Here is a 136,170-nt window from a genome sequence, read left to right as displayed (position 1 = left end):
AAGGTGATATAAATGAAATTGTCAAATAACGGGAGAGTGGAGCCCCAACTTGAGGTCTCTTATCACCAATGAAGCTTCTGTTTACGGGAATGGGCCACATCTAATCAAGTTGTCAGCCAAAGGGGTACCATGGGAACCCCAAACAACCCAAGGCTGCTCTCAACTATCTGGAGGTAAGACTCTATTGCTGACGACAATGCCTACACAATTCACTGAACATGAAGAAGGCAAGCTGAGGCCTGTCTAGATCCCTCACACCTACTAGGTAGGGAGAATGAGGAAAAGAACCATAATTAAAATATATTGTATTTAAAGACCAAGCTATGTTTAATAAAATAAAATAAAGAAAATCAAGAAAAGAAGCTCCAGGTATTGTGAGTTTAATTCCAGCATTCAGGAGGCAGAGGCAGGAGGATCTCTGTTCTACTGAATTAGGTAGAGAGACCCTACCTCAAAGAAAGAAAGAAAGAAAGAAAGAGGGGTTGGGGATTTAGCTCAGTGGTAGAGCGCTTGCCTAGCACGCACAAGGTCCTGGGTTCGGTCCCCAGCTCCGAAAAAAAGAAAAGAAAAGAAAAAAAAGAACATTTGGGCTGGAGAGATGGCTCAGCGGTTAAGAGCACTGACTGCTCTTCCAGAGGTCCTGAGTTCAATTCCCAGCAACCACATGGTGGCTCACAACCATCTGTGACAGGGATCCGATGCCCTCTTCTGGTGTGTCTGAAGACACAGTGTATTCATATACATAAAATAAACAAAATCTTTAAAAAAAGAAAAAGAAAGAAAGAAAATGCAGAAAGAAAAGGGAAGGAAGAAAAGAAACAAGGAAAGGAAGGAAGGAAGGAAGAGAGAAAAGGGAAGAAGGAAGAAAGGAAGCAAGTAAATCCTTTATTTGGCTCAAACTAAGAACTTTTAGAGACAGAAAAGAGAACAAGACTCCAAGATAGCAGATGACAAAGATAGAGGACAGATAGCCCAGGAAGGGGCTCCTGAGAAGCCCCTGAACAGAAAGGTTAAGGGAGATTGGAGATTCTGTAGCTAGTGTTAATCTGGTTCTTAAGGAACAAGGAGGATGTGGAACTCACTTACACAATCTCCGGCTTCAGCCTCCAGCCTGTACCATCCTGAAACCTTGCCTCATATAGGCCCCCTGCTCTCAAAAGCCACAGCATCTCCACATGGACAGCACTATTAGACTGAGACCCAGAGAATTCAGCCTGTGTTAATTCGTTAGCCTATGTAGGGAGAAGCTTTGAACACATATGCCCATACATACATATTTATTTTATACATGAATGTTCCACCCTCCCTAACTTCTTTTCCAATCAGATCGCAACTTAAAAGATGGCATCATTGACCTTGGAATAGGGGCATACACATGAATCACGGCACTCAGGAGGCAAAAACAGGTGGATCTCTTGAGTTTGAGGCCAGCCTGGTGGGTTCCAGAATAGCCAGGGCTACACAGGAAAACCTTGTCTAGAAAAACCAAAATCAAAAAGGAAGAAAAAAATGTCTCTTCCATTCAATAATCCTTTTGTGTCTCATTAAATATAAGAGCTCCTAAGGAGAATGGCATGTAGTCCTTATACATAAAAAACTTTGTGATGATAGCAGCATGTGGATACAGGGAGAGCATGTGGATGGAGGGAGAGCATGTGGATGGAGGGAGAGCGTGTGGATGCAGGGAGAGCGTGTGGATGCAGGGAGAGCATGTGGATGAAGGGAGAGCGTGTGGATGGAGGGAGAGCATGTGGATGGAGGGAGAGCATGTGGATGGAGGGAGAGCATGAGGATGGAGGGAGAGCATGAGGATGGAGGGAGAGCATGAGGATGGAGGGAGAGCATGAGGATGGAGGGAGAGCATGTGGATGGAGGGAGAGCATGAGGATGGAGGGAGAGCATGAGGATGGAGGGAGAGCATGTGGATGGAGGGAGAGCATGAGGATGGAGGGAGAGCGTGTGGATGGAGGGAGAGCGTGTGGATGGAGGGAGAGCATGTGGATGGAGGGAGAGCATGTGGATGGAGGGAGAGCATGTGGATGGAGGCAGAGCATGTGGATGGAGGGAGAGCATGTGGATGGAGGGAGAGCATGTGGATGGAGGGAGAGCGTGTGGATGGAGGCAGAGCGTGTGGATGGAGGGAGAGCGTGTGGATGGAGGGAGAGCGTGTGGATGGAGGGAGAGCGTGTGGATGGAGGGAGAGCGTGTGGATGGAGGGAGAGCGTGTGGATGGAGGGAGAGCATGTGGATGGAGGCAGAGCATGTGGATGGAGGGAGAGCATGTGGATGGAGGGAGAGCATGTGGATGGAGGCAGAGCATGTGGATGGAGGGAGAGCATGTGGATACAGGGAGAGCGTGTGGATGGAGGCAGAGCATGTGGATGGAGGGAGAGCGTGTGGATGGAGGGAGAGCATGTGGATACAGGGAGAGCATGTGGATACAGGGAGAGCATGTGGATGGAGGCAGAGCATGTGGATACAGGGAGAGCATGTGGATGGAGGGAGAGCATGTGGATGGAGGCAGAGCGTGTGGATGGAGGCAGAGCATGTGGATGGAGGCAGAGCGTGTGGATGGAGGGAGAGCGTGTGGATGGAGGGAGAGCGTGTGGATGGAGGGAGAGCGTGTGGATGGAGGGAGAGCATGTGGATGGAGGGAGAGCATGTGGATGGAGGCAGAGCATGTGGATGGAGGGAGAGCATGTGGATGGAGGGAGAGCGTGTGGATGGAGGCAGAGCGTGTGGATGGAGGGAGAGCATGTGGATGGAGGGAGAGCGTGTGGATGGAGGGAGAGCGTGTGGATGGAGGGAGAGCATGTGGATGGAGGGAGAGCATGTGGATACAGGGAGAGCATGTGGATGGAGGGAGAGCATGTGGATGGAGGGAGAGCATGTGGATGGAGGCAGAGCATGTGGATGGAGGGAGAGCATGTGGATGGAGGGAGAGCATGTGGATGGAGGCAGAGCATGTGGATGGAGGGAGAGCGTGTGGATGGAGGGAGAGCGTGTGGATGGAGGGAGAGCATGTGGATACAGGGAGAGCATGTGGATGGAGGGAGAGCATGTGGATGCACGTAGAGCGTGTAGAGCATGTGGGTGGCAGGTAGACCAACATGCAAGCTTCCTGACTCCCACATGCATGTTCTCCATTCTCCGCACAGGTTTGCCTTCTTGCACTCACATTGTGGCTCCACAGCTTTTCAAACCTGTGGCTCTCACCCTTCCTAACACCGCAGCCCTTTAGTACAGTTCCTCATGTTGTGGTGACCCCATCCATGAAATTACGTTTGTTGCCATACCCACAACTATAATTTTGCTATTGTTATGCATCATTAAGCAAATATCTGACATGCAGGATATTTGATATGCTACCCCTGTGAAAGGGGCTTTGGATCCCAATGGAGTTGCTAACTCATAATTATTAAACAGAACCACTGTCTTAAAGCAATCTGTGGATTCTAACAGGGAGTCCGATCAGACTGGCCCTGGTATTGGCAGAGTCTCTGGACACCAAAGTGACTGCGTACCATCTAATAATAACAATGTTGTCCTGGCAAAGAGAAACTAAGTCAGGTCTGGCATAGATCCTGATATTTAGGAATCGATTCCAAGTCCCTTGCCTCTTGAAGCTGTGTTCTCTATTAGCCAAGCCTCTGTGTGGTTCACTCTGCTTCAGAAAATAAAGCAAGTAGATGTTATGAACCACACACGTCCTTGGGTGCTCAACAGATAGATCAGAGGTTTTCTGAACAAGAAGGAAGGTTCAGGAATCTGAGGCTTGCTTCCACTGTTTGGGGCTCCTTTTCCTGACAGGATGTGAACACTTGGGGGAAAGGACCTGAAGAAACACAAGGCTTTTTTCATTCAGTGTTTTCTGGACTGATTTTTCTGCTGGGTGGAAATCCCCAGTTGTCAGCATCAACTGCCAAGCTCACCTTCTTCAGCCTCCTTTGCCCTGGGGAATATCATGAGGCTATTAGGTCAGAGACCAGCCGTCTACCAGGGCATAATGGAACTTCATCTTTGGGTTTCCTTCTCCCATGAGCCCTCTTAACTAGCAGTTCCAGACAGAAAACCAGAGGTTCCCCAGCGGGGAGGGGAGAACTCTGCAGTCTCATCCTAATCTTTGTAATGGTGCAAAATCAGTTGTTTGTTCAATCCCTCTCTTTTTTGTTTAGCTCCTCCTGTTTTTCTGTGCAAAAGAAAAGAACTAAAAAAAAAATGGCTATCTTCTTGGTCTGGTCTGGCTAATGTCTAAGGCCTCTGGGGCCTCATCCAGAGCATCTAAGGTAATCAGTTATGTTTAAATCAAAAGAACGAGATTTTGAAGGATATTCAGCCCAGGCCTCAGCCAAGCCTTCCCTAAGTGCTTTCTATTTTTAAACAGTTACTAAGTATCTCCTGTGGTTCGGCGTGGTGGGCGTTATGCCAAAGGCTGTAAGAAAAGGAAGGACAACCAACTAACTCCTGACCTCACGGGGCAGAAGAAACCAGGAGATGAGAATTACGTTTGAGTCCTAATTCTTCCAAGTGACACGGAATACTTGAGGGAAAACACTAATGGCCTGTACACCTTACATTCTTCAGCTATAAAATGGGGCTAAAGAGATCTCACAGAGGGGCTGGGGATTTAGCTCAGTGGTAGAGCACTTACCTAGGAAGCGCAAGGCCCTGGGTTCGGTCCCCAGCTCCGAAAAAAAGAACCAAAAAAAAAAAAAAAAAAAAAGAGATCTCACAGTAATGTAAGGATTTTCTGTTTAATGCACACACACACACACACAGACACACACACACACACACACACATGTGCACACACACATACACACACCCAGCCCAGTGTTTAACTTGTACTCCATAAACACTGGTTGTGTTCATTACAATTCACTAGGAGACCTGAAATTGTTATTGATCATATGGTGATAAAGGAAGAGGGAGGTGAATCGAAAGTCAGCTAGTTTCTAGGTTTCAAACTAAGACAGGAAGGCAGGCTCGTAGAACACTGCGTCAGTCTTGTTCAAGTATTCAATAGGCATCATCTAACGGGCAAAAGCAACATTCTTGCAAGTCAAGTACTGATCATCACCATTCTAAAGACAGTGCCTGTGGTAGTTTGAAGAATAGACCCATAGACTCAGGTGTTTGACTGCTCAGCACGTGGGGAGTGGCTCTATTAGGAGGTGTGGTCTTATTGGGGAAGGTGTGGTCTTGTTAGAGGAAGTGTGTCACTGTGGAGAAGGGCCTTGAGGTAATATATATGCGCAAGCTCTGCCCAATGTGAAACATAGTATTCTCCTCCTGGCTGCTTTTGATGAAGATGTTGACTCCCCCAGCCTGCCCACTGCCATGCTTCACATCCCAATGATAATGGACTGAACCTCTAAAACTGTAAGCCAGCTCCAATTAAACGTTTGCCTTTAGAAGAGTTGCCTTGGTCATGGTGTCTCTTCACAGCAATAAAGCCCTAACTAAGGCAGCGCCCAAGTTACATAGCCACATGTGAAGCCAGGGCGTAAGGCCATATATTCAAGATCCACCAAATCAGCCAACGAGAGCAAGCTTTCTCACCCAGCCCTTCTTTTTTGCCCCCAACGCAGGCAAGCACACTGATGCGTGAAGACCCACATTCATCTTCATGCCCAAACATGTCAAGTAAAGCTGTTTGACAACATACCATGAAGAGAAGCAAGGAGTCAGGCTTGCAAGAATGAGCTGACACATGATAGAGACCATGGTGTTCTTGCAGACCATCATTTAGAAATTTTTTGGACAGAATGAAGAGATGGAATTAGGTAGATCCCGGTACTTGAGAAGGATGGGAAGTAGCAAGACTCTGGGTAGGAGTGGGAAGGCCTCTTGAGATGACTGAGCATATTAAAGTGGGTCTGCAGAGAGGCTAAGAACCAGTGAGTCTCAGAAACGGCACGAAGGAAAAAACGTCTACAACTGTCCCTTCAGACAGGCACATCAGATTAGAAGGCCTGGTGTTTTCCTGTTGAGGTGCATTGAAATTTCCAGAAGGGGAGCAGGCAGATGTTGACAAGGCTCTGTGGTTGTTTGAGAGAATCGGGTTCTGTGTGTGTGCCTCAGGGGTGAGTGGGTACAGCATCGGTACATATCAATTGTGCTGTGAGGGTTTGGAGTGTGGTAAGAGCTATACTGAAAAGGGATGTGTGAAAAGGATTCTGAGTGGGTTATAAGGATGGCTCAGTGGTTAGGAGAACTGGCTGTTCCTCCAGAGGACCCAGCTTTGATTTCCAGTACCCAGGTGATTGCTAACAACCATCTCTAACTCCAGTTCCAGGTTTTTATTGCCCTCTTCTGGCTCTCTGCAGGCATTGTATGAATGTGGTAACTACAGGTCAAACATGCACATAAAATTATAAATAAATAAATAAATAAATAAATAAATAAATAAATAAATAAATAAATGTAAAAAGAAAGTTCTTTAAGGTGCTGGAGAGATGGTTCAGTGGTTGAGAACGCTAGTTGCAGAGGTCCTAAATTCAATTCCCAGAAACCATATGGTGGCTCATGACCATCTATAATGGGATCTGATGCTCTCTTCTGTCGTATACACATACAGAAAGACAGAGAACGTATATATGTAAATAAAACAAACAAACTAAACTGATTTGTTTTAAAGGGCTAAGTAAATTATTGAAGAAACATAGTTGATTAACAAAAGGACAGGAGTAGATAATAGCCATACCACTGTTGAAGAAACCAGTGTCAAGATGGCAGACTGAAAAATAGAAATACTAGATTACAATTGCTCTCTCTCTCTCTCTCTCTCTCTGTTTCTCTCTGTCTCTGTCTCTCTCTGTCTCTCTGTTTCTCTCTGTCTCTGTCTCTCTGTCACTCTCTGTCTCTGTTTCTCTCTGTCTTTGTCTCTGTCTCTCTGTGTCTCTCTTTTCTCTCTGTCTCTGTCTCTCTGTCACTCTCTGTCTCTGTCTCTCTGTCTCTCTGTGTCTCTCTGTTTCTCTCTGTCTCTGTCTCTCTGTCACTCTCTGTCTCTGTTTCTCTCTGTCACTCTTTCTGTTTCTCTCTGTCTCTGTCTCTGTTTCTCTGTTTCTCTGTTTCTCTGTCTCTCTCTCTGTCTCTCTCTCTCTCTCTCTGTCTCTCTCTCTCTCTCTCCTCTTGTTTCAGGGAGCATAGAAATACTAGATTACAATTGAGGTACAGTCTCCTTCCACCGCATTGGAGATGCAGCCAAGTTTAAGTCTGTTATTGTATAGTGCTATGACTTCTCTGAGTCCCCTGGACAATGACTGAGGAGACCAACCTTTCAGGAAACAAAGAAAACAAAAACAAACAAAAACAGAGCAGGTAGAGTTTTTGAACAATGTGACCAAGGCAAGGCACTTACAGACGCCTCTCTGGAACATGGGCACAGCACTCCATTTATAAGCCCAGAAGGCTGGCAGAATGGCAGCTTAATGTGTATTTAGAAACCGACCCAGAAACCTGAACCTAATTACTGTTTCTGGAGCCCAGACCCGGGCACTTCCGTTTGTTGTCTAGACATGAGTCTACTTCTCTTTGATTTTCTGCAAACGGACCTTTTGGATTGTTCTAAAGGAAAGCAAAGTGCACCTCTAAAGTGTAAGGCCCCTTAGTCTCCAGGAGAAAGCGTTCTTCCCCTCCTTCCTAGCAGGGCCAAGCACTAAGATACAGAAGCTTCTGTGCAAAACTCTACAAGGTGGAGCTTTTGTGTGGTATAAATGCCATCCATGTCAATCAAATACCAAGCGGGCGGCGGCATTCAGCAAACCTCCCCATTAGCTCTTGAAAACATTGCTTTCCTTCTAACGCCCTTTACGGCATCATGGACACAGCATCTTTTCATGTAAAGACCACCAGCTATATGTGAGCAAGGATGAAGTTTCAGCTGCTTTTCTCGAGGCATTGGCAGTGAGTGATCTTTCTTTTCTCTACATCGAGGGACAGAGGCTGATGTCTCCAGCAAGTGAGAATCACCTCTAAGTTCACGTGAAACCAGCCTAGGACCCTTGTAACGAGCTAGAGCCAGTATAGGGCGGTGGGCAGGCACTGAGTGCACTGAGGGTGTGTAACCCACCGAATAGAAGAGAGAGTCAAAGCACAGCACAGAGAGCTGCTAACCAGTAGAGTCAATGGGGCTGTGAAGCCGACTCCATCCGCAAAGGGCTGAACATCTGATTCCATCAGAAAAGGACCAGGGGCCATGACGGCTTGTCTCCCAAGCACAAGGGTTGTAAGTTCTAGTTCCAGAGCCCATGTTTTTAAAAGGCCAGATGCAGTAATGCATACCTGTAATCCTAACCCCAGGGAGGCAAAGGCAGCAGATCCACAAGGCTTGCTCACCCACTAGCCCAGCTCATTTGACAAGCTTTAGGCTAAAGGCAGATGCTGTCATCAAAACAATCAGGCAAATAGCACCTGAGGAATGACACTGTGGGCTGTGGTTGGGCTGCCATACACATGAACACCCTCCACACGTATAGAGCTGCACACAGATACACATGCTAATGTTTGCTTGTGGTTCATATCTACACGTATGTATGTGAATGTCTATGTACACGTATGTGTGAACATGTGGGGGCCAGAGTTGGACAGCACGTGTCTTCTTCAACCATCCCCATCTTATTTCAGTCAGATTCTCTCACTGAACCGGAAGCTGCTTCAGCGAGGCTAGCTGGCCAGGGAGCTCTAGCATCTTCCATTCTCCATTTTTTGTGTTATTTAGTCAAGCAATCTCACTTCCCAATTTTCGCAGCTCAGTGACATACAACCTTTAGGGAATCCTAATTTTCCGTGAGGAAATTAAAGCCTTGGGAAATTAAGTTTCTCCAGTCCCATGACAGGGAGCTTGAGAGTCATGCAAATTTCAGCATCCAAAGTCTTAAACTGTTATAGCACATTTGAATTCCTGGTCATGAGTTAAAAAGAAAGTCAGTGATACCCAGTCTAGTACTTTCCCCCACCACTCTCTAGAGAAAAATAGGAGAAAAGCAAAATCAAAACCGACCAGAAAATCTGAGCATCCCCCACTAACAGCCCAGAGCTGTCTTGGCCCATCCCACCCACCCCACAGGACCCTGTTGGAAACTATGTCTGTGATCTCGGAATCTGGTCTGTGATCAAATCCACAGAGTCTGTCCCACCGTGGATCCGAGACCGGGGTTAAAAAGGATTCCTTTGTTGTCTCAGCTCTTCATAAAATTTCTATAATGTTCTGTGTGGACATACAGCGTGGTAAGAGGTCCAAAGTTCTTGTTTGTCTAAAACTGCATTCCTTCTTGCAAGTGTTTCTTTTCTCTCTGTGAATTCTCCAGTGTCAGGAAGCAGTGATGTTTCTTTAGCTAATTCAGTCAGCTTTAGCCATCCTCATTGTTAAAGCAACTCTTCTTGACTGACTCCACTGTGGGGCCTGTTGCTGGTCTCTCATTCCTATCCCGGCTGCTTTGAGCAGCTAGATTCTCCTGCTCCTGCTCCTGCTCCTGCTCCTCTTCCTCCTCCTCCTCCTCCTCTTCCTCCTCTTCTTCCTCTTCTTCCTCCTCCTTCTCCTCTAAATCACTAGTTTCAAAAGGCCTCCTCTGATGGCAGATGTTTGAAGTCTTTAACAAGCTTCGTGCTTTAGTTCCCACAAGGCACGCTAATGAACAATCTCCTGCTACCAGCATTTCATCAGCATCTGCTGGAGATAATGCCATGGTTACACAACATGCCATATCCCGGGTCAGAGAGTCCAAGTGACTGACACCAGATCCCACAGCCACTCAGTAAGGAACCTGAGTGTTTTCACTTGAAGCTTTATTGTTTTGTTCTTTCAGTTAAAAAAAAAATGGGGGCGGGGTATTTATCTTCTGTATAAAGTTTACAGAAGAATTAAGCAGAAAGTACAGAGTCTTCCCATATTCCCCACCCCCTGCAATTATGATTTTCTTTTCTTTAAAATTACCTCAGAGACCTTTAAACTTGGAAAAACTGGTCCTAAATCCACTTAAGTACTGACTGGTTTTGTGTGTCAACTTGACAAGAGCTGGAGTTATCACAGAGAAAGGAGCCTCCCTTGAGGAAATGCCTCCATGAGACCCAGCTGTAAGGCATTTTCTCAATTAGTGATCAAGGGGGAAAGGCCCAGCCCATTGTGGGTGGTGCCGTCCCTGGATTGGTGGTCCTGGGTTCTATAAGAAAGCAAGCTGAGCAAGCCAGGGGAAGCAAGCCAGTAAGTAACATTCCTCCATGGCCTCTGCATCAGCTCCTGCTTCCTGACCTGCTTGAGTTCCAGTCCTGACTTCCTTTGGTGATGAACAGCAATGTGGAGGTGTAAGCTGAATAAACCCTTTCCTCCCCAACTCGCTTCTTGGTCATGACGTTTTGTTCAGGAATACAAACCCTGACTAAGACACACTTAAAAGAGTAGATTGGGGCCACGGTGCTGGCCTGGTGGCCAGGTAGAGCTTGCTGGGATGAAGGCTGGGCACCCTGATCAACTCGGCTGCCATCGGGGCTAGGATCCAGCGCTTCAAGTTGGCCCCAATACCTACTCCATCCACGAGCTGCTGGGTAACATGGAGTCGATGCTGCAGAACCAGATCCAGGAGCAGGTCATTGGCACTAAAGACAAACACCTGAAGCCTGAGGGGTGGTCCGGTACGGTGCTTCAGAGACCAGAGGCCTCGAGCCAGAGCAGTGACTTGTGACAAGGAGTATTTGCACATAGAGCCCTGGGGCGTGGTCGGATAGGGGGATTGCCACTGCCACGAATTTATTTGTGATGGAGGAGTGGGAAGGATGGTGGGATGAAGTAATTAGAATTCTACAGGGAGAGGCTGAACCATGCCTACGCCCAAGGCCTGAGCTATCTACCGCTGGAAGCCATGACAACGTGCATCGCTTGGACTGCCATCTGAGGCCACATTGCTGGCCCGTGCTGCCACCAAGGGGCCATGCCTGGGTCCGTGTGGGTAGTTAGTCCATGTGGCCCGAGTTACCACAGAAGGCCATGTGGATGTCTGCGGTCTGTGCTGCTGCCTGAAGCCAGGTGGATGTCTGTGGGCTGAAGCGCCACGGGGACGGAGGAGAGGTGGGCAGCCAGTGCTGCCACCTGAGGTCAGGTTGATGTCCGTGGGCCAGACTGCTACTGGGGACCTTTTGGTATCCGCCGCCGAAGACCATACTGAGGTCCATGCTGACACTAGAGACCAGATATCTGTGTTCCGTGCTGTTGCCAGAAGTCATGTGGAAGTCCATGAACCACAAACATGTTCCCGCTGACTGCGAAGGGCACGGAAGCTTCTTCTGCAGTGCTATCGATGACTGCAGACTCACAGTTGAGAATGAGGGACAGAGAAGGCTCCTGTGACAACCCCTACCCTCAACCACACGCCCACACCCGGAAAAAAAAAAAAAAAAGAAACAACCAGGCAGGAAGCTATAGAAGAAAACTCTTAAAATTTGTGAGAAGGATGCTGAAATATAGTTCTCTATAATTGGTGGCTACTGATAGAGGTGGTGGGGAAAGACTCATTTTCTTTAAGGGGCTGGCCACTGGGAGCTTGACCATGCTTAGTGACTATATGGACAACACGAATTGGACTCTTTTATATATATATATATATATATATATATATATATATATATATATATATATATGATTTTTGGGGGGAGGTCCCAAAGTGGGGTAGACATGAGAGGAGTGGGAAGTAAGGGTGATCAGGGTACATTATGTGAAATTCCCAAATAATCATTTTTTAAAAATAGAATAGATTGCTAAAAATTGCTAATCTGCTTTAACGGGGAAAGAACTGCCAGTGTAGATTTGTTGAGCAAATTCAAGAGAGAAATAGTTACTATTTGCTGAATTTACTGAATTAATTCATTTACTGAATTAAGACAATGCCTGCTGTTGTACCCATTTTACAGATGAGAAAAGTGAGGCACAGGGGAAACAAGTGAATTTCTCAAAGTCCCTGGAATTGGTTAAGCTGGCATTTGTGCCCCATCTGTTAGGCACCTTGACTACGTCTCTCACATTTACATAGTCTGGGTAATGAAAGCACATTGAAGACTCGATTCTGTAAAGATGATACAATGAAACCGAGATTTAAATCATCAAGGGAGGCAAAGTGCGGTTAATAAACGGTTCCAGGGAAGTAGTAGGGTATTGTGATTCAGTGCACAGGTTTAGGGGATCAGATGGCCCTAAGCTAAGTTCACCCACTTCCTAAGACTCCGTGTCATGCAAACAGCAGGCGGCTTGGTGGGAGAGAGCTTTCCTAGTGTGTGGGAGGCATTGCATTCAATTCCCAGCACTAAAACAAGATGAAGACCAAACAAAAGAACAAAACACCACCTCATGGAACTGTGCCACTGTTTCACGGTGCCCTACACAAAATGGACACTTTGTAAACTTTATTGTTACTAGCACTGGAATAGCATTCCCATTGACAAGGAAGGAATAAAGCTATAATCTCACGAGTGACTTTACGACATACAGACAAGAGAACAAAAATGGGGCCCGGATGATGGCCAGTCAGTAAAGAGCTTGTTATACAAGAATGAAAATGCTTGTTTAGCCCCTAGCACCCATCCAAATGCTGGGCATGGTGGAATAAACCTGGAACCACCACAGCTCGAACACCAGCCTTTGGGGGTGTAGGGGGTGGACAGAGAGATAGACGAATCCCTAGGGCTTGCCGGCCACCCAGTCTGGTAGGATTGGTGAGCGGCAGGTTCTGTGAGAGACCTTGTCTCAAAAACAAGGTGGAGAGGCAGGCAGAACTTGGTGAGTTCTAATCCTGCCTGGTCTACACAAAGAGTTCTGGGTTGGCCAGGGCTATGCAGTGAGACCCTGTCTCAAAAATAATAATAGAATAAGGCAGAAAGCAATTTAGCAAGATACTCAACAATGACCTCTGACCCTCTCATTCACTTGCACATACATGTGTGCACACACGGAAAGAATAAAGAGTAGGCGTGTCCAAGAATGGATTGCTTTTAGACATGGTGGAAGACTCTGCTTAAAACACTGGTAGCTGTACAGAAGTGAGCATAGTAACGTACACGTGCTAAGCGAGCAAACTGGAGAAATAAATATTTGCCACAAACACTGTCTTAACATGGGTAAAACACCAAAACCCAGGGCTGGGGGGGTGGGGTGGGGACACAGCTAAGAAACACCTAGTTCACAGCAGAAAAATGTCAAAGATCACAAAGTGCTTTTTAAAAGTTAAATTTCTCTAAAAACAACACCATCATCGCCACCGACAAGTTGAATTTCTCTAAGCTGGGCACTCGCTGGGCACTCGTGGTGCACACCTTTGGTCCCAGCACTTGGGAGGCAGAGGCGGGTAGATCTCTGAGACAAGTCTGGTCTACAGAGTGAGTTCCAGGACAGCCAGAGAAAAAAAGTCTCTCTAATTATCTAGGAAAACTAATATTTGCCTATCTATTTAGCAAGGATGAATAAGCATGATTTTATTTAGTGTTAAGAATAATGAGAAGTGGGGCTTACATTGTTGTGGAGGGTTAGTAGACATAATTTGTAAGGAAAGCAAATGCCAGTGCATTTCTAGAACTTTAAAAATGTCTGTATCTTCTAATGAGTTCTGTTTCTAGCAGTCTTACTTCAAGAAGAATACATGTACACATACATACACACACACACATACACATATACATACATACACAATACACATACATATACACACATATACATACATACACACACATACACACATACATACACACACATACACATACATACATACACATACACACATACATATACACACATACACATACATACATACACATACACACATACATATACACACACATATATATACACACATACACACATACACATACATACAAATACACACATACATATACACACATACACATACATACATATACATACATATACATACATACACATACATACACATACACACATACATATACACACATATATATACACATACACATACATACAAATACACACATACATATATACACATACACACATAAACATGCATACACACACAAACATACACATGTACACACACACATACACACAAAACTATGTTCAGGATGATAGAAATGTAAATGGTTTTAAAACCCTCATGAGATATTCATGCTTTGGAACCTGCACAGCCATTCAATATTTTGCTTCTGAAGAATTTTAAAACATGGAGGAAATCCTCATGGTTGAATGGAGAGAAAAAAAATAAAGCAAGACCAAATTGCTATTTAAAAGATGGTTTTAGGGCTGGAGAAATAGCTTGGGTGTTAAGAGCACTGGCTACTCTTTGAGAGGACCCAGGTTTGATTCCCAACATCCACATGGTGACCCACCTGTCTGTACTCAAGCCTCAGGGATCCAACGCCCTCTTCTGTTCTGCGGGATCCTGCATGCATGTGAGGAATGTTAGCTCACACTACCTCACGTATACAAATAAAAATATATAAAATATCTTTTTAAAATATAAAAAGATATTTTATGCTTTTTGTTACTTGGTTCGTTGGTTTTTGTTGTTGTTGTTGTTGTTGTTGTTGTTTTTGTTTTTGTTTTTTCAGGAGACAGGGTTTCTCTGTGTAACCCTGATTGTCCTAGAACTCACTCTGTAGACCAGGCTAGCCTAGAACTCAAAGATCCACCTGCTTCTGCCTCCCAAGTCCTGGTATTAAGGTAAGTGCTAGCACTGCTCAGCTCAGCTATACTTTATGTCTTATAAGCATACATAAAATATGTTACATATTTACAACATATGTGTGGGGAGTAGTGGATGGGGGTCTGTGTGCATGTATGTTTGGGGAAAAGGCTTGAGGAAATATGCCAAAATGGAAAAACAGTATAATTTTGTTTGAAAGATTACATTTTTAATTTCTGTCTTATACTTTCAACTTAAAGCTAAACACTTAGCATGCATTGCGCTTGCAATCTACCCTGAGTCATTCTCATAACAGAGAACAAAGAATGCACACAGAAGCAGCGGGAGTGGTGGACCAGAGATCCAGGTTTTACGTCTGGCTCTGACCGTCGTGACATAGGACTGTGAGCAGTGGCTCTCCGACTTCCTCATGCCACCCTTTAATACAGTTCCTCATGTTGTGGTGATCCCCCCAACCATAGAATTATTGTCACTGCTACTTTATAACTATAATTTTGTTGGTTATGAGTCATAATGTAAATATCTGTGTTTCCAGTGGTCTTAGGCAACCCCTGTGAAAGGGTCATCTGACCCCCAGTGGGGGGGGGTGTTGAGAACTGCTGCTTTAGGGTCTGTTAATTTCCTCATCATTGAGAGAGAGAGGATTATAAACCTCTCTCTCAGGGCTTCTGGGAGTAGCGTGGGTGAGGCATGCAAAGCATCAGTCTAGCACAGAGTAAAAAAGTATCCACCACACCTACTGCTATGGTTTGTATATGTTTGGCCCAGGGTGTAGCACTATGAGGGGGTGTGGCCTTGTTGGAGTGGGTGTGGCCTTTGTTGGAGTGGGTGTGGCCTTGTTGGAGTGGGTGTGGCCTTGTTGGAGTGGGTGTGGCCTTGTTGGAGTGGGTGTGTCACTGTGGGCATGGGTTTTAAGACCCTCATCCCAGCTGCCTGGAAGTGAGTCTTGCACTAGCAGCCTTCAGATGAAGATGAACTCTCAGCTCCTTCCGCACCATGCCTGCCTGGATGCTGCCAAGTTCCCACCTTGATGATAATGGACTGAACCTCTGAACCTGTGAGGCAGCCCCAATTAAATGTTGTTCTTCTAGGAGTTGCTTTGGTCATGGTGTCTGTTCACAACAGTAAAACCCTCACCAAAACACCTACATCAGTCTCCTAATGGTTACATTTGTCCTTATTGATTGTTAATGTCATGAAATGTTCCAATAATGCCATTCTTACATTTTTTAAAAAAACCATGAAATAATGTCATTAGCTGCCTTTTATTTCCTTGACTTCCTCTCTCCTCCCTGTCTTTCTGCTGCACATTTTGGTACATGATCCTGTATTAGTCACTTGACAAGAACTGATAAACTGACCTCCTCATCCTGAATTTCCCATGTGTTACCAGGAAGAGAAGAGATATGGGAAACAGAGGAGGGGGGGGAGGGGGAGGGGAAGAGGGGAGGGGAGGGGAAGGGACAGAAGGAGAGGGGAAGAGGAAAGGGGAGTGGAGGGGAAGAGAAGGGAGGGAAGAGGAGGGAAGGAAGAGGGAAGGACAAGGAAGGGGAAGGGACTGATGGAGGGGAGGGCAGGGGAGGAAAGATGATAAAGTGTTTATATATTTTTTCACACTGTGGACATAACAGGCTGTGTGATTCAGTGACCAGCTGATGTATCTCGAGTGCCACAGGCCTGGCACCTACTCTTGCCGTGTCATTTGCCTCACACAAAGCACATTCCTATAAAGATGGGAAAAGGCTCCCTACGTTTGAACTGCGGCTTCTTGCGTTCTCATCAAAGCTGCGCTGAGGTCTGCCTTCCATTTCAGACTTTCCAATTCTGATCAAGAACCCCAACCTTTAGAAAGAAAACGTACATATTAAACACAAAAGAGGTCCTTCGAAGCCTACAACCTACCAGCGGTGGCTGGGTAAACCCTGCCACAAGTCTACCAAAGCTATTTGGAAAGAAGCCACGCCCCATTTTTGGTAAACTATGCATAACTGCCCCCTTAAAATAACCTCTCCTCAAGGGCATTCGCATGGAAATCGGATGAAACCTTCCACCAGAAGCTGTTCAATCGCTATATCGTAAGTCTTTGCTGAATCCCTACATTCCAGGCAGAACCAGTGTAGACCAGAGTCTTCATTACCCTTGTCCCCAGATGAGTGAAAGACCCCCAAAGAGGACCTTTCCCTCAGGAGGAGTCCCAAGCGCCCAATGACGGAGCCGAGTCCACTCAGATGCAATCAGCAAGAGGGTTTATTGGAAAACACAGGTACCTGCGGGCACACAGTCTCTTCGGAGGACTTGCGCACCCAGCAGCTCCAGCATGGGGCTTTTATAGGGATTGGGGAAGCAGAAGCGGGCGTACAGAAGCAGATGCATAGTTACAGGGATTGGTGGATTCAAACGAGGCACATAGACATGTTCACATATGATTGGCTATTTCACATGATGAGGTAATAAGGTATAGCTACACACATTGGCAGGTTTGGGGCGTCCTGGATGTCGGGGGCTGGGGGCTTATCTCTTCCTGCCAGGTGGCCTGTGAGTCAGATCCGGTACTCCTGGTCTGTTCTGCATTCCTTTCCTTATCTTTATGGCTTGCCAGTCCTGCCTAGACAGTGTTTCCTGTGCTCCTTTATCTTTATGGCCTGCTAGTCCTGGCTGTAGGGCTTAGCCCTCGGTCTGTGACCTTTTGGGGTTTATTCTTTTAATTTTGTATCTGTGGCCTTTTGGGGTTTATTCTTTTAATTTTGTATCTCCAAACCTAGAATTCGTATAATTCTCCTTTCATGAGGACAGAGTCCCATGAGCCAAAAATAAGGCTTGCACCAGAAATCAACAGATGGGGTTCAGGGCTAATAAACTTGAATAAAGTCAACAGTCCCGAGCTTTGTTTCTCTCATGTGTAAAACAGGGGTTCAAGCGCGATGATTTCTAAGGCCACCCACAGTTCTAATACTCTTCTCTCATAAAAATTCTATACTTGTAGTGAAAACTGGAAAGGCCCTCCTCAGGCAGCTTTGGGGAATTTAGAAGAGGAATCTGCCTTTCCTTTCTTCATCCCACCAACTCTAATCCATTCTGTAATCCACTGAATTGCACATACGAAGAAACGGAAAGTAAACAAGAGGTGGGGAGAAAGGAAAACGTGGCTTCTCCCACATGGGCACCGTCATCGCCATCCAGAATGTTTGCCTTGTGCGTAGGAAAGCCAGGCATGTCACTAGAATGGTGGACGTGTTCTGTCTCCAGGCCCTGGCCTATCCTATCTGCTCTTCGTTTTAACCACAACTTTAGCTGAAACTGGCAGGAAAGCATGGTTCCTTGTCTCATTGTAGCCCTCGGTTGCAAGCAGACATCACCCTCTGTCTCAAGACTATGGAACTTCTTCCCTTCCTCTGAATACGGCTCAAGGGGAGCTGGCGACTAAGGACCCCTCCCCGTTTCTGAGCTAATAAGCCAGGCTGAGAAATATTATACTCTCTTCCAGACTACCGTGATAAGGTCGCCTGATTCCAACAGAGCTCAGTACCGGAGGCAAAGAACCCTTTTTTCTAAGCAAGGAAGTGTGAGCCTCAGGGCGGTGGGGGCAGGGAGCATTTCCTCTTAGTTTGGTGAGAGCTTGACTATGGAAGCTGTACGGAGGCAGTGAGGGAGAGCAGGGTTCCTGGGAGGCTGAGTCCTGCGCCTGACCTGGCTCTGCTGCCACAGCTCTTCCTTTGGTGGACGTGTTCCGTCTCCAGGCCTTGGCCTATCCTAGCTGCTCTTCATTTTAACCACGGCTTTAGCTGGAACTGGCAGGACAGCATGTAAATGCCCCCAGGACACCAACAAAGACTGATTGTTTGAGGCAGTATGAGTTAGCCTGCCATTTGCCAGCAGCGAAAAAGTCCAAACCCAACCACAGTTAGCCTCGGGTTCAAATTCATGGGATCATAACATCCTAGCCTTGCCCTAGGGGGAAGTCAGGCCCGCAGCGCCTCGGTTTCTGAGGGTTGGATTAACCTGGAAGTAAGCCCTGCCCTTCACCGACCAAGGTCTGGGGCTTCCTCATATATGGTAAAAGCAGCTGTCATTTGGTCATTGGCTTGTCATTTGATTGTCTATAAGTCTCCTTCGGTCACTGGAACACTTTACTGCGTTCCTAAGTGTCTACATGTTGGGTTTTTGAGTTCTTACGTGCTTTTTGTCTGACCCATTTACTGTGCTTGTCCCATTTACTTGTCCCATTTACTGTGCTTGTACATACCTCTTCCCTCAATAGCCGGCCCACACCCATGAGCAGGGTCAGCCCTAACTTCTGAGCCTTTCTCGGTGGGAGGGGAGCACGGAGACACACCTGGCACTTATGTAAGCATTTTTCCAAGTCAAGATCTCTTAACATTTCTTAAGGTAGTTAGGTTTAAGATAAAGGGTCATAAAATCCCACAAGGCCCAGAGAAGTCACCTTACTTCCTGTGCACTCTCAGACGGCACAGCCATCTGCTGTATCGTGCCTGAACACCAAGGATCCATTTCCTGAGTCTCATCCATGTTGTAAGCTTATTTAAGAGTTTGCAGCATCCTTTCCGGTTCTGAGATCATACTCTTTTCTTGAGAAACATTTGCAGAGTTTAAGAACAAAAGTTTGCCTTTGGACACACAAACCTTCGGTCTTGGCTCTGAGTAATTTGATACTAGGGCAGAAGGGTCCTGGGTCTCCCAGGAATATGACTCACAAAACCTGGCTTCTCGGAATCATGAAGAGAATCTTTCCGGGGTAGAGAAGTCAGAGGTGGCTACATCGAGGCAGATGCCTTTGAAAAGGTTGACTTGGAGCCTGTGACCGTCAGTCTGCCTCTTGCTCTGATGCAGGACTCTGTAAAAGGATAGCTCGGGAAAAGATCCTGAACTTGGGAAATGGAAGTGACCTCACTTGGATTCCACATCAGCGTTGACCCTGGTGAGTACGGGGTCTTAGTATTTTCAAAACAGATGGTCGATGTTAGTGAGAAAGGAATGACAGACAGTGGGTGTACTGCTCTCCCGGGTGAGCCATCTTCGATTCCTGGGTATGGCTGAGTAAAGCTAGAAGGGAGGAAGCCGGACATATGTTAGGAGGAGGTGAGGAGAAGGAGAAAATGAAGAATACTGCTCTGCTGAAGGGGTTTGCAACCCCATAGGAAGAACAACAATATCAACCAATCAGACACCCAGAGCTCCCAGGGACTAAACCACCAACCAAAGAGTACACACATGGAGGGATCCATGGCTCCATCCGCATATGTAGCAGAGGTTGGCATTGTCAGACACCTATGGGAGAGGAGGCCCTTGGTCATATGGAGGCTCAATGCCCTCAGTGCTAGGGCGGGGAGGATGGAGTGGGTGGGTGAGTGGTGGAGCACCTTCATAGAAGCAGGGGTAGGGGGTAGGGGATAGGGGTTTTCAGAAGGGAAACCAGGAAGGGGGATAACATTTGAAATGTAAATAAATAAAATAACCAATAAAAAATAAAAGCAATAAAGAGGCATTTAATGACAAAAAATAAAGAAAAAAGAAAAAGAACACCGCTCTAGAACATCATCTATAGAAAACCAAATGACCAGTATTTAACCTTCTTATCCAGGATTTCAATAAACACCAATAACAGCTGGATATGGTGGTGCACACCTTTAATCCCAGCAACTTGAGAGGCTGAGGCGGGCAAATCTCTGAGTTCAAGGCCAGCCTCATCTCCATAGTGAGCCCCTGTTTCAAAAGTCCAATCAAATAAACCCCAATAACAACCCATAAAATGCCCTTGCCATTTGCACTTCAAATGACTCAGCTTTTGAAACTGGAAATGCGGCTGGAGAGATGGCTCAGCGGTTAAGAGTGCTGATTGCTCTTCCAAGAGGTCCTGAGTTCAAATCCCAGCAACCATATGGTGGCTCACAACCATCTGTAATGAGATCTGATGCCCTCTTCTGGTGTGTCTGAAGACAGCCACAGTGTACTTATATATAATACAGTGTATTTATATATAATAAATAAATCTTTAGAAAGAAAAAAGAAACTGGAAATGCATCTGCAGAATTTGATTCATTACAAGACTGAGAGATCTGCAGTGAAAATTGAAGATCTAACGTACATGAGGGGCTTTGCATACCCTCATCCCCCTGATACTCGGGACTGTCAAATTCATTTGTTGGGGAAGGGCAGGTATCTGGTTGATGGGCAGCAGGTTTCCTGGAAGTCCCTGTGTGGAGTCAAGGTCTAAGGAGAATCAAATGTTAACATAGAATGAGACATATATTAGAAATGTACTTGACAAAATGCTTGAGAAGACAAAAATGGAGGGCTGGGGAGGAGGATGGAGAGCCAGCTCTTGGCATGAATCTGATTCCCAGAGAAGAAAGGAGAGAGTAAGAAAGTTGGTTCGGACATCTTATAGTGCAGTGCAGCCTAAGAGTATTTGCCAAAGCCATGGCCAAGACTCTAGGGGAGAGCTAACCGTGAGTCCCATGTCCACCAGGAATGAGCAATGAGGAATTTCCGAGCCTTCAGGCTCATCAAACAATCACATTTCCTGAGGTAGGAGAATGGAAAGGGACATTTTCATGGCAATCTTCTTCCTTAAACTTGTTATAAACTTTCTTTGAGGTCCCTACATGCTTTTCAATGAAAAAAATAATGTTAAATGGATAATAAAACAATAAATGAGAGTTTTCACCTTCCATGATGTCCCATAAAAAGGAAAAAAGGTCTAAGAATTTAAAAAGAAAAAAAAAGCCAGGCATGGTGGTACACACTTTTAATCCCAGCACTTAGAAGGCAGAGTCAAGTGGACTGATGTGAGTTCAAGGCCAGTCTGGTGTACAAAGTGTATTCTGGGACAACCAAAGCTACATAAGAAACTATGTCTCAAAAAACCAAAACAACAACAACAACAACAACAAAACAAAAAAACAAAAAACCTAAAAAAACAAAAACGAACCTAAACTGTCCCCTTGTCCACCCATTCATAGGTTGCTATCATATAATAGTTTCCTACAGATTGTAATATTCTGCAGGGAAGCTCCTTAAGCAAGGAGGTAAACAACTCAAAATAGTTTCAGGAAGTTCCTAAAACTGACCAGATTCTCTAGGTCCCTCTCTGACAGACAAAGCAATAAGAGCCGAGAGTCCCTCTCCAGAAACAGAGCTGCCAAGAAGACTCTGCGCTCAGACCAGCTGCCTGGAAGAGGTTTAGACCAGACTCGCCTGGAAAGAACACTCTCCAAGCTGCTGAGCTGCCTGCAGACTGCTCACTGTGTTTCAGTTCCCAGCTTTGTGACCTGTCAGCCATGTTGAGGTGGGCTTTGGCGATACAGCCATTGAGTCATTTCTGCTCCTTTAAGGAACCCCTCACCCATATTCCTGTAAGTAACCCCAATAAAACTCACAGTTCACAAAATTGGGCTGTGGTGACATCTGTACTTTGGTCTGCTGTGGGTTTGAGTGACCAGATCTGTTGGGTTCAGACTCCATTTTAGAGAACCTAGCCTAAGGTTGAACTCAAGTTAACAAACAGGCCGGTATCTAGCTCCAGTTTCTAGGTTACCCCACAAATACAACAAATCCTGTGTCTAGCACCAGTTTCCAGGTTATTTCCCAACAAGTCTGCACCCCCAGGTTACAAGCCCGCTCCTGACACTTCACTTTCTAACAACCACCAATCAGGAGAAAAACGGAAGTTAAATTTATGGTTTAACTCCCAGCACCAACCAATTATGTTAAAGGCCACAACAGCCCCGCAAATAGATGCTCACCAGGCTAGAAACCTTCACCCCTTGCTAGCTATTTCCTATAGAACCTTGTCCCGATGACGGTTCAGGGTTTTTTCACCAAAACTGTCACTACTATCTAATCTCAGAATATTTTTTATTATCTTCCAAAGAATGCTTTATCTCTTAGTAACAATTCTTTCCACCTTACTTCATTCCTGGAACCTCTAATCCACATTCTGTCTCTTCTAGAAATGTTCACATGGTGGGATGGTACACTGTGTGTTCTTTGGTGCCTGGTTTCTTTCACTCAGCGTGTTTTCGAAGTTCAACACTTAGCATTTGTCAATATTTTATGTATTTCTATTCTACCTCACTTGTTATACTCTAGTTCATAACTCATTCATCAACTGAGGAATATCTGAGCTATTTATACCTATTGGCTATGCTGGACAAGGATGGTACAAACATTTGTGTACAGGATTTCACGTGAACATAGTTTCAAATGACATTTAAACTCCTTGGGTGTTTTATCTTGAAGAAGAATCAGCTCAAGTCTGTCAAGTCTGTGTTTCTTGCCTTGAGGAACAATGGAACACTTTTCAAAGTGGCAATACTTTCTACTGGGAATGTTTTATTTAATTTAATAGAAGTCTCTTTCTACCAGGAAGTAGGAAGGCTCCAGTTTTGCCACTTTAAGGTGATTAGCAGTTGAGACAAAGTCTCCCTCTCTAGCCATAGATATCCTATCTAGTACGCCACCTGGCTTCCAGTTCACAGATCCCACCTGCCTCAGCTTTCTTAGTCTGGGATTGCAAGGGTCAGCCATCATGTCCAGCTTCCAATATTTCTGCAGCATTGGCAACTGTGTCTTTTTCATTACAGCCAGAGTATGTGAGGCAATTGTTAAGCATAATTCTCTAGTTCCTAGATGGTGGACTTGACTGTTTAATAAATATGCTCGAAACAAACAAACAAACAAACAAAGAGAAAACACACAACAGGCTTGGTGTGGTAGTATATGGCTTTAACCCAGCATTCTGAGAAACCAACGCACGCAGACCTCTGTGAGTTCAAGGCCAGCCTGGTGCACAGAACAAGTTCTAGGTCAACCAGACTATGTAGTGAGACCCAAATACTCTCTTTCACACACACACACACACACACACACACACACACACACACACTATCTGTACAGAACTTTGTGTTAGTGGAAAGGTTTTAAACCTTCCCTGTTTGAAACGTGGTCACTAGCCAACATGACTCCCAAGCATGGAGATGTGGCTCGTGTGGCTGAGAACCTGAAATTGTACCTTTACCTATGTGTGAGTTCATGTTTACTATGCTGGACAGTGTGATCTTAAAAGTTGGGATCGGGAGAATGGGATTGCTTGCAAAATAAAAATAAAAATGGTGGGTTTTTTTTTTTTCAGACGAGGTGCTCACTTTGTATCTCAGGTTGGCCTCGAACTCACAACAGTCATTCTGCCACAGTGTCATGAGTGCCAAGATCACAGGTGTGAACCATTCCACTCGGCTCCTCTCTAATTTTGATGGTAACATCTAGCATCCCTAAAACTTGTCTTAGAAATGAATGTCTGAGGGGCTGGGGATTTAGCTCAGTGGTAGAGCACTTGCCTAGCAAGCGCAAGGCCCTGGGTTCAGTCCCCAGCTCCTAAAAAAAGAAAAAAGAAAAAGAAAAAAAAATGAACGTCCGGTTCCCATCTCAGAACTCTGACCTCTGAATGTAGACACCTGAACAGAGGACAACTTTTGATGTTAATTTGGGGCAAGTTATTTAAACTCTCTGAACCTTGTTACTGCTTATAAAAAAAATAGATACAGTGATTTTTATCTAATAAAACATATAATTTAATAGAATTAAATATAACAATTCATGTAAAATCTAGATGGTACTTTGTATGCTAAAAGTTATCTTAACATCATCTTCATCATCATCATCACCATCATCAGTATCAGCAGTAGCTGCCACCACCACCACCATCACTTGCATCGGCACCCACATTTGCTACTCTTCTTCTGGTTAACTAAGAGCATTTTTAGAAACACTGACTGGTGGGGGTTGGTCTGTTGGGATGTATACAAATGCTAAGTTCTAAACCCCAAGGTCTGGTTGCCATCCAGATGAGGGCATCCTAATTTACACAGATCTTCGTTGTGTAAACCTTGCTCCCCAGTTTAAAGCTACTGGTTAATAAAAGGCTAGAAAGAGCCTGTCATTGGGCAGGAGAGAGAGGAAGTGAGGAGTCTCGAGAGTGTCCATGGAAGAGGGAGGGCCAGGAGGGGGAGGGGAAGGAGGAGTGGGAGGAGGAGGAGGAAAAGACAGAGATCAGGGGTCTCGGTCAGACATGATGGACCAGGAGCTCCTGGCTGAGAGAAGCCTACGCCGAGGACAGACTGATGGAGCAGAAACAGCCTGGGTGAGTCTCAAACAAGTATCAGGGGGCAGATGGGTGGGGTATAAGTGAGAGTACCTTAGAACTTGCCCAATCTAGTCTTACAGCTTGTAAATATAAAACCAGGCCTTTTTTTTTTTTTTTTTTTTTTTTGTCTTTTACACGGGTCAGCTAGAGTAAGTAATTAATTTACAACTGACCCAAAGCATTGAACAACCCAAGAAGAGGTTCTTAGAAACAGTTCCTGAGATATCTGTGGTCATTCATAACCAGCTGTTAGTCGGTGTTCGTTGATGGAACATCTGTTGTTTGTTTGCAGTAGAGCAGTAGACACGTGAAAATCTCCACCATCACGAGCGTGTGTTTTCTGGCTTGAAACATAACGCTGCTGCCTCTTGAGGGAATTACAAGGCATGACTCTGGAACCTGATGTGCATCGAAATGATCTGGAAGGCCTGCTGGTCCCGGCTCTGTGGGAAAACTCTGCTAATTAAGGTTTACCATTGACCAGATCGATAGCCTTCTGGGGCTTGGCGCAATATGGAAGACTCCTTTTCACCGGCAGGGCTTCTTCTCTGACCTTGTCTGGGGAATTCAAACCCCAACACACACTCACACACACACACACCTACACCTCTACCTGAAGAATGTCATATAGCCTTAGTTAGATTACAGGGAGAAAGAATTTCCTTCTCCCAATAAGAACCTGTTCAGCTAGCACCCGAGATTCCCGAAATGTTTCCCTATGCTAATGAGGCACTTCAGACCCTAAGCCTTCAGCCAATGACTGTTGCCTATCTTGGATGTTTCTGCCCCTCCCTATCCTCCGAAATTATATAGGCCTTGGATCACCCCAAGTAAAGCTGATCTGCCTCTCTAGCCGGTCCTATGTGCCTTATTCACCCCACGGACTTGCAGGGCTTTCAAGCACCCAATCTCTGCTCCTTTCGGCCTCTGATGATGATCCCTCTGCTTTCTTAGCTCTGGGGACTGGAATTACACCCACCGGAAAATTTGATGCTCTAAGAAATATAATGAACGGGTGTTGGAGAGGGTTAATGTGAACAAAATACAATGATCTACACACATGTATTGGAGTTACAGGTGGTTGTGGTCCATCGGACATGGGTGCTGGGAACCAAACTTGGTCCTCTGTAAGAGCAGCAAGCTCCCTTAACCATAGACCTTCTTTTCCAGCCCCCGTATATTGGTTTTTAAATGGTAAAATCTTGCTGAGCCCGATGGTCACTGGATGTATCAAACGGTTCTTACCATGTAATCCCTTGCAACCTCACACGAGGGTTGCTGTAAAGTGAGCAGGGATGCCCTCTCTGGCCTCTTTCTCTTCCTGGGCTGAGATGTCACTCCCTTGTAACCAACATTGCTTTGAGTCCAAGCATGACATAGCAAAGAACCAAACCAATACCAGAACCATGGCCTCCGAGCTCCAAAAATGTGAGCTAATTAAACCTCTTTCATTTATAAAGTTAGTGATGCAGACATGTTGAAAGGGTTGAGGGGGTGGCTTTTAGAATAACACTCGGTTGAGACAGTCAAGGTTCTGGACTAGATCCCCAACACTGGGAAAGTGCTGTGAGATCAGAGGGATTTTATTTCCATTTTGCAAATAAAGAAACTGCAGAATCTAGAGGATGAAAAGGTAAAATGTCTAGTCCATTATTTCATCCATCTCTCTGAGCCTGATACATCCCATGGTTGTCAATCAAAAGCCCTTAGTAAGCCCATTCTATGCTCCAAGTGTGATCTATCTGGGGATAGAAAACCAAGATAAACTGCACGATCCAAAGCCATCCTTAAAGACCTGATCCTCTCTTGAGAGTGAAGATAATGAGGAATGTATGTGGTGGTGCACATCTCTGATCCGGAACTTGAGGGGTAGAGGGCAGGCAGACCTCTGTGGGTTTGAGGCCAGCCTGATTCACAAATATCATTTACAGTACCAGAACGCAACCGAAGAATTGAGGTCAGAAGGGTGATATGGAATGCTAAGATAGGAAGACAATAGAAGTCTAAATCAAAGTGGGTCTCTGGCTGTGGATTTGGTTTATTGCTTACATTAATCGGGAATTCTCCCGTATGCATATAGGACACTGTGGGTTCCTGCCCCCAGTTGGCTCTAATTGGCAAATAAAGTTGCTGGTGGCCAATGGCTGGGCAGGGAGACAGATATGAAACTTTAAATTTTCTGGGCAAGGGAACTCAAGGAAGAAAGATTTCCTGGGGAGGCAGGAGGATCAGACTTGGGAACTGCGGGAGAGAAAGGATACAGCCATGTGAGAGTCACAGAAGAGCGGCCCCAGGCGCCCCTGCCCTGATTGGGTCTAGGGTAACAAAGATGGAATATAGATTTTAGTAAGTAATAATTCAGGAGTATCGGAGGGGAGGCATTAGCAATGTGGAAGTTTGGGAGTGGCCTAGACATTGAGCTGTTTAGGGAATATTAAAAATAAGGGTGTGTGTGTGTGTGTGTGTGTGTGTGTGTGTGCCTTTCATTTGAGAATCTACAGCACTGGGGTGGTGGTGAGAGGTGTGTGCTCCTGCCAGGGGGATTAGAGCAGATTAACTGCTACTGCTATGGGCTCCCCCACAAAGCTACTACTTGAGTAGAGTTGAAGAGGACAGGGATGGAGAAAGCAGAGTTAACGTCGACAGCCGACTGGCTAAGGGAAGCATAGGGTTGGCTTGTGTGCTGGTTTGCATATGCTCGGCCCAGGGAGTGGCACTATTAGAAGGTGTGGCTCTGTTGAAGTAGGTGTGGTCTTGTTGGAGGAAGCTGTTACTGTGGGGTAGGTTATAAGACCCTCATCCCAGCTGCCTAGAAGTCGGTCTTCTCCTAGCAGCCTTCAGATGAAGATGTAGAACTCTCAGCTCCAGTGCCATGCCTGCCTGGACGCTGCCATGTTCCCGCCTTGATGATAACGGACTGAACCTCTGAACCTGTAAGCCAGCCCCCCAATGAAATGTTGTCCTTATAAGAGTTGCCTTGGTCATGGTGTCTGTGCACAGCAGTAAACTCTAACTGAGGCAGCTTGCTATAGCAATGATGGAGAGAGCAGTGAGTGGATAATATAATGAAAATGCTTAAGTCAACCATGGAGTAGAGTCCTGACAGCATCTCTAGAGGAGAATCTTTTGTGTGGATTTTGCAGAAGTGAGGATCGGAGAAATCCTGGTATCCAGCATTTTGTGACAAGCCCTCCCAAATGTAACATAAGAGCAAAAACCAAAGAACAAATTCCAGATGTGTTACTCATCTGTCACAAAAATGGGGAACACGAAATTGGTCTTTCTGGGTTTCCTTTTTCCATTTTCCTACTTTAGGTCTTATTTGAAACAAAAGAAAAGTTTGTGACGATGATGTAGAGGAAGACGCTGGTTAAAGGTGAAAACACAGTATGTTTAAAAGGAAGGTTCCGGTCAGCGGAGTGCCACAAGATTGGTAAAATGTGTGTCATGCAAGCATGAAAACGTGAGTTCAAACCTCAGAGAACATGTATGCATGTATGCCTGCTCAATAACCCCAGAACTAGGAAGGTTGGGAACAGGAGGGTCCTGGGGACTTGTTAGCCACCCAGCCCAGCCTGCTGTCCTTGCCTCAAAAAGTCAGGTGGGGCTGGAGGGATGGCTCAGTGATTGAGAGCTCTGGCTGCGGGTCCAAAGAACTTAGGTTCGGATCCTAGCACCCACATAGTCGCTCACAACCATCTCAGCTTCAGCGTCTGTGAGAATCAGGCATACGTGTAGCACATAGACACGCACCCAGGTAAAACACCCATACACATAAAATAAACAATTTTTTAAAGGTGGGCGGTGTTTGAGGATTGACACTTCTGCTCCCCTCTTATACATGCATGCATGTACATTCAAAGCTGCTTATGTATAGCATTTGTACTTGCACACACATGAGCACACACACACACACACACACACACACACACATGCGCGCGCACATACAAATTATACTTTGTTGGGGCTGGAAAGATGGCTCAACGGTTATAAGCACGGTCTGCTCTTCCAGAGGACCAAGGTTCAGTTCCCACTCCCACATGGCAGCTTACAACTGTCAGTAACTCCAGTTCCAGGGCATACCCTCCTATAAACATACACGCAGGTAAAACATCAATGCACATAAAATAAGAATGATATATAGAATAATTGCATCATAAAAAGCATTAAAAATGAAAATATTTTTTAAAAAATACTTTGTTGAAATGGAGCACTGGTATTACCTGATTGAAGAAATACCTGGGCCGGGAGAAAAAGGGTGTGGTGCCCATAAATTCCTCCATTCTGCCATCGGACCCAAGAAGGGAAAATTTGAAATCTGAAAATGAACTATCATGGCTGTAGGTGATAATTCAAAGTGCCCAATGGTTTTAAAGTTTAGACGTATTCTTTTCAGTGAAGTATAAAGAGTTCTGGAGTGGATGCCATTGTTCTTTTATCTCTATTGTCATTTCATGGTGGGGCCCCCAGATGTGACATTGATGTTGCAGAGGTAAAAGTGATGCAGGGAGACAATGTAATACTCGAACTTCAATACAGTTTTAACACTGCTGACACTTTGGACCAAGTCCTTCTTTACAATAAGGAGTTGCCGCGCGTTCTAAAGCATGTCCAGTCGGATAGGCACGGTGGCGAACATTTTTGATCTCGGCGCCTGTGAGGCAGAGGTAGGCAGATCTCTAAGAGTTCAGAGAAAGGTTTGACAGAATGAGTCAGAGATAGGATATGCCCAATCTTCACAAGAATAGACAAGAGTTATTATTATCGGTAAGAATTAAGAGACCTTTCTGAGCCTCACTCAAGACCACTGGGGCTGGAGAAATGATTCAGCCTTTAAGAGCACGTGTTGCTCTTGCAAAGGACTAGGGCTCAATTCCCAGCATCCACATAGTAGCTTATGATCATCTGTAACATAGTTCCAGTGGATCTGATGCCCTCTTCTGGCCTCTGAGGGTACTACACATGTGGCACTGAGAGGCCAAACCGACTCCATCTTGGGATCAACCGCCATCTGAAAAAAAAAAAAGCCTGAGAACCTGAACATACCAGGAAGGACTCCTACGGCTTGTCCTTGGCCAAAGTTACTCCTTAGTTACTTCCTTAGTTACTTCCTAGCAACAATTAATCAAATATTAGTCTGCCTCAGAGCACTCACCCGTTGGCTTATAGTCATTCTATTAGACGCTTGCCAGTCTGAACGCCCACACACTTGCTCCTGTTTTCCTATAAGAACTTGTCCTGCTGAGGGTTAGCGGCTGCTCCACCTTCCCTTCCTGTCCTGCCGAATCAGGGTTCGGTTGGAGGAGAGCCCAAGCCTGAACGTGTGATAAAGAGACCCTAATGCTATTACATCGGAGACGGAGTGGTCTTTGGATTCACGACCACTTCCCGGCATAAGAGCTCATTAAAATACATGCGCGCAAACACTCATACACATAAAACTTTAACAGGATGAAGAGATAAGCCCTTTATTAAAGAGGAATTAGGGTAGAGTATGGTGGCCCATGAGTATAATCCCAACACTCAAGAAGAAGAGGCAGGTGAGTGGCTGTGTGTTTGAGGCCACCTTGGTCTAAATATCGAGTTCCGGGCCCACCGGGAATACATCGTGAGACACTGTCTTAAGGAAGACGGAAGGGGAGGGAGGCAGAGGCGGGAGAGAAGAGAAGAAAAAGGGGGGAGGGGGGAACCTGTGCTAGTGTACAATCCAAACACCAGAGTCGAATGTTAACTGGTGCTTCAGGAGGAACTTGGATGTCCCAGAGAGGCGATTATGGCCAGATGCTGCTACCAAGGACAACTTTTAAAAGGCGTCAGAACGGCAGCTGTGATTGTTCAAGTCAGAAATCCTAGCACTCAGGAGGGCACTGCAGTGGGCTCTGCGTCACCAGGGTGGTTGGAAGTACCTTGTCTCAAAAACAAATAACAAACAAATAACGAAACGACAACAGCAAAAACAAAACAAACAAAGGTCAGATTAGAAACAAACGTTTTCTGTTGTTGAGAAGGTGAATGGAAGGCAGCAAGATGACTCAGCAGTTTGTAATTGAGCCTGACGAACCAAGTTCCATCTCTGGGACCCACGTGATGGAAGGAGAGAACCGACACCTGAAAGTGATGGTCTGATTTCCACATATGCACTGCACACGCGCACACACACACACATGCACACACTCTACTACATATATGTAATAAAATGTTTCATGAAAACTATGATAGGTGGATTCTATATTTTTAAAATATTATTTATTTAATGTATCTGAGTATACTGTAGCTGTCTTCAGAAGAGGGCATCGGATCCCATTATAGATGGTCGTGAGCCACCGTGTGGGTGCTGGGAATTGAACTCAGGACCTCTGGAAGAGCACAGGCAGAGGTCTTAACTGCTGACCCATCTCTCCGGCCTGGTGAACTATATTTTTTAAGAGGAACTCAATTGGTTGCATCTTCCAGCCTAGAGATATCAACAGCTAGGAACCAAGTCATCGAAAATGTCTGCGCACCTCGCACCTTTAAAAGTCCCTGTGTGGGAGCCCATGAAGTGGTCAGATGGTTAAGAGTGAATACTGCCCTTGAAGAGAACTGGTTCCAAGCATCCATATTGTGAGGCTCACAACTGTGAGTTACTCCAGCTGTGTGCAATGTGATGTCCTCTGCTGGTGTCCGAAGGCACAAAAGAAAGTAGTAACTGTTTTATACCTCGGCCCAACAGAAAGGAAACAAATGAATGAAATGCTTGGTCTCCCCGGCTCTTTGACTGAAAGGCATTTTTCCAGGATAGGCCAAATCCAGGCAGGTGGGCTCACTGGCACAGAGCAGGTATAGGGAGAGGGAAACTGGCTAGAAAGCATCAGGCAGAGTATTTTATCCTGCTTTCTTTCATGAACACTTGATACTGAGTCCTGGGTAGCTCTTAACAAGTCCCATAAACTCCTGTAAGGATATTACCATTCCTGATAGCTTAGCCACAGGGATAGTTCTTGGGCTTACGAATGTTTGCACCAAAATCCACTTTCAACACATAGAAAGCTAGTTTGCTTTCTACTTCTGTGGTGGAAACACCATGACCCAAAGCAGCTTGGGAAGGAAAGGGTTTATTTGGCTCACACATCAGAGTCCAACATCAAAGGAGGTCAAAGACAGGAACCCAGAGGCAAGAACTGAAGCAGAAGCAACGGGAGAGCATGGCTCATTGGCTTGCTGTTCATGTCCTCCCCAGCTTGCTTTCTTATATCAGCCAGAACCACCTGGTTAAGGGGGTAGCATTGCCTACAGTGGGCTGGGCCCTTCCACATTAATCATTTAACCAAGAAAGTGTCCCTGGAGACCTTCCTATGGGCTGATCTGCTCTCGAAGTTTCCTCTTCCTCGATGTCTCTAGCCCGTGTCTAGTTAGTAGCAGAGAGGCTCTCTACACAGAGACTATGAGGAAGGTGAAAAATTCTACTACTAAGACTAGGCTTTAACAAGAACAACTTTGCTAAGAGAGAAGAAAGGCTATTAAGGTAAAATTGGAGGGCACTATCCTGAATTAGAAGAATTCTACTGCTGATTACCTTGCGATTGCAAATAGAAGCTAATAACACATTGTAGCGTAAAAGGTAATTTGAGATGTCATTAGATGCCATTAAGATGAGGAAAACAGCTGGTGGTGATGATGCTCCCCTTTAGTCCCAGCACTCAGGAGGCAGAGGCAGGCAGATCTTTTGAGTGTGAGGCTATTGGTCTACAGAGAGAGGTCCAGGACAGCTAGGGCTGTCTTGAAAAATCCCCAGTCCCTGAAAAGATAGGACAAATATTATAGACCGCAAGGAAAATATGTTTAATTTCAAGAAAAGTCCTCTCCGGGACATTAAGGAGAGGATTACAACTCCCTGGAGGAATAGGTTTGATCCTCAAAGCAGGTTAGTGCACTCCAATTTCTTCTTAAGATCCTTGGTTAGTATCTTGGCACAACAGTGTTCTGTTAAAGCATCAGTGGCTTCCTAAGACCAGAAGCCAACAGTATCTTTTGTGCCGTCTACCCTTCCTGTAAGTAGTTGATGATATGCCTACCTAAACTTTACTTCACGAAACATTACATCTCTTTATTTCCATTCATCATGTTCTACAGCATCTTCTTGTCTAACCATTCTTTTGAGATCTCCTTGACAGAATCTCCAACATCCCCCCACCCCCCCACCCCCACCCCACCCCCACCCCCACCCCCACCCCACTCCCGGAAAAAACCCACCCAAACTTGCAAACATCAGTGTCCACCTGGTTTTGTTTGTACTCTGGTCCCTGAACTTTCAAGCCTTCTGCCACACTTTGGCCCAATGTTGTTAGCATCCCTATCTCTAGTAAGCATTTCTCACTGACAACTGGGTATCTTTGTCTGCATGCCCCTCGGGTATCTCAAACTTTAGATGCAGGCATTTTATCTTTGATTCCACCCCATCCACTGCCTCCTCTTCCTACTTCATTCCTTATCTCAGCGAGAGGTAACATTCTCCATCCGGGAACCCTGGCCAGAAACCTGGGTGCCATTCCTACCTTCTCCCCCACCCCTTCCAAGGTCAAGGACTACTATATTCTGTTAATTATACTTCAGACTTATTTCTGTCTTCAAGCCTCTTGTCCCTGCTCCCCAATGAGAGCCTTTGCTTACAATTTCTTCAGTGTTGATACCAGCAGTAGCTCCCACTTCTGTTACCCCTAGCTTCCCTCCATCTTTGTTCTGTCTTTAGAGACCGTCAGACCTAAAGATCCTGTTGTTCGGTAAAGGTGTGCCCCACGGCCAGGCTAGGCGTCTCCCACACTCCCAGACCCCATTTTATGTAGCGGTGGTCAGGCCTGTATAAAGTAAAACTTTAACAAGGAGAATCTTAGAGCTATTCTGACATCAGTGAAATTTGGTACCTAGTTTAAAACTAATGAAAACGACAGATCTCTCTAACTGGATAAAAAAAAATAACCCATAATCAGTAGAACTCCTTGGTTCATTCAGATAGTCACTTACCACTTACTTAGGCAATGGTCTAAATAAAATATATTGCAATCTGAATATGGGACTCTCTGATAAAACACTAGGGGAGAAGACACAGGCAGAATTCAAATGTATTCTGCAGAAGCATCTTAAAATACAGAACTGACTGAAAACTAAGGAGAGTGTTGTGTTTTGGCATCAAAACCCTTGTCTCAAAATGAGACGCGAGAGAACATCTTATCCTTTTATTTTGAGATGGAAATCTCTATATAATCCTGGACAGTCGCTCTGTAGACCATATTGGCCTCACAATTACAGAGATTCTCCTGCTTCTCTGCCGAGTGCTGGGATTAAACGTATTAACTGCCTCCAAAAGAGGATCCTGTCTCAAACCACCGGAGGTTTGGAGTGCAGCACACGAAACGCGGAATTCCGGCTTCCAAAATTATCCCACGCTTCTCAACAGCTTCTCTGCGAGCTGTTGACAGTGAGTTTAACGCGGTCTTTGAGTCATCAAGAATGTGTATGATAAAGACATTATTTAACCCCCTCTTGTCGCTGCCTGTAGGATTTTATTTTAAATCGGGGACACTAAATTCCTCGTATTCGTGGCATCTCGGGTGCACTCTGGAGCGAAGACCCTTTTTCCAAGCCGGAATAAGCGCACAGGGGAGGAAGGGGTTTAGGAACAGACTAACTAAGCCAGGCGCACTGAGCCAGGCGAAGGGGCGGGCGCTCAGACCGCGTGCTGCAGAGTCCTCCGCCGTCCCAGCATTCCCTGCGCCCCGACCATCGAGCGCGGCTTCCGGCGTCGCTGGTGGAGGTGGGTGAAGAAGGAGCGGGCCCTCGCCGCTCGTTCTCGCTCCCTCTTTCTCTCTCTCTTCTTCTCTCTCTCTTTCCCTCTCGGGCAACATGGCGGGCGTGGAAGAGGCATCGTCTTTCGGGGGCCACCTGAATGGCGACCTGGATCCAGACGACAGGGAAGAGGGAACCTCCAGCACGGCCGAGGAAGCCGCCAAGAAGAAAAGACGGAAGAAGAAGAAGGGCAAAGGGGCTGTGTCAGGTAAAGGAGTCGTGTTTTCGCAGTCCCTGCCAGGAATGGCCGAACGACTTGGCTCGGGCCCGGCAGGGGTTCCCGGGGATGGGAACCCGGAGTTCTGGCCTTTATTAAATCTCCAGGCCTGACGGAGTGGCATGGGTGGCTTTCCGTGCCGCGGCTGCTCAGAAATGGTGGGAGGGTGTGGGGGATGAGAGTGCCTCCGCTTCCCGAATGGTAGCCCTAGGGTCTCAGAGCGCGAACCCAGCTCCCACGCAGACAGTGACACGGACCTGAAACATGCACAAGATTCACTCCACCACCCTCAGCGCGGGTTTGGACACCGCCGCAAAATCCCTTCTGACCCTACTTGCGGCCTGGTTGCTGGACCTACCTATTTTTGTCGAGGGTTGGGGGTGGGGTATTGGAGCATATTGCCGGGACGGTGCGTCTTCCCTATGTATCATCCGCATTTACACTAGGGCTTTAGCTTCGGATTGCCGATTAGAGGTCTTCGTCTATGAGTCAGGGTCCTTACAGGTTATGTCACCGGACGGTGGTGCAAATTTTGAGGTGCTTAATCTTGCAGCATGGTCAAGCTTTAGGGCTCACAGGCTTGAATTTTGATGCCACTTGGCATGCAGTGCAGACAGGGTAGTCTACAACTATGAATGAATTTTCCCAGCTGGTAATAATCTTAATTCCGTGACAGCCAGCTGCATGTTTACATTTGGACCAAGTTAACCAGAAACGTGTCTTGTCTTGAGAAGTTTTTGTTTCACAACCACCTCTGTTTTTACCTGTTCATACTTAAGGGCCATCGGATAAAGAGTTAAGAGAAAGTGGAGAGGGCTTTTTCTACATACTTGAGAAATTTGGCGGTTAGAGATGGGAGTGAAAGTAAAAGTCGTATCTTTGTAGACTTTTCCTAGAGCAGAATTTAATCTAGAGGCATTCTTATGTGGCTCTGTGGGCATTCAGTACACTCTGAACTCTGCAGTTTGCCCTTGAAGGTAAGCAACAAACTATTGGCTTATAGGATTGTTTGTTTGTTTTGAGACAAGGCTTCCTGTGTGTAGCCGTGGTTGGAACTGGTTTAGAAGATCCTGAACTCAGAGAGTCTCCTGTCTCTGCCTCCAGAGTGCTGGGATCAAAGGTGTACATCACTGTATCTGGCAGTTTTAGTTCCTTGGGACAGGGTTTCACTATGCATCCATGGCTGTTCTGGAATCCCACCCTTCTACCCAACAGACGGGGTCGGGGCTGGCCTCCAATTCTCAGAGATCCACTTGCCTATTCCTAATGTTTTTAAGTTGTGTCTCGGTGGGAATTTTCCTTTAGTAGCCAGCGTGGGTACAGAGCTCCTACAGATTGATATGATCACTTTCAGGTGGCTTAGATGGTTACAGAGTTGCGTTTTAGTAATGGAGTTTTAGTAATGGATTGTCTTTCCCTGTCTAGTATTTTTTTTTTTTTTGTCCAGCTGGTTGGTGTGTAATGAATCCTCTTCTTCCTAAGGCCTTCAGCTGTTTTGCCTGTTTTGTATATATGTGTAGTAATTAAAATATTTGTCGTCATGTAATTCTTAAAACTTCTTTAAGGGTAAACTGCTTAAGGATAGGAATCAACTTATGTTTCTGTTTATCCTGCAGGTCCTCTCATGTATAGTAGATTCCCCTGGGTGACTTGAGTAGACAGGACTACTTTGGTATGGTAGTTTTCTCCCTGCGCTTGAACAAATAATAATGCTTCTGTTTAGTTTCCCGTGCTGCCAGTTGTGAAAGGATCTGTGAACTGTACAGGATCATTAAAATATGTTCAAGTGTGGAGAAGTTCTTTGTTGTGTTTGAATTGTCCTGTTTTGTTTGAACAGCAGGGCAACAAGAACTTGATAAAGAATCGGGAACCTCAGTGGACGAAGTAGCAAAACAGTTGGAGAGACAAGCACTGGAGGAGAAAGAGAAAGATGATGACGATGAAGGTGGGCACTGAATGTGGTCCTTGGTGAGACAAGACAGAAAGTGCAATATTCTTCTTTTTTTTTTTTTTTCCCCGGAGCTGGGGACCGAACCCAGGGCCTTGTGCTCGCTAGGCAAGCGCTCTACCGCTGAGCTAAATCCCCAACCCCAATATTCTTCTTTTTTTAAAACTATTTTTCATTTCATGTGTCTGAGCGAGTGCTGGCACGTAAGTGCATAACATTGCTGCTAGTACCTTCCGAGTCCACAAAAGGGGTGTTGCATTCTTCGAGCTGGAGTTACAGGCAGTTCTGAGCTGCCTGGTGTGGGTGCTAAGAACCAAACCCTGGTCCTCTGTAGGAGTATCAAGTGCTCTCTCTCCAGCCCTGAAAAATGTGACATTAATTAAGGAAAGTGTTTACCTTTCCATCTTTTAATTGCCTACCATTTGATTGGAATTTAATTAATGTCACAGGTAAAAGGAAACAGGTATTAGCAACCCCTTGGCTGTGTTGAATGCTTGCTTAAATAGCAGGATTTCAACTTTTTAGATCTGTACTTGGCGGAAGGCCAAGTGCTGGGTGAGTATGATATTAGATTAGAAACGGTTCATTTGAATATGTACTGAACAGCTACTGTGTGCTATCTATCTAGGGTACATTCATATGACTTCTCTTTTTAATCTCACAAAACCAGCTGAAGTAGATGCCGTTGTGTGTGTGTGTGTGTGTGTGTGTGTGTGTGTGTGTGTGTGTGTACCATGTAAGTATTAATATTTCTACACATTAGCCACATTATGGCCCATTCCATAATTAGGAGATACACACACACACACACACACACACACACACACACACACACACACACGCAGCGGTTATGGGATGGGCCTGAAGTGGTGTGGCTCGTGCATCTGGCGTAGTATGGGAGTTAGAAAGCACCTTATGCAGAGCCTGTTCCTCCTCCTGTCTGTAGCAGAGCGGGTTTCATCATGCCTAGCTGCACGTGCTCCCGTGTTCCTGACCTTAAGTGGATCTGGGTACTGTGAGATTGCTTTTACAGGAATTGTTAGAATTCTAGGACTTGATGCTGTCAGTAGAGCAGTGGAGGAAGAGGGGATTGGCCCAGGAGTAAGTGGGCTTTCCCGTTCTCTGGGTTCCGGGCTGTCTGCTGCCGGCAGCAGTTCTCCCTTCGGGATGCCAGCCTACAGGCTATGCTTTCCAAGTACCAGCTGGGTACGGTTGTTTGAATAGTTAGTTTTTCCTTTTTCTCTGGGAAGCTGGGCTCACTGCCTTCAAGAAGCCATTAGCATTTCCTCTTCCTTAAGCAGACCTCGATTTCTGTCTTGCTTCAGGTTGTAGCTTTACTAAGAAAGGGATCTGCAGACTGTAGGTAATACGATAGGCTGCTGTGTCTCACTGTGTGCAGCCTTGTTCTTCACCTACTAAGTTGCCTGAATCTCATTGACACTGAAAAGGAGACTAGAATTTAGATTGATAGTTCTCTCCCAGTTTGAGTTAAATACTTTCCTAATTGATTTTGACAATCAGAATCAAGATGATGTGAAGGTTTTAAATACATTTAGTTATTGTGTGTGTGCATGGGTGCTGGTGCTGCATGTGTGGAACCTGGCTATAGCTGGATGGAGTTGGTCCTCTCTCACCATGTGAGACCCTAGGCTCAAACTCCGGCTCTCAGGCTTGACAGTAAGTGCCTCTACCCACTAAGGTTGAGGGAGACGACTCCTGCCTCTGCTTCCACAAGAGCAATAACCAAGGCACAGACAACCATGCCTGGCCTCTCTTATGAATAAACCTGGGTGGGGGGTGAAAAAATGGACATTTCAGAAATTTTCTTTTAAATAAAAACTGGTTAGTGTGGTTGAGAGACAAAATACAGAGGAGGAAAGGCACTCTGTGCATGCTACTATTTGATGCTCCTCTCCTTGGAAGCATTAGGCTTAATTACATCCACATGGAGCTTAGTACATGGAAGGCAGAGGCAGGCAGATCTCTTCTTGTTGCTAGCCTGGTCTACATAGTGAGACCCTATCTCAAGACGAAGAGGAGAGAAGAGAAAACCAACAGTGAAAATGAGAGGATTCTTGGAGAGAGCCTGAGGAGAGACAGGAAAGAAAGTCAAGATCATTTCTGAGGCCACTTAGCAATTGGCTGTGCATGTGGTGATGACTGTTTAAGCTGGCTGTTGTCAGTAGGGATGGAAGGGAGAGAGGGTTAATGGAGGAGCCATAGAGGAACAGGAAGGTAGTGTGTCCCAGGGTTTTGAGTGTGGGCGGTAGGATGTTCCTGATTGAAGTAATGAAATCAGGGAGAGTTTAGAGATTAAGGTTGATTGCATACAAGGAAGAAGATTATAGATCTGACGTTAGATGCATTGAACTTGAAATTGTTGAGAACCAGTGGGAAAAGTTAATCTGTGGTCATGTGGCAATGTGCCTGAGGTTACTCATTAAATCATTTTTGTCTTATATTTGAGGCAGATCTTGTGTAGGTGAGGCTGGCTTTGACCTCAGGATCTTCCTGCTCCAGCTTCCTGAATGTTAGCATAACAGACGTGCACTGCGCCAGCTTTCATTCAGTATTTGCTTTTCACCCAGACCATGTGTATTGGGAGGGCTCCCATCCTCTTCATTAAGTGCTTTCAATGCTGTTTCCTTCTGTGGGCTGACAGGGCAGCACACAAGGCCACCATTTGAGCATGGCTAAAGACTGTGGGTATTCACACCCGGAGAGTAGGAACTGGGGCACCGCAGCAGTTCTTTTTCTTGTGTTCTCTCTTCTTCTTTCTAGAAAGGAGACTCTTTATGAGAGGCATGTTCTCATAGGAGGGCATCACTGCCAAAAAACGTTAAAGAAATTGCAAGTTGAGCTCATAAACAAACAAGTTGTTTAAAATAATATTTACTTTTAAAGTTTACAGATGGGTGGGTCTAGAAACAACGTGCAGATGTGTAACCTTACCACAGCACAGATCTGAGTATGGCGACCAGAGGACAGTGCGTGTCTGGCTCTCTGGCCTCATTTTCTTGAGACTCTCACTGAACCTTTAGCCCACGTCTTCAGCTAGGCTTGCTGGAGCACCCATGTTGCCTGTCTGTCCCACAGTGCTGAGGTATGGGCATAGGCAGCTATGCTGGACTTTTCCATGGATGCTGCGGATTTGAACTCTTGGGCTTATGTAGCAAGCTTTCTTACCTAATGGGAGGGACATAGCCTAGCACCTACTTAATAGTTTTGACAGTCATTCAGTTGTTCATATTCCTTTTCAGAAATCATTAATGCATTTCTTTTTATTGCTAAGTGGTATTCCAGATTTTGCCTGTCTGTTTACTAATTACAGCTGTTGTGTTTTTTGATTAAGGTGCATGCTAATGCAGTCATTTATATACACGACTTTGTGCAGATGTGTTTTCATTTGTCTGGATAAATGCCTAGGAGTAGAAAGGCCCTTTGGTGTTCTGTCAGCCTTTACAAGCTACCCCACTCTCAGATAACAGTGCTATACCTCATAAGGAACCGCCAAGTCAGGGGTTCTGACATACGCCTTTAATCCCAGCACCAGGGAAGCAGAGGCAGAGGTAGATGCAGTCTGCTCTACATGGTGAATTCTAGAACAGTAGGCCCACATAGTGAGATCCTGTCTCAAAAAGAAAAAGAGACAGAAACTGGAATTGTCTTCTACTGACCATTCAGTCAGCATGAGTACTCTCCGTTGCCAGTTCCCTTGTAAGACACTGATAATGTCAGCCTTGAATTACAGCCTCTGTGCCAAGTGTGCAGTGTCAGTCACTGTGCTTTGCAGTTCATGGGAGGAGCATATTGTCTGGTCTTTACTGCTTTGCACATGGCATTTTGAAGCACCTGTGCTGGTCTTCTATTTGATTGCCACTGAGCTGTTGTTTTTGTGTGTTCTGGATGTGTGTTTTATAAGTATTTTCTTGTTTGTGATAACGCCACTCCACTCTGCTGATGGCATTGCTTGCAGTTCAAAGTTTAATTTTAATGGCATTTAACTCTCCATAAAATTCAACCTCTGTCTTTAAGTTCACCAAGATTTTCTTTTTAAGAGGTTTTGTACATTTCTAACTGCTACATCTAAGTATTCCTTAATCATTTTTAAATAAAGTGAGGATTAAATTAATAATTTTTCAGAGACAGCATCTCCTGTAGCCCAGGCTGGCCTCAGACTTGCTATGTAACTAAGGATGTCCTGAACCTTCTCATCCTGCTTGCACTTTCTTGGTGCTTAACTTGGTCTTAGTTCATGCTGAACAAGTGTACTCTGGTCACTAGGTGCACTCCCTGGGTGCTTTTTTTACACATGGACTTCTGTTGTCAATTCAGCAAATAACCACTGAGCTGGGTATAGTATTAATGATGAAGTAGTCTTTGTTAGGAATATCTTGGGTTGTTAGCAAGGACAAATGACATGCAAAAATGTAAATTTTAGTTTATTAAAATGGTTAGAACCAGAAGCATATATCAGTATTCAGATCCTGGCTCTGGTGGCATCCTGTTAGGAGCTAAAGAGTGTCTGTGAGTCACACATAGGGCATTGAGTTAAGGGGCTATTGAAGATCAAAGAAAGAGCTTTTTATTAGGGGATGGTTTTACTGTCCCATTTAAAGCTTAAGAAGTCCCTGTAGAAAGAAACTAATAACCTTCAAGTTCACATAGCTGGGAAGACTTTTAGTTATCTGTAATATTGCTGAAGAATCTTGAAGTCTTTGCTTTGGGTTAGTGTTTGAAGCTGTGTACCAGGTATTAGGTGATTGCCCAGCGCACAGCCTGCCTTGCTTTATTCTCTGTGCCTATTGCTTGGCACCTAACAAACACCATTATTGGAACGACAGAGGCTTTGTGAATCCAGTCTTTTTTTTTTTTCTTTTTTCTTTTTTTCAGAGCTGGGGACCAAACCCAGGGCCTTGCGCTTGCCTAGCTAGGCAAGCGCTCTACCACTGAGATAAATCCCCAACCCCGTGAATCCAGTCTTATAAAGGACATCAAAAGTTGTGTATTGTGAAATATTTTTATGTTGGGCACTTTACCCAATATTAGTGTTTTTATCATACTCTGTAGTGGGCCTACAAATGTCCTATAATTGAATGTAATGAACTAGAAACTCTCCTTCCACTCTGCTTCTGTTAAATAAAGGAAAGGAATAAACTAAAAGGACATTTTTAGTAGATTGCATTTTCCACATTCTTGTCACTGCGGAACTTAACCACAGGTAAAAAGGTATCATTGTAAATCAATGATAGCAAGTTTTGTGTGACTAATTAGAAGATGGTAGAATGGTAAGGAAACCTTTTTAATAATGACTGTCTTACAAATCCAGGATTTAAAGGGATATGCTTCAAAAAGAAAACTGGTCATTTGACTTTTAAAAAAAATTGTGTGTGGGGGTGTGTTTTGCTTGAATGTATGTCTGTGTACCATGTATGTGCCTGGTGCCTGTGGGCGGAGTCTAGAAGAGGGCATCAGGCAACAGATCTCTGGAACTAAAGTTAACAGTTGTGAGTTGCCATGTAGGTGCTGGGAATTGAACCCAGTTCCTCAGAAAAGTAGCCAGTGAGTGCTCTTAACTGCTGAGCCGCCCCTAGCCACCTGACATTGTTTCTTAGGTATGGCTCTCTAAAATGACTGATCACTGGGTGGTTTAATGATAACTTGCGGAGCATATGGTTAGATCATCAACGTGTACTTACTCTAGAGGACCTCTTGCTTATATCCCTATTTCATAGCACTGATTTGTGGTCAGAGTTGGGTGTTTTGTAAGTTAAGTCTCATTTCTGAGCACTGTTGGAGTGTTTTGTTTCTTTGAAGCAGTAACCTGGCTTGAAATTCATCCTTCCAAGTGTTGAGATTTCTGGCATGACCCTATGTAGCCCTTTTGAGATTGAAACCTGTGAACCTAGACAATGTATATATGCATATTAATTTTTGCATACGATTTGACCTAGAGCTCTTTTTCTCCAATAACTATTAAAACAGACATTAAGCCAGCAGTTGTAGCACAAGCCTTTAGTCCCAGCATTTGGAAGGCAGAGGATCTCTGGGACCAGGCCATTCCAGTCTATAGAGTGAGCTCCAGGACAGGCAGAGCTGCACAGAGAAGCCCTGTCTGGAAAAACAAACAAAACAAAAAGAAAGAAAAAATTAAAATATGTATTTTACTCAGCAGTTGTTAAAGAGTAATTCAAAGTAAAAATTGCTAGTGTTTTTAATGTCACACCTGAATCTTAACTCTAGAAACATGAAAAAAAAACCTTAGAGTATTGAGTGAACATGATCAGTGCTGTGAGGAGGCACTTAATTTCTCTGTGGTTTAAATGAGTGCATTTGAATTGTTTCCTCAGATGGAGATGGTGATGGTGATGGTGCAGCTGGGAAGAAGAAGAAAAAGAAGAAGAAGAAGAGAGGACGTTAGTGTCTTACGAGTCTTGTTAGGTTGGCAGTGACTAGTACCCTGGGTTTGAGGAGGACATTAGAACTTGCTTTAGATCGTGATCCATGTCAGAGGGACAAACGAGAGCTTGGATTAGCAGTCGTGGGCATTGTCTTTAGCTGTTAGCCTCAGGATCGTTAGCATGGTTGGCTACCCTTGCATACTTAGTAATTCTGCAGAGGGCAGCAGGGAGAGCATTCCTGTGCTGACTAGCTTTGAAGTGACTAGATTTTGGAGAAATGCTTAATGAGAAGCCCCATAATTTAAGGTGTGAGTATGGTAAGGTTTTATTAATTAATAACTTGTATACTGTACTGTTCACATGTGGTTGTTTTATTGTTTCTGTAGATAGTATAACTGAATATTTGTATCTCACAGCAAGAGTTCAAACAGACCCTCCCTCAGTTCCAATATGTGACCTGTATCCTAATGGTGTATTTCCCAAAGGACAAGAGTGTGAATACCCACCCACCCAAGATGGGTAAGAACCGTAAAACAAGCTTCCCGTTTGATTTGACAACTGTAGCTCACTGCCAAAGCCACTTTAACTTTCACAGAAATTTGCAATTTTACTAAAAGTTTGTGACTTGTTGCAAAGAAAATACAGTAGAAGACTTCTTACCCAAAATAATTGGGACCAGTAACAGGTTGGTTAATCAAAACAGTATGTGAAGGTGGGTGTTTAAAAAAAACAAAAAAAAAAAAAACAAAAAAAGCAAAGTCTTACAGACAAAGGTTGGCTTACTTGTTTTCCTCTTAGTCTTTTAGCATGGATTTGCATTAGATCGCACTTTTTTCCTTCATAAAATGTTCGCGATGCTTTTATCTGTTAATTCATTTTGGGTTTCTGGGAAGATGAGCAAAGTGATGAGTGGATGTGTGCTTGGTGTGACATTTTCCCCTGAAAACATGGATAGTTGATGAGCACGTGTGGGGGCGGAGTAAGTATCTGTCTCTCCCTGAACCTAGAGCTTGTGTTTTTGGCTGTTGTGATCCTCTGGGCCTGCCTGTCTGCACCCTGCGGCACTGGGCTTTAGAGGCCCACCCCCACACACACTGCTGTTCCTTGGGTGCTGAGGATCTGAACTTAGCTCCTCAAACCTGACTTAGCCTTTTAGTTACTGAGGCCTCTCCTTAGCGCTCTCTGTTCTTCCTTTTTAAGTTAAAAGCGTGTGCTTGTGTGTGTGCATGCACATACCCGTGGAGTTTTAAGTCAGCTCTCCTTCCACCTTTACGTGGGTTTCAGAGGTGGGACTTTTTGTAATTACCTGCGTTACCATCCTGCTTGCTCCCAACAGTTCTTCCCTGGACTTAATTTGACAAGAAAACATTTTTAACTTCTCTAAGATGTATTTATTTTATTGTATGTGTATGAGTGTTTTGCCTGCATGTATGTATATGTACCACGTGCATGCTGCTGTCTGTGAGAGTCAGAAGAGGGCTTTAGATCTCTTGAAGCAGGAATTACAAATAGTGGTGAGCCTCCTGTGGGTGCTGGGAACCGAACCACGTCCTCTGCAGAGAGCAGCAGCAGTGCCACCTGCTGAGCCAGTCCAGCCCCACTCGCACGCTTTAGAGACGATCCCTTTCATCGAAGCTTTTCAGAGTAGTTGTTGAAGCCTCACAGAAGCAGTTCCTAATGTGCTTATGCATGTACGTTGGTGACTATAGTTACACAGATGACAACGGGTTTGGGCACACTCACGGGATACTAGAAGTGTTCTTTAAGGGTTTTCAGATGGTCAGCCCAAGAATTCATTACATGATGGCTAGAACCTGGAAGCTGCATCTGAATCTCACCTCTGACACTTGAGTTGGCTTTGTGACACGGGCAGGGAACCTATGCCTATACTTTTAGTTCCTCGTCCATAAAGTGGACACTTCTAGACTGCTCTGCAGCGAGTGACAGACATAAAGCCCCGAGGCCAGTAATGGATTCGTAAGGTGTGCCTTAAAGACTCGGACGCAGTGCTTTGTACAGCGTGTGGATACTTGGTTAAGAAAGCTTCTACTGTAGCATTGTTCCATTGGCTTATAAACATTGGAATGAATAAATGTTATTAAAAATTCACCTCCCTCATTCCCAGATAGGAGTACTGTTAGGGAATCTACAAAATTCTAAAATTTTATGATACAGACATCTTTTCTTTGACTTCATCTGTTATGGTTCCTGCCTTAAAATGTCCTAAATACATGTAATTTACATTGATTACATAAACTCTCATAGTACATATGATGTGATCACACTTATTTTCAAATATAATCTTTTAATTATTTTTTTTTTTATTTTGCTTGTTCCCTCTTCTTTCCCTTCCTTCCAGACCCATGTTAACCACCTAGCAGGTAGCCTTCTGTATTTTTCTATGCTCATATATGTGTACTTTTGTGTCTGTTTATATGAGGGATGTGTTTGCTCATTTATTTTATATTTTTATATAATTTTTATATTTAAAAAAAATCTAAGCATTTTTTCCCACCCATTCTGATTCAGTATTAGATCTTGGAAGTCCCTCCAAGTTAGAAGAATAACTTGTTATTCTTTTGAATGGCTTTAGTATTCAGTGCTATAAGTGTATCATTTTCCCTCTCATTCTTCTAATTGATGAGCATTTAATTTGTCTCCTATGTTTTTGCCACTGTTATCTTTTATAATAAACATTTTAGGTGACTAGGTAGTACATCTCATCATCATTATGGATAATTTTATTATTATGAAATAGTTTCCAGGAGTGAGATTGTAGACTTGAGCAACAGTTTACAGTAATTACACTGTTAGTGATTTGGGCATCCTCTAGCTGTTGGCTTTGTTTTGCATTTGTGTGGGGAGAGGAAAGGCAGGCACTGTGTACCTGGGTGTGGGAGTGAGAGGACAGTTCCTGAGAATTAGTCTGGTGATTGAACTCAGTCAGGAAGCTCGGTGGCAAGCATCTTTCCCCACTGAGCCATCTGGCTGGTCCTCTTGGGAGACAGTGTCTCAGTGTAACTCTACCCTGGTGATGCTCACTCTGGAGCCCCTGTGTAACCCACCCGCGCCTGCATCCTGCGTGCTGGGATTAGAGCCGAGTGAACGCTATCCCATATGTCTACCACTGACCTGTATACAAGGCCTGCCTTTGGTGGTTTTTAACTATTTTGAGATTTATTTTTGTTTTTTACACGTATGAGTATTTTGCCAGAATGGAACTGGATTTAAAAATTGGATTTTGATTTCTGAAGTTGGATAAGCTTCCTTCTAAATGTCATAAGCAGTCTTGAGTGGCAGCTGTTAATTTTATAGGTGATATATATTGCTTAGGAAATGATAAAGGGAAGAAAATAGATAAAAATAGATACTTTGTTGATTGGTCAGCAAGTTAAAAACCACTTGGTGTTTCCTCTTGCTACATACGTATGCACATTATAAATACCTGGGAATACATGTGCCCACAAGGTGGCGAGCAGGACGGCACCTGTGCCAAGCCCCGTGATTGGGAAGGGTCAGTGAGTGAGTCCTTAAATTGTCCTGTAACTTCATGTGTGTATCATGTCATGCATGCACCCACACACGCCATAACATAAATGTAATGAAGAGAAACAGACAAGAAGCACCTGGGAACACTGCTGGTGTATGGTGATAAAGTCTCCCTCACCAGTGATACCAAACAGTCCACATTTGTCCTCTATGCTGTGGATCTAATGTTTTCATGGTGTCCAACCCCAGTCCCCAACGGGCTCAGTCTTTTCTGTCACTGGAGTGTTTAAAGATAAGTGCTAGATACTGACTTAGTGATTGGAGCGTCACCTCATAAATGCAGTCTCCTAATGATTGCATCTAAGGAAACTGTCAGTGACCTCCCCATATTATGTAAATGTATAGTGTGTATTTAGAATCCTTTCCCTTTCTGTTTTCCCCCATTTTACTCCTTTAACAAATTAACAAATTAGTTTTAAGACTCCTGTTTTCCCTTGCGCTAGTAAACTTTGGTTATGTCTATAATCTGTAATTAGGTATAAATGAGTTTAGGCTATGTTTGGAGTACACAAACCTAGGGCCAGATCAATCATTTAGGCCACATCACACTACAAGTCCGCTTAAGTGTTGTCAAGCTGGCTTGTCAGTCTCACCCTGTCTGAGCACTTAGTGACACCCCCATTCCACCCACCCTCCCCATTCATTGTCTGAATGTGTATATGCACATGTAAACCGGTTTGTATGTGTGGAGACCAAAGGTCAATGTCCGGTGTCTTCCTCCTTGGCTTTCTGCTTTATTCTGGAGATAGGGTCATTCTCACTGACTGGAGTTTGCCAGCCAGCCCTGTACCTCGCTGTTGAGGTGGCAGGTGCGCGTCCATCCCCACACTGGGCTTTTCAGTCAGTGCTGGGGATCCAAGCTCAGGTCTGATGCTTCCATAGTAAGCGCTTTACCTGCTGGGCATAGCATCTCTATTTTCTCCCTCCCCCTCTGTTGTCTGTTGCTTTGGGGACCTCACTGTGCTGTAGCTTGTCCTTCCATAATTCACTAAATAGGGCAGACTGATCTCAAACTCACTGAGAAATCCGCCTGCCTGTGTTTATCAATGAATGTGTGCCATAATGCTGGGCAGGTTTTGTTAAGATAATGTTTCCTTTTTGTAGCTCCCAGGCAGTCTGGGTCTTTTGGAATCCTAGGCACACCCTTGTACTCCAGCCACTCCCTCTGAGTTATCCTAACACCCCGTGTGCTTGTGTTCTGTCAGTCAGCTTCATTACAAAGTACAGAGTAAACATCCCCTTGACATTAATATTTCCCCAGAAGATGAGTCTTCTTACCCAACAGGACTCACTTATACATTATTCCTAGTTGAAGATGTAAACTGTGGTTTACTCTTGACTGATTCTCAGAGATGGGGATTTTACTTCCCTTCATACTTTATTATTTTGAGGTTAAAGGCATTTGTGACATACATAGTGCCTTAAAATGCAAATGATTGGCTTTTAAGTTTCCATGTACTGGGTTCAAAAATAATGCCACACGTGGTACTCATAGTTTTAATCCCACCACGTAGAGGACAGAGGCAGGTGGATCTTTGAGTTCGAGGCCAGCTGGTCTACAGAGTGAGTTTCAAACAACAATAACAAAATATGACTTCTTCAAATTGGTATTCAGACATCTTTGGTATTTTATTTTATTTTATTTTATTTTATTTATTTATTTTTTTTGGTTCTTTTTTTCGGAGCTGGGGACCGAACCCAGGGCCTTGCGCTTCCTAGGTAAGCGCTCTACCACTGAGCTAAATCCCCAGCCCCTGGTCTTTTATTTTATTTGATATTTATTTACTTACTTTGTTTATTTGGGACGCAGGGTCTTACTGTATAGTTCAAGCCGTGGTAGAACTGTTTAATTCAGGCTGGCCTTAAACTCACAGAGCTCTTCTGCCTTTGCTGGGATGACAGGACTATGCCAGTAACCCCTCTGTGTTTGTTCGTTTGTTGTTCCAGTTCTTTTGTTTTGTTTTCACCTTTAGTCTTTTGATTTTTACTTTTATTTCCCACCCACTATGTCCACTGTTAGGGTGGATGTAGCTCAGTTGGTGGAATGCCTGCCCTCCATGCATAAGTCCCTGGGTCCCCACCCCCACTCCCCATGGTTAAAACTGGACATAGCTGTACTTGACAGGTGAGAGATGAGGAGAAGAAATTGAGGAAATGTCAAAGATGAATTATATACTGTAATTATCTCTAGTAAGGTTTTTAAGGTACTCTTATGCTGCTCTGATAAATTAAACCTGATTTCATTTACTGTTTTATTTGGTCACACCAGTAGATAGCATATGTTTCCAAACAGAAAGATAAGCCTAAGAAGTTTCTGTCGAGCTCGAGTGCAGTATTGTTTTGTCAAGCAGGCCATTTCCTTTGGCCTTCGTAGGAAGTTTGAGGCCCTGGGTGCTGATTGGCGGCGGCGGCAGCAGCAGCAGGCTGGGCACTGCAATGAGGAGCCAGAGCACCTTGAGGTGGTGCTGACTAAAGTCCAATGCTTGAGAGCGGTTGTGTGACCTGTGATGGGCCATGCGGTATTTGGCCTGGAGTGTTAGTAGTTTTATATGATGAAAGAATCTGGAGGACTGGCCGCGTTGCTCAGGAAATGTTCTTTCCTAGTACATGCAAGGCCCTTGAGTGAGACCCACGTCATGAGGGCTTGAGTGTGGATCCCTAGTACTACATAAGAAGTCAGATGTGGCATACACCTGTAATTCCAATGTTCTGATCCCCAGGGCTAGTAGTCGTTCTCAGTTTCTAAGCTTCAGTTCTAGTGAGAAACCCTGTCTCAAAAGCTAAGAGAGCCATAGGTAGAGGAAGATGCCTGATGTTGACCTCCGACCCCACACATGCACACACTCCACACCCAGGTAAGCTGTAGACTATATGTAAACAAATATGTATAGCTAGGTCGCAGCACAGTCTCAGTCAGAAAGCGGCACCAGGGTGGATTTATCTGCAGACTGGTCTGGGAGTCACTAGTTGGGACAGAAACATGTAAGTCCTTGAAGGAGTAACTTGTCACTTGAGTGAGCTAGTGCCACTGAGGTGCACACGTTCTGTGCAGTGTGAGAGTCTAGAACTAGAGGGAGAGACGCCTCATGCTCAAAAGCACTCTGGCTCTTCCCTGGGACCCAGGTTTAACTCTCAGCGCCCACATGGCACCTTACAGCTGTCTGTAACTCCAGTTCCAGAGGATCTCACACCATTTTTTGGCTTCTGGTTACCAGACCAGGCACACAGGAGGTACAGAAACATGCATGCAGCCAAAACACTCATAAATATAAAATTTAAAAGAAAAAAAGAATGAAAGTAAGCTAGGTATAGTGGAAAATGGCTTTATTCCCAGCACTTGAGGGGCAAGGGAGGTAGATCTGAGTTCAAGGCCAGCGTGGTCTATACAGTGAGTTTCAGAATAGCCAGGGCTAGCTACATAGTGATAGCCTGTCATGACAACAATAAAGAATAAGGGAAGATTATAGCAAATTTCTAAAACTAATTCATCCTGAAATAGTTAATGCTTTTGAAAACATGCTGCTTAGTCGTGGCTTAGTCTTGGATCGGGCATGCGTACAAACCCCTAGAGCACTGCAGTGTGGGAGGACTCAGAGAATCAAGAGGCCAGTCGTCAGGGTAGATCACAGGCCCTCAAAAGAGGGGAGAATCCTTGACTGGAGGCAGCAAAGGCCCAGAAAACCTACACAAAGCTAGAGTTTCGAGAGCGACGACCCCCAGCCCCCCACCCACCCCAAAATGAATCTCACTGACTAGATGCAGACTTAGGGGGGGTTTGTATGTTTAGTTTTGTGTGGGAGGTTTTTTGGTTCTTTTACTTTGTTTTGACTTTTTTTTGTTTGTTTGTTTGAGATGGGATCTTACCGTGTACCTCAGGCCTAACCTGAAACTCACCTAGTATCCCTGACTGGTGTCAGATTTGTGGTAATCTTCTGCCTCGGCCTCCTAAGGGCTGGGATTTTAGGCATAGTTATGGGCCCCACACTTGACTTGTGCAGACAATATTTTATAAATAGTTTAGACTTTCTAAAACAATACAGCTTCAGCCCGAGGCAGCATTTACCTTGTGTTAGGAGTTTTAAAGAGTCTGGGGAGGGTTTGTGTATGGTTTCTACATAAGTGTAACAGCATTTGATACCAGGGCAGGCAGTCTTGTTGCCCACAGAATAGAGGGTTAGAGGTTTCTGGGAGCAGTTTCCAGGGGACATGGGAAGGTGCTGTTTCACTGTTGGTTTCTGGACTCCTGTGATGGCTTATGTAGGTGTTCCTCACGTGCAATCAAGGAAGACCTCACCTACAGACAACACCTGCTTCATTTCTGAATTCTCATATTTCTGGTTCTCTTTGCCATTTTTTGTTAGTAAAAAATTATTAGTCCTTCTGGTTAGGAATGAAACCTGAACATGAGGGTTTTGTTTCCTGTAAAAATCTTAGACAGGCTCCATGTAAGTGGATTAATTGTAAGCATGTGGCTTTGAATATTTAAAAATTTTGTAAATATATAAAAACCGAGAATATTTGAAATGCTTTACATTGCTTGGCATATTTTTTAATTTCTCTATTCTTGTGAAGTTTCGTAAATGACTCATACTATGCTGTGCCTATTCCAAAGGCGGACAGCTGCTTGGAGAACCACAAGTGAAGAGAAAAAGGCGCTAGACCAGGCTAGTGAGGAGATTTGGAACGACTTCCGAGAAGCTGCCGAAGCACACCGGCAAGTTAGGAAATACGTCATGAGCTGGATCAAGCCTGGGATGACAATGATAGAAATATGGTAAGAGGAGCACATGCCGCAAAGCATTAAAAAGAGGAGTTTGGACTAGGCTTGGTGGGCCACAACTTTACTCCTACAGTAGGGTGGGCCTCTGAGTTGGAGGTCAGTCTGGGTCACATGGAGAATTCCTGCCAGCCAGGGCTATTTAGTGGACCCTGTCTTTTTAAGGAGTCAGGGAAGGTGTTCATTTTAGTCCTGACTGTCTTCCTAGTTAAAATTGACTGTTATTAGTCTTTTGCTATTAAAATCTTTATCTTAGGTAGAGATTCTGTATCTCCTCAGTTTTGCTCTCTTACAAGGAGAACCGTGAAGCACACATACATTTGCACACAAGCCATGTTTGGTGTACATTTCTATTTGGATGTGCTTCTATACAGTAGTGACTAATTTTCTCTCTGGAAATCATTTATTTACTACTAGTAATCCATATTAAGAAGTAGAAATTCTTTTTTAAAAGATTTTATTTGTTTTATGTGTATGAGTACACTGTCACTGTCGTCAGACACACCAGAAGAGGGCATCAGGTTTCATTACAGATGGTTGTGAGCCACCACGTGGTTGCTGGGAATTGAACTCAGCAGTTTTGGAAGAGCAGTCAGTGCTCTAAACCACTGAGCCATTTCTCCAGCCCAGAAACTGTGTAGACGCAAAATGTAATGTAGTGAGGAAATGAGTAAAATTCTTCTTCTTACCTTATTAAATGATTAGCAGAGAAGATAATTCTTATTTAAATAATTTTTAAAATGCACACTATGAGACTGGAGAAATGGCTCAGTGGTTAAGAGAGCACTGGCTTGTCTTCGATATGGCCTGGGTAAAATTTCCAGTGCCACCTGGCAGCTCACACATGTCGTAACTCCGTAGAGGGGACCTCATGCTTTTTCTGGCCTCTTTCAGCACCAGGCATGCAGCTGGTACATAGACATACATGCAGGCAGCACATGCGCACCCAGGCACTTACAGTGAAAATGTGTGTGTACACATGTGTACAAGGCGTGCAGTTTGTGGCAGCTCAGATCTGGTGTACGTTGAAACTTGGAGATTTGTTTGTAACTGAAGTTCAGAGTAGGGATTCCCCGAGCTTGGGGTGGCAGACATCTCCTTGTCTCTAGGGTGAGCTCCGCATTGCACAATTAGTTGTTCACTCTCAGAAAGTCCAGGTGTAAGGTATGAATCTGCAAACCAATCCTGTCTTTCAGTGAGAAGTTGGAAGACTGTTCCCGAAAGCTCATAAAGGAGAATGGGTTAAATGCAGGCCTGGCCTTTCCCACTGGGTGTTCTCTCAACAACTGTGCTGCACATTACACTCCCAATGCTGGTGACACGACAGTCTTACAGTACGACGACATCTGTAAGATCGACTTTGGAACGCATATAAGTGGTGAGTCTGGGGAAGTCCCATCGTTTTCATATGTTGTACACATTTTCCCATTCAGGACATTGTTTTATACACAATATATTCAAATACAGAATTTTTGACCAGGGCGAGGTATATAGCTCAGTGTCCAGTATTGCACTTGGTGGTGAGGAGCTGGAAGCCAGGCATGGTGGCTTGGTCCCTTTAATCCCAGCACTTTCCTAAGTTGGCAAAGATGTCTGAGCTTGAGTCCTGTCTGATCCACATAGAATTCTAGAGTAGCCAGGCCACATGGGGAAACCATGGCTCTCTCTCTCTCTCTCTTTTTTTTAAAGGGGTACAGGTTTGGTGGTGTCCACTGTGAGGTCAAGGCCTATCTGATCTCCAGAGCACATTACAGGTCAGCCAGAGCTGCACAGGGAAGCACTGTCTTTTAGGAAGGAAATGGGCATGAGTCAGGGTCGTCCTAGGCTACTAGCGATTTGAGGCCAGGCTGCTGGGATACATGAGACTTTAAAGGACAAGATTGTATTTGTAGAGCTGTTTGATCTAAATTCCCTTAAACTAATATCAAAAGTATCTCGAGACTCTTACTTAACAGGCAAGAAAGTGAGTGTAGATTAAGCACTGGATTCGTGACGCTGTGGAGGGTTTTGAGGCTGTGGGTTTCCTCCGCTCATGCCGCTGCTTTCATTTCTGTCCTCCGCTCATGCCGCTGCTTTCATTTCTGTCCTCCGCTCATGCTGCTGCTTTCATTTCTGTCCTCCGCTCATGCTGCTGCTTTCATTTCTGTTTATTGGCTTGTCTGTGACGTGCGGAATTGAGCTGTGTGTAGTAACTCATAGTACAAGTTTATTCTGAGTCATTGAGTAGCTGCTACTTTTGGCCTTTTTGATTCTGAATAATTTCTGGGATTTGGAATACTGCCTTCCTTTGAGCCCATAGTTCTTTTAACTAGAAAGGTTAGTAGGAAGTTCTGTAAAGGAAATAAATCATTTAACAGCTAAGTAAACTTAAAGGTAAATTTTTTCTCTTTCAGGTAGAATAATTGATTGTGCTTTTACTGTTACTTTTAATCCCAAATATGACATATTATTAAAAGCTGTAAAAGATGCCACCAATACTGGAATAAAGGTATGTGTACTATAAGCACCATTTAGCAACATAATTTTGAGTGTCCTCATAGATTGTCTTGATGTCTGTGATATATTATTCATTGGCCTTGGGATCGTAGGTGAACATAGTAGCATACTGTACCAGCAGTTTTTGTTTTTTTTTTAATATGCGTTTATTTATTTTATGTATATAAGTACACTGTAGCTGTCCTCAGACACACCAGAAGAGGGCATCAGATCCCATTACAGATGGTTGTGAGCCACCATATGGTTGCTGGGAATTGAACTCAGGACCTCTGGAAGAGCAGTCAGTGCTCTTAACCACCGCACTATCTCTCCAGCCCTGTACCAGCAGTTCTAACAGATGTAGTTACATAAGGGTTTGAATCTCTTTTTGCCTGTGAAATTGGCTGTTTATTTTTATTATTGTTACCTTTTTTGTTGCTAGTTTGTTTTTAGAACAGTTTTATGCGCACAGCAGAACTGAGCAGAAGACAGGGAAATTCCCCATATATAAACTCTGTTGACAAACATGTCTACTGCCGATATCTCCAACAAAGTGCATTTTTCAGAGTCGTTTGATAAGCGTTGGCACATCACAGCATTGAAGTCCACAGTCTGCATTAGGGTTCACTCTAGTTATACATTCTGTGAGTTTTGCAGAATTTTCACTGCCCTCCCAAGTGTCTGTGCTGGGCCCTGAAGCACTGGCCTTTCCCTCACACAGTTTGCGTCTTAGTGTGCATACATACTCCATAGAAGCTCCCATCCTGCATTGCTTGTGTATTCATAGAGAGCTGCCACACTTAGTCATTCCCCCAGCAGCGCAGGACAGTCCTAACACTTGCTCTGTACCACTCACTTGGTCTAGTCATCCTGATAGGTGTGAGACAGTGTCTCTGTAATTGTGACTTGCAGTCCCCTGGTGTGAGGAGTGGCTTTTCGTGTGCTAATAATTCATTGTGCGTTTGCCTGTTACCTATTCAGTACCTTTGGTTTGGTTTGGTTTTGTTAAATGTTATTTTTTAAAAAGTTGCAAATAAAAGTTAAGCAGACCCAAAGACTTGCAGCTTGACTAAGTTCTGTGCAGTTTACTAACCACTCAGAAAGGATGCCATAGGGCTTCCCACTGAAGTTTATACTTTAGCTATTATTGACCGTTTATCTACCACCAAAAATGAAAGATCCACTTAGAGTTAGAAAATCAGTTTGTAAAGGAATTTTTGGAGGTTTACTGTCTCCCTAGTCCTGGAAGCTTCTAGCCTTTGTACCATCTAATGTAAACCCAGAATGTTTCCAGCTTCTGAGACTTCCATCTAAATAAGCTCACCCCTTCTAGCTCTTTCTGAACTCTGGCTGGCTGGTTCAACTCAGCTGCTCTGCCTCAAACTCCTCTCCCAGCTGAGCAATTACCCAGCATCTCTGAATGCTGTGCTTGGCCTCACACTAACTCCAGCCGTGTTTTGATCTTCCAACTCCATGTTACCTGGCTCATTCTCTCGTCATCTGTGACTAGCTTGTTCTCTCAACCTCTCTGTACACCTGTCCCAGGAAAACTGACACACACACACACAGTCTCTCTCCCTCTCTTCCCCCCTTTCCCTCCCTCCCTCTCTCTCTTCCTCATTCTCCTTCCCTCCCTCCCCGCTCTCTTCCTCTCCTTCCCTCCCTTAAGTAGCTTCCCTGTCCGTTCCTCATGAGAGTCGGGCATATCTTATTCTGACTGATCTTTTATTGATTTATCACTTTGTCTGTCAACTGGATACCACTTTGAAGCTTCCTTTTACAAACTAACTTTCCCTCACTTTTTGGGACTAAGGGAATGTCTGTTCAGTCAGGAGGATTAAAGGTGTGTGGTGTGTCTGCATTCCAGCTGGATCACACAGACCTCAAGGTCTTTGGATGTGATCTCTTGCCACAGTAAACCTGTTTCTGCACTAAATTCCTGTACAGCAGTTGCCTGTGTTCTCTTTGAAAGGGTATTAACTCGTGCGTCAGTTGTGTTTCCGTCCTTCCTTATCCCCCTAGTAGTTAGGTTTTGTTTCTTTTCTATGTTAGTTTACCCTCATGTGCATTTGTTGACATATGCACACCAACTCCTTGGTTGTTTCATTGCTGAGTTTCCAGAGTTCTCTTTATATTATGGGTCTCAGTCCTATATCCTACATGTGATGTGCCAATATTTTCTAAGGTTGACTTTATTATGTTGATACTGTTTGGTACACAGAATGTTGTAGTTATATGAAGTACAATTTTGGTTTTTTCTTTTGTTGCCTTTGATATGTAAGCAATCGCTGTCAGATCCAGTTTCATGAGGCTTTTGTCTGTTTGCTGTGAGAGTTTTTTAATTGTGGGTCACTTTAGATTGGGGGTTGGGGTATGGATGGGTATTTTGCCACATGTATGTATGTGTCCCACATATGTACAGTGAGTGCCCTCAGAGGCCAACAAGAGATTAGATCCCTGGAACTGGATTAATGTGGTTGTTAGCCACCTTGGGTGCTGGGAGCCAAGTCTGTGCTTTAACCTGCATTTGGCTCAGGGCTCTGAACTGCTGGGTGTGGTTCTAGCCAGTGGGTCTCAGCTTGTGACTTTGGGTACCTTTGGGGGTTCAGTGACACTTTGACAGGGTTACATATCTGATTTTACATTATGCTTCCTAACAGTAGCAATGAGAGCAATGCTAGGTTGGGGATCACCACGCTGAGGAACGGTAGTGAAGGGTCTCAGCACTGGGAGGGTCCAAAAAAAAAACCCCTGTTGTGTAATCGTTAGAGATCACCTGCAATTATCAACCCGCTTGAGAGATTTTTTTTCCTCACTTTACTATTTGTTTGCAATTGTTTATTTTGTTTTCTTGCTTAATTGTTCTGGATAGAACATTCAGTCATGTGTTAAATAAAACCAAGAGTCCTCCTTTAGCTTGTTTCTTACCTTAGAGGAAATGTTTCGGCAGCCATATTTGTTGTAGGCTTTTTCTGTGGCTTTTCTTTTGAGGGTAGCCTTTCTATTCTTAATTGTCTTTATATCAAAAATTCTATTCCAAATGTATATCCAATTGAATTATATGTCGTTCTCTCATGATGTGTTTATATTGATGTTCTATTTGCAGAACTGCCCTTGTATTCCGAGAGAGAGAGAGAGAGAGAGAGAGAGAGAGAGAGAGAGAGATATTGAGATTGAGATTAGGGGAGTGGAGGAGAGAGAGAGTGAGAGAGCGTGTGTGTGTGTGTGTGTGTGTGTGGTGTGTGTGTGAGAGAGAGAGAGAGACAGACAGATTATGTTGCGTTGGCTGCCTCTAACTCAGGCTTTCTTTCTCCTTCCATCTTCTGAGTGTATAGAACTCCAGGCATACATCACTATGTCTGCCTTACGTTGTTTATCCCTCTGGGGTTGAGCAGTGCTACTGAGAATCAGTATCATAATTGTTACATAAGGTCAGGATTGATTTCCCCAGGGTTTTAGGATGACAGACTCCAAGAGTCCCGCAACTACATCAGATTGTACCAGCGCCTTTTTGTCTATGCAGCGATTGCTGGTGTTCCTGAGTATAAATGCTTACAGGTATTTGTATGTGTGTGGTGGGCTTTTCCTGCATTGAGTACACCCCAGGTGTGCAGTGCCCTTGGAGGCTGGATGAGGGCATCACATCCTCTGGACTGGAGTAGAGTTGTTAGTGTCATGTGGCTTCTTCGTTCATAGCAAGGCTTCCTCTGCAGTAGGAGTAGACTGTTACCTGCTGAGCCGTCTTTCCAACCGTCACCACCCACTATAGTTTATTGTTTCCTTACATTTAATAAACCACACCTGTAACTTCTTACAGGGAAAGAAAATTTGGGTCTAATCTTGTGTTTAACATCCATTTCATGATATTTTATATATGTAGTATATGCAGACTAGCTTTTCTGATTGTCCTTTACTGGAAAGCATTAAGTGCACACTTTAAATGTATTGGTTTTTATATTGGTTTTAGTGTGCGGGGATTGACGTCCGTCTCTGTGATGTCGGCGAGGCCATTCAAGAAGTTATGGAGTCCTATGAAGTGGAAATAGATGGGAAGACCTACCAAGGTAAGTCCTTGACACAGGTCTTTGGGTCAGCTGCAGAGTGTGGAGGGGCACCGCAGGAGCTCTCTGGGACCCCATGGCATCTGAACTTGACCTCAGCGCTCTGGGACACTGAGGATGAGAGGGGCCAGAGTCTCACTGGTGATTCTCCTACTTGTTTCTTCTGAACCAAGTTCCGAATTTGGAGGCCATTTAACTCCTAGTCTGCCCTTTAGTCTCTTTCAGCTGCGCTGTTTGAGGTTTTTTCCTGGGGTCACTTGGTGCTTTCTGGTGCTTTTGCTGTCCTTGTAGTCCTCAACCCCAGTCTGTCTGACCATCTGCTAGCCACATTCCTCCTTCCCCCTAATGCTGTTCTAAACGTCCTAAAGTTGGGGGAGACTGAGGAGTAGACTGAAGAAGACAGTGCTTGCACAACAAAATGGAGAAAGTAACCAAGTCGTATTAAGGCCAAGTGAATAAGAGTTAAAAAGAACCTTTCCTGTCACAGAGACTTAATGTTTCCCCAGCGCTGAGGAAGACCAGTTGATGCTGCCTCTGCCTCCTGAGTATTTGCCCCTGGCCTGGTGCCTGTGGTACTGAGATCGAACTTGGCTAAGTCTTAGAGTAATGCTGTATAAATTTTAATACACATTTAGCTGATAAGTAGTTTTATTAAAAAATCTAATATTTTTCTCTTGTTATCCCACTAAACTTGTCATGATTTCATTGTTAATTTTTTAGCTTTTTAAAATCTTGATATGTAATTTTGCTCTTGAAAGGTGGCTTCTTACTAATATTCTATAGTATCAAATTCTACAGAGCTAGATTTTCTAAGCCTTTTAATATTGTGGAACATAATTAACATTGAAATACACAAAGTATAAAATTTAACTTTTCAGTTGAAGTTGGGTAACATCATCTCTTGAGAGAGCTTTCCAGCCCGGGGCTTAATTTTTGCTCCTTACTCGCACCTGTCAAAACAGCAGGAGCCACTGTTCTACCTCCTCACTTCACTGCACTGGGGCCACCTTCCAAACAGGACGTTTAGAGAGCATGCCATACCAGTCCCCTCTACCCGCTCCTGTTGCAGCAGCAGTCTCTAGTGAGCCAGAGTCACGAGTGCTAAAGTGTTGGCATTTGCTTCTCTTAAAGATTTATTGGTTTTATGTATGTAAATATACTGTAGCTATCTTCAGAGGGCATCAGATCTCATTATAGATGGTTGCAAGCCACCATGTGGTTGCTGGGATTTGAACTCAGGACCTCTGGAAGAGCAGTCAGTGCTCTCAACCACTGAGCCATCTCTCCAGCCCCCAATCACATACTCTTTTTTTTGGTTCTTTTTTTCGGAGCTGGGAACTGAACCCAGGACCTTGTGCTTCCTAGGCAAGCGCTCTACCACTGAGCTAAATCCCCAACCCCCCAATCACATACTCTTAAGTAGCAGTTGTGCATCAGGTTTGCACCAGTGCACACATGGAAACATGTAAGATGTCTGTCTCTGAAGTCTTAAACATTCATTATTGCTCATTCCACTTTTTAAACTATGTCTTGCTTTGTTTCAATTTTTGAGTAATGTTCTATTGTGTGACTTACTCATTGGTTGCAGAAAATTGAGTTTAGAGTCTGTTTTTGTAGCATTTGAAATAGTAAAATCTACATCTAAGGTTTGTTTGACGGTGCCCTCACCCTTCACATTATCTTTAGGTTTAGAGCCATAGTTTTTGTCCTTAAGGTTGTTCTTATTTCCATATGGTATCTATCACTTACTATTTTTCCTTCCATTCCTCCCTTAATGTTCTCTTTGGTAATTTGAAAATGACACGTGTGAGACGGTAGGTGTGTGCAAATGAACACAGGTGTGTGTGGAGGCCGGCAGGCATTGAATCCTCTGGGGCTGGTTGTGAGCCACCTGGTGTGGGTGCTGGGCTTAAAACAGTTGCCTCCTCTCCAGCCTTCTTTCACACTTAAACTACTTTTCCTTCCCGCCTCCCCTTCATTTCTTTCTAGAATAGGGACTCACTGTGTAGCCCTGGGTAGCCTAGAACTCAATAGGGGTAGACTAGGCTAGCTTTGATTTAGCTAGATTTGATTTTTGAGATTCACCTGCCTCTGCCTCCCAAGTACTGGGATTTAAAAATGTGTGCCACCACTCTTAGTGTCTTCTTTTGGATAAACACTCAGTCTGTACCAAAGGGTAAAATTTAAATGCTTATCCTTGAGAGATCCTTAACAATAATTACTTCTTTATTATGACAGTGAAACCCATACGTAACTTAAATGGACATTCAATTGGGCCATATAGAATTCATGCTGGAAAAACAGTGCCCATTGTGAAAGGAGGGGAAGCTACAAGGATGGAGGTATGTGAGTAACCCCTTGCTAACAAGGGCATTGTTCGTGCTAGAAGGTGTCACTGTCACTGTCCGCCCTCCACCCCAGTCCATCTCTTAGACTTCTGTGAAAAGCCATGACACTTTGTTCTAAACTAACTCTCATCTAAATGAATACTGAACAAAATAAGCTTATAATTCATATTCGGTTTGCTGTGCTTATGAAAATGGGGTCAGTGTGGTATTTACTGAGCATAGGGATTTATTAAGAATGTCCTCAGTGCTGGTGTCTTAGGAAACATTGGGGTATAGATGAACTAGGATCCACCTATATAAAGTCTGTATTTGATTAGGGCTATCTGATGGTCAGAGGTGCTGAGGAGACAGGAAGTATGTTTAATGTTACTGCTGCTTTATTTCATGGGAAATTGATTAGTTCTCATGTGTGTGTTTTCGTTCTTTTTTTTTTTTTTTTTTTTTTTAGGAAGGAGAGGTGTATGCCATTGAGACCTTTGGTAGCACAGGGAAGGGCGTGGTTCATGACGATATGGAATGTTCACACTACATGAAAAATTTTGATGTGGGACACGTGCCAATAAGGTGAGGACTTAACTCATGAGCATCTTCTTCCAGCCTGTCTGTCAGGCGGCGCGTCTGTGATGTCACGAGTCTGCCGTCTGAGCAGTGATTTAGTCGGTGTCTGTAGCACAGCAGACAGATGGCCCCGGTATCTTTACCCTGGCTTAAATGGTGGAGAGAGGAGTCCAAACCCAGTCTCTGATGATGATGCCCTTACTTCCTGGCAGTCCTAGGTTTGGGATCATAATGCTTTTCTTGTTGGTAGTGACCTATCCCAGTTGACTTTGTGTTTTTCACTCTTTACAGAGGTTGACTATAGGTAGGATTCATGCTTTCACAGGTTGTCGTCCCCTGTGAACTTGTTCTCTGTCTAGGAACTTAGCACACATAAGGTGATCTTCATGCTCCACAGCCATGTCTTCCAGCCATTGCATACCCCTTACTGTTAGTGAAAGAACAATACATGCTTCAAGCTCAGACTCCAGGTGCAGATACAGCATGGATTTTTTATAATGGGTAGATTGGTTAGTTAACTCTTTCGCCAACTGTCTTCACTTTTCTCCTTTTAGGCTTCCAAGAACAAAACACTTGTTGAATGTCATCAATGAAAACTTTGGTACCCTTGCCTTCTGCCGAAGGTGGCTGGATCGCTTGGGAGAAAGTAAATACTTAATGGCTCTGAAGAACCTGTGTGACTTGGGCATTGTAGATCCATATCCACCACTCTGTGACATTAAAGGATCATACACAGCACAGTTTGAACATACCATACTGCTGCGCCCAACCTGTAAAGAAGTTGTCAGCAGAGGAGATGACTATTAAAACTTAGTCCAAAGCCAACTCAACGTCTTTATTTTCTAAGCTTTGTTGGAACACATTATACCACAAGTAATTTGCAACATGTCTGTTTTAACAGTGGACCTGTGTAATGCCGTTATCCATGTTTAAAGGAGTTTGATCAAAGCCAAACTGTCTACATGTAATTAACCAAGGAAAAGGCTTTCAAGACTTTACTGTTAACTGTTTCTCCCGTCTAGGAAATGCTGTACTGCTCACTAGTTAGGAATTACTTAAACGTTTTGTTTTGAAGACCTAAGAGATGCTTTTTGGATATTTATATTGCCATATTCTTACTTGGATGCTTTGAATGACTACATACATCCAGTTCTGCACCTATGCCCTCTGGTATTGCTTTTTAACCTTCCTGGAATCCATTTTCTAAAAAATAAAGACATTTTCAGATCTGAGAGCCACATTTTAATGTCTACGATTGTAATTCTAAACAGAAAGCAGCTTGAGTGTGGATGGTGTTATCTGACTGTGCATACAGCAGATACCGCAGATTCTCTTCAGGCATGGTGGCTACAAGGTCTTCATGTGTATGAAGCAGGCAGGAATGAGTGCAGTTGAGGAATGTGTTTTGTAGAAGCATATTTAAAATGTCTCCCCCACCTCTCATAGGAAGATGTACTGATTTAAGCATCGTGGGAGGAAACATTGTGCCAACTGGAAAACCTTGATGTAGTAAATATCCCTTAACCCATATATGTATTCCACATTAGAAAACCAAATCAACATTAAAGCCACAAGCAAAATATTGAATCTTGTCCTAATTAGAAAAGTCATCTTGGGATTGGGTTTTATCCTTCGTGAGCCAAGTACTCAACATTCACAGCCATGGCCTCCAACAAGTTAGAGATCCCAGCATCCGATTACTTGAGGAAATGAGGTTTGCTTTGTTAATTTGAATGTAAAGACACATATTTAACTTGTTTTGACTGGGCCCAATAATTTAGCTGCTTAAAATCTTTGTGGTTTGCTAAAAATGTTCCATCATTTCTCCTTGCCCGGGTAAAGCCTTAATTTGTGTATGCCTTAGCACAATGGTGCTGTATTGCCTCTGGGATGCTATATAATTCTTATTTTGCTTGACATTGTTTCTGAAGAGGAGGCAGACTTAACAGACCTGGATTGTGTGCTGCGTGAATAGTTTTAAGTAAAGGTTACTTTGGGCGGTATGAGTGGTCTTTATGGCGCTGGTAGTCACACTGCTGCCTTTGAGTATGACATCGGTTTTCAACACACATTCATGAGGCTCTCCAGCTGGCTCCTGGGGCTCTGGATTCATGTTCCTTGATATCTAAGCCCAGGATGTTAAAAACTGACCCCTAACCAAAGAGCTTTAGAGTTTTCTAAGACCTTTTTAGCAGTCTCCTCTTTGTAAGGTCCAAACTTATCTCAGCACTGTTGGGAGCATTTATAAAGGAAAGCCAAAACCAACACACAGGGGAATGTATTGTTTGCTTACTAGCTATGTATCCCCTAAAATCATTGTTACATTTCGTGATGTATCTCTTCCTGGAACCAAGTCTTCCTGTGATGTTTAACAATAGAGCCTTTAGTAAATTATTTTACAATCCACACTGTTGGTTTTGGTTAGAACAACTTAAGAATATAGATGTCCATGGTACAACTGAGGTATTTAATAAGAAAACAGGTTTCTTTTCATCATTTGGGTTTTGTTTTCTTCAATGCAGTTTTAGATTCACAACAAAAATCATGTAAGTACAACAGTCTGCTGTGTGCTGGTTTCACGCTTTTCTCTCTTTTAAACAGCAGTAAAAATAAGGTGCTACAATGTATCGATTCAAAAAACCATTCGTGAAATCAAAGGTTCGACTCGGTACCTTTCACATAAATCTTTAATGAGGTACATTTAACGGTTGATGTAACAGTGTGCATCCTGTTAGCACACTGTTAAGGCATTTTCAGACCCAGTATTCTCCGTATGCTCCAGCACGCTGACGCCTTTTTTGTTGCAGTTTTGTTACAAGCTGCCCCAGGTGCCACTCCTTTCAGAAGTCTGTGCTAAAGACAGCTAACTCTGCCTGGCTTAGAAGTAAGCTGTCACTTTATTTAGCAAGAGGAGACAAAAGGTCTCCCAGGGGCTGACAGGGAATTTGGGATCAGTAGGCTGGTGGAGCCCCCTTTCTGAGCAGGTTAGGGGGGTGGTGGCGGGGGTGGCTTTGCACTGCAGCAGCCGGGTTCCCATAAAACCTGGGAAGCTTTCTTTAGTACAAAGCAGAAGAAATCTCTCAGTTTAGGTCACTTGCAGAGTTTTTAAAGAGGGGCCAGGGCCCTGAGAAGTTCCCAGTGGTCACATAATCTTTGCTAGAGTCAGGCTCAAGTTACTTAAAGAAAAATGAGATCTTAGATGTAATACCCCAGGTACCATGCTTGACCCAGTGTCTTCTCTGCCTTATACATCTGTCTCTATGCATTTTGTCCTACTATATTCCTTTCAACTAAAAAAAAAAAAAAAAAAAACTCAAGGACTTAAGTGATCTAAAATAATTAAACATAAAAATTCACTCTCAAGATAAACTACATTTGTATATCATAATATACTGGTTTGCTAAGTTCAAAATTTTGTGACTGCTTTATTGGAACTATTTTTTCATTGCCCATAGTTTCAAAGTTCACTGAAGTATTGTAAATCTGCCATTTTCAGTTTAAATTTGTGCTCAATAAAGGACAGTTATGGAAGCAATACATTTTGTAGTGAAAGGTCAGGATCTGCATTAGATCTGTTCTGATCCCTGTGGGAGGATGCAGCCTCGGGAACAACCAGAACTACTGTAGTATTTCACTTCCAATCTATTCTCCAAGGCGCAGAACGGGAGTCGTTAGACCAATGGCATTCTTTTCTTAGTAAGACAATTTGTGAAGAGCATCTCCTTCCCATGTAGTTAGAATCTGTATAGAAAACAGCTACAAAAGATAAATAAGTAACAATAGATATAAAAGGATGCCACCTGAATTTCTTTAGTAGATTGCACAAATTCATGATTTGAGGCAATTAAGACATCAAAATATAAGAGGTAATAATATTGAGGTAAACACTAAAAGTATAAAACTCAAATATTTGAAAAAAGTTTTAGTTGGCCTATAGTTGATATACATATATTTATAGTTTGTCTCTGTAAAAAAAGAAAAACTTTGTAGTTAAATACACAATGTGTAAACAGCAGGCACTGATCATAATTACAGAATAAAAACAATGAAGCCCAGCATCGTAGGTCAGCCCATTTAAAAAGTATATATACAAATAACGAGAGCCCACGGTCTGGATCAGCTGAGGACTTCATTAGAAGAGGTGTCCGTTTCTTCACTGGGGTGCTGCTGGCTGTTGGACAGGAGCTCAGGAGGCAAGAGTCTCGAATGTCCGTTCTCAGTCACTCGCTGGGTATAGAATAAGATATAAGCCTGGGCCCTGAGCACTTCTTCCATAGTGCACATGCTTAGCTTGGAGTCGTTGCAGTGTACCCAGAACCCTAGAGACAAGCAGAGAGCAGTGGTGGTAAAGGAGTTTCAGACGTGTCCACTACAAAAGCCTGTTTGACTGGGAGTGGACGGTTTCCTGCAGGAAAGCAAGGGCAAGTCATTTCTTTGCAGTGGCCAAGTGTCCATACTTGTTTTACGGAGTAGCCTATCCTTCTTAGTAGTCTGGAGTTACAGATCTGATGCGTGTACTTGACACCCTTCTTTCCCAGTGGACACACTAAGTTATTGCTTCTGCTACTCACTATATCAAGCACAGTGTACAGTCCTAGCAGCTTTAACAGAGTCTTTTTCAGAATAGCAAGGCTTTGGCTGAGGAAAGCAGAAAGGCAGCTGTAGAGGGGACATGGAGAACACAAGTGAGGGTGACTTCGTATGTTAAATCTGAACAAGTATATGTCATCTCTGGGTCATTAAATACCCTGTTCTTTAACAAACCAGGGAGCCACAAGTATGACTTTAAGAGAAACTAGCCAGTGCTGAGCCTGCTGGCATATTTGGGAGGCAGAGGCTGGGGTACGTCTTGAGTTCAAGGCCAGCCTGATCTATACATCAAGTATCAAGTCTATAGAGAAACTCATGTCTTTAAACCCAGCCCTCAGGAGGGGCGCAGGCAGAGGCAGAGGCAGAGGCAGGAACATCTTAGTTGAAGTCCAGCCTGAATTCTAGAATAGCCAGTTACATAAACGGGGTTCTATTTCAAAAGAAAAAAATACCCAAACCTGTAAAATATTTTCTTTAACCCCAACCCACCAAAACTCCAGCAGCACTGACTGCCTTTGTCTAAAAAGAAGGCGGGTGAGTGATCAGGTGACTTAGTAGGCAACTTAGAAACTGCTAAAAAAAACTTAAACAGAAGCTTGCAAGTCTAACCCAAGATAAAATCGGCTTTCTTGGCTCTACCTCCTTCAGAATTGTAGCAGTAGGCAGTGTAGTGTCCTGAGCCAAATCCTTTTCCATGGTGGATTACGACAGCAGATAAATTATAGATAAAGCACTCTGGTCTGAGAGCGTTCAGGGTCTCACTGCAGCAATAGGGCTCCATGTTTAAGGTTTCCTCAAAGACAACATGAACACCAATCTTCTCTCGGTTATTACGTCCTGACCATCTAGGAACAAAAGCAAGAGACAATTCAGAATCCTCAAGAAAGCTTGCCACTATTAGGTCTACACAGTTTTAACAGATTCCCAAGAGTGTCATCTAAAAACGCATGTATAACACGTGTTCTCAGCGCTGAGCTGGCTATGGAGGAGGGATGTGTGTTTCTTCTGCAACAGGGCCCAGTGAAGTCTGCCTCCTGAGTTTAACAATACATGCATGTAGTGTTGAGAATGTTAGACCTGGTAGGCAAGCATTTCACCACTGTGCTGTAGTCGAAGCCCTTTTGGTTGCTACATGGTTTTGTAGCAACGGGTCCCGTGTAGTCAGGGGTGACCTTGAACTGCTGAATGTCCTGCCTCTACCCCAGTGAGGTATCACAGGCTTGTGCAACTACACAGGAGGCTTCCAGCAGGCTTCAACTGTCTTCTGTAATGCAGAATTGAAACCTAGAAAATGAATGCTAACCTTGTGAGTTCTACTCTGTCTTGCTATGGCATGAAAGGGACATCAAGTGGGAGGTATAGTCTATCTCTCTCTCTCCCTCTCTCTCTCACTCTCTCTCTCTCTCTGAAGGGTAGGTCTGAGGAAAGAAAAACATGGGTTCCTTTTAATATCTAAGAACAATTCACAACTACACTAAGTAGGGAATGTCTAAGTGACAAGAATTAAATAAGGCTCCGTAATGTCACTTTCTTCCTCGGTGTGACCCCTCCCCGGATCTCAGCACAGCAAGGAGCATTTTATCACTGATAAACTGTGTAGCTACAGAAAGGAAAGCCAGTGTCGAAGAGCTCTTGTGAGCCTCATCTTGCTGGGGTACTACAGAGATAAAATGCAGCAACGCAAGTCCTAAGCGTGAAGTTGAGACAGAACGACATACTGAGAGCAATGTACTCGGCTTTAAAGAGAACACAGTGCGAAACAGTGCAGAGGTCAAGGTGAGCCATGCAGATCATGCCGCTTGCCGGGCCAGAGAGCTCCACTCCAGCGTGAGTACCAGCCAGTGGTCTTGCCTTTCTCATGCCTTCCTTGGACTCTCTCAAGTGCCGAGGAGCCTTCTGTGTGCTCTCGAGCAGCCAGAAACTGCTGAGGATGCTCAGACGTCAGCCCAAGGAAAGGGAGAACCTGAGGTCCCAGAATGTCCACATAATGAAGCTGCCACAGAATTGCCCTAGAGGCCCTTGCCTGAGGGCTTCTGGGTAGCGTGAAACAAAGGAGTGGGCATGCCTGGGAAAGGTCTATGTGCTGACTACCTTATTTCTATCTGATACAAGCTCAAGTCACCCGAGAGCAGTGAACCTTGAGTGAGAAAAAGCCTCCATGGGTTCTAGCTGGAAGGCAGTTTCTTAATTATCGACTGATGGGGCAGCTGACTGTGGGCGGTGTCACCCCTGGACAGGTGGACCTGGGGTCTGTAAGGAGCAGGCAGAGCAAGCTGAGGAGCAGGCCAGTAAGCAGCACTCCACGGCCTCTGCACCAGCTCCTGCCTCAGTTTCTGCCCTGTGTGAGTTCCTGTCCGGACTTTTTCTTCAGTCACCAACAGTGTTGTGAAGCATAAGCCCTTTGCTCCCTAAGCTGCTCTTGGTCATGGTATTTCATTCATCGCAGCAACAGTGACCCTAAAGAAAGGCGGTGGCAGTCGCTGCTGCTGTTTGGTTGGTTTTCTCCTTCCCAGTGCCTCCTCTATCCCGACTGGTCATCAGTATCCTACGATGCCCTTTGTAGTAATGGATAAAATATCATGTGAGCTCCACCAGCCAACTGAGGGGATGTAAGGAAGAGCTCAAGGGAACACCCAGCTGATAACTAAATTCTCTGTACTGGTGTACTTTTTCTTTTTGATGCCTCTTTTCACACTGCTATGACGTTTTTCTCTATAGACATGGTGACTTGGTAGTTTATTCCAGGGCATCGTAAGTAACTTAGTGTTTGCACTGCCTGTGTAGAAAGGGATTTTAAGAGGGACAAGATGGCTCAGTATAGGTGGAAGCACCTACTGCCAAATCTGAAGGCTTACGTCCTGTCCCCGCAAAGAACAACCTCACTCAAATTGTCCTTGGACCTTGGTGTGCACACTAAAGCATATGTTTCCCTCCGACTGCCAAAAAATGTTTAAAAAAATTCAGACAGTAATTTAAAATTATCTTGTAAATTGGCTCATTTTCATTGCCTCTTAATAGGAGTATGGTAACTGGCATTGTTAGTGTCCTTTTTGGGACTTTACCAACTAATACATTTGCTGAGTCCCACTGCTTTCTAATACAGAAGGTATGGTGGTACATGCCTTTAATCCCAGCGCTGAGGCAGAGGCAGTGGTAATCTCTAAGTCTGAGGCTAGCCTCGTCTTAAAAAGAAAAGTTTTTATTTCACGTGCATTAGTGTTTTGCCTGCATGTAGATGTCTGTGTGAGCTGTCGGATCCCTGGGACTGGAATTCCAGCAGTTGTGAGCTGCCATGTGGGTGCTGGGAATTGAACCTGTGTCTTTTGGAAGAACAGCCAGTGCTATTAACTGCTGAGCCATCTCTCCAGCCCAATACGTAGCCTCACTCTCCACCTCCCTTATTACTGTTAATCACTCCACCATGTTTTCACTCCTCATCAACTAGGTACTTAATGAATTAATTGGTCTTAGTCTTCCCTCCATACCTTCGTTCATGCTGCCCTTTGGTTTAACGGTCCTCCCAGATATACTTCCCTTTATTTGCTGTGGGCATGCTCTATGAAACACATTCTGGGCCTTGAGATCAGAGGATTAAGAAGGGCAATTGCATGAAGCACAATACTGGGTCTTGAGATGTGTGTGGCATTTAAAACCAGGAATCAGGAGTGAGCCGCCAAGAGCAGCCAGGGGTGTCTGGGAGGGAAGACAGGTGCCCAGAGGGAGCTGAAGCAGCAGAGGATGTGGAACAGGATGGGCGACTGAGGCTGCAGATAGTCGGCACCCTGACAGATGAAGGGCTGATGCAAGGACCACCCCAAAAGGCGGGCATCCAGTTACACGTGCACGCCAATATTACTCTGCCTGAGAAGCACAGAAAACTGCAGGGATCTGCCTTGCTCCGAAAGAAAGGGCAGCCAGCCATGGAAGTGAGGCTCCACAGAGCTAACTAGGACTAGGGAGCCACAGTCTAAATAGATATGGAGGACCTCGAGGATGAGAGAGCTAAAGCCCCTCTTTACCAGAAGCTTTTCACCTGTAGCCAAAACTTGGAAAGGAGCCCTTTCACTGCCCCATTAATGGCCTACTGACCTCCCCTGACGGAATGTACTGGAGGGAAGAGAAAATCGAGAAGAATGGAGAGGCTCTTGCAATGCACCCTTTGTCACACTGGTCATTGCTAAGGTTCTGTTCTGCTTGGTAGGAGAGAAGTAAGCAAATTAAGCTACTTCACTGCAGATGGTTTGCTGGGTGTTGGGGTGGCGGCCTGTGCTATATTGTTAGGATCTATGCTTTAGATAGGATTCATAAAGGCCCAGGGCCCCAAGCACCCTAAGGCAGGCTCTTGCTCACCGCCTTCCTCAAATCCGACAGCACTTACACATAGTTCTTTACCTGACTGCTCCTGCTGTGCACACCTGGAATCTTGAGGAAGGAACCTAGTGTCCCTTACAAGGCATTCATAGGTCTGCTGACAGCATCTTTAGCGGCTACAAGTCAGTCAGTCAACAGCCAAGGATGACAGTGTCTATGGGGAAGGGGTGGACGATTTTACTTCTGCAATGGCTTACTTGAACTAAAGAAATGTATTCTTCTTGGCATGGTAGTCTGTACCTTTAACCTTGGCAGAGACAGGAGGATCTTAGCCCGCTCTACATAAGCGTTCAGGATGGCCAGGGGTGCACAGAAAGACCCAGTTTCAATACATAAGGAAATAGGAAAACTGCTTTAGGAGCTGCCAAGCAAGATGGCTTCAGTGGGTAACGGATGGCTGCCACCAGTCCTGACAGACTTCAGTCTCATGAGACACATGGTAGGAGAGAACCAACCCTAAGAAGCTGTCCTCCAACTACCACATGTGCGTTGTGGCATTCTTATTTGTGAATACACAGGCACGTACACGTAAGTGGACAATTTTGGGGGCTCGAGAGATGGCTCAGTGGTTAAGAACGCTAGCTACTCTTCCAGAGGTCCTGAGTTCAAATCCCAGCAACCACATGGTGGCTCACAACCATCTGTAATGAGAGCTGGTGCTCTCTTCTGGTGTGTCTGATAAAAATTAATAAAAAATTTTTAAAAAACCCAATTTTTAAAAAATGCTTTGATTGCACTCTTGGGATGTTTGTTGTTGAGTCTTGGTCTCTTTGGGTAGCCCTAGCTATCTTGGAACTCACTATGTAAAGGAGGCTTGTCTTGAACTCAGCGATCCACCTATGTCTGCCTCCTGAGTGCTGGGATCAAAGGTGTGTACCACTACATTTGGCTTTTTTATGGTTTTAAGTTACATTTTATTTTGTGTGTCTTATTCTGGGAGATGTTCATGCTATCGTGTCAGTCAAGGTCAGAGGGCAACTTGTGGGGCTGGGTTCTCTGAGCCATGAGTAGAATCCAGTGGACTGAACTTGGTGTCAGGTGCTTTAACCCTCCTCACTAGCCCCCAAACTGCTGTATCTTTGATCAATATACTCTAAGCACAAAGCAACTGGGTAAAATGCACACATTACAAAGTTACATCTTTAAAAAGGTATACCAGAATATTAAACAATAAATATAATTAAATTCACATGAAGCAGGTCACAGTCACTGCTGGGATATGTGATATGTTGCTGGAATCTTGGTACTCAGGAAGCTGAGGCAGGAGGATTCTCAATTTGATGCCATGCTAGGGTACAAGTTCTAGGCTAGCCTGGCCCTGGCTATGAAAAACAGTTATCAAAACAACTCACTTACTGAGTATAAACTATGTCTGCTGTTCAAAGCTAAAGACAATACCTTTAAATACACTTTAAAAAGACTGTCCCTATGCCAAGCACCCAGTGCTCACATTCAACCCCTCGTATGCATACTCCAAGTCCTGACGCAGCCTAAGCAGAAAGAATGACCCAATTACTCCTGTAAGTGGCAGGCGGCTGGAACTAACACTACTGACCTGAATCGCTTGAGGTGCAGTCTGAGAACCTGAGGGAGGTGGCATATCATGAGCTGTTTCTGGGCTTCTGTGAGTACAACTGGTTTTGACGAAAACTTTCTACGCTTTGCTAAAATACAAATAAAATAAAATAAAGAGTTTCAAAAATTACAAGGAAAACCACGAGTGAACTCTTTCACGTAACCCACCCACAGTGGCTCCAGGTAGAGAGCACCATGCTAGAGGTGAGCTCAGGCTTTGACCTCAGGAAATGTGGTGCGTTTTGTAAAACAAGAAACGGATGCACAGTCAGGGTAACAGGAGGGAACGTAAGGGACGTAACAGTCCTGCAAGGGGCCGCACGAGGCTCAGCAGTCAAGCAGAAATACCGCTTGCTTGGCAGGGAATCCACATTCAGTTCCCAGGACCCACCCACATGGGGGCTCACAACTGTCTGGGACTACAGGTCCTGGGGACGCCACACCCTCGCCTGGCCTCTGCGGGCACAACACATTCGGTGTGCTTTTACACATACAGGCAGAACACTCACGCAAGAATATATTTAAAAGTACATTTGACTAGCCCAGCTAGCAGGACAAAGTTAACATTTCCTTTTACTGTATTACTTTATTACTGTATTAATATATTTTCTGAACTCTTGAAAACATGGTCAAGCCATTTAGCCTTCACTGAGCCCCTCCCAGGCACATGGGTGAGCACTGGGCACAGGATCCTGCATCCTTAGCCTTACCTGATAATGCTTCCCAGTTCTCTCCCCACCCCTCCAGTGTCAGGCTCTCTTAAGGAGAACTCAGGGTATTGTCTCCCCCGCTTCTCTCATGTCTACCTAGGGACTGTCTCTTGGGGTCTCTGCTGGACCATCTACTCCTGCTTTTGAACTCTAGGTGTACGGGTACAGAGGGTGCCGGATCTTTGGCTTCTACTTGCAAATCTTCATCTTCCTGTGTTAAAGCAATTCTTCCAGGCCTGGATTTGTTGGCCTCATTACAAATTCAAATTACTATGAGACCATATTCTACATGTACAATATTATCTATCCCAAAGTGATAAAGGTATTTGGGACATTTTAAATTCATCCTAGCAAGTCTGACAAAGGCTCACCGCTCTCTAAGATCCTAGATCCTGTAGATCTCAGGCTCTGTCATTATATAATAATGTGAAATTATGGCAGCACTCAGAACAAAATGGGACTCAGTGGTTCTGGAAAATAATCAATATGGCATCTCTTCATCGGCTGCCTAGCAAGCAGGAAACATGAGGTTTAATCTCCTAGCACTATTTTTTTAAAGAGTATCTCAAGCTCTAGTATTATTTTTTTTGAGACATGGAAATTATAAAAAAAAAAAAAAAAGATTATTGAGCCAGGCATCTGCCTTTAATCCCAGCACTTGGGAGGCAGAGGCAGGTGAATTTCTGACTTTGAGGCTAGTCTGGTCTACGGAGTGAGTTCCAGGATAGCCAGGCCCACAAAGAGAAACCCTATCTTGGAAAACCAAAGTAAGTAAATAAGTAGTAAGTAAATAAATAAATAAAATCAGTTTTATTCTATGTGTATGGGTAAGTGTTTTGCCTTCCTGTATGTCTGTACACATGTGTGCCTGAGGTAGCAAGGCATCAGACTCCTTGGGGCTCAAGTTAAAGACAGACTTGAGCTGCCACATGGGTGCTGGGAATGGAGTCCTGGCTCTCCCTCAGAATTACCAGTGCCCTGAACCATTGAGCCATCTGTCCGGCACTACAAGAAGAAATTTAATATCATCAATAATGATCATTATCAATAGAAATGTCTGACTTCTTTTGCAAAACTAAAAAGAAAATTGTTTTCATAGCTACTACTGAAGCGCTTTCTGCAAGGTTCCTCGTCTCCACCTAATATTAATCTTACAAAAGCACGGAGCGCCAGGCTGTACTCACAGTTACAATGGTCACACACGTAGATTTTCCCTTCTAAAGCTTCTGTTTCTGTAAACTTGCCCAACATATCAGTGACCAGACATGGCTGCGAGGCAGCGTCTTTCCCACTGCATTGGTATCTCTCTGGGAATTCCAGTGACAAGTCCCAGAACGGCTCTATAGTATTGGATTTGTTGTTGCAAGCAAGGCAGGTAACCTGCAAAGGAAAAGGTAACTCTGCTCACAATCTCGCTGCCAAGCAGGAACTTTCACTAGAGGTCGTTGTGAAATGAGCTTTTCTTCTGCGAATGAACTATTAGAAAACGGACAAGCAGGTTTTACAATCTGTCAGGACGATCAACTGCAACTTTTAAGAAGCTTTTAGGTAGGGCTGGAGAAAAGGCTCAGAGGTTAAGAGCACTGACTGCTCTTCCAACACCCGCATGGTGGCTCACAACCATCTGTAATGGGATCTGATGCCCTCTTCTGGTGTGTCTGAAGACAGCTACAATGTACTCACTCACATACATTAAATTAATAAATCTCTTTTAGGTAGGGCTGGTGAGATGACTCAAGGGGAAGGCACTGGCTGCTAAACCTCATGATGACCCAATTCAGTCCGATTCCTGGGACCCAAAGGGTAGAGTGAGAGAAGGCAGTTCTAAGATGTCCTTTGATGCCCAACCCTGCACGCACACGCACCACAAAACAAGAATTCTAGTAACTAGAGGCAATTTAGTGAGTGGGTTATGACGCCATCAACCCAGCACAGGAACAGCTGAAGACATCATAAGCTGAATCGATATACGACATACAAAATAAGGCTCAAGAGATGACCTGGCTGTTGAGTGCTGGCTGCTCTGCTCTTCCAGAGTCCTGAGTTCAATTCCCAGCACCTACATGGTGGCTCACAACCATCTGTAGTGGGATCTTGATGCCCAATTCTGGTGTGCAGGCATACAGGCAACAAGGCAAAGATTCAGCATGGAAGTCAGGTTTTGAGAAGTTTCTCGAAGTCTATCACACGACTTCTAGGAAGAGAGCCTTCTAGGGAAAAGAGAAGAGGTGTAGTGGCTCCATGGCAGGATGCAACGGCCAAAAGAAAAGCAAATGTTTATATAACAAATCGTATTCATTGGAGACATGACTCGGTGGCTAAGATCTGACTGCTCTTCCAGAGGTCCTGAGTTCAAATCCCAGCAACCACATGGTGGCTCACAACCATCTGTAAAGAGATCCGATGCCCTCTTCTGGTGTATCTGAAGACAGCTACAGTGTACTTATAAACATAAAACAGATAATTCTTTTAAAAAACAACTCATTTCAAGATTCACTCATTTATAAAGTAAAGAAAAAACCACTTGGCCATTCTCACACTATTGGAAATCTAAGATGAGGAAATAACTTTCTGAAAATTAAATTATCATTGCTACTCAAACTATGCCCTTTTTTAAAATCCTATGTACTTGTGTGTGGGTGTATGCGTGTGTGTGATGGTGCTCTTCAAGGCCCAAGGCATTGGATCCTCCTAGAGCAGGAGTTACAGACCTTGCAAGCTGCCTGGCATGGTGCTAGGAACTGAACTCAGGTCCTATGCAAGTGTAGTACCTGCTCTCAACCCCTGAGCCATCGACCCAGCCCCTAAGCTCCTCCCTCTGGATAAAGTAATTCTAGCACTGTGTCATGGAAATCAGGAAAAATACTAATTTATCATGACACAACAAAAAATTGGAAATAGTCCAAAATCTACAAAAGGTATGATTAAATAAATTATGGTAGAAATAAACATATAAAAATGTTTTGAAAAGAAGGATTAAAAAAATTTTTTAAGATTGATTATTTTCTTAAATGATGTTTTAAAAAGATTTATTTATTGTATGTATGTGAGTACAGTGTAGCTGTCTTCAGACACACCAGAAGAGGGCATCAGATCCCATTACAGATGGTTGTGAGCCACCATGTGGTTGCTGGGATTTGAACTCAGGACCTCTGGAAGAGCAGTCAGTGCTCTTAGCTGCTGAACTGTCTCTCCAGCCCAAGACATATTTGTTTCAGGTGTGTGCATTTGCATGGTGGATGGAGTATGTGCATGTGAGTGCAGGGACCTGTGAAGGGCAGGCAGAGGTGTCAGATGCCCCCATGGCAGGAGTTAGAGGCAGTTCTGAGCCACCAGGTGTGGGTTCTGGGAACCAAACCCAGCCTTCTGCAACTCTAGCCCAGTGGTTCTCAACCTTTGCGTCAAGAGTTGTGGAACAACTCTTCATTCAGAGGGTCCCCTAAGACCACACTAAAACTCACGACAGTGGTAAAATTATAGGCATGAAGCAGCAGCCCCTTCTGCCTCAGCTGAAACACAAAGGAAAGCTGGGTGTTAAGGGAAAGCAGGGGCTTTGGCCTGGGGACAGTTTACCAAGACCACTGGTCAGAGGACCACTATGCAGAGGGAATCTGGTTTGTGGCCCGTCCTTTCATGACAAGGAAAACTTACAGAAGTGACTGATACAAAGGAAAACCATTTGGCATTATTAATCTAAAAAAAAACAAAACAAAAAAACATTTCTTTACCTTCAAATTCCCTTACTGGTTCAAGATTTTTGACCCTTATACTTTTAATGGGATGTTGCCTTAAACTGCTCATGTACTGTATCCATTCTCACAGCACAGCAACTATGTCCGCCAGGTAACCAACACACACACACTCACTAGTGGCATTTCAAATGAGAGCACATAGTTTCTCTCTTAACCCAGCTATCTACCAAATCATTGAGACTGGACTACTATATTTATTTAACAGCTTTAAGGGCACAACAATCAAGCAGTATTACCCTATTTTAATCCTCTAAACTGATCTGGCTACTTCCCAAAGGCTCTCTCTCCTACTTCCTCTCTCCCTCTCACCCCCTCCCCTCACTGGAAGGAAGTCCAGCCCTACTCTCTCCCTTTTCAGTCACTGGCTGATCAGCTAGCTTTACTGACCGATTAAGGAATAATTGGGAAGTGATGTTTACACAACATTGAGATTCTTAGAATACAGATTTCAACTCGATACTCTTTATGCAGGGCACTGTAACATTATGCTTACCCATGTGTGCGCATGCGCACAGACAGACAGACAGACAGACACACACACACACACACACACACACCCTTACACCCTTAACCAGAGAATGGCTATACTCTGACCTAGAAAATGCAGTTCCCTCCCCTTGAAAAAGCCTCTGCTTCCACGAATACACAACTATTTCCAGTGATTGACAGAAATCTGGGTCTTCTTCACACGTTCATAAATCTATTCTGACCTAAAAATGCCACCAACTTTCACACGCTAGATACATGCAGACTACCCAGATGTAGGCCGCCCTTTAGGAACTGCCTAGGACGGTAAAATAAGTTAAGAAATCCATACCTGACTAAGTAGTTGTCCGTGAAAAATGTTATTTACGACGTTCAGAACTTGCTCAATGAGCCTCCTTTGGGAGGTGGGGATGAGAGCTGGTAATTTGGTTCCGGTTGTCTCTAGTTCTCGCTGTATCTTATCCAGAAGTTCACAAAGAAATTCCTGCGCATCTTGCTGGGCGTAACCACGGAAAGCAGGGATCAGCTTCCACACTGAGTGAAGCATGGCAAACGGCGAGACCAGGGCCCACTCTCCGGACCACATGACTTGGAACAGGGTGTGCAATTCATGGCAGAGAGAACTGTACGGGGAACTGGGCTCCCTTGGCTGAATGAGCTCCATGTTCCGACCTTTGGAGGCTCCTCCGCTTAGGCCTGAAGATAAACCCGGGTGTCTGGAGCACGCGAAGCCTTTCTCCTTCTCTTGCCCTTCGTTCAGCTGATGTGCCGCCGCTGTCGCGGCATCCGTGACGGCTGAGTGCTTATAGGATCGGGCTTTATCGCTGGCAGCCACAGCCAGCCATTGGTTCAGGTCAAGCTTTAAAAAACATTGTCGAAAAATGAGTAAATGACTCAACACTTGAAGAACAGAATTCATATAGCAAGTATTTCCTAAATTTCTCAGTCCGGTTACACCAGGAGTTACCGCGGGCCTTCGTTTGATTAAGGAGTCACTTACTCTTTTAAGTTTCCCGTCTTCCGAGGGAGGTAGCGCTAAGGCTTTCTCCTTCGCTGGGGACGCTGGAGGTGGCGGCGGTGCCTGCACCGGAAGGATTTCGACCGTGGCCGCCTCGGAGAGGCCTTGTAAGCGTAAACTCTTTCGCGGAGGAGTGCATTCCAGCTCAGCTTTCATCTGCTGTTCTAACTCCTGCTGCCTTCTCTTCACCTCTCTCTTGGCTACCGTTTTCTCCTGAGTTTGCTCTTGCCTTTTCCTTCCAATCGGTGACTGTTCAAACCAAGTTCGAAAGGTTTTTCCCATGAGCGCACGTCTCCTGTGCCAGAGGGCAGTGCACATCGGATCTTCACTTCCAGGCAGAGACTGGGTGCTGTCGTGTAGGGAGTAAGAATCGGCCTGCGCATTCACAGGCTGTAAGACCGAGTCACTCTGAACCACACAAGGGTAACTTTTACCTTTGATTGCACTTAGTGTACTTCGTAGTGACTTCAGATCTCCGGCTGTGTTATCGTTTAGGACATAATCGTTACAAAGATAACAAAAAACATACATGTCATTCACCTCAAAGGCCACGGGATGGCTGCTTTCTTCAAAGTGCTTCAGTGCGTGCTCTTGGATATACTGCCCACAGGCGACGTGGGAACAGCTGAGGCAAGCCCAAATGGACTCCGTTGTATTGCAGACCATGCAGAACCATTTCTGAGGGTTGAGGATGGAATGTCCTTGAGCAAGCTGCAGCTGCTCAATGTGCTTGCACCTATCCATTGTTAGCAGGGATCTAGTCTGTCTGAAAAACACATAATCCAGTCGGGCCTCTCTTCACAACACGGGGAGCATCTGAAAACTAAGCCAAACAAGAGTGGAAGAGCTAAGCCAATTCCCCGTCTATGACTTCCCAAGGTTAATAGTATACATTTACTGCCTCTCAATCTTATTTCTGCAGTGTCTGTCACAATACCAGAGGCTGTTCTCCCTCTCCTTGCTTTGGTTTTCCTGTCTTTCTCTCCCAGTACACACACACACACACACACACACACACACACACACACACACACCATGTATATGCTAGCAATATGAGCAGTTTAAATAAAATGGAATAACACTGGGAGTGCTCAGAGGACTGTAACGACACAGGTTTATATATAGGCATATATATGCTCATACATATATATGTATAAATATATGTATATATACACATATATTTATAAACCTACTATATATAAGTCTATATATATACAGCATATATTTGGACTTATAAATAGGTATAGCCTAGTATATACAGTTGCTAGTAAGACATTGATTATTAATATATACCATGACCCTATATCCTTTTATGTGTTGATGAAAAACTCTTGAGATCACTTTATCTCTAATCTGTGCATATGGGTGCTTTGTCCGGACACATGGAAGTGTACCATGGGTATGCCTGGTGACCTTGGAGGTCAGAAGGGGGTGCTGGATTCCCCTGGAACTACTGTTATACACGGTCATGTGGACGCCATAAACTGAAGCCGGATCTCTGCAAGCCCCTGCTCTTCCTACTGAGCCATCTCTCCCGCCCTTGGCATCACTCTTGAACTCACCCTCCAGATCAGAGGGAGATGGCTCAGAGGAAACTGTTGGCTTCATTTCTGAAATAATCTCTAGAATCCAACGTCCTGTTCTACCAACGACCCAAACCACGATGACCTCTCACCTGGAGTATCACAGTGAGGCTTCTGAATGGTTTCCCTGCTTCTATACTCATTGCTATTAAAGTTTACTTCACACAAAGGGGCTGGATGGAAGGCACAGCCGTCAAGAGCACTAGCTGCTCTTCCACAGGACCTGGGTTCAGTTCCCAACATCAACATGGCAGTTAACAACCTGTAACTTGGCTTCCAGAGGATCCAACATCTGCTTCTGGTCTCTACAGACACTGCACACAAATGGTGCACAGACATTTACCCATACCCGTACACGTAAATACCCTTACACATAAAATTAAGTCTTTTTTAAAAATTCAAAGTTTACTTCACACAGCAGTATTTTGTCTCTAGATTCAAATAACCAGAGCCTACACCAGACACTTAAGATCTTTATTCTGGCCCTCCCCTTTTCATGTTGAATCAGCAGGGCCAAAGGGATGTAGAAGCGAGTGCACAGACACGCACACGCACACACACACACACACACACACACACACACACACACACACCGCACGCGCACACACACCACGCGCACACACACCGCACGCACACACACATGCACACCTGCCTTTCTATAACCACCCCTGTTTACCTGGGTCTTGGAGGATTCTCGGTCTGCATCACTCCCCAAATTGTCTATGGGCAATATAAAGTCAGCAAAGAATTCTGTGGAGGAGAATGACATGATCAGTCCTGTAGGTGAGCAAACTGACGGCAAAGAGGCTTGAAAACGAAGACAGTACGGCTGCCACAGTGGAGCAGGTTTGAAGGAGCAGACAGTGCTTAACCAGCAAAAGCCTGCGCCCACTCCTATGAGCTGTCCTGACCTCCACATGTATAATGAAGCTCACACAAACAATGCAATTGTAAAAGGTGCAGACACGAGCTCTGGCTGCTCTTCCAGAAGACCCGGGTTCAATTCCCTGTACCCACAGTGTCTCGCAGTCGCCTGGATCAGGAGATCCAATGCCCTCTTCTGGCCTCTGAAGGCACCAGGCAAGCCCATGGTGCACATTTATACATGCAGGCCAAGCGCTCACGTAAGTAATAAAACTGTAGACATTTAATACAGAGGAGGGCTGGCAAGATGGCTCAGTGGGGAAAGGTGCTTGCTGCCAAGTATGAAGAAGTTTCATCCCGAGGGACCCACATGGTGGGAGGGCAGACTCCACTCTCACACACTGGCCTCTTGATCTCTCCATGAGAACCAGGACACACATATGCCACCACACAAAGTAAATAAATGTAATTTATAAATGCAGAGGAAATAGCTACGAATTAGGTCTCTGGGAAATAAAATCAGATGGTAACTTCATTTAGATCCTTGCAGGACTGATGGAGAGTGCTATAATCAAGAAAAATTACTTCAGCTTTTAAATTCTCTTTTCGTTTGGTTTTCTAAAACAGGACCTCACTATTAAGCTCAGGTTGGCCTTGAACTCTCAATTCTTCAGATCCACAGCCTTCTAAAAGCTGGGTTTACAGGTGCAGCTCAGCACCACCACAACTAGCTCGCTATCGAAAACAACAACACACTGTTTTGAGGCAGGGCTTCAGTCTCTCAGGCTGACCTCGGTTTTACTAGAACCTGAAAGCGACCTCAAGTTTCTGATTCTCCCGCCTCCACCTTCTGAGTGCTGCGGTTACAGGTGTGTGTACCGCACCAGGTTTATGATGTGCTGCAGATGATCCTGGGGCTTTGTGTGCAAAAGGCAAGCCCTCTAACAGCGAGACTACATCCTAGGCCCACGCTTGGAGAGGTAGGGCAAGTTAATATCTGATACAACACTCAATGGGGAAAAGGCCTGCATGTATTTATCTTGGGGCTATGGCTAGATAACCGTCTGGCTAGACTGTACCTTTTAATCCATACATTTCACATTCTTGAAAACAAGGGTAGTAACTACAGACATTGCAGGTGAACACCACTAAGGAAAATAGTTTAACACATAAAGACAGAGTTCTAGGTTAGATGTGGTGGCCCTCACCTTTAATCCCAGCACTTGGGAGGCAGAGATGGGAAGATCTGTATCGGCTTAAAGGCCAGCCTGATCTACTCAAGAGTTCCAGTCCAGCCAGGGCTACATACTTTGAGACCTTATCTCAAAAACTACTGGGTTCCACATTAACTTCCTTATTCAGATTGATGCTGTTCTGTAATAGACTCTACTCCTGTGATTACAAGCAGAAATGCCTATTTCCTTGCAAATGGTACTTTTAAATTTTTCACTTTGATGATGTCTGTGATATCAAGTGTAGCTACTCAATGAAAACTTGGTCAGATGTCATTTCTCTGCTATACTAAAGTATAGGAGAGGTGTCACAGGAAATGGCTTTTTACAGTATTCCCTGGAGTTGGACCTTCCTAGATGGTCAGACGAATCATTGGGGCTTCCAATGTAGCTCTCTATGAGCAGTTACCAACTGGGCCCTCGCTTTCTTCTTGCTCTTGCCCTGGGTGTCCACCACTTCCTGCCTGACAAAGCAACCAACTAGAGCTGTTCTATTTTTTTTTAAATATTTATTTATTTTATTATATATAAGCACGCTGTAGCTGTCTTCAGACATAGCAGAAGAGGGCATCAGATCCCATTACAGATGGTTGTGAGCCACCATGTGGTTGCTGGGATTTGAACTCAGGACCTCTGGAAGAGCAGTCAATGCTCTTAACCACTGAGCCATTTCTCTAGCCCTGAGCTGTTCTATTTTAAAGTTACCCTGGTGGGAATGTCAGTCAGATTACAGGCATGTTTACATCTGTGACACACAGAACACCTCCTAGCAATAGGCGTCTCAACTGCTAATAGGCACTTAAAAAAAAGACAAGAATTAGAAGAAAACTGTGGTTGGGATTATAGATCAGCAGAAGGCTTGTCTAGCGGAATCAAACAAAAAATAATAATGCTTGCAGGCAGGAGCCTCGTATAACTGTCATCTAAGAGGCTTCGCCCATCAGCTGATGGAAACACACAGAGACCCACAGCCAAACATTAGGTGGGGCCCAGGAAGTCTTGTGGAAGAGTGGGGGAAGTCTTGTGGAAGAGTGGGGGAAGGCTTGAGGAGCCGGAGGGTTCAGGGACACAAGAAGACCTACTGAGTCAACTAACTTAGGCCCATGGGGGCACCCAGAGGCTGAACCACCACCCACAGAGCATGCACGGGGCTGGACCTAGGCTCTCTGTACATATGTAGCAGACGTGGTCTTCGGGTGGGTCCCCTAACAGTCGGAATAGGGCTTGACTCTGACTCTGTTGCCTGCCTTTGGGTCGCTTTCCCCTAACTGGGCTGCCTGGTCTGGCCTCAGTGGGAGAGGATGGACTTAGTTCTGATGCTAGACTTTGAAGTGCCAGTTGGTACCCAGGAGAGGGTGGTGTGGGGGGGAGGGGTGTGAGGGTAGACATGGGAGGAGAGGAGGGAGGGGGAGCTTCAATCGGGATGTAAAGTAAATAAATAAAAAAGAATAATTAACATACTATAAGTTATAATTCTCTTCAAGCTGATCACTCATCTCAGAGTTCCTTCTTTTTTCAAATCAGGGATTAATGGATGTCGGGATGCTATGAAGAAGCTGGTCGTGGTGGCGCACACTTTTAATCCTAGATAAGACAGGCAGATCTCTGAATTTGAAGCCAGTCTAGTCTACCGACTTGTCTAACAACAAAGCCATACCAAGGTCTAACCTCTCCCATGGGTATTTGCATTTTAAAAGGGGTCACTTTTTTTTTTAAACCTAAAGATGTGTGAAACAGATGGTGGGATTGCAGATCAGGAGAGCTTTTAGAGCACACGCTGTCTGTGCTGTCAACTACTAAAAAGAAGGCAGTAAGCGGTGGACACACAGGACAAGAGCAGGAGGGATCAGGGATCAAGGTGACCAGGAGGAATCAGGGATCAAGGTGACCCCCCTCCTCCCCACAGAGATCCAGTCCACCCTCCTGGGTGAGCCACAGCTCACAGACAGCTAGGTCAAGAGCCCCCAAAGAAGGCCCAGCACAGTTTGCTTCACACTTATTTTCCTCTCCAGGATTCAAAGCGCTTCTTTTTAACTCCTCTGAGGAGGCATTAACTCCGCCTGGCTCCAGAGCACCAAATATGTAAGTTTGGCATATGCATTTGAAAGGCCATGACAGAATGAAAACACTGACATCCCTCCCAGGTTCCAGTAAAATATTACCGTGTGTAGACAACAGCACTGACTACTTATTACCGTGTGTAGACAACAGCACTGACTACTTCCTACCGTGTGTAGACAACAGCCCTGACTACTTATTACCGTGTGTAGACAACAGCACTGACGAGGCTCTCGAGGAAAAGTGCCGGGAGGGAATTCAGATGGTCTGAACAATCAACCCATACACTTTTAGAACATGTCAAACACGACCTGAGAGGCTGTCAGATGGCCTTTTAAAACCACATACGCATCTTTAAAAACACGTACTTACAAATGTTATAGAAAGCTTTAGGCTATTTCCCAGTGTTTAAAGATGATAAATTTTTAATTTCTTCACTGCAGTGACCAGGGATCATGAGTAACAAACACACTCAGGAATGGGTTATAGAAACGAGTCTCGTAAGAATAACATAGCCTGAAAACTTCTACTCAAGTTCATTTCTTTAAAAGTGCTAGTCATAAAGTGGGAGAGATGGCTCAGCAGCTGAGAGAGAAAATCTTCCCCGGCCATGTATCTAATACAAGATTTGTTTCTAGAATTTACAAAGAAAAAAAACTAAACAAAACAAACAATACAATTTAAAAATAAACATGGAGCGAGCTTGAGGAGAGAATTCTCAAAAGAAACCGAAAAGGAGGGTGGGAGATGTGGTGGCACACGCCATTAATCTCAGCGCTCAGGAGGCAGAGGCATGCGGCTCTGAGTTCCAGGACTACAGAGTGAGACCCTGAGTCTAGAAAAACAGAGAGAAAAAATGAAGAAGGAAGGGAAGAAAGGAAAGGGGAGAGTCATGGCAAGCCCCCCCCCCCTTGGGACCATCTTTCTCTATTGCTTTTCTTGTGACTGTGATAACAGCAGTTTCAGGAAGGAACCTAGCTCAGAGTTTAAAGGTAAAGACAGTCACTGTGGGAAGGGACGGCAGCAAAAGAGGTTCAGAAAGCAAACAGCAGAGAGCGCTGAGGCAGGGAAAGGGTACCCCCACCTCTACAGTGAAATGTCTGAGAATTCTGGCAAAGACACATGGTGCCTGCGTCTCTCCTAGGTTATTCCGAATCCAATCAAATGGACACTGACACTAACCAGTACAGCAGCTACAAAAATTAGTATTTCAGGGGTCTGGGGAGATGGCTTAGCAGTTAGGGCCCTTGGTTGCTATTCTAGAGGACCAGGGTTTAGTTCCCAGCACCCATGTCAGGCAGCTCACTACCACCTGTAACTCCAACCCCTGAGAATCCAATCTCCTGGCACATATGCACACATATACACATGAAATAAAGATACTTAATTACAAGCAGTGGTGGTGCCACACACCTTTCTTCAATCCCAGCACTTGGGAGGCAGAGGTAGGCGGATCTCTGAGTTCGAGGCCAGCCTGATCTACAGAGTAAGTTCCAGGACAACTAGGGATACACAGAGAAAGCCTGTCTCAAAAATAAACAACACAAACAAACCCTAATATTTCACTGGGGCTAGAATGATGACCCAACAGTTAAGAGTTTCCTGGGGCTGGGGATTTAGCTCAGTGGTAGAGCGCTTACCTAGGAAGCGCAAGGCCCTGGGTTCGATCCCCAGCTCCGAAAAAAAGAACCAAAAAAAAAAAAAAAAAAAAAAAGAGTTTCCTGCTCTCGTAGAAGACCCAGGTTTGGTTTCTAGTACCCACAACGCAGATCCAGCTGTAACCCCAGTTCCCGAGGAGTCAATGCTCTCTTCTGGCCTCTGTGGGTACCAGACACATACATAATACATATACATACATGCAGGCAACACACAAATAAAAAGGCATCCTTTAAAAATACACACACACACACACACACACACAAACACTTCATTATAAATCCTAGTTGTCTGGGGCTGGAGAGATGGCTCTGTGGGTAAGAGCACTTATTACGTTTGCAGAGGACCTGTGTTCAATTTTCTACACCACCATCCAAAACTGCAGTCCCAGGGAATACAACCCATTCTGACATCCATGGGCAGCAGGCATACACATGGCACATGTACACACATGCCGGCAATCCACTCAGACACAAAACTAAATCAATCAAAAAACAATTTTAATATTCCAGTTATCTTCACCATGACCTTTTTAGCTCACCGCTCCTCATATTAATTTCTTTATGACACTTGGAAAGAAAGCAGGGTGTAGTGAAATATGATTACAAACTTGGGAAGCGTCTATGAGGTCAGGGTTAAAGGTCAATACTAGAAATAGAACAACCGAGATCTTCTAATTAGTGCAACTATTGGCCTGTTTTCAGATTCCTTGAAAAACATCAAAATGAAAATCAGGAAAGCCAGAACACAGAATAGGCAACTAAATCACAAATCAATAAAGTAGCAGAATGAGGGAAACAGCTAGTATATATGTCTAAAAAGAATTAACCTATTGGAATTAAAATGTCAATAGTCCCTAAATTACACTGTGTTAATTCCTCCTTAGCTCATATTGTCAAATAATTATATAGAATTTATGTTTATATAATTATGTTATGGATATAATGTTTATAATTATAAAAGTCTTGGAAGACTAAAAAATAAATTTCAAAGTTCTTTACATACTATATTATCCTAATTACAACACAGCGTTTACTTTTCTACTCTCATAGGTCTAGATATTTCCCATTATCTTTTGTTAAAACCTTTTATATATAAACTGCCAAGTCTTTATAACCAGAATGTGAACTAGTGTCTTAAACGAAGCAGGCACATGCAAATTTTATATGGACATACACTTCTTACTTCAACTAAAAAAAAAAGGACACAGATAGGGATATACCACAGAATAATCTGGGTTCAAACCCTGGTACCAGAGTCAGAAAACCATACCACCACCGCAAAACCTTCAGGTACTGTATCTTTAACAGAATAAAACTGTGTTACAGTAAGTAATCCTGAAAGTCAGGCATAGATTCATATCTACTTCTTCTTCTCAGCACTCGACACTGAAGCAGAAATCCAGTCATGAAACAGCCTGGGCTGCCTGAGAGACCCTGACTCAATGGGAGAAAGACCGTGGAGCCCTCCCTCAGGCAGAAACCTCAAAGCAGACACGTTGAATCTTTCTTTGACAGAGGTAGTAATTTTAATTTTCATTCATTTTTTTGGGTTTTTGCAAACAGTTCTCTGTGTAGTTCTGCCTGTTCTACAACTCTGTAGACCAGGCTGGCCTCGAACTCAAGATATCTGCCTGCCTCTGCTTCCAGAGTACTGGGATTAAAGGTGTATGCTGCCAACACCTAGCTACAAAAGAAAAAATTTTAAGTACATTTACAGTATTGTAAAAATTTTTTGTTATGTGTTCACACACACATGTGAACATACATGCCACAGCCCATGTGAACGTGCTTACCATGGTGCATGCCAGAGCATGTGTGAAGGTGGGAAGTCTATTGTTCCTCCCACTCCCACTGGGTCAGTCTATCCTTCCGCCCTGTCAATCATCCTGAACTCCGATCCTGGTTGGCTGCAGGCCTGTGATTCTTTTTACTAAGTAACAACTTCAACAGATCCTTTAAAGATGGTAACAAGCAGGAAGACTTCCGGTTGTGTCCCCGTCCCCCACCCCCACCCCCGCAGTGAAAACTCAGAGGAAATGGCCATTTCAGTGGCAGGCAGGCTTTAGGAATTATGAACCGAAAGGCACAGTTGCCGACTTTTGGATACAGATGAAAGTAACATCGTCCAGAGTTTATAGTTAATTAGGAAAACCCTACCTGCTACTTGCAAATAGTTTTCAGTTTTCTATTTACTTCATGCGACTGCTGCAGATGCCTGTCTTCTTAAGAGATGTTTGTAGAATGCCCGGGTCAAAGCATAGTGTTTGGTGGACAGAGGGGGCTCAATATTTTTGAAGGGACAAATTATTGACTGAAATGAACACAATAGCCTCTCTACAGCTCCCGGCCCCTATTATTCCTATTGTGTGCTGCGGCACCTCTCTGTGCCAATCATGATGTATTGCCTTCCTTCCCTCCAAAAGGCTCTGGTTATTCTTTCTTCCCATAGAAACCTAGAATCCATGACTACCCTGATCCTCCTCACTAAGCAATAAAGAATTAACCTTTCCCTGGGCCTCCCTTATAACTAGCTGAAGGGGTTTTTGTTTGTTTGTTTTGAACGACGCAAAATTCTGCCTCCTAGCTACTTGAATCCCTTACTCCCATTCCTACTCATAAGTAATTAATTTTGGGGCAATGTTATCAGTGTCACACCAATACATTTATACATCAACTTCCTAAGGCAAGCTCCATTCACAATAGTGAAAACGTGTAGAAAAACACTGGCATTCAACCATGGGTCTAATAAATTGAGTTGAAATCCTTTTTTACAAACACCAGTACTCTAGTCTTTAGTACCTTTATGATGTGGTCTAACAGATACAACCTTTGACCAAAAAAAAAAAAAAACCTCCCTTGGAGATTGATTGGAAAAAAAAATCACATTGATAATGAATTTTTTACATTTTTTTCAGTACCTGAAAGTGCTGTCAAGAGTTGCACTTAAATGGCTGTTTAAGCCAGTATTTGTACAATCGTCCTATTTTCTGGTTTATCTGTCACTAATTTAGTTTGACCTCATGGAGAAACTGTTCCCCATTTCTCAGAATGATTTGGACACACGATTCATTTCCTATCTTAATTAGTCTGAGCCCATACAGCAGTCTCTTCTTCAATCTCTGTCACCAGACAGAAGCATTAGAATCTGTCGCCCATGTTTGTTCTGCCTAAACTTAAGGAAGTGAAAGAAACCTCAAACCACCACTTTTCTGCTACCAAGAAGGCAAAATAGTGCCCTCCCCCTTGCCCCTGTCCTTCAAACACTAAATTCAGCAATCGGAATTAGGGGCTGAGTTAGTAGGTAATCTGATGCTGTGACAGGGGTACGGGATGGATGGATGGATGGATGGACGCACAGACAGATGAATTGATTGATTGATTCTGCCCTCAAACGACCCAATCAGCAAGCATCAGGTATAATCAAAATGCCATAATATTCTCTAAGATTGAAGTATGTGGAGGAAAAAATCTATTAGAGTATGCATAACTGACTTTAGGGTAAAAAGAAAAACCTGTAAAAGGAGAAGGGGCAATTTTATGTGTGGATATTTAGATCTTCCATATGCTTTTTTTCTTTTTCTGAGACAAGTTTTCTCTGGGTAGCCCTGGCTGTCCTGGAACTCACTATGTAGACCAAACTGCCTCAAATTCATAGAGACCCAATTGCCTCTGACTTGTGTTCATGAGGAGCCTACAATTTTTTTTCAAGACATAATTTCACCAGTGGCTCAGCTGACTTTAAACTCATGATGCCCCACCTCAACTTTGCTGATGCTAGAATTACAAGTGTGCCTAGCAAGGCCACACTAGATCCCCAGCCCTTGATTTAACACATATTATTATATATATATATGTTAATACGGCTTCATTGTCTCTTTAATCTTTTTTAATTAGAAAAAAAAACAAACAACAAAAAAGCAGATTAGATTTTGTAAGAAACCAAGACTGTGTCCACCGTGCCTTTAGTCCCAGCACACTAAGGAAGTAGAGATAGGTGGATTTCTGAGTTTGAGACCAGCCTAGAGGAGTTTCAAGTCAGCAGAGAAACCCTTTCACAAAAAAAAAAAAAAAAAAAAAAAAGGGGGGGGGGCGGCGACAAAAGAAGGGGGAATAAAAGAAAGAAAAAGAAATCAGGGGGTTGGGGATTTCGCTCAGTGATAGAGCACTTGCCTAGCAAGCGCAAGGCCCTAGGTTCGGTCCCCAGCTCCGGAAAAAAAAAAGGAAAAAAAAAAAAATCAGGAGCGATACACATAGTAACTATAACAGTCAAACTTTCTGTACTGTACCCAATGAACTACCTGTTCGATATCAGAATATCTCAACTCAGTTTGGGATAGTAATAAGCGTTAGACTGAAAAAAAATCTAATACACTGTATATATAAGGCCTGGAGTGCAACGAATCTCTTGAGTTCCAGGTCAGCTACTATCTCAAAATAACAACAAACAAAACTACCTCGGGAATTTGAATCCAGAAGAGAAAACCCAAATGTGCCAAATGTTTAAAATCTCTTTCAAATTATCCAAGATGATAAATTAAAGACGAAGCATTATACATTCCAAAAAATAGTTTCATCTCTTTTGGAGCAAAGAGCATAATCTCATTGAGATTATGAAATCAAAGATGAATTTAATTCCTGTTTGGATATGAATCTGATTACAAACACAATTATTTTTCTTTTGTTTACACCAAACACTGGTTTTCAAGAAACCGCTCACTGAAATTGACGACTCAAAGCGTTGTCCATCCCTACCTACTCTGATCCCACAAGCAACTCCCAACATTAAAAAAAAATAATTCAAGAGTAGGGACGGAAGATCGTAGTTTCATGCTAATTTCACAGCTCGGTTGTTTGCTAAGTGTTATGTATGAATTAATGTTTAAAAGGGTGGGGAGGGTTGAGGAAGTGAACTTTGCAAGTTACTAATGTTATCCTGAAGGAAATTATCCAGCTACCGGTAGAATTTACAACAGTTTAATATTCGCCTTGAAACAATGACTATCTTTCCCTTTTTTCTTGGAGGAGGGACGAGTCCCATCTAACTCTGAGCAGCCGTTTCCCCTCCTCACAGTGACCCACTCTTTCCAATCACCCAACCACGTCCCTTCTCCTCCGAAGCAGCGGGGAATGGTTTTAGAAAGCTGGTATTCCAAACTCGGACAACCCAACCCAGCATCGGCGGGTGGCAGCAGGTGCTGGGCCGCACTGCGACCGGACCGACGCAGGGAAGGCGAGTGTCACCTCCCGACGATCAGAGAGAGGTCCGGCGGCGGGATGTGGTGTGATGTCCCGGGTGCTCGCACCCGCAGCGCCCGGCCTGCATCCGCCCATCCCCCTCACCCTACCCCCGCCTCCGGCCGCGCTCCGGTCCACCTGTAGCATCTCCGGTACCCGGGAGGTGGCCAGCGGACTCCGGGCTGCAGGACCGCAAGACGCACCGAGACTTCCCAGAGGCGCCAATTCTAAATTCGCCGGCGCCGGCGCCTCTCCACCGCGCGCCCCTTGGCTCGCTCCCTCCGTCTGTCCACAGCCCCCTCTTCTCTCGCAGGACCCCCCGGCTGCCTGCGGGCGGGAAAACTCCGTCAGGTGCCTCCCGCCCCCCGGCTCCCGTCCGACGTCCGCTCCTACTGGGAGCCTCGCTCAACCAACCGCCGCAGCCGCGCGCCCCCCTCCACTCACCCGCACGAGCCCGAGCAGCCATCTTAGCGCTCACAGCGCGCCCCGGGCCCCCTAGTTCGGCCGCAGCTGGGCGCCACGGTCCGGGACGACGTCAGCAGAGGCGAGACCACGCCCATAGCCACGCCCATGTGAGAGGCCACGCCCCTTGGTTGTTCGGTGTGAGCGGAGCCGGGATAGAGGAGCGAGCGTGCTGGCCGTCCAGTGTCCCACTCCGGCACATGGCTCTGCGTGGCCGACAAAAACTTCTCTCAGGGCGGGCTTTCCACTTGCCGCAGCCTTCGAGGCCAGGAAGAATAAGCCCAGTATTAACCACAGGCTTGTGGGATGCTAAATATTCCACGGGTGTGCGCTCACACAGAGCTCCCAGATTTTCTGCTACTCACACATCTTCGAATCGTCAGGCAGCAACCCGGGCTTAAGTTAAAAAATCTCCTCAAATTCTCAGCTGTAGTACTTTTCCTCACAGGCACAGCTGCAGCGGGGAGTGATTTAACATGAAAAATACTCCTCAGTTTGGCATAAGGTAACTCAAAATGATCAGTGTAAGACCGTGAAGTTTATGTGCGAAAGAAATGGAGAGAATAGAGAGGAATCTGCATTAGAAAATTGGGCCTACAGGGTAAAAAAAAAAAATCTTGTCAATTATCTGGAGCTATAACTGGTAAAGAACGTAGGCTGCTCTTCTAGAGAACCCAGGTTCGATTCCCAACACCCACAAAGCCGCTTTTAATTCGAGTTCCAGGGGATCTGATGCCCTTTCGGCTTTCCCTTGGAAACAGGTACACCATACATTCAAGCAAAAACATCTATACACTTGCAAACAAAAAAGCCAATGTTTGCTGAGCTCTGAAAGCTAACCCGGGGGACACTAAAAATGAAGATGCTCTCTCTAAAGCAGCCAGATAAACGTGCAAAGTTAATATCAATGGAATGTTAAATCTGACACTACTTAGGGCAAACTAAAATTGCCCGTTTTTTTAAACCAACAAATATACTCCAGGGAGTTTCACTAGTATGGCGTGAGGGGGAAAAATGAACACACAAATATTTGAATAAAATGTCTAACCAAAGGGAAATGGCAAATTAACATCTAGCATAGATGTTAATTTAATAACCTCTTGGGAGTTCTTGGGTTGGTAACAAAATAACAATAGAAATGCAAATGATTCCTATTTGGAAAAAAATACCATATACACGAAAATTACAAACACGGGAAATAAAGTTACATAAATAAAAATGAAAGACTTCAAGGAATAAGTCAGCAAAGCACACGGTAATTCCCCGGGGCATTTTTCCCTCACACACAAAGCACACACTCTTCTACCACTATGTGGGTACCCCGGATGGAACTCAGGTCGCCACACTTGGTGGGGCAAGTGTCTTCACCTAGCGAGTCAACCATCAAGAACCATCTTGGGGTAACTAGGGCTCTGAGGGAAAGCCCTGGGTTTGATCTCTGAACACAACAAAACTGTCTCAAAGGGAAATAGAGGGGAGGCTATCAGCAATACAGAGTTCCAGTCAGAAAACAAGGTCAAATGGTCTCACAGGAGAGTTCAGAAACAGGAGTTTCCTTCCAGAGCATAATGCCTTCCAAAAAAAAAAGTCTCACGCAGCCTGTTGCGAACCCAAAGCTGTGTGAATAAATGACGAAGGAAGTGAGTGAAATAGGAAGAGAACAAGGCAACCGCAAGCTCCGTTAGGCAGAGGTGAGAGTGTGGAGTAGGATGCTCTTAACCAAATCAAGCATCTGAGTACAAATTTGCATGGTGCCAAGTGGGAAGGGAGGCCAGAGAAAAGCGATGATAATCGTGTTAATTACAGAGAATTGTTTGTAACACTTTTATGTTTATTGTTACAAATTCCCTCCGCTACCATCTGTTCCTGCTCTTCCTTCCAATTACAACAGGCTGGTTCGTGCTTCGGAGCTCAGGACCTCTCAAGTGTACCCGCGTTTGCACGCTGGCAGGATCGCCTTTTAACTTCTCTTTTGTTTTTAACCACTATCATCAAATCTAAGCTTTTCATTATAGCATTTGTAAAGATGCCTCCTTCCCTTCTTTATCAACTGATTCCCACACTTACCTATTATGTCCTTAAAAGCAGTCCCCGAATTGGCCTTAGACTAAGAGGTTGGTCCCTTTATCATCTTCCCAGGCTTTAGGTGCTTCCCACCTTCGAATCCAGGCAGATGTTTATCTCCTAAGTAGAAACTCCAGTTTCAACTCTTCCAAATCCTTACAATCGAGCTCTTTCCCGGCTGGCGTAAACTCTCACCTCCTGAAAACCACTTTCCTTGGAAAAGGCGCGCGGGGGGTGGGGGGGTGTCCCGGGGTCCCATCCCCCATCCCAGCAGCACATTATTATGCTGTCCTTGCTTTTGTTCCGCGTTTTGAGCCTGCTTCTCTCCATTTGCATTGCAACTTTTTCGGGGAGCTAGTACTTCGCACCCGGTTTGTTTACCACTCCACAGCCCATAACCTAGTGTCTGCCTCAGATACTCTTAAATTTCCTCTCCGGAGCAAAAGTGAGAGCTGCTGTGCATAAGATGGGATTTGAGAGTGACGTGGAGAGGATTTTCTTTCCTCCTAACTGCCCACCTTAGGAGAAGTGACGACAACTTACCCTTTTCCCAAAGTAAGCAATTTCTTAATCCTGACTCCTAATTAGTAACTAGTCCTCCCTGAAGTACAATACAAACTGATTTTGTCTCTAGTACCCTACATGGGAGTATGAGCAAACACAGCAAGCACGCTTCATGAACTTTAGAGCTTGCTTTTTATGCTCTGTGTTGGTTTTTCTTTTAACCTAGTCTTTTGAGACTAGAAAAACTGCCTTTGTAATAAGTTTCCGAGTGAAGATGAATTAATGAGTTTCTTAAACTTTAGGATGTAAGTCCTAGCCTTTCAGAATGTTCTCCTCTGCTAATTTTAACGTTTATAGACCTGTGTGCCAGGACTTACGACAGGAATTGAAATAGCCGTAGCCTTTATCTCCATAAAAGGATGGATAGAGGGAAGTAGATTAAGAAACACTACAGTGGGGGCTGGGCCCGTATCTCTGTGGTTGAGGGCTCACCCAGGGTTCAATCCCCCAGCCCTGCCACAAAACAAAACACCCCAAAGAGTTTAGCTGAAAAGTTTGATCAAAGTGTAGCTTCACACTACCGTTGAGTTTAAAGAACTGGGACCCAAAGGTCTTTAAATTTCTGGCAAATATTTAAGAAAAAAAATGGTTTTAGAATTTTCTTCAAGACTGAGGAATAACAAGTGTTGGTAAAGGTGATTCAAGCCAAATAAAGTGGACTTATTTCAAAAGGCTTTTTTTTTTTTTTTTTTTTTTTTTTTTGGTGCTGCGGGTTGAAGGCATCTAGGACCTTATGCATGTCAAGCCCTTTGTTGGGTGACGCCCCAAGCTGCTAAAGAACTTTTCCGGTGTGTGTCTTGTGGTCTGTGAGAGAAGTTTGTATTTTTTTTTTTTGAAGGCAAACCTTCAATATATTCGTAGCAGAAACTGAAACCCAGCCCTGGTTTAGGTATGTATGGATGCAAAAATCGTGAAACTAGCCTGTTCAGCCCCTCCTAACATCCACCCACCCTTAGTACCTCATCTCCATCACCACCACCCCCCAGTCTTTCAGGATCCTTCAACCTTGCGTCCAGGTTTGTACGGGTTGTCAAGATTTTTCTCAAGTCTTTCTCTTCCAGATTTACCCGTTTTGTTATGCTCTTTCATTTTTGAAGTGTTCTATTCTCATGCAATAAACTCATCCGATTGGTAAAGTGTGCTTGCTTGCTTTATTTATTTATTTATTTATTTATTTATTTATTTATTTGCATTCTCTTTAAGAATGCTCTAAGTATGGGACTGGAGAGAGAGCTCAGTGGTTTAGAGCACTCATTGCTCCTGCAGAGAACCCAGCTTTGATTCCCAGCACCCACATGGTGGCTCCCAACTATCTGTAACTCCAGTTCCGGGGTATCTGATGTCCACTTTTAGCTTCTGAGAATACTGCACAGACATGTATACAAGCAAAACACCCCACGAATAAATAATAAAATAAATTCAAATGAGTAGAATAAGGGAAATGTAGGGGTTTTTAAAATTATATTTTGAGACCAAAATTGATTAAAGTTAATGCGTAATTGTGAGACAATCTCTTGGAAACCAAGTTACTATTAAAGAATGACTTAAACATTTCCTTTTTTTTTTTTTTTTTTTTTTTTTGCTTCTGCCCATAACATTTTATGAAGACAAAGTCTGGGGGTTGGGGATTTGGCTCAGTAGCAGAGCGCTTGCCTAGCAAGCGCAAGGTCCTGGGTTCCGTCCCCAGCTCCGAAAAACAAAAGAAAAAACAAAAAAAAAAGACAAAGTCTGGTCTTAATATTATCATTAGTCTGTCATCCTACCTTAGCTTCCTGAGTGCTGAGATTACACAAGATTGGATCTGAAAGCTGAAAGTATAGGTGTGCTGAACTCATCGTGGTTACTGTAGAATTAAATTTGCCAAATTTGCACAGACGTTTGAAATTGATATCTTGGCAGAATGGCTAGTGGTTTTTTTTTGGGGGGGGGAGGGGGTTGTTTGTTTTTTAAAAAGCTTAAAAGTCATCAATCAATAATGTGGGTAATAATAGAAGGGTGCTCTATCATATAAAGGAAGTCACAAGTTGGATAACGAGTTCAGTTCGAGTGCAGGCATGAAAAAGAGGTCTAACTGTTTTTTCAGCCATAGAGGCTGGAATGATCACTCTGCCTTTCTCTATCATCTCACGCTTCCTTCCTTTCTGGCTAAGGCCCTCTCAGGAGCAATCAATAGTCCACCACTGATTCAACAGCCGAAAAGCAGTGTTCCGGGCTGGGATGTGGCTCAGATTGTACTTCACTTACCTGCTAAGCGCCAGGTCCTGCGCTTATGTTCAATCCCCAGTTTACATGTGGATATAGCGGCACAGGCCCAGAATCCTAACCCTTAAGAAGCGAAGGCCTCCAAAGAGCAGAAATCCACTCACCTCTTTTCCACCCTTACCTACTTCACACTGACTTCAGGGCTGGCCTAGCGTGTGTGAGGCTTTGTCTCAAAACAAATCAAGACACAAAACAAAACAAAGTAACTATTTCCACAGGGAGAGAAGGTTTGTTTCCAAAGTAGATATTCACTGTTTAGTATGAAGTTCCTTTTATCTTTGGTCCTGAAACTAGTGTTCACTCAATAAGCCGGCCTGGATATCCAGTTCAGTCGTGGATGGAGCCTTTGAACAGTAAGCACTTCAACAAAACAATAAAGGATAACCCAGTCAAAGTTGGGGGCGGGGGCGGGGGGATGTTTGAAGTTGGAATCTCTTTCCCAAGTCTAGCATTTTCTCCTTTTGGTTTGAGACAGGGTCTCCGGGTGTAGCTCAGGCCGCCCTGTCCTTGAACTGGTGTTCTCCTATACCAGCCTCCTGAAGGCTATGGTTACAAGGGTGTATACCACCATACCTGCTTTTACTTTTTTATCCACAAACCTCCTTTGGAGGGGAGGTGTACAGACACAGAGTCCCTGCTTAGGTTGAAAGATAATGACAATTTGTATACCAACATTCCTTGAGTAACACTGTACCACTGCTTAGCAATTGTCTTATTCTAGCTGTGTAAAAAGGAAGGTTTAAATAAGTGAGGGCTGGCCAGAGTTTTCCATTAAAGGAAGTGTCTCCTCCCCCTCCCCCTCCCCCTCCCCCCCCTCCTCCTCCTCCTCCTTCTCCTCCTCCCCTTTCCTCCTCCCCTTTCTCTTTCCTCCTCTATTTTCCCCTTTTATTTTTATTTAAATTTATTTGTTTATTTATTATTTATTTATTTGAGACAGTGTTTCTCTGTGTAACCTTGGCTGTCCTGGACCAGGCTATCCTGTAGACCAGGCTGGCCTCTGAACTCAGAGATCCCCTTGCTTCTGCCTCCCAGCACTGCCATCAACGGTGTATGCCACCACCTCTTCACTTTTATTATCTTCCAAACACATGAGATTTGACTGTAATATTCCATAAATTATTACTGATATGGAAAAAATGCCCGTCTCTATACTTGTTTGAGGCAGGGTCTTACTATGGTATCCCTGGCTGGCCTGGCACTCCCTACATAGCTCGTAGAGCTTCAGACTATGCCAGTTTTCCTGACTCGGTTCCCTGGGTGCTGGGGTTCTAGACATGTCCCAGTTAGCTTGTCTTATATGAACACTAATTCACTTAAAATGTCCTCAGACCTATGCTTAAATTGAATGTTTTCCTCTTTTCCAATTTTTTTCTAAGAGTTCAAGGATAACTTGGCACGTTGCTAACTGTATTCCTCAGTATCGGAACTAATCCCGATCCACTTGCAGTAGATATGGCAATCATTTGTTTAGCTAAGCCTGTAGATGTGCTACAATCTGAGGGGCAGATCTCCGCATTTCCTGACTGGTATAAATCCGCTGACTCATCAGGGCATCTTTCTGCTTGAGTCTCCTCTTTCAGAAGCACTAGTCCAAGCCGGGAAGATTAGCAATGAGTGTTGAAGAGAGGAGAAGGCCGAGAGGCTATTTCAGAAGACTGGGTTTGCAGAATGGCTCCTGTATAGTCCCTTATATATGTCCTTTATACCTCTTTGTAACTTCAACCCAAAAAGAGATTGATAATACTGAGCCAGCAGATTCACAGTGTTGATCTGTGGGTTCTGTGCAGTTCATTTTTGTTTTGTTTTTGAGACAGGACTTGCCCTGGCAGCTCAGGCTGGCTTCCAACTCTTTAGCTTCTTGGCACAACCTTCCTAGTGCTGGAATTATAAGTGTACACCACGGTGCAGGCTTCTGTGAAAGTTCTTGAAAGCTGTAACATATTTAAGTCGTTTTATGTTGCCAAAACGCTAATGCAACATTGTTTTCTTTCTTTCTTGTGACCTAGAAGCACAGCAAGAAGACATCCTTGCCAGGGGTAGTGGCACACCTTTAGTCCCAGTGCTTGGGAGGCAGAAGCAGGTGAATCTCTGCGTTTGAGGCCAGCCTGATCTACAGAGCAAGTTCCAGGACAGCCAGGGCTACCCTGGATCAAAACCACCCTTCCTCTCCATTCCCCAACACCCACACCCACACCCACACACACACACACAGAACACACACACAGAGAGAGAGAGAGAGAGAGAGTCTTTGAAGAAGCAACTACGATGTTCCCTGAGTTTTTTTGTTTTGTTTTGTTTTGTTTTTTCTCCTTTTTTTTTTTTTTTTTTTTTTTTTTGGAGCTGGGGACCGAACCCAGGACCTTGAGCTTGCTAGGCAAGTGCTCTACCACTGAGCTAAATCCCCAACCCCGGTTCCCTGAGTTTTAAAACCATGCCTCTATGGTAGAGATTCTGTATCTAGGATAGTGGCAACCTATTGAAAACCTCTGTCTTCTAATTCTACTGCTCTGTTTCCTTAACAGTTTGTTGTTGTTGTTGCTGCTGCTTTGTTTTGTTTTTTAGCTACCTGATGCTAGACTTCTCACCTTATGTCTTTGAAAATATTTCCTTGAAACAAGGTCACGGACCATAAGCCCCTTTTTTGACAAGCTCAAAAGCCATAGGCTGTTTGCTAGTTGATCCCCTTTCCTTTTCAAAACACTTAGCGTTTGTCTTCCAATTTATACAGACACCGGCAGAATTCGGGAGAACTGAGTGATAATGTTATTCTAGATGAAGACAGCTACATGGTGCTTTAATCATAGTATTTAATGAATGCTAAATACGGGGGCTACTGAATGCCACCCTCACACACACTGGGTAGTCTTGACTGTGCTGGAATGCCATCTGTAGATTAGGGTGGCCTTAGACTCAGAGTTCAGCCTGCCTCTGCCTCCCGAGAGCTGCGATTAAAGGTGTGCTACACTGTTGCTATCTGGTACTGCGACTGACCCTTGTCTTTGTCCCCAGTACAGAATGGATTTAGTTGCTTAGGCTCTTACTAGTTTCTTTTCTTTCTTTCTTTCTTTCTTTCTTTCTTTCTTTCTTTCTTTCTTTCTTCCTTCCTTCCTTCCTTTCTTTCTTTCTTCCCCCCCTCTCTCTCTCTTTTCCGCTTAAGACCAGGCATCATGGTTGCTATGCGATGACAGAATCTGACCAACTTGTTCATATTTGCATACAGAGCAGACTCTTGCTCTTGGGAGATTTAACTCAGCAAGGCAGAAGGGAACTACCTGGATTACAGCAAGCGCTCCCCTTCTCTCTGTTTAAATCATGTAGTTGGTTTCATTTAGTTTATCTGCCGTTTGACAGATGAATTCTTCCTTTGGGATGACAGTCACAGTTTGCTGACTGGGCTGTCCATGTACTGTTTTACCTGGTTGCCTTTAACTCGATTTCACCCAAATCAGGAAAAGTAGCTATACAGCCCTTTGAGATATGTCACTGGTCCCACCCCCACCCCCACCCCCGTCAAGTCTACTGGCTCCCACAGACATGGAAACACAACCCTGGGTTCACTTGCACAGTACTATAGAACACATAGAAGAAATCAAAAAAGTATAATTACCAGAATTTACCAGGTGACGGCTTCGGTTTAAAATTAAGCTGAGTGGATCATGCTGAAGCCACTGTAGTGATAATAGTAAGATTTAGTTACATACACATTTTATTTTCTGAGGTAAGTACATAATGACAATGTACTATTTCTACAAAAGATTTCCTTCAGGCCTTTGTTGGCATGTCAGGGTTCACAATTGGGAATTGGGAGTTTTGGATTTCATGCAAAATCAGTGCTACAGATACAACAATACATGGATTTATTGGTTGTCAACTTAGATTAGCATAACATTAGCCCTGGAGTATATTAGATTATTACTTTGGCTCTTAGTAGACAAACCTGAAAATAATAAAGACACGGGATCTGTCTTAGAAAATTCAATAATTAGTCCTTAGTTGTTTTTTTTTTCATTAAATTTTCTTATATTGTTTTTCACGAACATTTGGTCTTGTCCCTTTAGCAGAGTTTTGTCCCTAAGTCTTTTTACCTAACTATCAAAATGTCTTCAGTCATTTCATTGATAAATCTGATGGAGAGAAGGGAGAACTTTGTGCTATCCCAGAGACATAAAAAAGACATTGTTTTGGTGTAAATACAAGGATATAAAAAGTTGTGTGTTTATAATAATGCCTTTAACTATAGAATAGTTTACATATTTCAGAAGTTTTCATATCTATTTCATATAACTTATATGTATATTATATAAAAGTTATATTTATTATGTAATTATATATGTGTGTATATTATATACACATTATATTTATTATGTAATTATATATGTGTATGTATATATATATGTGTGTGTGTTTGTGTATTTTTAAACCAGAAACTAGATCTGAAGCTAGAAAACAAACCAGACTAATCATTAATTTTTACAGTACACCTCACAAATACCATAGAAACGATTTTTGTTTTTTTAACAATAATTACTAAAAAAAAAAAATCGTTTCTTTATAGGCTGAGAGTGTGCCCCGTCTGTATAGCACTTGCCTAACATATTTCGAAGATTTTGGCTCAATCCTCAACTCTGTGAAATAGACACCCACCCACCTCAGTCTGTCTAATTGTGGAAAAGTGTGTAGAAACCAGACTGCCTGTATAAGAAAAAAGAAATGTGCTGGAATTACTAAGTAGAACTTGTGTGGTAGTTTGAATGCCACCCTAGCCTCATAGATTTGAACAGTTTTTAGCTTGACTATTTAGGAAGGATGAAGAGGTGTGGCCTTGTTGGAGGAGGTGTGGCCTTGGAGGAGGTGTGGCCTTGTTGGAGGAGGTGTGTCACTGGGGGTGGGCTCTCCTTTTAAAACTCTCTCTCTCTCTCTCTCTCTCTCTCTCTCTCTCTCTCTCTGCCCAGTCCCTCCCCCTTCCTCCCTCCTTCCCTCCTTCTCGACCTCCTGCCTGTAGGTCTGATGTGAATTTTCAGCTGTTGCTCCTGAGCCATGCCTGCCTGCTGCCGTGCTCCCTGCCAGGACGGGCTCACCCCTTCTTACTGTAAGCAAGCCACCAATTAAACACTTTCTTTTATAAGTTACCTTGGTCACGGTGTCTCTTGACAGCGATAGAAAGGTAACTAAACCAGCTTGTGGGGATAAAGCTAGAAAAGAATTGGATTACAGAATTTTATCAGCAGCTTATCTTCTGTTAGGGAGCTACCAAACCCAAGGTAATTAGTACATATTTCAAGGTGTCAAATCTGTTTTGAGAGGCTCTCTCTCCTGTCACAACTTACAGATGTTCTTGCGCCACAACTGTGCGTTTGTAGCTAAATTCATGACTTTGGAGGCTAAACTCAAGTTAGGTGTGGGTTCAAGGTAGATCGCTGGACTAGCATATGGAAGGCCTTGGATTCAATCTCCAGTGCTGCGAAAGGAAAGTAAAAATAGAAGAAAGCGGGGCTGGAGAGATGGCTCAGCGGTTAAGAGCACTCACTGCTCTTCCAGAGGTCCTGAGTTCAAATCCCAGCAACCACATGGTGGCTCACAACCATCTGTAGTGGAATCTGATGCCCTCTTCTGGTGTGTCTGAAGAGAGTTACAGTGTACTTGTATAAATAAATCTTAAAAAAAAAAATAGGAGAAAGCATGAGCTGAGGATACAGCTCCATTGGCAAGCACTTGCCTGGCATGGATGGAGCTCTGGCTCCTGTCCCTACCATTACATACACTGGTCCTGGTGACATGGCTGTAGTTTGAAACCAAGCCTTCATTCCTATTAGGCAAGCTCTCCGTTAGTTAAGCGACATCTCCCTGCTTCCTTAGTTCCCCCACATCTTTTCCAAGTCAGTTGGCTCCTAAGGCTTCTTACAAAAATAATACGCACTGAACAAAAAAACCAATCACAGCTTTTTTTTTTCTCTTCCTGATTCTTTTCACCCCCTGGACTGGGTTTCCCCTGGCTAGCCTGAAACCCGCAACCCTCCCTGTTTAAGAATCCTCTTCTTGGAGAGTAGCATGTGCTACTATAACTTGTTAAGAACTCACAATTAGGCCTGGGGCCAAGGATGTTGGCGTATGCCTGGATCTTGGTACTTTTGAGTTTAAGGTGGGAGAATTATGCGGCCAAACCCACATAATAAGAGCTTGTCCAAATAATACCGAAACAAAACACAGACCTAGGAATCACAAAGCCTGTGTCCTTCTCTACATAGAAAGTGAGTTCCTAGAGACACGGGGTGATAAAGAGCCCTGTGCTGGTTGGTTTATGTCTCTGGAAACAAGCCAGAGTCTTGGCTTTGGGGAAGAGGGACTCAATCGAGAAAATGCCTCTGTAAGACGGGCGTATAGGCAAGTCCGTCTGGCATTTCCTTGATTAATGATTGATATGGAAGTGGGCTTAGCCCACTAGGCTGTGCGATTTCTGGGCAGGTGGTCCTGAGTCACATAAGAAAGCAGGAGGCAGCCATGAGAGGAAAGCAGGTGGGGGTTGGGGATTTAGCTCAGTGGTAGAGCCCTTGACTAGGAAGCGCAAGGCCCTGGGTTCGGTCCCCAGCTCCGGGGAAAAAAAAAGAAAGAAAGAAAGAAAGAAAGAAAGAAAGAAAGAAAGAAAGAAAGAAAGAAAGAGAAGCAAGCAGGTAAGCAGTACTCCTCTGGCTTCCACTTCAGTTCCTGTTTCAGGTTCCGGCCCCCGACTTCCCTCAGTGATGGAGTGTGGCCTATAGAGTGTATGCCAAAATAAACCCTTTCCTCTCCAAGTAGCTTTGGACATAGGGCTTTCTCTCAGCCACAGAAACCCTAACTAGGAGGGGGATATTGTTTTCATGCTGGTGTCTGTGAGAACAAAACTGACACATGGTGCATAATTGTTACAGGCAACAGTGAAGTCTAGTGATCTGGTTATGTCTGCTATCTCGAGCATCAGGCAGAGGCACGCTTAATATGCCCAAGGACTGAAAAGACCTCAGGTTGACTCGAGCGAGGGACAGAGGATCAATGCCTGGCGTAGTAACTTCTCTGTTGCTGTGATAGAACTGCATGACCTGGCTGGTAACACATAAAAGAAAGCATTTAACTTGATGTCTGGTTTTAAAGGTGTAGAGCAAAGGGACAGCTGAGAGCTCACAGCTCCGATCCAAACCACGAGGCAGCTAGAGGGACATGGGGAATCTCTTGGGTATTTGGAAATTCCAAAGCTTGTCTCTAGTGACATACCTCCAACAAGGCCACGTCTCCAAATCTTTCCCAAATGGTTCCACTAACTAAGGACCAAGTATGGAAATGTATGAGCTTATGGGGGTATTTTATTGAAATCGCCACAAACAGTTAATGGTTTCTTGGGTGGGCAAGCACCTGGTTCCAGTTCTAAGTGCTCTCTGCCTCGTCATGCTTCACATGCCTCATTATGTTAACAGCCTTGCAGAATAATTGTTACTGTTATAATAAGGCAGAAGTTATTGCGATACAGCTTAGTAACTATCGTATATTCGTGTAGGCCACTGACTACCCAGGGGAAAGCCCCAACCATTCTAGAGCGAGCTAAATGGATTAAATGTGTTAGCATGACTGCTAAACTATTTCAAAGCCATTGTTAGGCTAGTCATTTGCTTTTTTAAAATCTCTCTCTCTCTCTCTCTCTCTCTCTCTCTCTCTCCAAAAATGAGGAACTAGGCATGGTGAAACACACCTTTAATCCCAGCACTCAGGAGGCCTGATCTACACAGTGAGTCCCATGACAGCTAGGGCTAGGTAGAGACCCTGCCTCAAAAACAAAAACAAAAACAAAAAAAAACAAAAAACAAAAGCAAGACAAAACATGTTTCAGACTTATTTTATGTGTCTGAGTATTATTTATTTTATGTGTATGAGTATTTTGCTTGACTATATGTACGTGCACCACATCTGTGCCTGGTGCCCGCAGACCTTAGAAGAAGAAAATCGCATTTCCTAGAAGTGGAGTAAAAGTTGGTTGTGGGGGTTGGGGATTTAGCTCAGTGGTAGAGCGCTTGCCTAGCAAGCGCAAGGCCCTGGGTTCGGTCCCCAGCTCTGAAAAAAAGAAAAAAGAAAAAAAAAAAGTTGGTTGTGAACCATCGTGTGGGTGCTGGGAACCAGACCTGGGGTCCTCTCCAGGAACAACAAGTATTCATAAATTCCACAATGTATGTCCTAGTTAGGGCTTCATGGCTGTCAAGACACACCGTGAGCAAGGCAACTCTTATAAAGGAAAACATTTAACTGGGGGGGGCTGGCTTACAGTTCAGCGGTTCAGTCCATTATCATCATGGCTGGAGGCACGGCAGTGTGCAGGCGGACTTGGTGCTGGAGAAGGAGCTGAGAGTTCTACATCCTAATCCATCCACAGGCAGCAGAAAAAAACAAAAAACAAAAAAAACCAAAAAAACTATGTGACACAATAGGTGTGGATTGAGCATCTGAGACCTCAAATCCCTCCTCTACAGTGACACACTTCCTTTAGCAAGGCCACACCTCCTAATAGTGCTACTTGCAATGGGCCAAACATTCAAACACATGAGTCTACGGGGGCCATTCCTATTCAAACCACCACATCATCTCTACGGGGGCCGTTCCTATTCAAACCACCACATCTTCTCTACGGGGGCCATTCCTATTCAAACCACCACATCATCTCTCCAGACCAAATCCTTTTTTTTTTTTTTTTAAGATTTATTTATTTATCATATACAAGTACACTGTAGCTGTCTTCAGACACACCAGAAGAGGGCATCGGATCCCATTACAGATGGTTGTGAGCCACCATGTGGTTGCTGGGAATTGAACTCATGACCTCTGGAAGAGCAGTCGGTGCTCTTAACCGCTGAGCCATCTCTCCAGCCCCCCAGACCAAATCCTTTTATCTTACCTTTTCTTCTTTTTCCTAAAATTTTAGAAATTCTCTCTCTCTCTCTCTTTCTCTCTCTCTCTCTCTCTCTCTGTGTGTGTGTGTGTGTGTGTGTGTGTGTGTGTGTGTGTGTGTGTAAAGTGTCCATGAAAGCCAGGGCAGTCAGCCCTGTGGAGCTGTGGAGCTGGAATCGCAGGCAGTTGTGAGCCACCTCCTTTATGTGCTAAGCGTCAAGCGCAGAAGAGGCAGCAGCAGGTGCTTTTAGCCACTGAGCCAGCTTTCTAGTCCCTCTTTGCTTTTCGTCAGCCCTTATGTTTTTTAGCAGCCTGGATCACCGCATAGCTTTCAAAACTGCATTTTATGCTTTCATGGCCTCCCATCCTTTGCTGACTTCCTTCGTTGAGAAGTGGCACCGCCTTGATCATATGTAAACCGTGTCCGTAGGCTCTTGGCCTCGATCCAAGTGGGCAACGAGGGGGCTGCAGAGATGGATCCACGGTTAAGAACACTGGTTGCTTTTCCAACCTCAGTGCCCAGGTCCAACATGTTGGCTCGCAACTGTCTGTAACCCCAGTTTCCAGGATCTAATTCCTGCTTCCAGCCTCCACAGCCACTAGGCTGTGACGCAGACATGTGTGCAGGTAAGACCTCTATACACATCAAAGCATGCATAAACAATTAAGTGGGCAAGAGAGACATACTCTTAGGATTACTTGTTTGAGAGTTTTTATTCATTTCTAGAGTTTACGATAAGCACATTATCTTTCATTTTTAAAAATATTTAGTTATTTTATTCTATGGGTATGCTTGGTGTTTTTAAGTGCACCACATACACGGGGTGCCCAAAAAGGCCAGAAAAAAAGATGTTGTGGTGATAAGGATGGTTGTGCTCCGCCGCATGGGTACAGGGAGCTGAGTCACAGTCCTCTGTAAGAACGGCAAGAGTCCATAACCACTGAACAATCTCTCCAGCCCCAGCAGGACATTTTTATAATAGAAGATTCAGCCCCTCACCCCATCCATAGGTGACCATGTGTGAACAGTAGCTAGTATCTTCTAGCACTTACTACACATACCAACAGCTGTACTGAACTGCTTCTTGTCACTTTTTGTGTTTTGTTTGTTCCAGGTTTTGTGTGTGTGTGTTTGTTTGTTTGTTTTGTTTTTTGTGTATTTGTTTTTTGTTTTGTTTTTGTTTTTTTTTGGATTTTTGTGGGAGTTTTTTGTTTGTTTTGTTTTTGTTTTTGTTTTGCTTTGAGACAGGGTTTATCTGTGTAGCCCTGGCTGTCCTGGAACTTGCTTTGTGGACCAGACTGGCCTCTAACACAGAGATCCACCTGCCTCTGCTTCCCGAGTGCTGAGATTAAAAGCATGCTCTCCACTGCCCAGATTGCTTCTTTTTCACTTAATCTTCACAATAAACTATTAAGATATGAAAAACTGAAGACACACAGAGAAGTAGTGACATGCACTGGCCATGGAGCTACTAAGTAGCAAGGCCAGGACACGAATCCAGCACCTTGGACTCTGGATATCACCATGTACATTCCGACTATGTCACTTGTCCTACCAAGTCTGCACATACACACTCAGGCAAGGGAGGGGCTTCTGCCTGTATCTACTTTAGGGAGACCACACCAAAAATCTGCTTGGTGGCTTCTAGATTGACTTTTGGAGATATTAAATAGTGTAAACATCACTTTTATTTCTTCAGGTGGAGGAATGAGATGAGAGCCACACACAAACTGTGAATACACAGCCAGGGCTGAGCCCAGAGCATTTCTCTCTGTTCTAACCATCCTTAGGCCTGGTCCTGGAGGCTTCCAGCTTCCATACGATCTTCCAAGCTGACTGATTCAATCCAGCTTCTCTCAGCTGCTGACTGGTATGCTGTGCTTGGCCTCATGTGAACCTTGGCACCACATCCTAATTAACTGGCTCCTTCTCGTTCTCTGGCTAGTTCTGTCTTCACCTGAGTCTAGCCTGTCTCTATAAAAGTTCAACAGTTTCACTGTGTCTCTCTATGCTGCTCTTAAGTAGCCTCTTTCCTGCCTGTTCTCATGGGAGCAGGGTGTATCCTATCTCATTCTGTCAAATCTTTGACTCATGCTTCTGCTGCTCCTCAGTGAGACATCATTTTCAAACATGGCTGCTTCCTTCTACAAGCTAACCTTACCTATTATTAGGGATTCAATGTATATACTAACGGTGTGTCTGTTATTTCATCCAGATCACAGAGACCTAGAAAAAATTTTCATACAGAAAAAAAAAGGCAAACTGGTAACTGTATTTAAACGTCTAAAAGTTTGTACAGGTAACAAACCTCACTATATTAATGTATCTTTTGACAAGCAAGTGGTGGCACTTGCCTTATCCCCATCGCTCCCCAGGTGGCAAAGGCAGACAGATCTCTGAGTTCGAGGCCAGACTGCTCTACGGAGCTCATTCTAGGACACACAGAGAAACCCATCTCAAAACAAACAAACACAAAATGGAGGACTTTTTCCTTTGGCGTAGCCATTCAATCATTCATTTATTCTCTCTCTCTCTCTCTCTCTCTCTCTCTCTCTCTCTCTCTCTCTCTCTCTCTCTCTTTCTCTCTCTCCAGGTGGTATTTGGGATTGATCTAGGGCTTAACATATACAAAGAAAATATACTACCACCAAGCCACACCCATACTTAAAAGCATCATTTTGAAGTAGAATTTTTTTTTCTTTTTTTTTTTTTTGGAGCTGGGGACCGAACCCAGGGCCTTGTGCTTGCTAGGCAAGCGCTCTACCACTGAGCTAAATCCCCAACCCCTGAAGTAGAATTTTTAAAAATGATTTTTAAAAGATTTATTTATTCTATGAGTGCTCCATCTGCATGTACACCTGCAGGCCAGAAGAGGGCATCAGATCCCAGTATAGATGGTTGTGAGACACCATGTGGTTGCTGAGAATTGAACTCGGGACCTCTGGAAGAGCAGCCAGAGCTCTGGACCTTTGATCTATCTCTCTAACCTGGAAGTGGAATGTTTTCTAAAGTATCGTTTCCTTCTGTAATCCTTTGGTGAACAACTTTCAGGCTTCTTAAGAGACTTATCCAGCCATGGTCGGCTGCTATGGACACCTTGGGCCCTTCCCGCCTGTCTTCTTTCTCTTGCTAACTCATTTTACCTGGCACAACAGGAACACAGTTTCCTGAATCAGTCCTGTTTTAGTTCACTGTGGAGAACATTTCCTAATGGTGAATGGAAATTAATCTTTGGGCAGCATCTTATAATTAATACCATTGTCAGCACATCTGGAGCAGGGCTTCGTCCATTTCTGTTGTGTGTGGCCACTGGTGAGCTCTTGATATGGTCTTAGTAGGCAGTCATTTATGGTCTCTGTGCAATATTTTGAGATATTTTTCATACAGTAGATTATTTTTGTCTTACTGTCTTGTATGAGGGAAGCTGGGACATTTTATCCACCAGTACATGTGTGTACACACACTCCATTTGTAGAGTAACTGTTATTTCTTAATCCCCACAAGGTAAGACATTCTAATTTTACAAATGAGGAAACAGAGATTCAATAGCTCTTCAAATTACTCAACTAGAAAGCGACTATCCAGGCATCAGACAGAAATGAAAGTTTCCAAGTGTTGGGTTTTAGGCTTGGGACAAGCAGCTGAGGTGCATATTTAACACCAAAGTGGACCTGGGCTCCAGGTTCTCTCAGCATCCCTCAGGCCCTACCTGTTTTGAGGTTGGCATTCCACTTATGCTGACCTTTCCAGCCCAGAGGCTGGGCTTCAGATGCAATTCCCTATACATTTTTCTCTCCCCCTCTCTGTCCCTCTCTCTGTATTTTCTCTTTCCTGGTGTGTGCATGCTTTTTCTCTTTCTCTTCCCCCTCCCCTGCCTCCACCTCATGGTAACTTCCCTCGCCTCGTTCTTGGGACCAGTGAACCTGCCTAAGAGTATGTGATGGTTTGCATATGCTTGACCCAGGGAGTGGCACTATTAGAAGGTGTGGCCTTGTTGGAGGAAGTGTGTCACTGTGGGGTTGGGCTTGGAGACCCTCCTCCTAGCTGCCTCAGGATGCTCAGACTGTTCCTGGGTTCCTTCGGGTGAAGATGTAGAATTCAGCTCCTCCTGCACCATGCCTGCCTGGATGCTGTGATGCTGCCATGCTCCCGCCTTGATGATAATGGACTGAACCTCTGAACCTGTAAGCCAGCCCCAATTAAATGCTGTCCTTTATAAAACTCATGTTGATCATATTGTCTGCTCACAGATAAGATCCTAACTAAGACAGAGCAGCTTCCCAACAAACCTGCCTTTGTACACGCTAGTCTGGCTTGCATTGGCTCATTTCATCCGAGGAGAATAACTTACCACCAAGGAATCTGACTATATTTTCTTATTTTATCTTTTGCACGTATCCCAGGCTGACCCTTAAAATAGCTATGTAGCCAAGGGATAACCTTGAATTGTTTTTTGAGACGAGCTCTCAGGTAGCACAGGTTGGCCTCAAACTTGTAATATTGTTAAACGAGACCAACTCCTGATCCTCCTGCCTCCACCTACGGGTGCTAGGGTTGCAGTGGGGTGTGGCACCATACCTGGTTTGTGTAGTGCTGGGGACGGAACCCGGGGCCGTGTGCAAGGCAGGTAAGCATTATAAAAACTGAAACACACACACACAGCTCACCCTGAACTTTCGGTCCCCCATCCTCCACCCTGCAAGCCTTGTTGATGGAGTGCTGGAGCTCAAACCCAGGGCTTAGCATGAGTTAAACAAACACTTCCTCAACTAAGTGCTATCCCTGACTTTAAATCCTCGCTTTTTGCTGTCATTTGCTGAATGCCAGGTCTGTGGCATCGGGTGTCTGTGGTTCACATGGGGCAAGACGTCAATCGAGAAGCCACAGAGCTATTTTGGGAGGTAGAACCAGTCTCTTGAAAACAAGATTTTTTTCTTCTTCTTATTTACATGCCCAGTGGATCCTATCAGCTTGAAAATACCAGCTGAGCTCTTTTTCCTCTCTGAAGACTTTGAAGTCCATGGCGCCTGCTGCTCTTTCAGAGACAGAGTTTTGCAGCATACCCAGGATGATCTTGGAACTTGCCCAGGCTAACCTCGAAAGAAATCCTGCCTCGGATTCCTAAATGCTGTGATTACAAGCGAGTGTCACTTAGGCATCCTTAGATTTAAAAAACCTGCTAGTTACTTCGGTGACTATGTGGATAGTAAACTTCTCTAAAGGCTGGATGGCGCTGCCAGTTCCCTTAAAATACTTTCTCTGTAAGAATTCCAGGTTGCTGGGGCTGGAGAGATGGCTCAGCGGTTAAGAGCACTGACTGCTCTTCCAGAGGTCCTGAGTTCGATTCCCAGCAACCACGTGGTGGCTCATTACCATTCACGGAATCCTTTTCTTTTCTTTTCTTTCTTTTTTTTTTTTTCCGGAGTTGGGGACTGAACCCAGGGCCTTGCGCTTGCTAGGCAAGCGCTCTACCACTGAGCCAAATCCCCAACCCCCCATTCACGGAATCCAATGCTGTCTTTTGGTGTGTCTGAATTCTGCTACAGTGTACTCACATACATAAAATAAATAAATAAATCTTTAAAAAAAAACATTAAAAAAAAAGAATTCCAGGTTGCCTTTTGGGTGATTTAAAACAATTTTCGTTCATGTGTGTCTGCCTCTTGTGTGCAGGTTACTTTGGGGAGCAGAGAGAGTGTTGGATCTCCTGGAGCGGGAGTTCTAAGCTGCCCAACATGGGTGCAGGGAAATGCGGTAAACTCAGTTGCTGAACTCTCTCTCCAGCCCCTCCAATTTGCTTTTTCTTTTTTAAAAAGACTCACTTATTTATCATATTTATATATGTACACTGTCGCTGTCCTCAGACACACCAGAAGAGGGCATCAGATCTCATCACAGATGGTTGTGAGCCACCACGTGGTTGCTGGGATTTGAACTCAGGATCTCTGGGAGAGCAGTCAGCACTCTTAACCACTGAGCCATCTCTCCAGCCCCCAACTTGCTTTTTCAAACCTAGTGTAAACTGGAACTCTTCCTCACGCACGCACGCCGATTCCAATGGAACCTAAGGTGAGAGGGTGTAGGCATTGCCCGTCTTGTTACAAAATACAAATACGCAAATACCAAACACCTTCTTCATGTAGATGGAACTCTGGCTAGGTATTTTTAAATGACTTATTTTTGATTGGTTCAGGAAAGGTCAGGAATTGCTGTATGCCAGACCCAAAGACTCTTGTTTAAAAAAAAAAAAACTTAAATTCCAAACTTAAAAAAAAAGAAGTCCGAAGTGCATATTGCAGCCTGAAACGTCAATGCTGAGGAGAACGGAAGCAGGCCCTTCCCTTCCAGGCTTACCTGTCCTCATACCAGCCTTTCTGAATCCTCTGACTTCTCACCACGGCAGGCTCTCTTCATCCAAAGCTTTCCATTTTGGTCTGTTGGAGGCCCTATGAAGCCACTGGCACCAGAAGGGTGAGTATTGTGAGCTCACACAGAGCTGTGGGGGAGGGGAGGGCAGGGCTGGCCTGGGGAAGGGATGCTCGCATCTCCAGGATCTGCTCACCCCGCTTCAAACAGATGTGCATCACACCGGGGGGTTCTACCCCCTCTTCTCTGTCATGGATCCCTGTTTGTTCCCCAGTGCCTGGGGGGACTGGGGCCAACCTCCTTTGCCTTCCTTTTGTTTTCGGCCTGCGTTCTTCCTCCACTACTGACACTTATCATTTATTTGGTTCCTTTTAGCTTGGTAGTGAATGCCGGGGCCTTCCTAGCCTTCAGTCACGCCATTCAGTTCTCTCTGAAAACCCGGGCTTAGCCACCAGTTCTCTGATTGGCTTCCAGCTGACCGAGATGCCTCCCCTCAGTGAAGGTTTTGGAGGCGCTTCTGAATCAGACTTCTTCCGGAGTTTTTCTTTGATGTCAGGAAACAGTTAAAGAAAAAAAATTCCTCCGGTTGTTTTGAATCTCTCCTCATCTCTTAAACACTTTGATCCTTCTGTCTTAGCCCAAACCAAAAAATACTTTTAGAAACTGGCGGACCCTCTCTATAAATTAGGGACGCCACCAGATCTGTCATCCTGGAATCCTGTATTCATGAGAATTCTTTTCTCACGCCTGTCAAGTCTAACGGAACCTGAGGTGAGAGGGTGTAGCCATTGCTTCTCTTGCTCCGTACACAAATTACCTAACACCTTCTTCATGGCATTAGTAGTGTGATTTCCCAACAGGAAATAAACTGATTCCCTGTCAGTTTCCCATAATTTTCTCAATCTCTGCCTTCTGCGTTGGAAGTTCCAGGAGCCCCGTGTGTTGTGGTATCGGGAAGGTGGAGCCGTCCTTCAACCTGCTGTTTCGTCTGGAAAGTTTAGAGTCTTTCCAGAGGTAACGGAGCTACAATAGGTCTATTGCACATGAGAGTACAGCGACCTCTACTGGACCTTCCTGGTAGTTCCTAGAAGAGTCTGGGATAAGAAGCCGTCACCCTGTAGACCGCTGTAATGAGACAACAGCCTGCAAAGCCCCAGGTTTAGTCCCCAGACAAACCAATGTAAGGAAATGTAGAGAGAATCTCCTGCGCATGTGTAAACGCATTCATTCACCTGTCAGTAAAAAAGCCTCGGGCTGATGAGCCGAGGCAGGGTTAGAGGGTGAGCCATCCGGGAGACAGAAAGGCTTCTGAGAGACGGTCCGGGGTGCAAGATTTGATCCAGACTCAGAAGCTGGTTACGTGAAAATGAAGACCAGGCACGCGGCATGACTTAGAATAGAATAAACGGGTAATTATGTTATGAACAAGTTGGGGAACAGAGACGTTATTTCTGGGAACGAAGTGAAGGGGTGGAAAACCGCGGAGTTACAGATGGGTTTAACTACGCGGGGGTGGGGGGGTGGGGTAATCATTGGAGGGAGGAAAAGGAGAAAGGGAGAGAACAGATAAATAAGACCAACTGTTTAGTGACCTGGGGCTATGGGGTTCATTTGGAAACAGTCAGCTTCCAAGCTAAGGCAGGGACAGAGGAGGGAGATGAAGCAAAGCTTTTGGAGATGAAGCTTCGGTTGAAGCAGAATTCCCCACTGCTAAAGTGATCCCAAGAAACTGGAGACCCAGGCCAGCCAGATGGGTCCGCAGGTAAACCTGAGTTCAAGTCCCGGAACCCATGTTAAGGTAAAAGGAGAAACCTGGCCCTACAAAGTATCCATACAAGTGCAATAGCACATGGGTACACACACACACACACACACACACACACACACACACACTCACGCACGCACGCACACACGCACACATACACTAAAATAAAATAAAATCTTCTGGAACTAACATTTCTCTAGAGAAGGCACAGAGAGTAGTCTATGTACAGACAAATCCACTAGATTGAAAAGAAAGAAAAAAAGAAAGAAAGAAAGAAAGACAGACAGACAGACAGAGGTTTGTTTCCAGTAATAAACAATGTGAATGATTTGAGGTTCTAAAGGACTCCTCTTAGCTAAAACAAGTGTTGGAGGTGAATGTTCTCGGCATTGCACAAAGAAACCATAGCAAAGGGAAGATAACGGACAAGGGAACCAAACCAACCGACCAAACGAGAGAAAGGTAGGGGTGGGGGGTGGGGTGGGGGTGGGAGACGGACACTAGTTACATTTAAAGTTCTAAACTGAGGCTAAACATATCTTTTAATTCTCACAGGAAGTTAGAGAGTCGGTTTTGTTTGTTTGTTTGTTTTTTATAAGATTTATTATATGTAAGTACACTGTAGCTGTCTTCAGACACACCAGAAGAGGGCATCGGATCTCATTACAGATGGCTGTGAACCACCATGTGGTTGCTGGGATTTGAACCCAGGACCTCTGGAAGAGCAGCCAGTGCTCTTAACTGCTGAGCCATCTCTCCAGCCCCCAGGTTTTGGTTTTAATAAATTATCAAACATAGAACTTGGTGAATTCTGCAGGTTCTCCAAGAACATGAGCCCGAGAGTGGGCTCGTTATCTGGGAAGAGGAGCACTGAGGGAGAATTAGCCTCTGAGTGTCCTATTGCGACAGCCAGTGTAGTCACCACTGGCCGTAGGTAACTGTATAAAGTAATTAAGGTAAGAAAAGGCCCTTGCTCAGTTTCACCTAACCATGTGGTGCTAAGTAGCACATGAAACTGGTGTAATGGTGGACAGCCACAGGCGTCAGATATCGCAGAAATGTCTCGAACTTTTCTAGGGAGGGAGTAACCTGTTGAATCACAGATACAGAAAGAAGAGGAGTAACTATTGTTCTTGTTTCTGTTTTTTTATTTTTTATTTTTCATTTCAAGATAAGGTTTCTCTGCATACCCCTGGCTGTCTTGGAACTCGCTCTGTAGCTCAGGCTGGCCTTGAACTCAGAGATCTGCCTGCCTCTGTCTCCTGAGTGCTGGGATCAAAGGCATGCACCACCTGGCGTGTCACCACGCCTTGGTGCACCAGCCGCTGTGTGTGGCTGAAAGGAAAGTGATCAAGAACGATGGGGGTTAAAGTTCTTAGTTTCTTCCTGCATTTCTGTCCTCTGCTCAGTCTGTTCCTCTTCGCTCTCTGTGTCCTTGAGAGAACTCGTATACCTGCTTGCCTGCTTCCGTTAGCATCGGTACATTGACTTCAAATCTAACTCGTCAGCTTCAGTCAGTTTTCTCTTTGTTCTTCTTGTCGTTGCCCAAGTTTCAGCAGGCAGCCAGGAGGAGGCTCTCTTCCACACTGGAAGAGATTGAGCACTAGGAGATCTCAAAGCCTGCCTACAGAGGGACACATTTCCTCCAGTAAGGCTACACCTCCTAATAGTGCCACTTCCCATGGGCAAGCATATTCAAACCACCTCGGAATGCATTGCTTTTCTGAGCCTATGAAACTGTGGAGAACGTTTCATAGCTTCACCAGTACCTCAAGGCTCAAACCAATGCACCCAGAGCTGACTATTTCTCGTCTCTCTTTCCCCACAAACATTTCCCTCTTTCCCTGTTTTCTCATCTTAGCGAGTACCATACCCTAAAGAGTTAACACCCTCACTCTTTCGTTCTATTCCATCCCTGAGTTATTCTCTCTCTCTCTGTATGTCTTTGTCTCTTTCTGTCTCTCTGTGTTTCTCTCTATGTGTATGTCTGTGTGTATCTGTCTCTCTGTCTCTGTCTCTGTCTCTGTGTGTGTCTGCATGTGTCTGTGTGTGTGTGTGTGTCTCTCTCTCTCTCTCTGTGTGTGTGTGTGTGTGTGTGTGTGTGTGTGTGTATGCACTTGTGCCATGGTAGGAACCTGGGGGTTAAAGGACAGTGTGCAGGAGTCCTCCTTTTTCTATGTGGGTGCTGGTCATCAAACTCAGGTCATCAGACTTGTGCCCTTTCTTGCTGAGCCATCTTGCTGGTCCTACTAGGCTTCCTCCAATGTAATACTTCAGAACTTCTCTCCTCTTACAGGCTGGGGTTGTATGCATGCCCTCGGTTGTTTGCTTGTTTGTCTTGTTTTTTTGTTTTCCCCTTGTAACTGATATAAGAACTTATAAATTCTGAAAGATCCCATCTGGAAGAACACATTAATAAATTCTGTTTGGGATACAGTAAGTCTGCATACTCCTGGGCTATTCAGGGAAACTGTCCAACAGTGGTTATAATCACCAGTAAAGATTTTGGAGTCACAAGTGGGACCCTAGTCCTTGGAAAATTCAGGAGAAGAGAGGTCACCTAGCGTAGACATTTGGGGACAGGAAGAAAAAAAGCCAAACATGGTTGTCTCAGTTAGGGTTTTACTGCTGTGAACAGACACCATGACCAAGGCAAGTCTTATAAAGACAACATTTAATTGGGGGGCTGGCTTCCAGGTTCAGAGGTTCAGTCCATCATCATCAAGACGGGAACGTGGCAGCGTCCAGGCAGGCATGGTGCAGGAGGAGCTGAGAGTTCTACATCTTCATCTGAAGGCTGCTAGAATAATACTGACTTCCAGGCAGCTAGGATGAGGGTCTTAAAGCCCACACCCGCACTGACACAGGGGCTCCAACAGGGCCACATCCACTTTAATAGGGCCATGCCTTCTAATAGTGCCACTCCCTGGGCTGAGCACATACAACAGTACTCTCAGAAACACTGACCTTTGTTTTTAACTCATTTTCAAAGTTTGTTTCTTTAGCACCTTCTGTATGTAAGGCAGTGTGCTTGCATGTGCGTATGCTGGTAACAAAGGGATAGCATGAGAAGATTCAGTCTCTCTGACCCCATTGACTCTGCTGCTCCCGTTCTATGCTTTTAGCTTTCCCAAATCCACAGCAGCAATAGTAGTAGCAGAAGCAACCGTGAGGTCCGTATGTGGTCTCTGCACAGGGACCGTCTTGCTGCCTAGGACTGGATCGTGTTTTCTGGATTTGATCCTGATTACTCTCCCTCTTAAGAGGGACCTTCTTCTCACTTTTGGGGTAGGAAGGATGATCTACTAGCCTCTCTTTCAGAGGTCTTAAGACCCAGCAGTAACTAGCTGGGAGCAAGCAGGCCGGGACATTCGGGACATTTGGTTCAGGTGTGTTGTGTAATATTCTGCCTGCCTTTCTTTCATAGCCTGGTGGTCAGTCCTTTTTTTTGTTTTTTAAGGCTACTTTCTATTATTATTTTTAGTTATGTGTGTGCTTGCATGTGGGTATGTTGACTTGAGGAGGCCGGATGCATCAGATCCCCTGGAGTTGGGGTCAGAAGTTTTGAGCCGCCTAATGTGGGTGCTGGTGACTTGAACTTGGGACCTGTGGAAGCGAAGTCAGTGCTCTTAACCGCTGAGCCATCTCTCTAGCCCCTGGCATTTATTCTTGTATCCCTGCGCCTGTTTCCCCAAAATGCCTCTTCTGCCTTGCTACCAAGTTTAACACGGAGATCCCACCTCTGTGGATCTCGGCTTCCTTTACAGTGACCAAGCGTCTGTAGTTGGGGGTGACCTTCCGGTAGAAACTCTGCTCTGTCAGAACTCGTGCTGTACCTACAGTTTAAAGTGGTAATAGGTTAATAAGCAGAATGTTTCTCTTAAGGAACACTATTCTCTCAATCTCTGGAAGATGCTAGGTGATCAAAATCTTCAAAGAGATTTTTGTTTTGTCTTGTTTATGAGACAAGGTTTCTCTGTGCAGCCCTGGCTGTCCTAGAACTCTTTGTAGACCAGGCTGGCCTCTAACTCAGAGATCTGCCTGCCTGTGCCTCCCAAGTGCTAGGATTGAAGGAGTGCTGCCTTCTGCCAGAATTATTTCCTTTAAGAAGTGATATATTTATTTATGTATATGTCTGCTCTATTGCATGTGTTTCTGCATGACAGAAGAGGCCATCAGATCTCATTACAGATGGTTACGAGCCACCATGTGGTTACTGGGAATTAAATTTAGGACCTCTGGAAAAGCAGCCAGTGCTCTTAATCAATGATCCATCTTTCCAGCCCCCTAAAGAGAATTATTTTTAAGATATAATATAAACTCGGGAGGTTTAAATCGTGGGTTGAAAGTTATCTGGAAACAGGCAAGCACAATGATACCTACGACCTCAGCTACACACGAGACGGAACCATTTTATCCCAGAAACTTGGAGAGAGCCTGGGCAATATTGGGAAACCTTGCCTTTTACAGAAATAATAGATAGCAGTGGGGCATGATGGTACATGCCTGGAATTCCAAGACCAGGAAGACCAAAGTAGGGGGGTTGAGAGTTCGAGGCCAGTCTGGGATATGTATGGGTAAAACCTTCCCTCAAAAACAACAAAAACAAACACCCTCAAAACAAAAGAAAAATCTTCAAACAAAATATACCTTCGGGGGGGGGGGAGAAAGAAAAAGAAGAAAGATAACAGCAAAGGAACTAAAGATATCGTTCTTAAGTATATATGAAATAGTAGGTTCAATTCTCAGTGCTACTAAGAATGAAATGCAGAAAACAAGCCAGGGGACACGTTAGATGGGAATTTCCCAGCGTGTGCGTGCCGACAGTCGTTTGTGGTCTTGGGTGAGCACTATATTTCTTGTCTTTCCAGCTGTACCAAAACACCCCCTGAGAACTGAGCTCCCAGCTGTGGCTTTGACAGTCAAGAACCCAAGGCCTTGTTCAGTGAAGGGCTTACAGTTGCTGGGGAATAACAGCTCATGTGGTACTCATAATGGAACTGGTTACGAGGCTGGCATTCGGGTGCAGTTCAGGGGTTAGCGGGTGTGAATGGCTTAATGAAAGATGACAACTTCACAAAATACTTCAAGGCCAGCTGCTGGTGGAAGAAATCCATCTGGGAATTAGCCTCTTAGGAGTATAAAAGCTGGATTAGTTTAGATTCCCGTAACTACGAATCTGAAATGGAGGGCTGCCTGGTCGTCCAGTACGAAAGACGTTGTTGATTACGGTTGTAGGTAAACTTACCTGAAGATGAGCTGAGACTATTGTTTTGGATGTCAAGGTGATTTCTAATTACTCATCAAAAAGGCAGGGAAATGGGGTTGGGGATTTAGCTCAGTGGAGAGCGCTTGCCTAGCAAGCGCAAGGCCCTGGGTTCGGTCCCCAGCTCCAAAAAAAAGAAAAAAAAAAAGGCAGGGAAAGCTGATGGAGGAGATGGCTCGGCCGGTAAAGGTGCTTGCCTCCAAACCTGATGACCTGAGTTCGATTCTCAGGGTCTACCTGGCGGAAGTGAACCAGCTCCCACAAATTATATTGACTGACTTGCTCCATGGTATGGATATGCCCCACCCCCCAGTAAACAAACAAATGAATATTTTTAAAAGAAAAATCACACACACACACACACACACACACACACACACACACGAGCAAATGGTCTTGGGAGAATGCAGTGTCTGTCTTATATTGAAACACTGAGATAGAGTCTTGCGGACCCCAAGCTGGCCTGGAGTTTTATGTAGTTGACAAAGTCCTTGATCTCGATCCTGTTCTACCTTTTGAATGCTGGGATTTCATGAACTGGGTTTTTTATCTTGGAACTTTTTCTGTGAAATTTACTTCGTTAGAGCATTTGGCCACAAGGGGGCGTACAGGATCTACCAGCGGCAAGTCTGCCTGCTCACGAAGAGCAAGCATTTAGAGCTGTTTATTCCAGTTGCCCTGAAAACTGCTCGAAACGTTTGCCGCTAGATTCTGAGTCCTAAGGAAGAGACAATCCTTGAAGAGGATTTGATGTGGGCACCTGTTTCCTCCCCCCCCCCCTCTGAGATTAGAGTCACAATAGACTAGTAGCACCAGAGTCCTGCTGGGTCACAAGCAGAAAGCCACTTCACAGGATTAATGTTTGCTCTTTTAGAGCCTTACTGTCACTCTGCCTTTGCAGCAGTGATGCAGTGACACATAGTTGAAAATTCCTTCTTATAAAGTTCTGTCAGGATTTCAGTAGTTTATTCTCAGGATAAGGGTGTGGGAACTCAGAATGATACAGTTTTGCCGTCACCTTTGCCCTCTTCCCCTTTTCTTTTGATATGGGGTCATGGAGCTTAGGGTGGCCTCACACTCACTTATCTGGTGTGGTGGAGGTTGGCCTTGATTTCCCTCCCTTTATTTTTGAAGTGCTGGTGTTACAGTTGTGTGTCAACACGCCCAACCTTGTCACCGCCACCACCACCACTACCATTATCATCGTCGTCGTTGTAATAATAATGATAATGATAACAATACTACTACTACTAATAATAATAATTTTTGTTTCCTAGTGCCAGGTGAGGATGTAGGGATTCACACACATTAAACAAATACCCTTCAACTGAACTACATCCCCAGTAACTTTTAGTTTGTAGGCTTTTTTCTTACCTGTCTAAAGGCAGGGGATGAGCAGACAGAAAGGATACTAAGGGGCTGGAGAGATGATTCAATGGTTAAGGGCACTGAATGCTCTTCCAGAGGTCCTGAGTTCAATTCCCAGCAACCACATGATGGCTCACAACTATCTGCAGTGGAATCTGATGCCCTCTTCTGGTGTGTCTGAGGACAGCTACAGTGTACTTATATATAATAAATAAATAAATCTTAAAAAAAGGAAAAAGTTTACTCAGAGGCAATCACAGCGGTTGCTCCAAGCATTCAATACTGAGAAGGAACTCGTCACAGCCACAGTTACAGGGACGGCCAGGGCTCTCACTGCGCTGGTCAAAGGTCCTACTATAGCAGTTTGAAGGTGTTGGCTCCTTCTAGCCTGGCTGACAAACAGCCTTGGAAAACAGCCGAGGCATAGAGACATATATTTACTGATGAAGCAGGGACTCTATATACGCATGTCCTTGAGCAGAGCTACATAAGACATTTTCCTTCCCCTCCCCTCTTCCCTTCCCCTACGTCCTCCCTCTTTCCTTCCTTGCTTCCTTTGTGTGTGTGTGTGTGTGTGTGTGTGTGTGTGTGTGTGTGTGTGTGTGTGTGTGTTTTTCCAAGACAGCGTTTCTCTTTGTAGCCCTGGCTGTCCAGAAACTCGCTCTGTAGACCAGGCTGGCCTCTAACTCAGAGATCCACCTGCCTCTGCCTCCCGAGTGCTGGGATTAAAGGCCTGTGCCACCCCGGCTGGCATAGGTGAGGCATTTTCAATTATTGTTTCAACTCTCACTCTCTCTCCAAATGAAAACTGAAGATTTATGTAGAGCCTTAAGTCTCAGTTTCCTCCTATTTATTCCAGTTTCTTGTTTTACTTAAACAGAGTCTCCGTCTGCAGCCCCAGCCTGAAGCGGAAGCCGCCATTGGACCAAACTGACGTCCGACTTTGCTTCATCTCTTCCCTCTACCCACTGAGTGCTGGGATTCCAGGCTCCGGGCTCAATCGGCAGCATCACAAAGTAAACAAAAACAAACACTTCTGACCCCATTACGTCCCACACTGTATTGGAAACCATAGGAAGTTATCAAATGGAGAAGAAATACAAAAGAAAGAAGATGCTTCCAAGGTTTGCTTCTGTCCACCTCCCCGCTTTGGTTTCCCTCCTAAAACAGCTCTCATGACCTACTTTGGCTGGCACTCTGCTCATCTGTTGGGTGGTTTGCCCCAGCGTCGGGGTTGTGGTGGCTAGACTGATTTCTGACTTGCGCGCACATTTTTTTTCCCCTCATTAATCCTTTGAACAGAACAGACGCCCTGGGTGCAGTTTTAGGCGAGAAGAATGTCCAAAATATGTGGGTGTGAATTTTGCCAAAGGGTCAGTTGAATTCAGAGCACGGATACCAGCCTGGAAGCAGGGTCACATTTTAATGGAAAAAATGCACACTCAGCAAGGCATGGTGCTTTTCAAAGAGGTGATTGGCAGCCACCGGGAACACAGGAGGAGCAGGCATTGGGGTGGAACTGCCTTGAACCAGGGCTCTTGAGTACCCTGACTGCTGGTGGGCGGGGCTCACAAGTACTACCTGGGAAACAGAGAAAGGAGGTATGATTTATGTTGGGGGATCACTAGCTGTAACTCTTTAAAGAGAAAATAAAAATCCTCTAAGGAATTCAATTTAAAAAGACTTTGCAATTATGAGTGGGGGAATACCAGGGAAAGTTTCTCAAGGGAAGATGCTGTCCCATATACATACAAGGAGCTATGAACAAATGATGGAATAGAATTTTTGTTAACTCCACTTAAAACGAAGTAGCTACTTCTACCTTCGCGCTTCAGAATAAAAGCATAAAGCTCTTGAGTATAATTGGTTGTATGTGCAACTATTTCTTCTCAAGAATGTCTTTGTGTTTGTTAATGTGCTTGGTGTTGTCTGTAAATAAATAACAAGCAACGTACATGACGTCCGTTCCCTTCTGTAAGTTACCCAGCTACTGTTTGGATGGTTGGTTTGTGTTTTGAGACAAGGTCTCACTCTCAGCCCCAACTGTCCTGAAACTCACTTTTGTAGACCAGGCTGGTCTTGAACTTGGGGACCTACCTATCTCTGCCTGCCAAGTGTTGGGATGAAAAGCACGTGACACCACATCTGGCTAAATAAAATTAGTTTTTGCCTATTTAAGAGAAATATAGAAGCATTTAGTTATTTTAAGGAAATCCATGTCAGTAGTAATAAACATTTTATTTTATATTATTATAGCTAGCTGTGAGGGGCTACTTAGCAAGGCAAAGTTTCCAAGAGCAAACCCAACGGATACGAAACATGATAATTTAACTGCAGCTGGACGGTTTTACGATTCAAACTATCAACCAATTCCTTCAGAGGAGCAAGGATGGTGAGGGATATGAAAGCAAGACATCAAGGAAGGAAGACAAAATCTTAGGGTTGCTGAGCCTGAAGAAGGCGGGGCTAGACTATCAGAGGAGACGCAGCAAAGGCTGAAGATCAGGCTGCCTCCTCATGGAGTCTGTTCGCAGAGTGGAAGAACTATAAACCAGATACATGTGGGCTTGGTGTTGAATTCTTCAAATGAGATAGCCAGCACAGAGGAGCTGCAGAAGAAAGTCTAGTGGGAAGATGCCGCTAGAGTGGGGTGGAATCCCAAGGTTCACCTGCAGCCCCCACTCTGCCAAAGGCCTTGGGAACACAAAGCTCAAAGCTAAATTTATTAAAAAATGAAAACAAACAAACAAACAAAAACCAGCAACAACAAAGGAAAACCATGAAAACAACCAAACAGCTATAGAATTAAGAAAGCATAACTTTGGGCTGGAGAGATGACTCAGAGGTTAAGAGCACTGACTGCTCTTCCAGAGGTCCTGAGTTCAATTCCCAGCAACCACATGGTGGCTCACAACCATCTGTAATGGGACTTGATGCCCTCTTCTGGTGTGTCTGAAGACAACTATAGTGTATACATAAAAATAAATAAATCTTAAAAGAAAAAAAGGAATCGTAACTTTAAAAAAAAAAGTATTTATTTATTTTATGTATACAAGTACACCAGCAGAGGGCATCAGATCTCATTCCAGAGGGTTGTGAGCCACCATGTGGTTGCTGGGAATTAGAACTCAGGACCTCTGGAAGAGCAGTCAGTGCTCTTAACTGCTGAGCCAGCTCTCCAGCCCCTGAGGAAGCGTAACTTTAAGGCATGAAATACACGTTATAAAATAACATGCTTCCCAAATACTTATTGAATTTGTTAGAGTGGTGAAGATCAGCATAATTTTTATCAGGTTTTCTATGTCGCCCATTATAGTTTAGGACCTCTGGACTCAGGTGACCCTCCTAAGAGAACCCTGTGTAAGTGAGCCTGCTGATATATGCAGTCATGTAGGTCCCCATTATTTTTTGCATATTTGCATATATAACATTTTCTCACTTTTAAAGGAATTATTTTATGTATATGAGTACACTGTAGCTGTGTTCAGACTACACCAGAAGAGGGCATCAGATTCCATTACAGATGGTTGTGAGCCACTGTGTGGTTGCTGGGATTTGAACTCAGGACTTGTGGAAGAGTAGTCAGTGTCCTTAACCACTGAGCAATCTTGCCAGCTCCTATTTTCTTTCTTCCTTTCTTCCTCTCTTTCTTTCTTTCTTTCTTTCTTTCTTTCCTTCTTTCTTCTTAAATTTTATTTTTGGCAAGCCACTTTAATTTACCTTTAATGAGGTCTGTGATTTCTTGAACTGTCTCACCTTGCTCTTGTGCAGAGAGGAGTTTAGAGTTTCAGTCATCATCAGGAGGGATCCCCGATTCTTCATCTGTCCACTGTGACGGATCTGGATATGAAAAGGGACCCGGCACAGCATCCGAGTCATGCCAAAATCTCCAAAGAATCCAGAATGCAAGAGCAAGATTAAGAACTCGCCCTGGATCCCCCTGGCACCGGGTAAGCTGGGGAAACTCCTTGTACCGGGGCTGAATGTGTACACCACCGCCAGCATGGCGGACTCCATGGTCTCTAGCTGCCCGCGCGTGGCAGCCCGGGAGCAGGCGGCCTCCTACACGACCCGCGACCGAAAGGTGCCAGGCAGGTCAGTGCAGACATCCTAGAGGGAGAACAGTCCCCACCCCTGATGCGTCCTATTTTCTTTCTTTATGGACTGGAAATAATCGAATCAAGGTCCAGAGGATTCCGATACTTGCATTAAGGAAAAGGGGAAAAAATAGCTAAAGCATTTCTTCTCTATTTAATAAATGAAGCCAGAAAAACTGTATCTTCTATCGGGGAAACGATTGAATCCAAACCCATACCACAGACAAAAATCAGCCTCACGAAGATTGATAACTCAAAATTGCAAAAGCCAGAACTTACTATTTATTTATTTATTTATTTATTTATTTATTTATTTATTTATTTTGCAGCTAGTGTGGGACAATACCTCAATGGTAAGAAATGATCCATAACACAAGACACAGACATCCTGGGGCATAAAAGAGAAACTTACCGACCATATTTTCTCAGAAAACACTACAAGAAGACCTAAGAGCCCCGGAAAGAATGGAAGGGTTGGTAAATACCACAATCACGTGCTGGTCCAGAGGAAGGACCTCCAAAGGATAACATTTTCCGCTCTCTAGAATAAAAGGTGCAAGTTCATGACTGCAGGAGTGTGTGTGGATGATAAAACATGGGACGAAGGGTACACCACCTCGTTTCTAATTAGGCTACATAGATTTGAATCCTCTTGAAACCACCAGCTTTGTAAACCCAAGAAAGCCCCAGAATCAGGGGTTGCCGAAAATAGAGGCCAGTGTCTCCTGTGCACGTCTGTGGGCAGTGAAAAAAGCAACAACCATGTTGGATAGAATTTTTTATTCTCAAGTTAAAGATAAGCACCTCCCCAGGCCACACGGATTCCACACTAGCAATATACTGTTTGCTTAGATTATTTTGGTTGGTTTAAAAATGTTTCAGCCAGAGGCAATCAATTTACTTTTATTTGTCTAAATTGTGTATGTGTGTGAGCGTGGTTCCGACGCTGGGGTCGGGGGAACGCCTCTGGGCAGTTTAAACGTAGAGACTGCTTCCCCAATTGAGCTCCAGGGAACCGTGGTGGGACAATGTAGCCTAAGATGTGGGAGGCTGAAGCCGGGGTTCCTTGACTCCGAAGCACCCAGTCACTGCTGGAAACTGAGCAGGGGGCCAGGAACGGAGGGTCAGGGGTCCACTGGCCTGCAACGAGGAGCCCGGGCAAGGGGCTCTCAGATTCCTGAACAGCCAGAGAACGGAGGAGGCCCACAGGCTGAGGATGAGCCCCAGGAGGGTGTGTGGGAGGGGGGTGGGTGGGGGAAAACTGCGGTTTAGCTCATCATTGACTGTCCTCAGTTTAGTGCCAATTGTTTGGGAGCACAGAGGGTCTGTGGGAGATTTAGACAGTAAAGATCTGTAGATGAAGGCCTTCTTCATGCTCCACATGGCGGTTCTCGATGAGAGAGACAGTTTTTGGTTCCAAACTGTGCTTTGATTGTTCATTGTGGAAAATGGGTGCATACCGCCTCCTCAGGGTGGACCCGAGATTAAACACCGTTTGCAGGGAGGAATGTCTGGGAAAGGGAATCTTATTAGCTAAACCCTCAGGGTCCGTCTAGATACCTTATTAGCATGGAGAGCTCTATTCTGATCTACGTGACCATAGGTTATGTTCCTAGGTAGGGAGTGTGGTCACGTGACAGGGACCTGGTCGGAAGCAGGTGAAGCTCCTACCCTCCTCTCTGAGCTTTCAGGGGTTCCAACCCTCTCAACCTTACCAAGTTTCCTGGCATGGTCCATTGCCCCATGTGTGTGCACACGTGTGCATATATATGTGTGTATGCATGTGTGTGTGTGAGTGTGTGAGTGTGTGAATGTACACTTATGTACATGAGTGCAAGGGCTCGCACAAGCCAGAATGTGTAATTACCCAGAGCAGGAGTTAAAGGTGCTTGTGAGCCACTTACTGGAGATGCAGGACATCTTGAACTCAGGACCTCTGGAAGAGTAGTATGTGCTCTTAACCACTGAGCCATCTCTCCAGCTCCTAGTACATATTTAACAGTGTTCGTAAGAGAATTCTTTATGATAGTCCTCAAATGGAAACAAAAAAAAGTGCTCACTAGTTGAACAATAGAGGGATAAATTGTAGAATACATTATGCTTTTTCTTTTTTTTTTCTTTTCTTTTTTTCGGAGCTGGGGACCGAACCCAGGGCCTTGCGCTTGCTAGGCAAGCGCTCTACCACTGAGCTAAATCCCCAACCCCTATGCTTTTCATATTAATTTATTTGTGTGTGTGTGTGTGTGTGTGTGCACGTGCGCGAGCGAGCGTGTGTGTAGGTATGCTTCTGTTATTGCACTTGGTTAGAGCAGGTTTGAGGACATATATGGGTCAGTTCTCTCCTTTCACCATGTGGGTCATGGGAATCGAACTCAGGTGCTCATGTTTCCTCTCCCCTCATGGCGGCTTCCTCCTCTCTCTCTCTCCATTCCTCCTCCTTCTGGTCTCTCCCACCACAACCAAACCCACCCACCTCCAATCCCTCCAGCCATTGGCCGTAGCCAATTTCATTTAACCAAAGTTTTAAATTGAGGAACACAACTTGGAAAAAGAGGAGGGATATCTGAGGTGTGGCTTGTAAACATGAGAAGTTGCTCGTAGGCCTAGACCTTAAGGTATAGAATTTAGCATTGCAGTAAACAGCCACAGACCAAACCTCCACAAAGCAGTGGGTGTCAGGTTCATCAAGAGATCCCGCCTCTTAGTAAACTGGGTGAAGGACCAGTCCAAAGATCCAACCAGGCAATGGACAAAGAAAAGCAAAACCATCTGGAGACACATATGCAAGACCGGAAATTTAATAATGGAAAGTAGGAAATAAAAAGGAGATCCGTGGAACGAGCTGTTGGCACAACTGTGCTAAGCTGAAAGCTGAAAGCTGAAGTTCTTAGGTCCCTCAGACTAAAGTACAGCTTGTCTGGGGCTGGTGAGATGGCTCAGTGGTTAAGAGCACTGACTGCTCTTCCAGAGGTCCTGAGTTCAATTCCCAGCAGCCACATGGTGGCTCACAACCATCTGTAATGGGATCCGATGCCCTCTTCTGGTGTGTCTGAAGACAGAGACAGTGTACTCATATAAATAAAGTAAATCTTAAAAAAAAAAAAAAGACTACTTGTCTGGTACAGTTAGGAAGGACATGTTCTTAAACGGAAGTAATAAGAACAGACTTCCGGAAGCTGTAGGAAGGCTTAACCAAAACTAACCTGCAACTTGTCAACTAATTTTAAAGAGAATAGGACTTCCGTTGGATTTAAAGTACACCTTTTTTTTTCTAAGATAAAAAAATTTCATGAGCCCAAGCTGGCCTTAAACTCACAATGCCGTCAGCTTCCTGAGTGTTTATAGGCATGTACCACCATGCCTGGCTCTTAAACAGTTATTTATAAGATTGGACCATCTCATGTGATTAAAAAAAATAGTAAAATTTACTAACCAGGTAAGTGATTTACTAGGTAAATTGTGACGTTTACCTAGTACTGGCAGCTAACAGAATAATTTAATTTAATTTCTTTTTGTAATTTATTTAATTTTATTTTATGTACATTGGTGTTTTGACTGCATGCATGCCTGTATAAGGGTGTCGGATCCTCTGGAACAGAAGTTACAGACAGTTGTGAGCTGCCATGCGGTTGCTGGGAATTGAACCCAGGTCCTCTTGGAAGAGCAGCCAGTGCTCTTAACCACTGAGCCATCTCTCCAGTCCCACAGAATAATTTTAAATAAGTTGGATTCTATCCCAGTAGTTGAACGTCCAGAACTTATTTGCTGATAATAATGACTAGGCCACCTCAAGGCTGAAGAGAGAAAATTGTTCCTTTACTAAGTTCAGGTGTTAGTGCTTGTTGTACAAGCTGACAACACACACACACACACACACACACACACACACACACACACACACACCTCAAATTGTATTAGCTTTTGTCTTATAATCTGAATCATATTATTGAATCATATTATCTGTTTTATAATCTGAATTATATTATCTTCTGTTATATAATTATATTCTATAATCTATTTTGTAATCTGGGTTATATTAGCTTTTGTTAGGGTTTCTTTTTTCTTTTTTTTCTTTTTTCTTTTTTTCGGACCTGGGGACTGAACCCAGGGCCTTGTGCTTGCTGGGCAAGTGTTCTACCACTGAGCTAAATCCCCAAACCCTTGTTAGGGTTTCTATTGCTGTGATAAAACACCACGAACAAAATCAAGTTGTGGAGGAAACAGTTTATTGAACTCACACAAGTGTCACATCACAATCCATCACTGAAGGTAGTCAGGGCAGGAACTCACACAGGGCAGGAACCTAGAGGCGGGAGCTGATGCAGAGGCCAGGGAGGGGTGCTGCTTACTGGCTTGTGCTCCAGGGATTGCTCAGTAGGCCCATCCTACAGCACTCAGGACACCAGACCAGGGCCAGCACCACCCATGCTGGTACCTCAGAATATCAAACATTAATCAAGAAAATGTACTAAAAACTTGCTTCTCTGTCAGACTTTTGGGGTGCATTTTCTCAATTGAGTTTATTTCTCCCCAAATGTCTCTAGCTCGTGTCAAGTTGGTATAAAACCGGCTAACGTGGCTTCTTTTCTGAACGGTCAAGAAAAATCTGTAACAGGTGTCAGAATGGTCCTTTGATACCATTGCCTCCCCCCTAATCTCTCTGTTAACAGAGGCGGAGTCCTGCTGCCTGCTAAGTCAGGCTGGTCTACTGCCTCAGTTGTCCACATGCTAGGGTTACCGGCACACACCACCACACGTCTGCTTCTCCAAATATCTTTGTTTTAGGGAAATGAGACGCACTTGCCGCAGCTAATAAGAGACATATTTTTGTTTTATTTTTATTTTTTAAAGATTTTATTTATTCATTTTATATATGACGGTACACTGTCACTGTCTTCAGACACACCAGAAGAGGGCATCGGATCTCGTTACAGATGGTTGTGAGCCACCATGTGGTTGCTGGGATTTGAACTCAAGACCTCTGGAAGAGCAGTCAGTGCTCTTAACCACTGAGCCATCTCTCCAGCCCCATATTTTTGTTTTAAATTAATTCATTTCTACTTCTTTGTGTATGTATGTATGTGCTTAGAGTCTGTGTGTGTTCATGTTTGTGTATATGTGTACAGGTGTGGAGGCCAAAGGTCAATGTAAGGTGTCTTTATCCTTAGCAACCTTAGTTGTTGTTTTGTTTTTAGAGATTTATTTATTTATTTATTATTTAATGAATATGAGTGCTGTACCTGCATGTACATCTGCGGGCATTTAGATCACATTATAGATAGTGGTGAGCCACCATGTCGTTACTGGGGATTGAACTCGTGACTGGAAGAGCAGCCTTGACTGCTGAGCTATCTCTCCAGCCCCCTTGCCTGAGTTTTTGAGAGAGGATCTCTTGCTCACTAATTGTCTAGAATGGCTGGCCATTGATCTCTGGAGATTCATATTCTCTCTCTCTCTCTCTCTCTCTCTCTCTCTCTCTCTCTCTCTCTCCCCCCTGGCCTTTTTTATGGTTGTTGGAGATCTGAACTCAGGTACTCACACTTGCATGAAAAGAGCTTTACTGACTGAGTCATGAATTGGATCCTAGAACTTTTATTTTAAAATTTCTGCTGTCTCTGGGTATGGTGGTGTACAACTTTAATCCCAGCACTCAGAAGGCAGAGGCAGGTGAATTTTGATGAGTTTGAGGCCAGCCTGGTCTAAACCATGAGTTCCAGATTACACAGTCAGAGCCTGTCTCACTCAGAAGCACAAACAATGCAGAAACAAATAAAATTTCTGTTGTCTAGTTTTTGTAGAAATCTCTTAGGGGTGTGTGTGTGTGTGTGTGTGTGTGTGTGTGTGTGTTCAAGAGTGTGTTTTTTTTTTTTAAATTCAGATAAGCTAAAAATCTATTACAACAGAAAAGTATATTATGGTAGAAAAATACAGTAACATAGTACTCAGTTGTTAAAATGGATCAGCTGCCATTTTTCACCTTTGACCACCCATAGTCTCATATGAATCCTCTGGGATTAGGCAACAGAGAAAGAAGCAGCTGGGTTTCCTTGACAGATACTTCTATATAATGGATGGACAGACATCGTCCAAACATGGGCAGTTCAACACTGTAACCTCCTGCTAGCATAGCCCTAAGGGGCAGCAATGGAGGGACATCTTCCCAGTGGATAGGATGTCAAACTGTAGGCCAGATTGTTGGTTTTGCTTAGCATGGGAAATGTCTGACATTTGATTGCATGTTAACTCACGGGCTGTGGCCAGTGCTTTTCCTAGGTAGTCAGGGAAGGAGCACAGTTGGAAAAAGAATTGTGATACGGTGGTCCAGGAAAAGGCTTCTTTGGACAAAACGTCATGGAATGCAGGAAGAATGTGAAGGTGACTGGCACACCCGAATGTTAGGGTGACCTCAGCAGAAGAGGATTTTAATAATCCCCTGGACAGGACGATCAGGCACCCGTCAACCAGCCCCATTCTCCAGCTACTCATGTCACATGCTAGAGTTTTCGTGAACACGGAGGCCAAGGCAGCATAGGCGGTTATGGCCAGGTTCAGTAGTGGGACTTCCATTCACCAAGGCAGACCTGCTATAGACACTGCCTAGCGCTCAGTCTGCTATTGGCCGAGAACAACACAGAGTCCTGAATAAGAACCGATTCAGGGCGACCAGCCTAGCACATGGGGTCAGGGTGATTATACTGGACTTCATCCATATGAAAGGCCATTTGCTTGTATTGGAATAGACACTCTGATTATGGGTTTTCTTTGTGTGCAGTGCTTCAGCCTAAATGACCATCTCTGGACCATAGAATGCCCTTGCTGCTATCATGGTGCCTTATGCAGCACTGTCCTTGACCAAGAAACTAATAGCAAATGAAGTTTGCGACGGGCCTGTACGGAATTTTCCCCTCCCCCCAACATAATGTTTTTATTAATTATTTTGGAATTCCATACAAATGCAATCTGATCACACTCGATATGATGCCCACTCCCCTTAGGTCAATCCTCTCATTCTTTAACTCCCAGCTCAAAAAACTAGGCAAGCGCTCTACCACTGAGCTAAATCCCCAACCCCGAAACACCACCATTTTTAAAGACCCGTTTATTACTTAATTAGTTTGTTTTGAGACAGGGTTTCTTTGTATAATATCCCTGGCTGTCTTGAACCTTACTCTGTAGACCAGGCTGGCTTTGAACTCACAGAGATCTGCCTGCCTTTGCCTCCTGAGTACTAGGGCTGAAGGCGTGAGCCACTACGCCAGGCAGAAACCATATTTTAAAAAAGTATGCAGGATTGGGGATTTAGCTCAGTGGTAGAGTGCTTGCCTAGCAAGTGCAAGGCTCTGGGTTCCGTCCCCAGCTCCAAAAAAAAAGAAAAGAAAAAAAAAGTATGCCATGGCTTTTTTTCCTGTTAATCTACAGACAGATATACAGGTTAAGATTAGGAACAATGTAACTTGTTGGACAGTCAGTGTCTTATAGTTAGTGGCAAATTATTAATGGTGTGATATATTTGTTGTGAGTAATGATGACCGAGAAGCTGTGGTGACCCATACCTATAAACCCAGCACTCAGAAGCTAAATTAAGGGGATCAGAACTTTCTCCTAATTCATGGCCAGTGTGGGCTACATAGAGGAACTCTGTCTCAAAGAAACAAAATAGAATGATGTACTGAGTTGTCATTGACCTGGTACTGGTGGTGCGCTCGTAGACAGAGCTTAGTATGCGGGGTGTTTATGATGGAGTGCCTTGGGATCAAAATCTGTAGAAAGATGGGAAAGGAAACCGAGGGATAAATTCAGCAGTGATGCACTCCAGCTACAGTCTCCATGAAGCCCACAGGGCGTTCATTCTCACAGTACTAGAGCTCAACATGTTGTCCTAAATTGGCCTTGGCTGACGTCCATTCCCACAATATAGCCATTGCATCATGGGATAGGCGTCACCCGGGAAGAGTGTGACCTTGGGCAAGGCTGCTGACTAGTTCTGAAGTAATCCTGAAAGGGATTGTGTGATAGCTAAGGATGACTGAGTGGAACCAAGGGCAGCTCTCTGAACAGCTGGGGGAAGGAAGTCCTTCACTGAAGAGGAATCTGGGTGGTGCCGACTCACCCACCTTATTCTTGGGTTTGGTCTCTTGGGTTTTAGAATTGCTTATGTGTATTTTCAGTCCCTTCCCTGATATTTATAAAGCACCCAGATCCCATCAAGCCGGCTTTGAAAAGTTGGGATTTTGAGGTTGTGTCTTTACAGTATAGGCATTAAGTCACTTTTTAGAACATAAAGGAATGCTATTTTCCATTTGCTTCCCTAAGGTCTCACTCAAGGTTACTCGGTAATTTAAGGAACTTTGTTTCCTGGTTTATAGAGGGAAAACTCAGGCTTGGCAGTTTAATCTATTCCCTTGGCAAATGGAATGCCATCAAAAATCTTTGTTTGTTTTTGTTTGTGACACGGTTTCTCTGTGTAGCCCTGGCTGTCCCGGAACTAACTCGTAGACCTGGCCTTGAACTCACGTAGATCCCCGTCTTTGCTCCGAGTGCTGAGACTAAAGGCTTACACTGCCATTTCCAGCTGCGCCACCGTGCCTGGCTGGTAGATCTTAACACTAAATGAGAACCTCGCTTCCATACTAGAAAAAACAATCATGTGAGCTGATTTTACTCACACTGCTTACATTGATGTGTGTGTGTGTGTGTGTGTGTGTGTGTGTGTGTGTGTGTGTCTATGCAATGTTGATGGAAAGTGCCTGCTAACCAGGATAAAGGGTTCTAATAGAAATGCTAAATACTGAGCTTTACACTAGATATCCTGCTGGCTTTGTGTCACTGCAGTATTGTATTGACCTAAAGAGGTCTTTCACAGACTATAAAACTGAGATTATAACTGAGATTTATATATATATATATACATATATATATATATATATACACACACACACACACACACACACACACACATATATATATATAACAAACCTACTACAGACAGACATACACGTGGACTTTTTAGTATATTATATTTTCTTGATCATGCTATCTCCTAATATGATAATAGCATCTGGCACAGAACCAAATACCCGTACAGTTATGTAATTTCCTGCTCTGCATCCAGCTGTCATGGACGAGGAGATTTAGGAGAGTTCGTTGTTGCATACATTCTGTGGAAAGCAAGGTCCAGGCTCTGAGATGGGCAGATCATGACATACCCCTCACCCTCAGAGGATGGGACGGACACTGACAAGGTCAGAGACATAAAGGATGCCCAGTGGTGCAAGCACAGACCTCTGGCATTGTAGAGCATTCCTGGGGACGCAGCAGTTCCCCAGGAAGGGGGACCAAGGAGACCTCCTTTTCTGCCCCAGCAGGGGACACTTTCCTCTAGATTAGACTTATTTATTTAATTTACTAACATTTTATTTGTTTGTTTATGTATGTATTGCATGCATTACGTATGTATTTGTCTACAGCTTCTCTGACGTCTTTTTAGAACAATATTTCTATTTTTCGCTTTCTCTCTGTATACCAGCAAATTCTTTCAGCCTACCCCTTACATGGCAAACTTCAACAGACATTTTTCTTTTCTTCCTATTTTCGAAGTATGGCATTGGTGGCCCAGGTTCATAAACAGTGCAGGCTCTGAGGATCCTTTTGAGTTCATTTTCTCTCACTCCCTTCTCTGGGCTATCTAATTTTAGTTTTAAAAAACATTTTTGTGTTTTTGTGTCTTTTCTTGTTGCTATTACTGCTCTCCTTTGCCTGGTCTACAAGATTCTTAGGTTCCCTTGTGTAGCCAAAATTTGAAAATGATCTTCCCTTTAGCCATAGGGTCATTATTTTTTTCTAGTTTTGCTTATTTTATGTTTTGTTTCCCTTTCCCTCTATATTTCAAAGTCACAACAGAATAAAATCTACCCCGCTCCATTGTAGCAGGGAGTTAATGTATCACTCCTTCTCTGTGGTCAACAGGATGTCTCTCTGTTACTCTGTGTGTCTGTCTCTGTATTTCTCTGTCTCGGTCTTTCTGTCAAACCTGGTGGCCTTGGGACCTACTTTAACCAATAGAAAGCAGAAGACGTGCCAGTGTTTTGGTTCCAGGCGTAAGCCCCATTAGCACCCTGGGGGGAAACCAGATGCGATGTAACATGTCTACCTCTGGACTGCCACGCTGTGAACAGTTGTCCTCCACATGGCCTCTCCACAAGCCCAGCCTAGCCACATGTAGAGGCCATGTGTAGAAGATCTAAATCCTTGGCTAGTGGCCCTAGCTAATCTTCCAACTGACACTAGCCCCAACTTGCCTGGATGGGTAAGGCCATTTTGGAAAGAAAAACCTTAAGTCAGGACTGCATCATCCCAGCCGCTGCCATGTGGAGTGGTGTCAAAGTCATCCTTGCCAAGTCTTGCCCGATTACAGACCTGTGAGGGAACCACTTATATAAGCCAGTGCATTCTGGAGTCATTTGTTAACGAACAAGAGGCATAATTGATACATGCTCTCTGGGATGCACCCCCAACCCCAACCCCATCTGTAAAGTGTATTAGACAAGATTGTTTCCACAAAACAGAAACTATGTTGCTACGAGTGGGGTCTGCTTTGTTCTGCTGCTATTCAGTATCTTCCTGTATATGTAGCCTTATGTTGGTCAAACTCATTTCTGGAGCTAGTTGGACTGGTTTGGCTGAAATTGCTTTTGTTCTTATCCTTTTCCTCATCCTTAGCTCTGTAACTCCACGGCTTCCCCCTGAATCCTTATGCTTGTCTCCCTGTTTGCTCATACTGCGCTCAGCTGGGTGATGTGGCTACCCCCAGCCCCATCTCCTCCAGCATTCCCTTCCGCTCACAGCTGCATCCCCACAGCTGCACTGGCCTTCGGGAAATCCTACTGGCATAGTTTCTGTGACTCAGAATCCCGGCGCTTGATTTTCCCACCACCTTGCTGTTTCTGTCTCAAGCATACTCCTAAATGGGACCTTTCCTAAGACACAGCATGCCTATTCCTGTGGGTTTCCTGTGAATAACATGAGGTATTAGGAAGCTAATAAAAAATACTTTATTGGTAGAGTTTGGCTTAGACTATTTCTGAGGCAATCATCCTCAATTAATTATGCCTCAAGAATTCTGTGTTGGGGATATAGAACGAGTAATTCTGTTTTCACGTTGCTTTGGATTCCTGAGAGCTCATCTGTTCTCCCTGAGCTTAATTTGTTCCAGAAGGAACAAGCTTCCCAATGCACATTGCCTAGTCATTTCTGAAGGATCCCTAAGTAGAGAGAGAATTAAAGGAATTTATCCTCGGCATTTTTCAAACTACTTTCAATTTTAGCTACTGCTGGCCATCTGTTTATTCGCTACAGAAAGAGTTCCAAACATAACCTAGAGTCACCATGAGTAATCCTAACAGGCTCACTGGAGCATATGCTGTAACCTCGGCCTTCCCAGGATTTTCAAAGTGGTTTAGAGAGAGCTTCATGCCATATTAGGGACCAACCATCCTGTCTTACAGAAGATGTAGTCGGAATGTCTCGCGGCCAAGCATGCTATCTGAGGTAACCACAAAAATAGAAGAGTTGACCTCTGGGACAGGCGAGCTGTAAGACTCACTAAAACATGAATTCCCATGATGCAAGGTCACTGGTTCCAGGGCAAACTGTCACTGTTTCCCCTCCCTTCTCAGTTCTCTTAAGTTGGAAGAGTACTGATTGTCATAGGTTCCTTCAATGCACGCCTCAATACTTCTGAGGGCGCTGTGAATGACCTATTTATCTACTTCACTATCACGGGGGGGTGCCTTCTGTTGTCTTTGCCGACACCCCCTTTTACACCCCCTATTCCAAGTTTCCATGGCTCCAATTTCCAGGCACCAATTACTCCATAATGGTAATAGCATATGAGCCAAGCATGGACAGGTGGGGAACTTCCTTGTTTAGACACAGGCTGGTTCAAGTGTGGTTCATTGGTACCAACAGGATTCATCAAAGACTAACCTGATACATTGTGATCGTGTAGGAGTCCTTCTGCAGAAGCTGCCACAATCAGGCACCACATGGAGCAACAACAGTTGCTATTCTCCCCCAGTTACACAAAGTCCATTGTTTTTTAAAGCTACTCTTTAAAAAATTTTATTAGATTTAGTAATTTAATCTTACAAGTGCTTTGCCTATACACATGCGTATGTACCACACGTGTGCAACGGGGTAAGAAGAGAATATCTGATGTCCTGGAACTGAAGTTACAGATGGTTGGGAGTTGCATGTGTGTGTGGATTGTGACTTGAACCCAGGTCCTCTGCAAGAAGGAAAGTGCTCAAAACCACTGAGCTGTCTCCCTAGACCTGCCCCCCTTTCAAAAAATTATTTTATTGTGCACGTGAGTGCAGTGCCATAGGAGACCAAAAGGGAGTTGGAGTTATAATGAATTGTGAGTCTCCTGATTTGGGAGCTGGGAACTGAGCTCACGTCATCTATAAAAGCAACAAGTCTTTTTCTTTTTTTTTTTTTCGGAGCTGGGGACCGAACCCAGGGCCTTGCGCTTGCTAGGCAAGTGCTCTACCACTGAGCTAAATCCCCAACCCCTGCAACAAGTCTTCTTAACCACAGAGCCATCTCTCCGGCACCTGAGTCCATTTTGTTTCAAGAGAAAACTAACACACGGAAAGAGTGGAGACATGGAGAAAATGGAAAGTTCTAATGTTGATCCGGCCCCTGAACGGGAACTCCAGATAGGCAAGGGATTTGCTCCTTTGCTTAAGTTCACTTAAATTATATTTATATAAATCATGATCCAAGTCATTGGAATAACGGTCTTCCTTTTTCCCTTTTTGAGAAAGGGTCTCATGTAACCCAACATCCCACCTTGGCTTCCAGCTTCCCAAGGATGACCTTTGACTTTGGACTCTCCTGCCTCCTCCACCTCTCAGGCGCTGGGATTATCAGGCACCTGACAC

General features: G+C 44.4%; 2 protein-coding genes, 2 long non-coding RNA genes and 1 pseudogene across 56 annotated transcripts; 3 read left to right on the top strand and 2 right to left on the bottom strand.

Annotated features, from left to right (window-relative positions):
* Positions 1-24,639: 24,639 nt before the first annotated feature.
* LOC148004622 (uncharacterized) lies at positions 24,640-26,451 on the top strand. The gene is made up of 2 exons (XR_015625242.1): positions 24,640-24,816; positions 25,112-26,451. It is a non-coding gene; the product is annotated as an uncharacterized LOC148004622 (long non-coding RNA).
* An 8,121-nt stretch (positions 26,452-34,572) lies between these two features.
* Metap2 (methionyl aminopeptidase 2) lies at positions 34,573-62,557 on the top strand. 2 transcript variants are annotated; one of them, NM_022539.2, is given in 11 exon segments: positions 34,573-34,849; positions 36,696-36,803; positions 43,157-43,222; positions 43,624-43,726; positions 51,369-51,530; positions 52,730-52,911; positions 53,927-54,021; positions 57,976-58,072; positions 60,308-60,411; positions 60,866-60,981; positions 61,530-62,557. In NM_022539.2, coding segments are annotated over 11 exon segments (1,437 nt in total). In that variant the 5' UTR covers positions 34,573-34,698; the 3' UTR covers positions 61,783-62,557.
* A 2,204-nt stretch (positions 62,558-64,761) lies between these two features.
* On the bottom strand, positions 64,762-110,814 carry Usp44 (ubiquitin specific peptidase 44). Of its 51 annotated transcripts, none has more exons than XM_087557172.1 (10): positions 110,719-110,800; positions 103,744-103,836; positions 99,067-99,127; positions 79,737-79,810; positions 77,460-78,300; positions 76,791-77,318; positions 73,406-73,601; positions 71,492-71,600; positions 66,205-66,410; positions 64,883-65,294 (listed from the first exon to the last, which is right to left on the bottom strand). In XM_087557172.1, exons 5-10 carry the CDS (start codon positions 78,219-78,221, stop codon positions 65,092-65,094), a joined length of 2,004 nt encoding a protein of 667 aa, XP_087413298.1. In that variant the 5' UTR covers positions 78,222-78,300; positions 79,737-79,810; positions 99,067-99,127; positions 103,744-103,836; positions 110,719-110,800; the 3' UTR covers positions 64,883-65,091. The 51 variants fall into 51 exon arrangements, 26 of the variants coding, with proteins under 26 accessions (NP_001381000.1, XP_087413298.1, XP_087413291.1 ...); XM_087557165.1 differs by adding an exon at positions 82,618-82,740 and having other exon boundaries at positions 76,791-78,300; positions 110,719-110,797; XM_087557158.1 differs by adding an exon at positions 82,618-82,740 and having other exon boundaries at positions 76,791-78,243; positions 110,719-110,789.
* Positions 108,392-121,082, top strand: LOC148004621 (uncharacterized). 2 transcript variants are annotated; one of them, XR_015625241.1, is made up of 4 exons: positions 108,392-108,548; positions 109,322-109,638; positions 110,355-110,835; positions 120,010-121,082. It is a non-coding gene; the product is annotated as an uncharacterized LOC148004621 (long non-coding RNA). The 2 variants fall into 2 exon arrangements; XR_015625240.1 differs by lacking the exon at positions 120,010-121,082 and adding an exon at positions 111,106-111,612.
* Positions 121,083-122,910: 1,828 nt separating this feature from the next.
* On the bottom strand, positions 122,911-123,238 carry LOC103692824 (NADH dehydrogenase [ubiquinone] 1 beta subcomplex subunit 2, mitochondrial pseudogene; annotated as a pseudogene).
* Positions 123,239-136,170: the final 12,932 nt, after the last annotated feature.

The sequence above is a fragment of the Rattus norvegicus genome, chromosome 7 (genome assembly GCF_021556685.1).
Source record: "Rattus norvegicus strain SHRSP/BbbUtx chromosome 7, alternate assembly SHRSP_T2T, whole genome shotgun sequence".
NCBI classification, from domain to species: domain Eukaryota; kingdom Metazoa; phylum Chordata; class Mammalia; order Rodentia; family Muridae; genus Rattus; species Rattus norvegicus.
Note: the sequence above shows the minus strand (reverse complement) of the source record. Positions and strands in the feature narration are given on the sequence as shown.

Excerpts from the sequence above, each read along its gene's own strand:
- Metap2 (XM_087558919.1), top strand. The coding sequence starts at position 34,699 with ATGGCGGGCGTGGAAGAGGCATCGTCTTTCGGGGGCCACCTGAATGGC. Across the intron at positions 34,850-36,698 it reads GGGCAAAGGGGCTGTGTCAG|GGCAACAAGAACTTGATAAA; the intron begins GTAAAGGAGTCG and ends TTTGAACAGCAG. Across the intron at positions 60,982-61,529 it reads GTGGGACACGTGCCAATAAG|GCTTCCAAGAACAAAACACT; the intron begins GTGAGGACTTAA and ends TTCTCCTTTTAG.
- Usp44 (XM_087557154.1), bottom strand. The coding sequence starts at position 79,765 with ATGCAGACCGAGAATCCTCCAAGACCCAG. Across the intron at positions 78,244-79,736 it reads GAGAATCCTCCAAGACCCAG|ACAGACTAGATCCCTGCTAA; the intron begins GTAAACAGGGGT and ends TGTGTTTTTCAG. Across the intron at positions 65,295-66,204 it reads CTGCTACAATTCTGAAGGAG|GGTTCTGGGTACACTGCAAC; the intron begins GTAGAGCCAAGA and ends GCTTGTCTCTAG.